Source organism: Arthrobotrys flagrans, assembly GCF_004000055.1.
Source record: "Arthrobotrys flagrans strain CBS H-5679 chromosome Unknown unitig_15, whole genome shotgun sequence".
Lineage (NCBI taxonomy): Eukaryota > Fungi > Ascomycota > Orbiliomycetes > Orbiliales > Orbiliaceae > Arthrobotrys > Arthrobotrys flagrans.
In genome coordinates this window covers 2,898,468-3,025,183 of record NW_027137545.1, presented here as the reverse complement: position 1 = coordinate 3,025,183, position 126,716 = coordinate 2,898,468, and the positions used below count along the sequence as shown (strand labels likewise).

The 126,716-nt window shown below is 42.8% G+C and overlaps 27 protein-coding genes across 27 annotated transcripts; 13 read left to right on the top strand and 14 right to left on the bottom strand.

Annotated features, from left to right (window-relative positions):
- Window positions 1-6,029: 6,029 nt before the first annotated feature.
- On the bottom strand, window positions 6,030-7,151 carry DFL_000761 (uncharacterized protein; the record flags this gene model as incomplete). The annotated part of the gene is made up of 1 exon (XM_067637219.1): window positions 6,030-7,151. One exon carries the CDS (start codon window positions 7,149-7,151, stop codon window positions 6,030-6,032), a length of 1,122 nt encoding a protein of 373 aa, XP_067495312.1.
- Window positions 7,152-17,117: 9,966 nt separating this feature from the next.
- Window positions 17,118-17,760, top strand: DFL_000760 (uncharacterized protein; the record flags this gene model as incomplete). Its single annotated transcript, XM_067637208.1, has 3 exons — window positions 17,118-17,303; window positions 17,370-17,533; window positions 17,601-17,760. The coding sequence occupies 3 exons, from the start codon at window positions 17,118-17,120 to the stop codon at window positions 17,758-17,760; spliced, it is 510 nt and encodes a 169-aa protein (XP_067495311.1).
- A 2,651-nt stretch (window positions 17,761-20,411) lies between these two features.
- On the top strand, window positions 20,412-22,603 carry DFL_000759 (uncharacterized protein; the record flags this gene model as incomplete). The annotated part of the gene is made up of 2 exons (XM_067637194.1): window positions 20,412-20,641; window positions 20,722-22,603. 2 exons carry the CDS (start codon window positions 20,412-20,414, stop codon window positions 22,601-22,603), a joined length of 2,112 nt encoding a protein of 703 aa, XP_067495310.1.
- A 575-nt stretch (window positions 22,604-23,178) lies between these two features.
- On the bottom strand, window positions 23,179-25,037 carry DFL_000758 (uncharacterized protein; the record flags this gene model as incomplete). Its single annotated transcript, XM_067637182.1, has 8 exons — window positions 23,179-23,346; window positions 23,416-23,515; window positions 23,574-23,941; window positions 24,019-24,242; window positions 24,315-24,430; window positions 24,535-24,589; window positions 24,646-24,736; window positions 24,891-25,037. The coding sequence occupies 8 exons, from the start codon at window positions 25,035-25,037 to the stop codon at window positions 23,179-23,181; spliced, it is 1,269 nt and encodes a 422-aa protein (XP_067495309.1).
- A 3,510-nt stretch (window positions 25,038-28,547) lies between these two features.
- DFL_000757 (uncharacterized protein) lies at window positions 28,548-30,674 on the top strand (the record flags this gene model as incomplete). The annotated part of the gene is made up of 4 exons (XM_067637171.1): window positions 28,548-28,683; window positions 28,753-28,843; window positions 28,911-29,127; window positions 29,187-30,674. 4 exons carry the CDS (start codon window positions 28,548-28,550, stop codon window positions 30,672-30,674), a joined length of 1,932 nt encoding a protein of 643 aa, XP_067495308.1.
- A 2,873-nt stretch (window positions 30,675-33,547) lies between these two features.
- Window positions 33,548-36,318, top strand: DFL_000756 (uncharacterized protein; the record flags this gene model as incomplete). Its single annotated transcript, XM_067637160.1, has 8 exons — window positions 33,548-33,924; window positions 34,002-34,074; window positions 34,125-35,036; window positions 35,101-35,245; window positions 35,306-35,403; window positions 35,456-35,875; window positions 35,932-35,993; window positions 36,051-36,318. 8 exons carry the CDS (start codon window positions 33,548-33,550, stop codon window positions 36,316-36,318), a joined length of 2,355 nt encoding a protein of 784 aa, XP_067495307.1.
- A 733-nt stretch (window positions 36,319-37,051) lies between these two features.
- DFL_000755 (uncharacterized protein) lies at window positions 37,052-38,081 on the bottom strand (the record flags this gene model as incomplete). The annotated part of the gene is made up of 2 exons (XM_067637149.1): window positions 37,052-37,511; window positions 37,576-38,081. 2 exons carry the CDS (start codon window positions 38,079-38,081, stop codon window positions 37,052-37,054), a joined length of 966 nt encoding a protein of 321 aa, XP_067495306.1.
- A 1,367-nt stretch (window positions 38,082-39,448) lies between these two features.
- On the bottom strand, window positions 39,449-40,242 carry DFL_000754 (uncharacterized protein; the record flags this gene model as incomplete). The annotated part of the gene is made up of 5 exons (XM_067637138.1): window positions 39,449-39,486; window positions 39,572-39,594; window positions 39,663-39,962; window positions 40,047-40,052; window positions 40,178-40,242. 5 exons carry the CDS (start codon window positions 40,240-40,242, stop codon window positions 39,449-39,451), a joined length of 432 nt encoding a protein of 143 aa, XP_067495305.1.
- A 1,820-nt stretch (window positions 40,243-42,062) lies between these two features.
- On the bottom strand, window positions 42,063-42,398 carry DFL_000753 (uncharacterized protein; the record flags this gene model as incomplete). Its single annotated transcript, XM_067637125.1, has 1 exon — window positions 42,063-42,398. One exon carries the CDS (start codon window positions 42,396-42,398, stop codon window positions 42,063-42,065), a length of 336 nt encoding a protein of 111 aa, XP_067495304.1.
- Window positions 42,399-42,409: 11 nt separating this feature from the next.
- On the bottom strand, window positions 42,410-42,685 carry DFL_000752 (uncharacterized protein; the record flags this gene model as incomplete). Its single annotated transcript, XM_067637114.1, has 2 exons — window positions 42,410-42,499; window positions 42,563-42,685. The coding sequence occupies 2 exons, from the start codon at window positions 42,683-42,685 to the stop codon at window positions 42,410-42,412; spliced, it is 213 nt and encodes a 70-aa protein (XP_067495303.1).
- Window positions 42,686-46,621: 3,936 nt separating this feature from the next.
- Window positions 46,622-52,507, bottom strand: DFL_000751 (uncharacterized protein; the record flags this gene model as incomplete). Its single annotated transcript, XM_067637103.1, has 7 exons — window positions 46,622-46,653; window positions 46,724-47,309; window positions 47,402-47,996; window positions 48,059-48,194; window positions 48,254-48,423; window positions 48,475-52,173; window positions 52,251-52,507. 7 exons carry the CDS (start codon window positions 52,505-52,507, stop codon window positions 46,622-46,624), a joined length of 5,475 nt encoding a protein of 1,824 aa, XP_067495302.1.
- Window positions 52,508-56,022: 3,515 nt separating this feature from the next.
- On the top strand, window positions 56,023-61,396 carry DFL_000750 (uncharacterized protein; the record flags this gene model as incomplete). Its single annotated transcript, XM_067637092.1, has 4 exons — window positions 56,023-56,336; window positions 56,407-59,958; window positions 60,011-60,372; window positions 60,429-61,396. The coding sequence occupies 4 exons, from the start codon at window positions 56,023-56,025 to the stop codon at window positions 61,394-61,396; spliced, it is 5,196 nt and encodes a 1,731-aa protein (XP_067495301.1).
- Window positions 61,397-62,085: 689 nt separating this feature from the next.
- On the bottom strand, window positions 62,086-63,087 carry DFL_000749 (uncharacterized protein; the record flags this gene model as incomplete). Its single annotated transcript, XM_067637079.1, has 3 exons — window positions 62,086-62,158; window positions 62,216-62,447; window positions 62,823-63,087. 3 exons carry the CDS (start codon window positions 63,085-63,087, stop codon window positions 62,086-62,088), a joined length of 570 nt encoding a protein of 189 aa, XP_067495300.1.
- Window positions 63,088-64,059: 972 nt separating this feature from the next.
- On the top strand, window positions 64,060-67,640 carry DFL_000748 (uncharacterized protein; the record flags this gene model as incomplete). Its single annotated transcript, XM_067637068.1, has 3 exons — window positions 64,060-64,357; window positions 64,443-67,140; window positions 67,205-67,640. The coding sequence occupies 3 exons, from the start codon at window positions 64,060-64,062 to the stop codon at window positions 67,638-67,640; spliced, it is 3,432 nt and encodes a 1,143-aa protein (XP_067495299.1).
- Window positions 67,641-67,887: 247 nt separating this feature from the next.
- On the bottom strand, window positions 67,888-71,186 carry DFL_000747 (uncharacterized protein; the record flags this gene model as incomplete). The annotated part of the gene is made up of 3 exons (XM_067637057.1): window positions 67,888-68,392; window positions 68,452-69,670; window positions 69,743-71,186. 3 exons carry the CDS (start codon window positions 71,184-71,186, stop codon window positions 67,888-67,890), a joined length of 3,168 nt encoding a protein of 1,055 aa, XP_067495298.1.
- A 907-nt stretch (window positions 71,187-72,093) lies between these two features.
- On the top strand, window positions 72,094-73,650 carry DFL_000746 (uncharacterized protein; the record flags this gene model as incomplete). The annotated part of the gene is made up of 3 exons (XM_067637046.1): window positions 72,094-72,132; window positions 72,200-72,402; window positions 72,468-73,650. 3 exons carry the CDS (start codon window positions 72,094-72,096, stop codon window positions 73,648-73,650), a joined length of 1,425 nt encoding a protein of 474 aa, XP_067495297.1.
- Window positions 73,651-74,807: 1,157 nt separating this feature from the next.
- DFL_000745 (uncharacterized protein) lies at window positions 74,808-75,990 on the top strand (the record flags this gene model as incomplete). Its single annotated transcript, XM_067637035.1, has 4 exons — window positions 74,808-74,910; window positions 74,969-75,435; window positions 75,567-75,725; window positions 75,796-75,990. The coding sequence occupies 4 exons, from the start codon at window positions 74,808-74,810 to the stop codon at window positions 75,988-75,990; spliced, it is 924 nt and encodes a 307-aa protein (XP_067495296.1).
- A 500-nt stretch (window positions 75,991-76,490) lies between these two features.
- On the bottom strand, window positions 76,491-77,607 carry DFL_000744 (uncharacterized protein; the record flags this gene model as incomplete). Its single annotated transcript, XM_067637023.1, has 5 exons — window positions 76,491-76,508; window positions 76,589-76,810; window positions 77,017-77,334; window positions 77,409-77,501; window positions 77,602-77,607. The coding sequence occupies 5 exons, from the start codon at window positions 77,605-77,607 to the stop codon at window positions 76,491-76,493; spliced, it is 657 nt and encodes a 218-aa protein (XP_067495295.1).
- A 3,661-nt stretch (window positions 77,608-81,268) lies between these two features.
- On the top strand, window positions 81,269-82,677 carry DFL_000743 (uncharacterized protein; the record flags this gene model as incomplete). Its single annotated transcript, XM_067637011.1, has 3 exons — window positions 81,269-81,456; window positions 81,539-81,620; window positions 81,682-82,677. The coding sequence occupies 3 exons, from the start codon at window positions 81,269-81,271 to the stop codon at window positions 82,675-82,677; spliced, it is 1,266 nt and encodes a 421-aa protein (XP_067495294.1).
- A 400-nt stretch (window positions 82,678-83,077) lies between these two features.
- On the bottom strand, window positions 83,078-83,476 carry DFL_000742 (uncharacterized protein; the record flags this gene model as incomplete). The annotated part of the gene is made up of 3 exons (XM_067637000.1): window positions 83,078-83,134; window positions 83,206-83,409; window positions 83,474-83,476. The coding sequence occupies 3 exons, from the start codon at window positions 83,474-83,476 to the stop codon at window positions 83,078-83,080; spliced, it is 264 nt and encodes an 87-aa protein (XP_067495293.1).
- A 109-nt stretch (window positions 83,477-83,585) lies between these two features.
- DFL_000741 (mitochondrial 54S ribosomal protein mL44) lies at window positions 83,586-85,300 on the top strand (the record flags this gene model as incomplete). The annotated part of the gene is made up of 4 exons (XM_067636989.1): window positions 83,586-83,595; window positions 83,863-83,892; window positions 83,969-84,109; window positions 84,204-85,300. The coding sequence occupies 4 exons, from the start codon at window positions 83,586-83,588 to the stop codon at window positions 85,298-85,300; spliced, it is 1,278 nt and encodes a 425-aa protein (XP_067495292.1).
- Window positions 85,301-85,763: 463 nt separating this feature from the next.
- On the top strand, window positions 85,764-86,506 carry DFL_000740 (uncharacterized protein; the record flags this gene model as incomplete). Its single annotated transcript, XM_067636977.1, has 4 exons — window positions 85,764-85,988; window positions 86,050-86,095; window positions 86,156-86,422; window positions 86,487-86,506. The coding sequence occupies 4 exons, from the start codon at window positions 85,764-85,766 to the stop codon at window positions 86,504-86,506; spliced, it is 558 nt and encodes a 185-aa protein (XP_067495291.1).
- Window positions 86,507-86,641: 135 nt separating this feature from the next.
- Window positions 86,642-87,715, bottom strand: DFL_000739 (uncharacterized protein; the record flags this gene model as incomplete). The annotated part of the gene is made up of 1 exon (XM_067636965.1): window positions 86,642-87,715. One exon carries the CDS (start codon window positions 87,713-87,715, stop codon window positions 86,642-86,644), a length of 1,074 nt encoding a protein of 357 aa, XP_067495290.1.
- A 143-nt stretch (window positions 87,716-87,858) lies between these two features.
- On the bottom strand, window positions 87,859-88,341 carry DFL_000738 (uncharacterized protein; the record flags this gene model as incomplete). Its single annotated transcript, XM_067636953.1, has 4 exons — window positions 87,859-87,889; window positions 87,959-88,011; window positions 88,095-88,135; window positions 88,230-88,341. The coding sequence occupies 4 exons, from the start codon at window positions 88,339-88,341 to the stop codon at window positions 87,859-87,861; spliced, it is 237 nt and encodes a 78-aa protein (XP_067495289.1).
- A 593-nt stretch (window positions 88,342-88,934) lies between these two features.
- On the top strand, window positions 88,935-90,977 carry DFL_000737 (uncharacterized protein; the record flags this gene model as incomplete). The annotated part of the gene is made up of 4 exons (XM_067636941.1): window positions 88,935-88,937; window positions 89,013-89,097; window positions 89,162-89,910; window positions 89,985-90,977. The coding sequence occupies 4 exons, from the start codon at window positions 88,935-88,937 to the stop codon at window positions 90,975-90,977; spliced, it is 1,830 nt and encodes a 609-aa protein (XP_067495288.1).
- Window positions 90,978-91,797: 820 nt separating this feature from the next.
- On the bottom strand, window positions 91,798-96,206 carry DFL_000736 (uncharacterized protein; the record flags this gene model as incomplete). The annotated part of the gene is made up of 5 exons (XM_067636930.1): window positions 91,798-92,642; window positions 92,702-94,503; window positions 94,557-95,444; window positions 95,537-96,065; window positions 96,143-96,206. The coding sequence occupies 5 exons, from the start codon at window positions 96,204-96,206 to the stop codon at window positions 91,798-91,800; spliced, it is 4,128 nt and encodes a 1,375-aa protein (XP_067495287.1).
- Window positions 96,207-96,907: 701 nt separating this feature from the next.
- Window positions 96,908-98,071, top strand: DFL_000735 (uncharacterized protein; the record flags this gene model as incomplete). Its single annotated transcript, XM_067636918.1, has 3 exons — window positions 96,908-97,196; window positions 97,267-97,799; window positions 97,862-98,071. The coding sequence occupies 3 exons, from the start codon at window positions 96,908-96,910 to the stop codon at window positions 98,069-98,071; spliced, it is 1,032 nt and encodes a 343-aa protein (XP_067495286.1).
- Window positions 98,072-126,716: the final 28,645 nt, after the last annotated feature.

The window sequence follows — 126,716 nt, the reverse complement described above, 5'->3', positions numbered from 1 at the left end:
GAAAAAACGAAAGTAATGCTCACGGATAAAGTTTGGAGGATCTAGATCTATGCTATAGGATCTGATGTTTGAAGCGGTAATATGCTGATTAAGAGAAATGCTATTTCGGTTACGCAGTTGTATCGGGTATTTTTGAATCAATAGAAGAGGGTAAGATCAATCATACTTCGGTATTAGTCTAGTAACCTATCTATGAGGCAGGGGCGACACGAGTTACAGGTCAATATGGCCGCTGCTGTAATACATACGGGATCAAGCAGCATATCAGGGGAAGGGGGTATAATGATGGCAATTAAGATGGTAGATCGGTGTTTTCACCGGCTATTCTCGGCCGCAGTTATTGTTTGTTGCCCGGTGTTACATAAGACTTAAGCTCCTTGTGCGATAGGGGTTATGTATGGTAGCTTGTGGTTACGGTCGTATTGGTGTTTCTCCGGTAGAGAGAGATTTCTAGGTAGGGATCCGGATCTGAAGGCTCGTGGAACCACAAACGATCGGTCCTCGTTGTCTGACACCAACGTACGAGACCGACCGGTCCCAAGTATAACGAAAGGATGACCGGAGAAGGAACACACTTCCATGGGCCATGGGCCTAGCCTTCTCAGGCACGTATTTTACCGGAAAATATGAGATGATGAGATAAGCTAGACAATCCATTGGTTCGGGTTCATGACATAATTCATGAATTCATTGCTTTTAACAGCGTTAACTTCGAGGTTTAGGGTGGGGGCTTCCTTTTACGAAGCTTAAGGGCGGCTAAAGGTTACTTTGAATCGAGTGTTCGTACGTGCACAGCGTGTCTGAGGCTGGAAGCTGGTGGCCGTATCTCCCCTTTCAGGTTTATATGGATATGATGTCTAAGTTTACGCAAGCTATACAAGACGGTTCTTTTAGCTGAAATGGAATTGAGAATGTATATTTTATATTAATGCAATCCGCGATGTATCATATCCTACCAGATAACCTTGAACCAAGCTTAGGTATATACCTGTCTAATAGTTGAGCTAATGTCGCGGCGAGATCATATTCCATCTAGCATCTTTTGGTCCCACAAAGAATAATCACACCCGAAAACCAGCCGGAATTGAACCAAAGAACCGGTCCTAATTCGGCACTAAACTTTCAGTGGTGCAAGGCTCTAAGAACCGCTTATTTGGAACGCCAGCGGGTCCATCCGTTGAATAGGAATAGTTTAACGTTTAGTAATCAATACCGTAAGCTAGGCGGCTGGGGTGGGCGGTGGTCGTGGGGGTTCACTACGTCGTCAATTTCATTGGACCTTACATTGGGAAATCTCGAAAAGGATTTTGCGGGGTACAGAGACATGTAAGCAGTAATCAATAGCCGTATAAATTGATTAATTGGTCAATTCCGTAGCTATATTGCGGCTCCGACGGAAATAATACTATTAATTTCAATAACAATGAACCTTGAAAGTTAATGCTTGATCAATTGATGCCGCCAAGGTTGTTAAAATTGTGAAAGGATTCTTGGGTCATATGCATCTAGAACTAGGTATAGAAGAGGTCACGAGAGATGTGGAGGACCGTGAGTACACCTGGAGAGGTGATATTACACCAAATTTGTACAACTACAACATAGCTATAACTTCCGTATTATGAATACACCTATTCAAGAGTTTTATCCTAGAAATATTCTGTCTTGGCATAAAATCAATGGATTTTATAAGGGTAAAATGTTGAAGTCGATAGACGAGAAATGTCGCAAATGCTAGCCATTGAATATAAAGGTTTCCTAGTTGCTGGCTTGGTGAAAAAGAACATGTACGTGGTGACCATGAGGTTACGTTTGGGCCCGATTTACGAGACAAATAGAGGCTATAGTTCATGGGGATTCGTAATCTGACGGGCCTCGCAAAGGTACGGTGTCCTCAAAACTCCTAGAATGGGCTGGATTGGATGGATTTAGGCCTCTCTGTGGAGCTTGGTTTACAAGATCGGTTGGATTTGGAAATACTATGGCGGAGGCAAAAGATTTTTAATATATCCTTAGCTATAGATTCAATGAGCCAATCGGGGAAAAAAACATCCAGATACAGGGTATGATGCTCAACCCCTAATCGATGTGTAGTATGTTCCAGCGGCACAAACACACTACCATTGTATATGTTTTAGATTTTGCCGCGCTTGCCACAGTCCCGAAAATTTGGTATCGATCACGGAAGAAATATCCACTCCGAGTTGTCGGGTACCTCGAGGTGCCAGTTTGTAAAAGTTGTTGCCGGGATTATTTATAATACCTACCACATCGGGGAAGGCCCACGGCCATCAAAGAAATTATGGCGAGAAAGTTCCCGATTTTACACGAAGCATGATCGTATGATAGCAACCCGTTTTGCGTCAACAGTTACTCAGCGGCTAAGATACGTGGGACCTAGATACTGAAGGCAAAATTGCTGTTTCGGAATTTCGTTGGTGGCTTGCAGACTTACCAAGAATGCTACCTCAATCATTTAACTGTTCCAAAGTTTTCTTCAATTACATCCTAATTAACCAGTAGAGAGATGGCCGCAGCATTTTATGCTTGGTTGTATGCATGTACGCGATCACCAAACTATAGTATTTTAAAACATTACTGTCAGTATTAGAACCTCCGGCCGTGATTGCATGATATCATGTAGTATCTCGCCCTTGAGGAATGTGCCTCGGAAATTGTAATCGCGGCTTCGGACAAATTAGGTATATTTGCGTAAAGAATGAGCGTTGCTTGATTCCTTTAGGCTTGGCTATTTGCCTTCGAAAAATGTCAACTCGAGACGGAAATCCAAAGTCCCTAGGTTATATAACCTCTATCAAATGAATATGCGGCCAGACATGAAGTTTAGTAATACTGGTCCGAGCCCTTCATCCGGATTGGTAGGGCCGGCGAGGTACACACTGGAATTATGAGAATGTATTGAAACGCAACAACCGTAGGGCATGAATTTACTCGCGTGAGGCGAAATTTATGATCCTACTCGCCTATTTTCGATATCTCAAATCATTTCGGCCCAGCCCTAGGATCCTACGGACTTAAAAAAGGTGCGGTGGCTACCTTCGTAACTGCCGCAATTAATATAATGCTCTATGGCCGGGTGTATCCGGATGCCTCTGCTTGCTTGGCCTTCTTTAGTAATACCAGCAACGGTAGCATAGAAAGCCTTAGTAAGTGCCACATTGTAAGCTGCTTACATGTTGCAAAGACATTTGCCTCCTTGTGGGGCTATAGCTATAGTCGATTGATCTTATAAGATCGCCCGGTTCCGAAATTATGGCTTTCAGCCTCATCTCCAACACACAAGGTGTTGCAAGAGGGGAAAGGGTTGATTAATTACCTAATATTGCCTAGTTCTGGGAGCTCCCGGGATACGGGTTTGCGGGAGTCACAGGGTGTAACCGGGCAGAGCCCACGTTTGCATTTTTAGACTAGCCGACTTGGGCGGTGCGAACTCTTGACCTCACGTCAGATTCTGCTGGGAGATATCGAATTGTATTAAATCTGGATCATGCCCTCATGCGCTTTGCAAGTTTTTTCCTTCCAGGCCTGAAAGGCGTAACTTGAAGGTATCTCACGTTCAATGATCGTCACGAGAGTTTCATAAGCTGTGGATGTTGTATCAATGCCGTAATGCGCCTTCCGGCGATTTTCGCATATCAGGATCTAGGTAGCAGTTGTGCTCGATGACAATTCGAACCGGTTATTAATATTTATGTATGTTGATGAGTATGATGATGAAATATATGCATCCGTAGTTCGATGTCTGGCGAAATGGTTGGGCCGATTTCCAGGCCTGTTCGCAAAATCCGAGAACAAACTAGGGTTCCGCTTCGTTCCCGGGTCACGTTGCCTCCTCAAGTAGCTTGATAAATCCAATAGCTTGTAAAGTTCTTACGTATTCTCTGCGGCTCTGCCGGGATCAGGGAACATTTGTGGAAATTGCTCTTCAGTCGACTTAGGAGCGAAGCGTATCGGTATCCAGTAGTTCTATATGACTCCGACAGTTAATTTTGTCCCCACGACAGTTTCAGCTCCCAAAAGATGTTAGTTAGCTAGTTAAAATGTTAGAGAACGTTCGCTGCGAATTTGCGAAGCCTAACGATTTTTCTACAAGTTTCGATCTAACGCGCCGCCTGTATCGTATCTGTTAACGCATGTTTCATGGCAGGTTGAAGGGAAATTTCACAAGAAAATTCGCAGGGTTCAAATGTTCCGAGGTTACCGAAAATTCGGAGACGACGTCTGGCAGGGCGATGTGCAGGTTCTTTCAGCTACTAGAAGCCTCATGCCCGATAGGTGCCCAACTTGAGTATAAAAATAATGTGTGACTACACAATGTAAAGGCTGGACATGCAGGGTGATAAGGTGTGGAAAGAACCCGCACCGGGAGAAGCTTGGGGAAGGATCATGCTTGGCCTTGAGTACGCCTTGCACCGGCCCCTCCATTAATACTGACCAGTAGGAAAGCGTGTTGTTTTCGCCGGGCTATACCGGGGTCAAGGGTCATGAAGCAGCCGTGTAACGATTTGAAATTTGAGTCGAAACATCTGAACATCGAAGATTCAATGAGGCCCACAAACATCACTCGAGTATCGCATATTCGCTTACAGTTATGCGTCTTGTAGGCACCTGCAATGATCTTGAATTAGTGATACCGCAGCTTGAAATATTTATTTTTTTTTAGTTATTTTAGCCAATTGTTCAGCTGCAAGATGATGGGTTTTCGCTCTTGAGGGCTAATATCTGTGGATCTTTGCAGTTTTCTAGACCAAATGGCCACTAGTTTTCGGTACAGAGCGAACTTGAGGACGCATGATCCAGTGGCGGCCCTGCAATTCATGATCAAGGGACATGACGTGGAACTAAGGGTTTGCGTTTGGTGCCTGCAGGCCGACATCATAGGCAATATTGGGCGAGATGAGACCTGGACCCTATCATAGTGCCCGAGCATGCTTAATTGCACTAGCCAAAATATGAAGCAGATGACTGACGACGTTTTGATGATTTTTAGGCAGGATATCCTGAAGAATGCAGATTCAATTGGCCACAATGCTATCAATTCATGACCCAGATATTGAAAAGGCCTTCGCCAACCAACCAAATGCCGACAGACCCCTGGCCACAACCCCGGCAGATACGTAAATGTGGTGTATCGTCCTTAATTGGCATTTTGGTTTGGCCGAACAACACGAGATGCTCAACATTTTACCACAATCCTAGAAGAGAGCGAAAGGATCCAGTCTGGTAAATTATCTGCACAAAGTTAAGACGGCATTTCGCGGGAAACTTCGCCAAAATGTGGGGAGTGAGCCGCAAGGCGGTATAAAACTGTATATGATTGGGTGCATAAGTCACTATCGAAGTACATGCTAATACAAAGTCAAAACTGAAAATCAAAACGGTGCAGCAAACCCGGCGCACCCTGAGCTGGAAGTGAAAGAAACAAATCCCACATGCATAACCCTTTAATGTAATGAACTCGTGACACGCTATCCTTCTTCTATGCATCAAAAATCCGAGCCCTGTTAGTATACGCAATGCCGCTAAAATTGCTAGAGAAAACCAGACGATTTCGAAAGGTTAGCAAAGTGCCCCCCAAAACCAGTCCGTCGTATGCATGCAAATAGGAAAACAAGGATAGGCTCCGGAAGAATAGCCTAGTCTATATGCTCGTGTGTGCCACCAAAATAAAATGTAGAACAAACATGCAGAAAGTTCCGAATGACGAAAATCAAATGACAGTCAATGCTGCCGAGAAAGATAAATGACACAAACAGACAAAAGAAGGACCTAGAACATGCTTATAGGGTATGAATCATACAGGAAATCATAGAAAGAAAAAAAAGGAAAGGTATTTCAGAGAATAAAAGATAATAACATCAAAATGAAGAAAAAGAAGATCGAAAACTAAGAAAATGTTGCATCAATTGAGAACAAAGAAATTCGGACTCGAATACTAAGCGGAGATATGGGACTCGTCGAAAGCGTTAAATTTTGAAAATAATTCGCCCAATGCCAGTGTTTCAGGTCACTTAGCGGAAAGTTTCACCATATGCGTATGGCTCTTCCGCTTCACCCCAACCTCGTTTCACTCTTGCAAGTTCGACTTCGTCGTATTTAGGATCAGGAACCCATGGATCCTTTGCCATACAATATCTTCGCGAACATTCTTCTGCAGAAGGCACAGGGATTTCCCAGCCGGCCCAATCTGGTAGAGGATCTCGTTTTGCTAAGAAGTGTAGGAACCAGAGAGCAAGGCAAATAGTGAGACGATTTGTGCTATGCTGGTTCCATTGAATTGGGTTGGCAATATCCAAACATCCAAATATCGGTCGATTATTGGCATCGGTAGCAAGGCGAACACAGACAAGTTCTTGTTCAGTGAGTACATAGCCGTATCTCGTATTATGCTCACGCATATACCGCTGCAGCTGGGATAGAACCTGAAGGAACTCTCGTCGTTTTTCATCACCACCCGCTTGCATCATTGTATTCCACTCTCTGCAAGATTTGACGAATCCTGCTACTCGGATTTGGCCGTTTGGACGAGATGGTGACTGATATACACCGGCAATATCCGCGCTTGATCCGAGCTCTGACCCTAGGACCATAGAAAGAGACTGATGACTGCGTGTGCCAATCGACTGAGAAAGAGCCGCAGTAACTTTGGTACAGAAGTAATCCCTCACGATCGTCAAGAACGCAATCCTATCACCATGTTGTAAAATTTCGTCGTCAATGAAAGGCTCTGGAAGTTCAGCTTGAGGGATAGGCATTCGTAACAGGCAGTCAAGATCTGGAGTAGCGAGAATAGTTTGAAGATTGAAGTCATTCCACTGTCGAGTGTTTCTGACATCCCACCAAATGAATGCATAGTCTGGTGATTTTGCATTTCGTCGTCGCAGATTGGCGCTTTCCATTGGCCCCAGGATTGGAGGGTTTCGAGAAGTTAGGTAGTCAATCAAAGTCGTATAAGGCTCGATTTCAGCAAGTGCATCTAAGTCGCTGCGCTGGTTATATTCACGATTTCGCCTACGATTGTATCCGTCATCGTAACCTCCATCGTACCCTCCTTCATACCCCCCTTCATAACCATACGACTCCTGCGTCGTATTTTGGAAGACATGCTGGCTGCTGTAAGAAGTTCGTCTCATGTTGGAATACTTTATTTTTGAATCGACTGGCCCCCAACCTAGTTTTCCTATCGGTGGAATAGCAGGTGTCTGCGCCCGACTAACGTCCGGAACGTTATAATGCACGAACTGTATTGAAGACCGTCGGGATTTTTCTCTTCCTTCTCGAAAGCTATCGTCGTAAGACATTGTTAGAAATAATTTGTAACCCTTTCTGTATATAAAGTTATATGTATGTATGTATGTATGTATGTATGTATGTATGTATGTATGTATGTATGTATGTATGTATGTATGTATGTATGTATGTATGTATGTATGTATGTATGTATGTATGTATGTATGTATGGGGAATAATTTTGTAATCTATGAAGGATGGGTATAGGTGATATGGATCTAGAGGGGTATATGTGAAGCGTAAGGAAGAGAGTGTCGTAAGGTCAATGAATCGTGAAGGGGTATCATAAATGAATATCGATGCTTGTTAGACAGGAATAGCTAACCTGGGTGGACACTGTAGATGTTTTATATATCTGAAAGATCTCGATCTTAATTATGTATGGCGACTGGGTGGGCCTAGAGCCGAAGGTGTGTGGCGAATGATATTTGATTGAGGCTTGTATGCTATGCTGTAGGCTGATTGATGTATAGTAATGATGCATGTGTCGGCCGTGGTGTCATGACCATCTTTATAATCAGGAGAGTCCGAAGCTATTTCCCTCGAAGCATGATGTCTACAATTTATGTTACTTGCTGGGGCGAAGTAGAGTCCCAGCGGATACCTTTGTCATGCAAAGCGCTATCAGCAAGTCGCTAGAAAGGCTAGCATCACGGCCGATGTACAGGTAGATTAGCATCCTGGGGTAGAACAAGGTCCCAGCAGAATTACAGAAGTACCTTCGGGTACCTCTGCAGAACCAAGATGACGGGCTTGAGTCGGCGTGAGTCACGGAGAGAGTCCTGTGAGATCGTGAAGATGTTTGAAATCAGAGTGCATACTGGGGAACTTTCTTCTTGGAAGTCTGGTGATCAGACTAACGCATTTCGCAATATCTGTATTACTTTCCCATGGAAAGCCCCAGAGACCTGGATACGTCCCCCAGGGAGTAGAGGGGAAAGGGGGGGGGGGGGGGTACAACCGCGGGTACTGCGTAAGGGGGGCGAAATCAAGATTGCAGCTAGGCTGTAAGGCATCTTCAAAGTGGTTGGTGTGTTTGAAAATTCGGGGAAACAGTCATTGGCTAGATTTTGATTGGCTTCGTCAGATGAATTATGGGGCTCTGGAAAAGAACTGCATTCAAACTTGTGGACCTCACTGTCGGGTCGACCGGATATATGCACTGGGGTGGAACGTTCCCTGGTGGTTCCTGCAGCCCAGCTAGCTCGAGCACATGGCTTATTCCTTTTTTTTTGATTTGAAAGATCAAGGCCTTTCTCAAAACAGAGAGGGTATTTACTTTTTTCTCCCAATGGAGAAAGCTGATGAGAACCGTCCAGAAGCCATCAAAGACTGTTACAGTAAACCTCGGACATCCGTCGCTTACTATGTGACGATTGATGTGGCCCACCAAGCGTTCCTCGACAAGTCAATTGTCAAACACAAATAGCATAAGTTTTAGGCAAAACCAATATTTCCTTCTTTATGGAAACGTAGCAGTTTTACGAATAGAGAAGAACAGCTGCTGAAAATAGTATGTACCCGGCAGGAATGGTGATGTTGCCCGTTGCGTAGTTTCGCATGTCAGCACTACTGACGAATATGGCATCAACTAGGGTTTGTCATTGCATCCACTACTCCACTTAATTATAGGCTGGAGCTAAATCTTGTAGTCAGTTACTATGGTCTTACAGAGCCCGTCATACATCAACCCGAGCTACACCCAGCAGTTCGCCTAGCATCAAACGGTTTTTGCGCAATCCGCCGCAAAGCGAGGGCAAGGGGAAGCTACTGGCAACAACTTGCAACTCCAGAGCATAAAGCGCGAAGGTAATCTCCGACAATGGCATTCTAGCTCGTGCCCACCAAGACTGATCGCGTGTGAAAAGCAAACCTCAAAACGATCTACCGGTTTATTGTCAGGATTCGCCGAGAACTTCAAAGCGTTTCCCTTGAAAATGCAAGGTAATCATGAGAGCTTCATTATGGCCTGGCTGTTTCGAAACAGGTCTGTAAAACTCAATGCAATGCGAATCATCTAAAGTGGGGGAAACACAAACCGTAAGTCTAGCTTTAAGGGTTTGACGTCGAGAATTATAGCCAGTCAGCACCTTCGAGAGATAAAGCGGATAGAGCAGCAACTCTCATGTCATCGTCTGCCGAGAAGCTATAGTAAATTATGCGGTGTTGTATGGTTCTATGAATGGTGTCAGTTTGTCAAAGCAAGAAACAGATCCGTCGTGGCGGTGCGCGCACAGACATTTGGTGCAGTGGGCTAAACTATATCAAGCAAAGCTACCCACGTTGGGGCTGTCAGATTACAAGCTGTTGGGTTAACTTGCGCTTCTATTGGGCAATTTGCCGAAGGGTCTGGGTGGAGCCTGCGCCAAGGAACATCAAATGTTTGGGTGATATACATAGTAGATGTATTGAGCCGCATTACATTGATGCTGGGTATTGGACAGACGTTAGTTTAGATGGTCTAGACCCCCAAAGTTAGGATCGAAAAACTGACGTCTGCGCTAACTGCGATAATGTCGCTTCTTGATTGCGCCTGCATTTTCCGGCCGCTCCACGATTCCCAATCAGCCAGGTCGGAATAGCCGTTCATGTGCGAATCGCAAGTTATCCTTGCTGAGCTGAACGTCACGAAATGAGTCCCGAAGATGTTTGAACAAGCTAGAATATTCTCCAATGAGTCTACTAGTTTTGCCGATCGGTCAATTGATTCATCACCCGCATAAATATAGGTTTAAATCTTTTCCCCTTGCTTAGTCTAGTTGATTGTGAGCGTTGGATCCTCGAATGACCGATTAGATCCTGTAAGGCCAACAATGTATTTTGCTTAAACCAGCTACCAACATACAGCTACCCCAGCAAACTAGTAACGAGACACATTTGCTTAACTTCCGAGCGGACTAGAACATTTTAAGAATCATTATGCATCTACCTATGATGCAGACGACCACTCGTGTGGGTAGGTACGAGGATAATTTTCGCAGAGTCGGAATCAAAATTGTCATTCGAGATCAAAGCGGAATTCCGACAGGGGGGTGGCAATTACGACGGTTAGCTAGCGCGGCCCTAGGTATGTCGTAATCGCATGATGAAGTCTGTAAATGTCTAAATATTCTCAAAGATTGGCGTCCAATCGATCCGATCAGTAATCTTACATTTATGTATGTAAATACCTACGTATAGCTATAGTTTGCCATTCAACGGACCTGGATGAAGCTTAGCTAACCTTGCTTTATGGTTGGGACCGCATACCTAGGTATCTATTGGACAGTGCAGTTTACACAAACGGGATATTTATCCAATATTCGTCAACATCATATGATAATTTTTTGTATTTTAAATATGATAGAGGAGTCGATAATCGTCTGATATCGTTATCAACCGGGTGTATCGTGCAAGTTGCCCCATAGCCATCACAAAGCTCGGCTACGATATTTACTACTATCTTTCCTTGTCTAAATATTACTGGCAATTTCGGCCCCGGATTTTGAAGCCCGCAATGATATATTTTTCACCGTATTTGTTACTAAGCCTCCGATATCTTTCTCATTGTAAGATTCGTAACCGAAAGTTGCATATCAAGTCAACGGGACTAATACTGGTATTCCTAGCTGACTGCAGATTCACTAGTTCGGCGAAACTTGCATTTCTGAGCTCGCATTACATTGCATAGGGCTATACTACCTGGCCTCTTTCTTCAGGATATTTACTAAATTGTCACACATAATTTCTAAGAAAAAATTCTCTGGATATCCGCGAATTATAAATGTGGCCGGTCATCCAGGGTTGTGAGCTTTCATGTTCCCGGTGCCCAGAAGTTGAAACAGGGTGCCAATTCCAGCATCAAGTTATATCCCAAACAAATATGTACTAAAGTATATACATTTGGACGAGTCCCTGTGCATATGCACTGTTTTTCCCTTGCGTTCTGTTTTTCTGTGAGTGCATTGACGCTTCCACCGACACCGTCGCGATAAATTACAACCACTAAATCCTAAGCGAACCCAATTTATTCCAGCATTCGCATGATATGCGGGTTGGCTAACGTAGAAATCTACGTGTTATCAAGGCTGGATCTAGCTTCGCCCCGTCGACTTTATGCGACTGGCGAATATAGCGATATATGCAATCAGTATTGAATTTAGACTGCGAGAAGTCTTTAGCATTGCTTGCGATCACGCTCTCCGGCTCACGAACAACTATGAATGCGTTGGTGAACAGTCGCATATATGCTGTGTAGCTGTTCCAGAAGGCAGATTCAACATTATATCTAAGCTTGAAAATGAGATCGGAAAAGATTTTTCAAAATAAAAAAACACCTTTTCCATTACCGTTTAGACGATTCCGCGGCTGAAATAGTTGATGCATAAGCTGTCCGAGTGCTGAACCTTAGGGCTTCCTATGGATGTATGACCGGCCATGAGCAAGTTTGAAGCTGTCAGCTCGCTCAGCTGTTTGAACGATTGGTTTCTGTCGTCATATCAAGACACAACTAACTTTGCAGGATCCAAGCATTTCGTTAGTAGCTTGTTCCAAGCTCTCAATTATGAGCCAATATTTGAGCTTTGCTCTTTAGCCGTTAGCTTCCTTGTCATTTTCATGTTCTTAATGCATCGTGATCTTCCAAATTCAGCATCGTGCTTTCGGGGACGCTCTATAATCTTGAGGACCAAGGTGACTAACGAATCTTTTTACTTCAGATATGTCGCTCGCATGAAAACCGTCAGATTGATATAATGATTCTACAAAAGATATTAATAATAAATGATTCATGAGTTCAAGTATGTCTATGGAAGTACTTCGAGGTACTCTGAACTCGGGGATCTTAATCTTGACGTCAACTTGGATGATCACTTATCGAAACTAACTCTAATGAATAATGTAAAGGAGTTTATAAGGCATATTCTTATCAAATTAAACGCCCGAAGCCGTGAAGGGGGTCCTGGTTTCACATTAGTAAAATATTCGTCAGGATTAAGATTTTTTGATGCAGGTTTTCGATGTCATTCAACCTATCTTAAATCGCTTCATCCAACTTTCTGATCCATATTTCGTACTGCTTATCAAATTAATCTTTAATCTCACTACTTTGCTTCGGCACGGATAATAAGAATTGTCTGTGTAACAAAGACTATCTCAGTATATGCAATAGCGTAGTGTTGTATATATGCGTAAATTTCGAACTTCAAGCTCTTGACCAACATTTGATTGAATTAAACGGGCATATCGTAATTTATTTTTCATCTATGGCTACCGTATCGCTGAGCCGCCTTCGCAAATTCTATGGAAGTGAACAAGTGGGATTGATGCAGCCCGTGAAAACGATATTTGCACAGACCTGACAGTTAGGGCTGTTATTTACGATTTCTTAATCTAATATCGGCTTATTCTGACTAAATCTAGTATGAAAGCGCAAATCAGTTAGCTCGGAAGACTTGGTTACATGCTTTTTGGCCACGGATTCTGTAGCTAAGAATTGTTACACATATTTTGTGCAATCACTCACCCCCACTCTGCATTTGGAAAATATATTCAGGCTCAGATTTCTATAACTTGAAACAATTCAAATTCCACGTTCCAAATAATACGTATGCGTGCAGTGAAATCATTTTTGTTCTGGATTACAGAAAGCCTTGAAGGCCGGTATTATTAAGAGACAACCCGTTGAAAGACTTCAGCCGTCTTGGGACAAACTGAAGTTATGAATTCATGAAATATCACCCGTTTCTGTCTATTCATCCGCGGCCATGGTGAAATTTAGACAACACCAGCAGTAAATCCCATTCTTAACCAACTAGCTTCCCAGATTCGAGGCTCATCCTTGTGAACATGGGCCTTACTGAGTTCAAACTTAGGAATCAAGGGGGAACGAAAAGGGTAGGTAGCCATAGCCATGGCGAGTTGGATCCATAAATGAGAATGCTGGTTTGTATTGATATTCGCAACAGATTTCGGGTGAGGAGACTCCGTGTATCTACGTAGCTACATGGGTAGTGGGCACCATTCCCGTGGCTTTACAGACTAATGTTGAACTTTGAATGTATTCAGTCTCGGCACGAGTGTATTTTAGGTCGAATAAATCAACTAACTCAGCCGCTAAATCAAATCATATGCTAAAGAGGCAAAATATTGATTGTAACCCCCTTCTTCAGCCCTCTCGCATGCGAACGATTGTACGATCAGGAGTTCAAGACATATACCGCTAACTGCTTCCTGGAGCCTAGGATGTTATTCGACATTCATAGCTGTTCTCTGCCTCTCGACTTAGGCCTATGCTAAGAGTTCCTCCATTTTAACCTACCTATTCTTATTTGGAAGATCTCGAAGCTTAGCCTAACTCCTGAGAGTAGAACCGATGCAAATGTTAGTAACTTTGAAATGCTACCTAATTTCCCTATTTCAGCCCTGGTTGATTACTCCATCGTGTGGTAACTGTATTTATTCAGACTCTCCGTTCCCATGCCTCCTAGCATTTGTGGTATATCTTTTGAAGCCAGTGGCGTGGTCAAGCGACACAAATCTCTTGAAAATCTCGGGTTTACCAGCAAAGGAGAGCCACCAAAAGCATTTCTATTCACAAATTACTCAAAATTTCAAAATTGCAACTCTGAATTATACTGACGAGTTATATACTAAACAGTTTCTCTGAAGCTGCTAGTTATTCTAAATGTTTCGTAGGCTCTGGGGTTCAAGCAGCAAAATTATTGCCCCATCAGCAGAGGATATCTGGAACAGAACGTGCAGGCGGAGGAAACTGAGAGACCGAAAATAATGTATATATAAATAACAAGATAATGATGCGTACTTAGAAATATAAGAAGTGTATGATAGTTGGACAAAGGAAATTGGTTGAACAAAGGAAATTCGTTATACAAGGGAATTGGTTGACGATCCAAAAGAATGTCAGTAGGAAAACGATTTATGGAAAAAGAATGCCAGGATGTGTTAAGAACTCAAAATGCAACAGAACACGTGAACTCCATCAACCACCAAACTCTCTGACCACATACCTTCACCACACTATTAGACTATACATTGAGATATCGTTGATTCGGGTTTATTTCCTTTTAATTATGAAACCCTCTCGCTGCGGTATTGGCTTTCTTGTCTTCTCTCACATTACTTCTAATGGTTTTATTGGGAGGTGGCATCGCAAACCCTATCATCAAACCTATTCCAAACCCTCAAGGATTAGGCAATATTTTGGGACTGATCCTTGATCCTATACCCGGTGGAGGCTCTGGAGGGTGCAGGGTGGGTCAGCTAATCCACCCCTATACGATTTTCTTCTAGGATTAGGTTATATTATCCCCAACATCTATATTGAAATCCTCAATGCTTGCTCTCAAATCTGATGACGTTGAATCAGTCTAATTAAAACATTAAATTAGCATGAAATATTCTTGATCCAGCTCTAGGTACAGATTTGGCGGGTCAAATCATGCCCGGTACAACATTAAATGGGGGAAGGGGTATCATTGGACCTGAAGTCTGCGCATTGTTTAATTGTACGGTTAACCCAAGCGATGGACCTGTTCAGGGGGGCCTGATACCTTGAATTAAGTCGGTGAGTGTCAAAAATCAAACTTTGCTCATAACTCGAATATCAAACTAGTTACTAATATAACAATCGATTATCGCAACCCAACTGGACTGCCTGATCGACTCCTCAGGACTAATCTAGTCCATATTTTACAAGGCGGCGCTACAAGTGGAGATGCGAACGGATTAGTTGGGCCTTTAGTCTGCCTTCTTTTAGTTGTAGTATTGACCCTAAAATAACTACTATAGCGACTGCTACTTCCTCTGCGACCTCTGTATCAATTTCTATATCCACATTTACTATTAGCACGACCAGAGTTTCAGCAACAACCTTGACTGCAACATGCTCACCAACGACCATTCCGACGTTTACCTTTACTGCTACTACATCGTTTGTGGCGCTCATATCCCCCACGACTGCTACCGTGTTTGCTGTAAGCTAATATCGAAATATTCTCGGATTCTACTTTCACTATACCAATAGACTGACTAAATGTTTGGCAAACACGAACTTTGGCGGTTACTGGACCGCCCACAACCATCACATCCACTCCGTATTCTATTTATAGGACTACATATACCCAAGCTGCACCTGTGGCAGTAGCAACTTATACAGTAACTCGGACAATACCAGCTGTCACTTACACCTCTACTGCCACTTTGCAAGATTATTAGGCCACTAGAACTATTACTAGTACCTTGGCAAGTACCGAGACAAGTACCATTACAAATCACAGTTCTTCGTCACGGCCTTACCGCCAAAGAATCTTTTAATGCCGCCTTCATTGTGCATGCAGCTACAATCATCGGCGGCTTCGAGCTTTACAAAGTCCTATATGACACCCCATAGGAGCAAATATAATTTTTGTTTTACTGAGTTTTTGAAGTTTTTCTTCGTAACTATGCTTGTTTTTAATATTAATTCTGTCAGGATGCCATGTACCTTGTCGACAGTTGTCCCAGAGAATATATTAGCAGAAGCCACATTCGCTTTAATTTATTCATCGCGGGTTTAGTATTCGTATGGAATTGACAGCTTCAGGTTTATTTAACGTAATGTCTGCGTGCCCCTGCAAGGTCGACACTCTTGTTATCTAGAGGTGATTACACAGCACCTAGCTTAGTTTCGAGGAAGCTATAGCTAGTTAGCGTTGGATCCTGATCATGACGGTAAATTTTGTTGCATTTTGCAGCGATCAGCGTTGTTGGGTTCTCAATCCAGCCTAATAGCGCTTTTGGTTATATTGGGCATCTCCTTCCGAAGGGCAAGTGGTTTCAAAGTCGAATTTCAAGAACAATGGCATTTCTATTGGGCGGAAACTAAATAAGACATCCGTTCCAGATTGATGCTATCCTAGATTGGATATTATGCATGCTATGGTAGGTCAAGGCGAGTTTGAGAAGCTCTCCAGAATATTCTGCAGCTAGCTGGTGCATGTAGGAGCCCAGCTGAAGCGGCCATCATACTACGTGGTATACTCGAAATAGGTCATCCCCATGTGCACATGCCGAGTCTCCTGATTGACGTATAGCCTGGGTATGTATGCCGATATTTCAGGAGTATGCCCCAGTCCCCAGCTCCCAATACCCGGCAAGATAAGGCTATTCTGGATTTGATCTACCGTTGGAAATTTCGAACGCCCAGAACCGCCCCGTACCGAAAACGTAATGCAATACATGCATAACATTATTCCACACATCAGTTGCAACGTTACACACACGGCGTAGGCCAAGGGTCTCGAGATTTCTTTGCTAAGTTCACATTCCAGACTTTTCTCGCTTGGCTGGGGTCCAGTCCTTCTATATCGATATTTCCCATGCAGGGTCGACCATCGGGTTCCTGAAAAAGTGTTATATTCGGGCTAGAGTGCAAAATTTCAGTCTGGGGCCCCTGAGCTATCAAGGCTATGGTACAGCGATGCTCGGAAATTTGTACCATTGAGGATTCTGAAAGCGCAGAGGAAACTGCTTGTAGAAATTACAGAGTCACCTTTTTTTTTTCTCAGCATGGCTTTTTTTTGCCCTGGAAGGCATTTTCTCCCCTTCGGAGCTGCTCGATATGTCCTGTTCGAAGGATGTCGTGATATCAATTGTTAAGTTACTAGTAGTCCCCATAGTACCATATTCAGTATAAAATAACTAGTATCTTCCACTACGTTGGCCTTCTCATCAGCTCACGGTAAATCGTAAATTAAAAGCTATCTCTCTCATCTCAACTTCCTACATCAAGTCTTATATATTTTCTATATAAAATCACCTATTCAAACAAAATGCCTGCTGTTCCAAATACCAGCACCTCCACCCCAGCCCCAGTCCTCCAGAGCGGAAACTACTGGGTCAGCACTGTTAAGGACGGCACTGGCGCCCAATTCAACCTCTCCAGAAGCCCAGCTGAGGACCGATCCCTTCTCCCAAAGCCAATCCTCGTTTTGCCAAAATCCGTCACTCGCGTCCCAGTAAGTCCTAACTAAACAAATTGTTCTTGGAATACAGTCTTTCCTAACAGTGGGTATTTAATTTAGTGGAAAATTACCAGAAACTCTGATGGTACCTACACCCTTGAGAACAACGGAGCCCAGGTTGTGAATATCAAGGGCCAACTTTTCGCCCAACTCCAGGCTCAGCCAAGCGTTGAAACCCGCTGGAGAATCACTTCCGCCCACTGGCAAGGCCAGGACCAATTCATGTAAGTGCATCATAAACAGCATGCAGAAGGAAACAACATACTAATGAATGAATGTTTCTTTATTTAGCATCGAAAGCGTTGACCGAACTGCTGGATGGTCCCTCCGAACCACTGAGGCTGGTACCGTCTTTTCGTTCGTCCAGCCCGAAATTAAGCCATTAGTTTCGACCCGCTCCATCCCACCACAGTATCAACCAAGCACCCGATTCATCATCAAGAAGATCTAAGAAGGGCAATTTAATTGGGTTTCGATGAGGTGTTCGCACGTGTCGGGATACGCCCGGGATTCCGTATGCGAGAATGTGCATATACCTGGGTTCTATAACTGGAAGGAGGGGTTCAAGAGTTTAATTGTATAATAGCTACTATACTAGTACAGAATATTAATCAAAAATGCCAACCTAGCTAGCTACCACTAGCTAGGTCCTATACTTAATAGGAATTGAAATCATGAATTTGTGTGCTGGTCGAACTGTTACGGTTGGCCAAACCGATCTATAGAACGTTCCGAACATGAAATATATGACATAACGGACTAACTTTCCTTTTAGTTTCTCCGATTCGATTATGATTAAAGTACATGCATATAGCTGATAGCCCGCTCCCTTACCCACTTCGGACCTCCCGTGATACTAGCTTGTGATGAAATCCAATGATGCAGCACTAGAAATGAAGCGCGATAACTTTGAAGTGACAGCCTTCGCCGCGGGCATCTATTCATAGCCGGGACACATACTGCATCGAGCCCTAAATCACGAGGCTCTGCCCAAATAAATTTGCTTCATTGGCTCGGAAATATCTCGAGATCTCGATTGGCGAATTGTGACCTATTTTAGATAACCATTGCATAGGGTTGATCTAGAAGCGTTCCTTATAAGGAAACAAGTCAAAAATTTCAAAAATAAAGTGTAGTGGTGGGCCATTAGCGGCCTTGTATGGCGAGAGAATATAAGGGCATCATCGAAAGTAATGGCGTTTACAAGTGACCGTTATTGCATTCCTTGAGCTCCTTCGAACACGAATCTGCAACAAATTTGTGAACAAGACGTGCTAATTTGCAACACACCTTATCAATGTCAACATTATAGATTGCACATAGGAGCCTTGGCGTGAGAAGTTCCAACATGCAAGAATTCGAATTCCTGTAGTCGAGAACTGACAGCATTTTTTGGTTGCCTGGCAGCAATGCTTACCCCCACGCGATCCCAAAGGTCTTATCGGCTGACGATGCAGCGACGGTTTGCTCGCCACATTGCCGGTAAGATTAGTGTGGAACAATCATATGTGCATAGAGTTCGCAGCCCAATGTATTGATCTGAGGTATTTAGGTTGACTTTGTGATCTTACATTTGTTGATAAATTGCGCCAAAAGCTTCCAGATCTTGTCAGCCCCCAGCCTGGCACGAAGCGCGATGTGCTGCAAGGCTGCGGAGCCTCAACATACATGGGTTACATGAATCGCCCCCTAATGCACGAGTTTGCTGGCAGTGCATGGAATCTTCCGATGTGGATGGCAAAACTGAAATCCGAGTGCGATACACTAAGGATAAGTGGGTAAAATTGCAATCAATGTGATTTCTGAGGGCTTTAGAGCTGGATGTTGTGAAAGGATCATGTATGCGCAAGAACGCCACCTGGCTAGCCATGGCAACAGTGAGTACTGCAGTAGATTCTCTAGCTGCTTCGGCTAGAGCTTGACACCCAGGTACGGCTGGAATTGGCATCGAAAAAAAGTTTAAGAAAAAAAAAATATATATATGTCGGTGAAGCTAGATAGGCTCTGATATTTTTTCAGGTCAGCAATACTACCAGTAGGTTTGTTAACATCAGGTGACAACTGTATGGATGTCTGTATTATCATGGAGCGAGAAAATATTGAGTGAAGCCATTCGGCATTTTAATTAGAAAATCGGCCCGTGCGGGGCCTAACGATTGGATAAAGTTTTTGGCCAATACTGATGTTATCCTAGGCATGTGCTGAGCCTATGTTAGGAGAGAAGCAGGCGGTGATATGACCTCAGGCTGTTGGTGGAACCCAAATGCTAACCAGTTTTGCACAACGAACTGGGATCAGAATGTTGCAACCCAACAAAATGTCATTCAAGATATCTCGATTCATCGTGCCGCCAATGCGGTGGCACACAAACTAGGATGGTAATTGGTAGCTCTTGGTTGAGCGCAGCTGTTGCACGTTGATGGTGATGCGGAAAACAAAGCCTTCGCTCTAGGAACCCTTGTAACGAATCTCTCCCGATAACCTTGCGTGTTTTCGTTTCCTCCTTGCAGGCCAATTATGCAAGCCAAGATTTTACCTTGCCCACCACGGTCGCTAGGGATGCTACATTGGCGGTGCCACCAATGCGGGCACGAAGATCCAAACGCCTAAGGGTATATAAGGTAACTTCGATCAATCAAGTGTACTTGTGTTCTATCTTGCTTTGAAACCGGCAAGACCTCTTTTTCTTGTGCTAGCTTCCCGTTCGATATCCGGGTATCTCGGCCTTCTCCTGCGCCTCAGCTCTAACCCTGGTAATAAGCTGGAGTGTTCTTAGCGATTTGGTCTTTATTAGCCCCCAGCTAATGGTTCTTGTTGAAAAGGTTATTAAGAGCCAGCTGGTTTTCTTTTCGGACTTGCTATAAAACATAGCCCTTATCCTCTATCCGGGTGTCGCAGGTTCTTCTTCTCCTTCCCCCACAGAATATCAATATTCCCAGGCACCGGAATTTCACAGTTGCATTACGATTCCCCACCTTAACAATTGTCAAGAATATTTTGCCGCTGGACATATTGCACTAAACGCAACGCGCAGAGCTGGATGACAGCTGTGACGACTCACGCCAATAAAAGCTCAGCCCTAATAGGCGTCAGCCACTGACAATGGCAACCGGCGCCCAACGTTCGCTGTCCTTTGTTAGATTACCTCGTTCTTACACGAGACTTGATGACGACACATTCGCAAAACAGCTGCTTGAACTCTTCGGAAACTCAACAGAAGCTGGGCGTTTGGCGGAACCATTACTGCCTGACCAGGAAGTAACTGTTGCCCAATATGTTAGACAACATCTATCATACACGGTTTACTTATTGTCTTTGGTGTATGAGGAAAGGTAGAGTAGTGCCCTAAATCTCAATTGTTAGTTTGCTGGCCTATGCAACCAGAAGCTCATTATAATTCTGCCATTACTAGTCCTAATCTCGGCTATATTGTAATTCCCGTTGCGCGGCACCTTATGACCGACCAATATCTGCGATGCAATTACAAACGCCTGGAATATGTTCCAAATTTCCCTAAAAGTTTGGTCTTAAGATTAGAGCAGTTGGATCGTGAAACGTGGTTTTCGCAGCCCTCGTTGGGAACGCATGTTGTATTCGATCATCAACAGTCAAACGGCCAGGAGATGCCACCGCCAGTTAGCGTCGTGTCAAATTCATTTCATCATAGCGTTGACCGGGTCGATCTTGCCAAAATTTCCACCAATGAAGCCCCACTTTCGGGCCAAACCCACGCTAGGGTACAAATCGATGCTTCGAGTCATCTTATTCCAGGGGGCAAAAATTTCCGGAGAATGGAAGTTTTGCGGTTGTTTGCTCGGAGTATGCTTAGCCTCGAAGTAGGGGCGCAAGATGGGCCGTTGAAGCCACATTTTTCGCTCCCAGCATACACTTATTCTCATAAAGAAAAGAGTTACATGCTACTTTCCCCGGAAGTCATGGCAGATGCGAATCCAGAGGATCCCGCCCACCACATTTCCACCTTATCTCAGTTTATAGCTTGCCGCCCAGATTGGTGGGTTGTTTTACCCAAGGAAGAAAAGAGGACGCGGGTATTGGAATGGATGACGTGCTTGGCCGCGACTGTTCACTTATTCCATTCCCTCAAGGTCTCACACGGGGATATCGCGACAAAGAGAATATATCTAATCAAGAACGGGAAGGGCATTCAAATTTTCCTTGAGGGATGGTATCAATCACATGTTAACCCGCAGGTCATCGAGTTGGCGAGAAAACGGCCTGGCCTGAAAAACAACAAAAGCTTCGGTTATGGGGTGCCAGAGCCAACACCAAATTCAGAAAGTCGACCCCCTTCAAGGTCTAAAACAGTGACACTAGATTTATCTAGCGCTGAGGCATCTAGACTCCATGACATCAAATGCTTGGGAGAAGTATTTGCTGAGTTGCTATTAGTACTTCTTGGGTTTACAAAAGACGCCTTGAGTCGCCAAAGAAAGGAAAGACTTGAATGGACGAAAGAGATGAAGGCTCGGGAAGGGAATGGTAGCTGGAATCCGACCTTCTATCCTGTCCCTAACACCTCTGTCTCAGAAACATCAGCGTCCTCCGTGGCCTCTGAAATGGTCGAAATCAACATCCCACGCCCGGGTACTGCCCACTCAGCCTCTAATGGCCAGCAAGGGCCAAAGCGAGGAGCCAGACGGGAAGAATCAACTGATAAGACCTCGAAGAGTGGGAGCCCTAAGGACCCCCCCTCAAGCAGGCCTGCCAGTATTTTTGGTGGGATGTTTTCAAAATCTAGCAAAGAGCCACCTAACATTATTGAACCGGAACAACCAAAGCCTATAAAATCAAAAATGTCTTACGGGATCAGTAAAATGGCATCCTTGGCTTCGGCCTCAGGGCCCCCACCCCCTACTTGGTGGCTCGACGAGTTGAAGCTAATGTATCCAACCTTCCAAGGGTCAAATGATAATGCCACCTGGAACAAACATAGCGACTTAATTGGGAACCACCTTCTCCTCTTAATTTCGGCCATGTATGTATCCGAAGCTGCTCTTAGGCCGAGAGCCCAGGCTGTCTGGAAAGACCTGACCAGAATAGTCAACGTTTTCTTTAAGGGAACTAAATTGTGTTGTTCGGCCCATGATGAACATATCAAAGAGGCTCGGGAAACCTTGAAGGATAACATCCTCGACGATATCTATCGAAGGGGCATTGCAGACGAGGAGGAAGAGACTTGGGACGGCATTGGATGGGACGGGCCGGAACGTTTTGGACCAAAACAAGTTGGTAGAAGAGGTGAAGGTGCTCTAGGGGAATGCCTGTTTGATTAGGACCGCCACCACAATACCATGCATATTTTATTCCGGCCCACACAAAATCCCGGACACGGGAGGCCTGAATTCCAAGGCAAAAGTATCTGAGATAGATGGGGGAAAAACGGAGGAACATACATTTCTACACATACACATAGGCGATATATGTCGCCAAGTCACTCGGTTCCATTGCAGCCATTCTACGGTTATCTTTGTAATACGCAAATTTTACAACCTACATTCACTTTCAAGCCAGATTGTTCTCTTATCCTCCCAACTCAGAAAATCCTCCCCACAGCAATGGCCTTTCCGTTTGTTTCTTTAAATTTGGGGATTTTCTTTACACTGTATTTTTATTTGCTATTTGGGGTTCATCGGATTGAATTTGGAGGGAATCGGCTATTTATATTTGGATTTAATTCTTAGGAACTCATACTATTCTCATCTCAGCTTTGTATTATCTCATAAGCAGAATTATTTATACATGGTTTTTGGCCTACGATAAAGTGGAGGAGGTACTATCTGCTTTAAGATACCATTTCCCTGTCAGTACGATATACAACTGTGCAATTTCACAGGGAATCCTGGGCGTACTAGAACGCCATTGCAGAGCTCGAGCGCGAGCTCGACTCGGGAGCGCCATTCGAATCTACATCCGAGTCCCTGGCTTTTCCGTCCCTCTGTTTCGCTAGTTCATAAGAATCGGACACGATCTTCTCAAATAAGCCTTCCGTGACATGGTCGTTGCCATCCCTGTGGGCCTATGCACCAAGCGTTAGTTATTTATTGTCGATATATTGTAGGCGACTGGGAACTCTAGCGATACGCACATTAGAAAATATTTCCCCAATAATCATAGCCGCCGTCGCCCTTCTCTCCAGAATACTATAGGGAACTCTCTCGTCGTAAAGAACTATATTGCAAGCTTCCCTGTTGCAAAGTTAGTCCAGCTTGCCGGGTTAACACGGTAAAATTATAAAGAGCCTACTTGATAATCCCTATTAAGTCCTTCCTTACCAAACCCCAGCACGCCATGAGCATCTTTCCAGCAGCTATTGTTTCTATGAATTGTTGTTCTTCTGGGCCTCTTTCTTCCTTAATCCTCTCTGCCTCTGCCAAATCCAGGTCATCTAATCTTGCCTCTTTGATGGCCTTTTGGGCATCTAATAAATTCCACACCGTTTTCGCAGTATCCTTCGCAGATGCATACTTCTCCTGTGGATAATAGTATGCAGTGCTCAAAACTCCAAAGGCGCGATACCACCCGTGCTCAGTTGCTTTCGATTTATAAACATCACCGATCGTATTGAGGATATGGACCCCGAAAGACTCGAGTTTCAGGTGCTCTGCTTCTCGCTAGATGTTACAATATGTCAATAATAGCGGGTTAATTTCTGCGATGTTTCGATCCGATCGATTTGCCGGTCCCGTACCTCCATTGCTATTCGAAACTTCCTCTCACTTTTTTTGCTCTCCCTGGCGAACACATCAAGTTTCTCAGCCAGCTTTTCCGCTACAAAGCTAATCCGCTGTTCCCGCTTCTTAGCCATCTGTTCTTGTAGTTCGAAAATTCTGAAGTCTCTGATTTCTTCATTTCTCCGTTTTATGTCTCGTCGGTATTGGCCACCGTCGAATGGCTCATATGACACCTCCGAATCTAGATACCCACAAAATCGTAAACCACTTCAAGCACTTGATGTAGATTTAGTTTTGTATTAGCATAACTTACCACCATCATCTATCAGGCGTGAGGGATCCACCATTGTAAATCCACCTTCGGCGCTACCACCAAGGTGAAGTTCAGCGAGGCTGATGATGTCTGTAAGAATCGTGTTATCTCCAACCCTAGATATCCCGAAAGCAAAAGTTACTTCTTTAGAACTCCCTTATAGTCCTAAAAAACGAATATCAAATGTATCGAGGTAGACTAGTATAGTAGCGATACATACCAATCTTGAAATGACTCTCCGGAAAACATTCGACCAAACATCTCAGAGGCATCCACTAAAATATTTGTTAGTTCGTCTGAATATCTCTTTAGTAAAAGGCATTTCTCATACCTGAGCCATCTTCATCTACCCCATCTCGCCCAGCTTGATCATAATGTGCACGTAGCTTAGGATCACTCAGTATTCTATACGCTTCAGAAATCTATTCTGGCAAGCTCGAGGTGTTGTAATTTTTTGTTAGCAACACAAATAAAGGTACCCAAAAGTTTCCCAAGCATGGAACTGTCGTTCACAGGCCAAGTAACTTTGTAGAGGCTAGCAGGTTTAAAAATGGTTTAAATTTAATGGGCTTGTACCTCTAGAAATTTTTTGTGTGCCTCCGCATTTCCGGGATTTTTGTCCGGGTGGCTGATAAAAGCCTGCCTTCGGTATGCCTTCTTCACCTCGATATCAGATGCGGTTGGAGGTATCCCGAGCAAGTCATAGTAATATGTATCAGCCATGACTAGTTGGGCGCTGTGGGCAGTGTTGGCTCTCGCGTTCAGAACATATCAACTTCCGCGATGGAAAAACCGGATGATATCAGGGACCACAAATCAGTGGTGATAGACTAAACTGGTCCTACGAGGACGAAAGACGTGGTTGATGGCGTAGGCGCCTATGTGTAAATCGATTTGAAACTAGTATGTACTTACCGACGTGGAATGTTTGCGGTCAAGGTGTCAAGTCAAGGACCCTCCAATAATAGCCTTGTGATGTGGCCAACCCTAGTTTGGTAAATGTGTGCTAATTCCGACCCCGCAATTTGGCGACCAGCTGATAAGGAAAGCTTCAACTGGTATTAAAATGTTCGTCAGGCAATCTCTCCGACAGATTTTCACGCAACCCAACATTTAATAAGAGTACTCTGGCCCATATATAAGGAGCGGACTTCTTAACTTAGCTACTTATTAAGTACTTGTTATCTGCTTCGACGCTAACCTTCGACCGTCCAGACAACACGGGCCGTTCAGATACACGGCCTCGATCGCGAATCCATATATACCACCTTCTGCACAATACCTGTTCAAGATCAGTTGCACACATTATAGTGGGCAGCACGTGCTAGCACGACACAATCTGGATACTTAAGATTAAGTACTTCTTTGCCTTATCAGCGTACTTAGTCCGCGTTCTTAGTCTGCGTTCTTTGGTGGAACAAGCTAAAGAAATGCAATGCAACAAAGATGGGCTGGCATCGAACAACTGGAGTTGGGGGTGCCTTCATGAGGGCATTTAATTGGATGTCTGGAGAATTATAAAGACATCGTTAAGTCTAGAAATAGCATATTCTTGCAGATACCGGCACAAGGAATCTTTAATCTCGAGCTGTTAAACCTAAAGAAATTCCGTGCCGCCCCACCTGTAATCAAGCATTACCAAGCTATAGTATGCAGAACGGACTGGTTCAGCTTGTTTATATGACAAGTTGACCCCCATAAATACTGCAATCTTCCACTTCCAAGTACCATTCAATTGGTAAAGGAGAAAATACGATTTTAACCTCGCCTCCTTCAAGGGAAGTCTGTAAACTCCTTTTTTTATGTTCTTTGCGGCTCTGCTCGACCAGTTTCTAGGTATCTGTCCTGTAATATCAGTAACTATAAACATGGATCTCTATTGTAAATATGGTAATATGGCTGAGAGTCGTGGCAAGTAAAAGAATACCCTGTTTAAAACCCAGAAGTATATTCGTAACCGTATGAAAGAAACTCTTTGAACAAGTTGACTTCTTTGATGACAGCTTCCGGCTCTAGCTCTAATACTGTACCACCCCCCAAAGATGCACCGCTGTCGAGATTATGACGCCGGATCTGCTTATAATGACCCTAGAAGACCTGGAACGGGAGCTTGCGGGGAAACCATTAAGCGAGCCGATTAAGGCCGCCATGAGTGGCAGTATAAATAACATTCTAGCCAATATCGAAACTCTTACTACTCAATCTCAGATCTTGAAGACCGTTGCACCATTCTTTCCCACTACTACAGAGAAAGGAATCGCAGCACTCACCGCTTTCGTTCATGGAATAATCGACAACTAGCTCAAGATCAAGCAGGTGCTAACAGATAAGGGCGCCGACTATTTTATGAAGGCTATTGATACTACTTGGCAATCGATTTCCAGCATGAACGCTAGTTTTTGGAACCGGTCGTCAAGTCACTGAGAAAAGGTTCTCGAAACAGCTTTAACAGCGGTTAGGGCTGCCTTGGGGGGCATTGGAGGGATACTCGCAGGTCTGCATCTCGTTGCACGTGCCAGGGCCGCCGTTATTGGGGAATCGGTAGGAACTGGTGTAGCTCTGACCGGAACTGCGTTAGGGACAGAACTCGGTGGGTAAATAAGCAGTGCAGTTGGAAAGGCCATTATAAACACTATCAAAACTTAATGGAAGTGCTATATATATATGTATGGCACTTCATGCATGTAGGCGGGTGCACACGTGGAGGCTGGGTATACCCGGTACGGGTCGATTAATGCTATTCCTAATTAACCACGGTTCAGACGAAACAACTATTCCATTGAGCTATCCAAGGAGGCTGCTGTATTACGATCACGAAACACTAGAGTGCGCTTGTTGCATTATTGTTATTAATCTATTGGTATTGATATGCCGAACCTTTTCGCTTGTTGGTACAACCTACTATGACATCTGATATACCGATATCAAACTATTAAATTTCATATAAACCACCCGAAGTACAAGGCCCTGGTATCCACAAACGATCGATGTCATCCGGCTTTTATAATTAACTTTCCCCCGACCCACAACTGACGTAGCTTACCCGTGTCCAGCTGCAGACGGATCTGCCAGATTCTTTTCAAATACCACTTTCGAAGCCGGTTTAATCGAGGCTAGGCCTGTTTGAACTTGGAAAAAATTCAACCTCGCGTGACATCTCGGAGATCCTGCCGTCGTCCAGGACTTCGCCTTCATAGCACATGGTTATCGATAGGACAGTTGGTGACTCAAAATCGATCCCTGTAATTCGAGCGAGCTGACTGTCGCTGAGAATCCGAACGAACATGGGCTAGCGGCTCATTAATTCGCGCCAGACGAGCACAGCCAACACCCACAATATTTTTGACCACCCGCACAGACTCAGCTACCTCAGGACCAGTATTCATGAGTCATCCTAAGCCCATCAACAAATGCCTGGAATCCTAACAATAGATAAGCAAGCGGTTTATGATCAAGGATGAAAACCCCGTATATACGAATCCGACCAGGATCTGAAAACCCTATGAACTCTTCGCTACAGGGTTCGGTAGCCCCGCAGTTCGGATTACTCGAGCTGCGCAAACCATGTCGATGGTAAGATCCTGCTGACAAGCCAAAAATAAAAGGTTTGATGCAATATGCTGGTAAGTGCATGGAGTCCAGCTATGCATGGAATGGTGCATGACCTCCAACGAATTGCCAGTTTGAAGACAATACTCAAACAGAATTACTACTTATCCCTCAGAAGTCAAACAGGTATTAAGCACGCCTCAAGATCTTGAGGACACCAGGCATTGCTACCAGATCCTTGGTTAGGCTAGTAACCACGGGTATTCGCAAACCATGAGCTCCTTGAGTCAATGTAAGAACTAAACTCTTTAACGACGGCAGACAGCGAATAGAAGAGACTCAAGGTTCTATAAATGGTGGCGATGGAACGTCAAATTCAATCATTCAATGTTTGCAGGCGCATTTAGCTAACCGAGCTACCGTGTCTTGCTCTTGTTCTTATTCGTCTTTGAATTTATCATCTTAAGATACCCCTATATATCTATTTAATATTTTTTAGTTTTGTAGATCTTCAACCTCGCTCGCCACCAAGGGGTATCGAGTCCTAGATATCGACAGACCGTGACAATTGTGAGGGAGACGGCAGGGACAACACAGCAACACATCGTTGGCGGGGAAATCCCTATCGATATCCTCTAGCATTGATCAATTGATATAGCTGAGGCTACAATCAACTTTCGAACGATGGAGGCCATTTCTGCGGTTCTCCCGGGGTTGGCGGCTTCCGCCACAGGTGATCCTGATAGCTATAGCGCTTTCCCTGGAGGGGTGTTTATTGGCAGCATGATGGCGTCAGCCGGAATTGATCCATCCGTGCTAGGTATGCGCCCAGAATTAAGTAGAGATTCTAGAAATAAAGAGTTTAGATATTAATTGCTACTATACATAGTTAAAATCGGTGTAACACTTACTATAGTTGCTTCAGTTTTTGGATTTCTAAGCAATGCATGGGAAGGCATTACACAAATTTCCAAATTCTTGTAGGTCAAGCCTTAATTGTTGAACTTGGTGATTTGAGCTATGGCTGACATGATATACCGGGCGCAGTTCGGATAATTTGGTGTCTTCTGCTACAATCCGATCCACGGATGAAGCATACGTCTATGTCATGAGATGGCTTTATAATCATAAAATTTCTACAGACTCGCGGCTTTTCGGCGTAACATCCCGAAAGAATCAGATGAATCCTAATTATCGTCAACATACCAGATGGTATGGCCAGGATCCAGTAGATGATACTGAAACCGACGGTATCAACGTCATGGTATGTTGAAATGATTTTAAACTGATTCTTCTTTAAACTTAGCTGACAAACCATTTTAGGAGGACGATTTTGGTCCAAAACTGAAATATACTGCCGCTCCAGGTTTCTATCATTTCTTTTACAAAAAAAGACTTGTGCTTATGCAAAGGAAGCTCAAAGATGACTATTACGGGTTTGAAGAGCCTGATGTCGACCTTACTTTATTCACATTTGGTCGTTCACCAATTATGCTTCGCAGTATTCTCGAGGAGGCCAGACTCGAGTACCTCATGGAGCAAAGAGCCAGCACACTAATTCACACAACTGTCGCAACTTACCCGCCTACCTGGTCTTTGGGTCATCCAAAACCCTCTCGAACACTCGACTCGGTCATTATGAAAGAATCTGATAAAGACAATCTGTTAAAAGACATGAAGGAGTATCTTAAGCCCAATGCGAAGAAATGGTACCACAAGCACAGTCTCCCATATAGGAGGGGTTATCTCTTTTACGGTTTACCTGGTGCCGGAAAGACATCACTTACGTTGGCTTTGGCTAGCGAACTTAACCTTCCGATTTATTGTTTGTCTCTTGCATCTAGTACTATGGCAGACGACGTTCTTTTAGGATTATTCGCCACTCTACCGAAAAAGTGCATTATTTTACTCGAGGATATAGATAGCGCCGGTATCGATCGACAGTCAATGAGTGGAGTTGGCCTTTATACAGCTATTGCAAGTAAGAATGATGAGGATGATGAGGACGAAGAAGAAGACGAAATCAGGAAGCGGGAAGAGAAGAAGAAACTTGCGGCTTTAAAACAAGGAAGCACCGTCAGTTTATCCGGTTTGCTTAACGCTATCGATGGTATTTCCAGCCACGAAGGCAGGATTCTGATCATGACAACAAATTATCGAGAACTTCTGGATAAAGCTTTAATCCGACCTGGACGTGTTGATATGGAAATCAAATTCGGAAATGCGGACATTGAAATCCTAGAAGGACTTTTCAAGGCTGTTTATTCGGACGATGGGGATTTGCCGGACTTTATTCGCGGTGCGGAGAAGATGACAGCTGAGGAACGCAAAAAGAAGCATAACGAAAAACTAGAGAGACTGGCTCAGGAATTCGGAGCGAGAGTTCCTTCCGACAAGTTTACTCCAGCTGAAGTTCAAGGATATCTTTTAAGCCATAAGTCCGATCCTGAGGACGCGTTGGACTGTTTGGATGATTGGCTCAAATCGAAACTTAGTGAAATTGATCTTCTACAGGAGTCCGAGAAGAAAGCTAAAGAGAGGCTTGAGAGAGCTACGGAGAAGAAGATTAGGGAACTTCAGAAGAAGAAGCGTGATAGGATCAAGGAAGAAAGAAAAGAGAAGGAAGAAGAGGAGAAAGAACAGAAGGAGAAGGAGGAGAAGGAAAAAGAGAAAAAGGGAAAGGAGGCCAACTCAGAGGAGAAGAGGAAGATGACAAATGGTATCAGCGAGAAGCTCACAAATGGGATTATTGAGAAAGAAAAGGACAGTGGATCAGGAGCGCAAAGTGAGGCCCCTGACTCCACGTCTTGAGCCTCCCATAAGTCCAAAATCCCGACTGTTTTCAAGGCGACTGATCCACCTGATCGATAACCATTTCCTAGGTTGCCCCCATCTGATTTTATATTCGTGCATTCCCATCTTGTGCTTAATTAGCGTCATATAAAACTTAGAGCATAATGTTCTTGGGTTAAGCGTCACCACTCATGTGCGTTAGCAATATTGTTGATAAAGAAAAACTAAGTTACGGAATTTACCGTAATTACGATTATAGATCTAGTGCGGGGCAAGTTTGTGTAACAAGCCGCTGAGATTGATCAGCCGCCATCAAAGCAGGATCTTGCCACGAGCTAAATATTAGGTAAGAAGTATTGGTATAGCATCTGTCGCGTCGTCAATCGCAGCTACGACCACCACAAAACGCTACACGTACAAGCCGCCTTAAAGCTCTTGAACCGATACTTGTGCCTAACATAAAGGGCACGAAAAGGGAAGCTCCGTAAAACCTTAGTATCAGGTGTACCAGTGTTTAAATTTTATGTCAGGTCCGTCGACAGCCCAACGGACACCAAACCCGTTCTTAACTCACACCCATAATGTATAAACGGTGCTTTTAATATCAGGTGCGTCTTTGGTCCAGCTGGATCTCGGGTAGCGCTTTATTCTCCGGGCGAGAAACCGGAAGCGATCGCCGTGTCGCAAGATTATCACTGCTTCGCTTATTTCCCACAACCTTAAATGTAAAAATGACCATGTACGCTGACATCAGATATAAGATAATCCGAAATACCTAAGTAGTTATGGAAAACCACAATACTGTCATATTGCCTCTGAGCGCCATACGATGAGATAAACGAAAATATTGACTGGGCTTAAAATTACATTTATTTCATGGGAATAAACCTCTAATAGCGGTGTACTAGTCCTTGTTGTCGTGTATAGCACCAATTGCATTAACGGCTTTGGCCCAGAAGCGCAAACTCCTCAATGTCCTAAAATACTTTGAGAGGGTTTAACTATTCTCCGGTGACTACTAGGATTCACAGCAGGCCAATGTTTTTTTTTTTAGATTCTTGTCTTGCAGGGCCTCCAGACTGAGTCGTGGGATCGTACCAACTCTGACCTGAATGTGCGCAGTATAATATAATATAAGGTACCTACCTGATTGTCTCACCAGGCTCCTCAACTTGAGTAGTATTGCTAAATTGTCGAGAATACTTGCTTCGCAGTCAGGGACCCCGAATACTATCATAATAAATTTTGATTGCTCAACCGGTCCAATCCTGGGCGGGTGTGTCAGGATGTTCGGCGGAGGGCTGACGTTATTCTTCACAAGGCCTGAGATTTAAATCTCGACGGGCTTGAACCTCAGACGTCATTCATCAAAATCATCCGGCCCCGTTCCTGATTTTGTCATACGCCGAAGAGTCTCTGTCCATGGTTGCTGGGCTCATAACTGTTGTGTTACCCCAGCACCCTAATTCATCCATTAAATTTTCATTGCATTGCACCGCGTCTAAATCGAAAGAAGGTTCTCCCACCTGCCATTGCTTGCACATACTCGCTGGGCACCTCGGCGGGATATTTAAACCAGTCAACATTCCTTCTAGTCGGATAAAGATAATCCTCCGAACAATACACAATCAAGCACTCTCCTTCTCTCCTACAATATTTTTCATTTTTCAAATCTTCGACCTAATATTAATTACCCTACTGCCAACATTTTCCAGCTCCGGAACTTGGGATCCGAAGCCAAAAATAAGTGTCGCGCGGTTGGCAACCCAATCCAGTAAGTGTCTTGCGTAACCCTCACCCAAAATGGAATGACCACACAAGCAACGCAAAAGACCCAACCACGCGGGGACAAGCAGGCTCAATCCATCTCCACTTATCTGGGGGGCGGGAAGAGAAAAAACAGCTTCATTCCCTATGAATTCCCAACTATATGAGGCTACAGGGGCATTAAATCTTTATCAGCCTCCTATTCCCGAAGAATTCCATGTTGTTCGTTGCCCTACCGAGCCTCGCAAGGAATGCTGATCGTAAGCCATCTCATACCGAATATGCACATATCGGGAGATGGCGCACGAACACTTTGGAATTACATCGCGAACTTGCTTCGTTCTGGAAAACCGTCTAGGCGGTTGTTTAAAACCGATGGCTTGTGGTTTTCAGGTGCCAACCTCAAGCTTAGGCCCCACTCCAAGAATGAAGTCCAGCACCACCTGATAGCCACATTGGCCTGGATTTTGCGGCACAGATATCCAACCCTCCTCAGCCCCTTCAATAAGCTTAGTCAAAATATATCGATAGCACGCGCTATCTGCTTATCCAAGACTTTTATGACGCTTGAAGTGAGCTAGAAAATATCGAGGAGGGTGGCTGCGCCCGTGATTCCTGTACCAAACGGCTTCATAGCTTGAACTTATAAGTCGAGCGACGTACTGGCGTACTGCTCGATCGACATACTCATTTCCCAAAAAATGATACAGTCTTTTGAAGCAAGCATGCTTTCCCTATATTCCACTAGACCGCCTAGGCCGCTGAGAAATCAACCTGATATCCAATCCCTAACTCTCTTATCCAATATGATCTCATCCGATACTTTACTACAATATCCTTTACATCCGTTATCCTACTTTTTGCATTGCTGCCCCTCGCGACGCTTTTCAATAGCTACAATCATATTTCTACAATTCTTTTTAATATCTTCTATTGCGGCAATGCCATATCATAACGCACATATACTAATTCATGCAAGGAAAACTCATCAAAATTTAACAGTACCGGCAGCGTTATACAACGGGCTTCCATCGGCCATACGATCTCGAGATACCCCTTTTGCGTCACCTCATAGAACAAAACACGTCTCCAAGAAACCACGTCTTAGAACAAACTCTCACAAAATGACTAAAAAGGATATGGAACCTACTCTTCAAATTGAAAATCCAGCCCCAGTCATTCTATCTTCCCCAGCAGATGGTAAACAGTTTCCTCTCGGGGACGAATTCCCCAACTTCGGCTCCATCGGGTATAATAACAGGAATGATTCCGGAATTTCTTACGCAGCAGTCCATGCCGCACACGATGTCAGACCTGCAGCTGATGATATCATGGATCAGCCCATCTCAACCAATGCCCCTCCAGCTATGTTTGAGAGGAAGAATGACCACCCAGTGGATCGCCTAGGTGTGATTAATATGGATGGGGTACCCGTTGGAACAAATAAATTCTGGGCAAATTTGATTTTGGGTAATGGGAACCTCGGCGTTTTCACTCAACCGTACGTCTAGAAGACAAGACTACGTTTAGAACCCTTCCCGTTGCTATCTATTATTACTAATAAACAATATTTTACAGTTATCAAGTATGGATAAACAAAGATCCAGCTATGTGGGGCCTCTCCATCAGTCATATTGATGCACCCCAAATAGTAAGTTTGAATGTCATCTATAATGAATCCCATATATTAACCGTGTAAAGGTCACCGGTCCAGATCCGAACGCCAACCCTGTCCAGTATTATTTTAACCCGGTTGGCGTAAACTCGTTCACATTCTCAGCTCAAGAATTGAACCCAGCCACCAGCACCGTGACCGTAGAAGCCCTGAAACCTCATTCTGCTTTGGTCCAAATATGGGTTGATCGGTCTCGATGGCCTGGAACCCGACGCTTGACAGTGCCACTAGTTCAAGGCATGGGCTTCGTCACAGGCCGCTATCGGGAGATCACTCCCAAGATCAACTCAGGCGTCCTCATCCGTAGTCTCTCTTATGTAGGGACAATTACTGGAGGTGGGATGCCCCGCCAAAAATGGCGTGTAACATTGATGGATGGGAAGGAATGGAGGATATACGCAACTGCCAATTCAGGTTCCCGAGAGCTTCAGCTTCGTTTGGTCAACTCAAGCACCATCGCTGCGTCTGGAACTTACTCTGGCGCAGTCCAAATTTCCAAGCTTCCCAATACCGCGCTCGAAAAAGTCCTTGATAACTGTGCAGGAACTGTAGTCACCGATGCTGTTGTATCCGCCAGTGTCTCTGGTGCTGTTGGAACCTACACTTTCACTTTCGTCAAACAAGGCGGAAGCGTCTCCAATTCGGCCTTTATGTATGCTTTCCCGCATCAAGTAAATTCGTTTGATGGCACTACAAGATCAAAACTTCAAGCAGGCCTTCAGCTCAAATCTACCACAAAGGGTCTTATGACTGCCATTGCCAGCAACTCATGGACACTCTTAGAGCCGAATATGCCAGTTAGTGTTAGCTGGCTCCCAGGGTCATTTAGAAAGTGGACTATGAAGCAATTGACTACAATTAAGGCCGCAATTGTTTCAGAGATCGGATTCGATGTCATTAATGCTTCGGATATGCCAAGTCAATACTTTGCTGGAAAGGTAAGAATCTACGAAGTATTCACTACCGCAATTCGAGGGATTTTCTAACGTGACTTTACTATAGGTTCTTACCAAATATGCGCAAATCTTGCTTGTGGCCAGTGAGGTGTTGAAGGATAAAGCGCTTGTGCAGCGGGGTCTTGCTAATCTCAGGACCGCCCTGAACCGCTTTGCTACAAATAAGCAGAAGTTTCCTCTAGTTTATGACAGTGAGTCCATAGTCTTTAAATGTGTGAGCCACGAGAAGTCACTAATTATTTCTATTGCAGCTAAATGGGGAGGTCTTCCATCATCATCTTGGTGGGTCTCAAAAAACCCTGGTGAAGATTTTGGAAACGCCTGGTATAATGACCACCATTTTCACTACGTATGTTCCTCCAATTAGGCCCTAAATTTTGGTAAATTCTAACTCCAAGTAGGGATATTTTATATATGCTGCCGCCGTTTTAGTTCACGTTGAAAAAACTCAGACGGGATCCAGTCCATGGCTCGCCCAAAACAGTGCCTATGTCAACAGCTTGGTTCGAGATGTTGCCAACCCGACACCAAAAGACAAATACTTCCCAGTTTCGAGATCTTTTGACTTCTTCAACGGACATAGCTGGGCAACAGGACTATACCCTCGCGCCGACGGCAAAGACGAGGAATCGACCTCTGAAGATTATAATTTCTCTTATGCCATGAAGTTGTGGGGAAATGTTATCGGGAATAAGAACATGGAAGCAAGGGCCAATCTTCAACTCGCTATCATGAAGAGAAGTTTCAATAGCTACTTCTTGTTGTCTAGCGACAATAGATATCAGCCTTCAAATTTCATTCAGAACAAAGTTACTGGTATTGTAAGTATTAACTCTGAGATGGTCACTTAAGAAACTTCAACTAAACATCATAATAGCTCTTCGAAAACAAGGTCGACCACACCACATACTTCGGAAACCAGATTGAGTACATTCAAGGGTACGTCACCTGAGGATATATTTCGGATTTAGGTGGAAGCTAACTGGATTCCCATAGCATTCATATGTTACCCTTAACCCCTATATCGCCATACGTCAGATCCAAGACATTCTGTTATGAAGAATGGCAAAGATTTTTTGATGGCCGAACCGAGGCAATGAATAGTGGCTGGAAGGGTGTATTGTGGGCCAACGCTGCGATATTTGCACCGAATGCGGCATTTGATTTCTTCGCTAGTCAAAATTTCCAGGCTAATTGGCTCGATGATGGAGCATCTAGAACATGGTACTTGGTCTTCGCTGCTGGACTTGGTGGTGGCCAGTGAATGGCTTATGGTGTTGAAGGTCGATTATTTGATAAATGGATATTTTGGGCGGATTCTTTCCTTTTTTTTTTCCTTGGAAAACTTACGAGCCGAGCGTTCGGCTCTGATTCTTGCGATTGTTTTCGATTTGTGTCTGGAGGTTGGGTTCTGGGGTTTTGAAATGGTCGTTCTTTTTGGTCCGGTTGGGCGGTAGTAATTCAACGATTTGAGTCTAACGACATGACACTCTTTTCTTTTTGTTTTATCTTGAGATGGCGTTTTTGGTCAATTGAACTCATGGTTATGAAGACTTTAGTCCTTCGTTCGATAGAAGCATATATTTGGGTGAAACAATGGAGTCTTGGGTTTTTAATTGTCTCTTGTAACCCCCCGGGACTTGGTTGCAGCCGTCGGCTACATCAGAGGTAATCTGATGTCAGCAAGACAAAGATGTTCAGTAATCTTGATACCTTTTCTATCAATTTGGTTCCTTAAGCCTTGGTTTTAAAGGGGCCACTGCTAAGGAGCTTGTGTAGTTTCCGCTGCATTATAGTTATAAACACAGCCTTTATCCTTTCTCAAGGTCCACTTTAGCTTTTCTATGTACTTCAAGAGCAGGACCTCTCGACTCAAATTCCCATCTACAGAATGCAAAAAGCATATAACATGTCATTTTAAACCCCAATCGAACGCCAAAATATCACAGGCTAACGATATAAAAGAAAATCATGACGATATTAAACCTAATCAATCCTCAAAGAACCCAAGAAACCAGCACTGCCACGAAAGCAGTTACACCAAAGGACTTCATCACGCTCGCGCCCAATGCAGGAGCATCGCTGCTTCCTTTTCCAGTTATCGACGCAGCCTTGCTCTCATCCTTATTCAAATACCAAGCCCCAATATATGTCAATCCACCATCTTGATTCAACAACGCCGCATTTGGTCCGACATTGCTAACGTCACTTCGGAATGATCCGAACCACGAATATCGTCCAACATTATCTAGCCTGTCGAAGTATTCCATTGTTAAATTGAAGAATTCCTGCGAGGGTGTGACGTCTTCGTGGGCGAGTGCGAATTCGGTGAACCAGAATGTCATGTTGGGAAAGGCTGCGGAGTATGTTCCCAAGTGGCTGGCTACGCCATCAAAGTTTCCATACCAGTGGAGCGGAATGAAGTCGACTGTGCAGCTATCACAAGCAGCGAAGAATCTATATTGATTTATTAATTAGCTTCGCCCCCTTGATGATTTGACATTTATCGAGAATAACATACGCCTTCAACCAATCCAATCCACTTGGAGCTCCCGTTACCGACGGCGCACCGAGTCTAATCCCCATTTCTGCCAACGGCTCTATCGACTCCTTCCACCTCGCGGCCGCAGCTTCCGGAGAGACACCACTACCCCCAGTTCCCGAATTCGCCGGATTATCCGGCTCATTGAAACCCAACACATACTCAATATCATACCCCTGGTCCACAAGGTCCTTCACATCTTGCACGAAAGTGTTGTCATAATCGCCCCATAACATGGGAACAAACTGAAGCTTTGTGGATCCACCTTCAAGACGCGGGGAGGGTTTGCTTTCATAGTTGTAGTACCATGTTAACGGAGAGCCGGATTGGATCCAGATCTTATCGTCTTCAGGATGGTCTTTACTGGGGACATAGACAAGACCGCGTTTGGCATTTGGATTCGGGCCGATGGGGTTTGCGGCGGCAGAGACGAGGGCCAGGAGGTGAGGGAGAGAGACGAGGATCGAGAATGGAGATATGTGCATTGTTGGTGATCGATTCTGTTGGCCCAATCAATATATCTAATTTCAGGGATATCGGATATGTCGGGATTAGAATTCGACGAATTTGCGAGAAAACGGTTCTAAAATTCCACAGATATCCACAAAATAGCACACGCCTATTGAAAAAAATCTGCGAGAATCATTCAAAGGAAATGTAAAGAGTGACTACGGTGAGAAAAGAGGGTTGTGGATTGCAGGATCAAGGAGAAACCCTAGGAAAGGTGGAAAGAAGCGGAGGTCTGGAGGCTGAAGCGGAAAAATAGAAGCCCGGCCTTGCCTTATGCCGGCCCACAATGACATCGACGCATCAGCGTTAGCCAAGCCCTGGTGGTTTCTGCTGCTGCAGGTGCAAACATGCAGACCGGCGCAGGAACGTGGAAATTAGCTGGTCCTATTCGGGCTGGTCGCTAATGTCCTGTGTGCGCCTCCTTGCGAGATGAGTTCCTGCACAAAGCGGGCGAATTCCCTTGGAAGTGTATCAATCATATTCGATTCAGAAAATTCTGTGCACTTGATGGTAAATGCAGTTACCACATCTTTCGATTTAGCGAAGCTGGTCGATATGTTGCCAGATATAATTAGCTTAAGCTTCCATTTATCCCAGATCTTTCAGTGGCTTTTCAGCTGCAAAGCCTCCCCATAGTCGGGCCTACTTTGGTAGGTTAAAAGTATATTCTTGTGCAACAAACCCAACATACAACAAACCCCACACCGAAAAAAGGTTCTTCAGTTCTGAGTTACAGCCGTTCGCGGAAACCGACGGGTTCGAACTGGTGGGATTTCCGTTTACGGGCGTGTAATGAATATTGAGGCTCTTCATATTGACTTCGACGTGGTATGCTTGCATCTAACCCTTGAAGTTGTGTAACTTGGGCCTTCTAGTCGATGCGGCTCTGCATTCTGCACCTTTGATTCATAAACCCATGAACGTTTGAACTCACAATTGTGCACTCTCAATCTCGGTATAATGTGGTAAAACTGTTCCGATAGGAAATAATAATACAGAAATTGAGCTAAACTTCGAGTTCTGGGTCCGTGCAAGTAAGACAGGAAATAATAAATAATCTCTATCTCCCATCTCATTCAAGCTGCAGAAATCTAAACTTTAAGGCTATGTGTTACCGTCATGCGGCAATCGTAATTGTAACTTCTAGCTGTATGTGTAAAGGATAATATAGCGGAATAAAATAAGTACAAGACCCTCGGGAACTTTCAAATCTCTTTTTATATATCTTTTGTCTGTTTTTCCGCACTACTCCCTCGTCTCTCCGAACTTTCAATAAAACGACCAATTTTCTATCTAGATCTAATATGTGCAGTTGAAGAAATTGCGACGGATGCGCGCGCAATCACAGCAGTGCTGCCGTATTTATCTCTGACCGTCCAACTAAATGATAGACATATAAGCCGTCGTTAGTCTCAAAAATGGGGTCAAGACGAAGAGCGCTAGGTAGCGGACTAGTGTTCCATACCAATTCTTGAGCTCAAACGGCCACTATTTATCGGGCACCATCAGACCAGTGAATAGGTTCCGCCAGTTTAGCATCGAGCCTCCTGTTATACTCCACGAGGTTGGCCTGTGTCTGTTCAAGTGTTGTTGGGAGATTCGTATATCGTGGGAGCGCTGCAGTGGCGTTGTCGATATGTCTCCTCAATTGAGCGATGTCTCTATGCCACTGGCACTCGCCATCCGCTGTCTCGAAGTCCAGTTCAAATGGCAAATTGAAATTAGGGCACCATGAGTTACCAGGTTCTTTCGGAGTCCCGCATCTATTCCCTGGTGTTCTTGAGTCCTTGCGGATCCTGCAGCCGCAGTCTCTATACTGACGAGTGCGCCAATGACACATTTTGGGTAGTATTATTCTACATGAAATTATGTATTAGTTCCGTTTCATCTTCATTATGTTATTTCATGACAACTTGATTTATATTTAAAAGTGAGTATACCTTAGCCTTAGATCGAGTTTCTATGGAGCTTTTGTAGCAGGCCCCTGTACAAGAAACGAGGACAGATATGGAAAGAAATAGAATGCCTCTAAGCTGCGTAGGAGACTTAAAAAAAGGTCAGGTTTCCTAACTTTGAGTTTTGAGGAGATATCAAACTGCTTCGAAGTGCTCGATGCTTGGTTGAGTAATTAGGCATCTCGTGGAAATCCTCTTTGCTTTATAGACATACCCAAAACTAAGATGTATCCTCAAAGATAGCAACGGACAACCAGTATCATACACTAAATCCTACTCTACATAAGCAGCTAGGGCATCTACGCAACTAGTAAAGGACCCGGGTAGCCTATGATCACACACAATGCAGTCTTCCAACTCTTGTGAAGTCCGAACATTCTACCCAATTTGGCTAATTTCCCAATATGGCAATACCAAACCTCCGCGTGCGCATATTTTACATGTAACCGATTGCACAAGAGCCCCGCCAGGCCCCACTCTAATACCGTCATTTTCAAAATTGATACCTATAAACCCGGGATGGCGCTGCAGCTCCCTTGGGGCTCACAGCGCATGCAAGGCAAGGCGCCTAGTCGCATGTACTCTAATGCCTCTACTCGTCTAGGCAAAAAATGTTTAATTGATCCAAATAACATATGATACGGCGTTCATACACTTCTCCCTTCATGCAAACACGGGATAAGGCAGACGAAATACGAGGTGTGTCGAAGTCGCAGACTGGAAAGAAGGTCATGTTGTTCTCGCTTATTACTTATTCTAGTAATCCGCCAGGACAACGTGCTGCCAGCCTTGCGTCTACCACCCTTATCATTGGGCCGTAGAATCCGAGCTGTTGAGCACGAGATCCTTTTCCAGTACCAGATTAGGAAATTCAATCAAGTCAACCGACTTTTGTCGTCGCACCATGCAGTTCAAAATAACCCGGCACGATACTGATTTATAATATTTATTATCTCTGCATGCATGTCGATGTATCAAAATTGCGGAAGAAAAGTGTTGAAGCGAATAATATTCAAGAGGGCTCATATTCGTCTGACGGATGGGTGCATAGAGGGTTACAATGGTACGGCCCCTCTCATGGCTTTACCGTCCTAAGCCTTATGTCGGTGTGCTATCTTCGGAACAGCATTTCCGGGATCTCAATTTTATGATCTATGTATCACCCGTGATTGTGATATCAACGAAGAATAGGAACTTGTACAATGAACTCCTCCTGGCCATTGTTGTATTCTACTCGCTCTTTGCGTTGATCTTTCGGCCGAAGCCTTCAGCTTCTTTCGACTCTCAGCCTCAGAGGACAGTACATAGAGGAAAGAAATTTTGCCAAAAAAAAAAAAAAGAAAAAGAAGAAAAGCACTTGGATTATTAGCAAGAAACCTGCACCTATCGACTAGTCCATCCCTTCACGTAAGCTGAAGTCAAATATTTGGTGATGATATAACGAAAACTACAACTAAAACAACACATTATATGGCATTGTGGGAGGATTAGTCCTCGTGCGGCAGCATGTTGACAGCAAAATCACCAGAGGGAAATCAATCCGTATGTTTCTTCTTTTTGCGCTTCTAATGATACAAAATTTTTGTGTACAAAAAAGTCATAAAATAATGTATACCATATAGCTCTACTCCTTCCCTCAAACGTCCCGATTGCGGCCTTTGAATTTTGATTGTGGGAGCCCTAGAGTATTCCTTTTGTTCCAGCTCTATAGGTTTTCAAGGAAATCCAACTTCCAAATAATATATCCATCTTTGTCTAAAGATTTTCCTGTTCATTTCTTCGATCGACCCTAAAGAATATCGGGTTCGAGCCCGGCCTCCACCGTCTATATTTCGCCGTAGCGAATTTCAAGAAGGACATTTCCCGCGCTATACGGAAAGGCCGTTTAAACGGCTCGTCTCCACTGTTTGTTTAAATATCAACTTAATTAGCCTTCTGCCTGAAACCCTTCCAGCCGTTTGGGGCATCATACAATGATAAACCAGCGTCAAGCCAGTACTTTCAATTATAAGTTCCACTGGCAATTGCCTTTGAGAGCTTCTCATGGGCTTCCGCTAGATCCACCATGGCTTTAATGTAGTTACCACGTTGACCAGATGCTTCAGCCGCTGGGAGGATTTCGTTGGTGAGTTTTTCGATTTTTCCTTTTTGAATCCGAATCTTGTCGCATCGGCCGCAAAGTCTTTCTATGTTGGTGACTTCTAGAGGGTGGTAGTTTTGCACTGGACAATGACCCTTTTGGTCTCGTGGGCCCTGGCAGCGGTGGGCTGGTGACCGCAAGTTGAGGAGGACGTAGCAGCGGCAACTAGTGTAGAAATTTGATCGGTAGAGACACATGACGGAGGAAATTAAAGAAAGTTTTGGATTTTGTAAAAGCAATTTAAAGTAGAGTATGGATTGATTGATTGATTGGAGAGCACAGAGCAAGGCAAGAAGAACTAGGAGTGTTAAAGTTAGCTAATTGAATCATTGACAGGAGAGGGGAGAAGGGTTAGGCGTACGCTATAAGCTACAAAGTTGTAATCGAATGAAGTCTCGTAATAACTTTCAAGGGCGTCTGTGCTGATGCCGGTTTGGAGAATGGACTTCCAAGCGTAGGAGAGTCCAGGCTCTTTTATAGACATATCATTGACAGAAATTTCTATCACCCTTAAAGACACTAAAAAATTCCATAATTCATAAAAGTCATCCAAGTTTGATCCAATAATTACCGCCTATAGTTTCTACTTCTAAAATGATTTCTTCCACGAAACCTTATGCTAAAGAACGATGATGACTTCAAGCGGCACCGAAAGGCGCCTTGACAAATAGTTTTTACGCCTGACGGAAGGCGGCATATACGCCTGGGAATACTGCTACTACCCGATATTTACAGGGAGACTCGAATTGACCTATGAAGGGATCTCTCGCAAGATATTTAGCGGCGCAACTGTACAGTCCCGGGCCTTCGCGGGAGCCTACATGTTAGCATTCTAAGGTAGCTCGGTACAACGTCATGTATTGCGCCTAGTTCTATATCGCAAGCAGAGTACCATGGTGGGTCCACGACCGGGAAGCCACATCAATGCGGTGTCAAGTCTATGCTAGTAAATGGCTTAAGGCCATAGGCGCACACCAATGGAAAATGAAGTATGTACCCAAATCCATGGCGCATGTGCGTAGACCCAGATATAGCTAGGTCCAAGGTACTGAACCATAAGGTTTCGTCCGATGTCAAGCTAAGAAGCTTTCTAATACCACAGTTACGAGACGAGAACGAGCAATCATATTGTAATCGAGCCCAATCGGCAGAATTTTAATGTATACAAAGAAGAGTATTGTGATCTACCAATCTAGTCTCAATTACCTTGTGCATGGTTGGCGGGTTTTAGAAAGGTGCCTTTTAGCGAGCGTACATCTCACTTGTAGTAAAAAATACTCGTCCGAAAATTGAAATTTGGGCCTCATAAACACACACCGCCGTCACCCACTCGATATACCCAGTTTGGCATAGCCTAAGTCTTACAACAATTCTCGGGTAGCTACTATCCCCTGTAGAATAAGAAATGTTCGAAACCATATGATGCCGGTTCGTCCGATCTTTCAATCCTTATGAATCCAAAATATACTACCTGCTTCAAATTAATCTACGAGCGAATATTTGCATAATATACGGCGAAGGCAGTATCGACGGAGAACCCGTTAGTCAGCCACCACATTAACAAATAGCTAGTTTTGACTTAGTATCGAACCGTTAACCGTCAAAAGCTACTAGAATCAATCGAAGGATTGAGAGTTCAAGAGAAAGTAAAAAGAAGAAAAGATTCGTGGGAAACTATTTGAGCCTCACGGCCAGCCTCGTACGGAATTTCAGGCACTCTTAAGCCTCAAGGCCCCCCACTGCTTTACCTCTACTTGAAATTCACCATAACTCCGATGAACTCAATGCTAACCCATTGCTCATTGGCCAGAATCTTCGAGACTAATCGACTCCATTTAGCTCTTCCGTCCGAGTTCCCATAAACATTCCGCTTAGAATATATTAATACCTATCTCAAGACCCATAGACATCCAAGCTCCCATCGGGCCTCGAAGCCGGACCAACCGCACCGGTGCAACTCTATACTTCCCAAAACCCCGAGAATGGGCCCGATAGACTGATATCTGCGCCATCTCCAGCGTCATAGGCCTATAAAGTCCTTTGTTCAAACTTTCCAAGGCTCCTGAAATAACCTCTATAGGTCCATTCCGTACGTACGCTCCGGATGCTTGCATGAAATCCTATCGTCTATAGTTGCATCAGAATCCCGACTCTCTAGACGTTGGCATTAATAAAACATTCCCGTCCCAGGATTTAGGATCCTTTTTCAATCTTTCTACTACAGCACACAATTAGAAAAGCAAAACGACCTTACGCGTGCGATGCCCTAGGTGCTGATCACGCGCCTTGCATACGGCGCCTTGCACATATGTATGGAACCGAGTCGGTAACCCTTAATCAAACAAACCCTATATGCATTAAACCCTGTAAGAGCAGCAAGATCTAGAGCAGCAACCATCTGTTTGATAATAACTAGTTTTGGTTTCATTTCGGTCATTTGCATTGTCGTTTATCAAGGTATGCTGACTCAACATGTAGCAAAGTTTCCATTGATATCAAACATGAGCTACCCGACTTCGGCTCCATATTTTATGTTGAAACATTAATTTTAGATTAAAGTTGCTTGAACCGACGTTTGAATAAGGCATTAAAAACGGTTGGTTTAAAGCCTGAATTGATAGGTTCCTGGTGTACCCGGTGTTACCCCAAAAATACAGCATTCAATTCCAAGGTAACTACTGCGGAGGGGGTGGCACAACAAGGCTGGCAAGGAACACACGAACCAACAGATCTGTCGACATACATTTTAAAAACCAAAATTCGAAATCTAAAACCTCGCTAGGAGAAACAAACAAGAATACAATGCTATCGTGAGCGAATGTTTTTATCGTCCCTAGCTCCCCCGGTTTCTCGAAATTCAGGCATTCTTCAGGATTTTGACCAAAGGTCCCGCAGTTTGGCTTGCAGCTTCGAGACCCTTGTAGTTTCCTTGCAGCTGTAATGACATCCAATCGATAGAAGCTGGGGAGCTGAAAAAGTGGGCCCTCGAGCCTCATTGCATTGCTTGACCCACATCCCTGTGTGACCTAACAACTACACGAAACATTCGATCATTGCTCCCAGATGGAATAATTCCTGTCGGTCTTAAAAAAAAATCCCTCCTACCAAACGTTCGAAAGTGCCTATTCTAAGGCCCGCATGAATCATTAAGGCCCATCAGGATCTCCTAGCCCCTACACACAAGACTTCAAACAGGCGGTACCATGCATGCATCACGGCGGCACAGTCAAACATCTACATCAATCTAGCCCCGAATGCAGGCAACATTGAATTCGAATGCAGGCAACATTGAATTCGAACCCAGGTCTTCCCGAACAGAAAAACAAAAAAAAAAAAAAGACAATGCAACAAGGTTCCCGGAGACAAGCACGAGGCATTTTTCATTTTTTTTTTGAATTTGAATATACAAAGTACAGTCGCTGGTTATAATTAATATTATTGACGCCGATCAACAAAACTAAGTTAACATCGAAACAAGAAAATGAATGCTTCAAACAAAAGAAAAGAACAAATACAACAAACAACTTTCATAGCAATGTAACAGTGATAAGGGCTGGAAATTGGCAATAGAAGGGCCTACAAGACTATAGCACCAATAATTATGGTCACCGACTGACTTGAGCTCGAGCTCGCCTCGAAAAGCCATACAATCCAACCAACCTTCGAAGGACATCTGCATTGCATCTACATCACATTGCATTAACAAAAAGAACCTCGATTAATATATCCCACCAAGCTCGAGTCAACTTACCATTAACCGAGACATCCAGACACTCTTCTCTCCATCGATATCATGCATGAATGATTCGAGTAGGAAGAAGGGCAGAATCGAAGGAAGGGGGCATATGCATACCACCGACTCCAGTGAACCGTTTTACTCGCATGGCATGCATGTCCTCTCACGCGAGCCCGAGAAATCGGAAGATAGCTGGGTTTTCCTGTAATTAGGGCTTGAGATAGCGTATCAAGCAAGTCCAACCTTGAGCCTCGTCATCCCCCACAGCCAAAGCTGGACCATAAAATATATTTATAGAAAAATTTGTTATCCAAAGGCAGCAAAAAAGGAACATTAATTACATTTTCACTTCCCTTCAAAAATCGAAGAAAAAAAACAGAGTGCAATGCAAGTTAAAAACAAGAAAAACCAATTCCAAGAACTAATGACACCGCTCTCACGAGAGAAATGCAAAGGATGCCTGAAAACTTCCCCCCCTTCTCCCCACCCCCGCTCTCAAAAAAACAAGGATGATTCTTTTATGTATGTCTGGTAAAGATTAAAAAATGATATCTAAAAAACCCCCTAATTATGAATCCAAATTTGCGCTCTGCTTTTTTCTTTTCTCATCGCGTTCCTCTGCATTGCCGTATGCATAATGGCTGCTTGAGTCATTAATCCTTCTGTTAAAAAACAACAAGACATTTACAGATTTCCAGAAAGGATAGCTTCCGTAGCTGTTGTAAAGAAAAAACTCGTTAGTAAAAATCCAGACCCATCTAAGAATATCATCAATGTAAAACCTACCAGAATTAATATACGCCTTCTTCGCATCTAAGCTCAACCCAAACCTCCTCTCCAACTCAATCTTAATACTCTTCTTCGTCACCGTCATCAAATCCGCGGTCTTAAGAATATCCCTAATCTCCGCTAGTATGGCATCATCACTCGGCAACTCCATACTAATCAACTCAACCCCCTCTCTCGTCTCCCTCATACCCTGTCCACTAAGCATATCACTAGGCGCAAGACTAAACCTGTTTCCGTTGTTCGTATACCTCGGCAAAGGAACTTCATAATGGCTGGGTGCTACGCCACCATATTCACTTCCTGCGGGTTTGGTACCGTATGAAATACCGGAGTATTCGGATCGTGTGTCGCCTTGGGAGGTGTGGGATTCCCAGAGCTCGGCTTGGTATTCGTCCCACTTCTTGCGAGGGATCATGGCTGGGTCGAATTTACCTTCGTCGGAGATGATGACCTGTTTACCACGTTCTCCGGTGACCACACGAGTGTTACCCCATGAGAAGTCGTCCATATGCCAGAAGGAGTAGAGTGGGAGTGCGAAACTGAAGATTGGGATGGCTAAGATGTAGACAACCATCCAACCGATCTGTAGAAAACAAAACGAAACTCATTAGCCTTCCGAAAATAGTGAATGTAGTGCATGTGTAATGCAAATCCAAGTGAGGGGATAGAACTTACCATTTCCCACTTCCTCCTCACAATGAAGATAATAGCTTGAAGACCATAAACCGCAGCCAACAAGATGAAAGCCAGGACGTATTTATCAATCTCTGTTGCTGTCGCAGCAGTGTAAATCAAGTAAACCAAGTAACCAACAGTAGCAGGGCCAATGATGGTTGAGAGCAAATCCATGAACACCACGAATCTCATACTGAAGCAGCAGAAACCGCAAAGCTGGGACAAGGGGATAAGTTCCACGAGATTGTGAATGGTGGAGTTAATCCAACGACGACGCTGGGACAAGAAAACTTTCCAGCTGTCTGGTGCAATAGTCCATGCGTGAGCGCTCATGATGAATTTGGTCTTGAATCTTGGGTGGAACTTGAGAAGTAGGGTTGTGAGGTAACGATCTTCACCGAGATGCAACAAGTTCTTGAGATGCAAGGTATCGACACGGATGTTGGCGTATGTTTCCACAATTTCCTTGCTGACGAATAGCGGCTTGCCGGTTTCTGCTGTTCGGATGCGGTACATGGAGAAACAACCTGGAAGACAGGTGACGCTACCGAACAAACTTTCGAACGCCTTGGCCAAGTTGTGTGAAATAAAGTATCTGGATTGTATGATGATTAGGATATATCCCTCATCGCAAATGTGCAGCACAGATAAACTTACTCGTAGACCTGCATCATAGTGATAAATGTAGCCTTCGCGTTCGTAAGACCGGTTTCACCGCAGACGGCGATAACCTTGGTATCGTTGATGAATGTAGAAACCATACGTGTGCACGAGTCCGGAGCGACCTCAGTATCTGCCATATTGTTAGTTGTCTGAATTCCAAACCACACGAAATGAAAAGAGCAAACTCACCAGCGTCAATACCCAGCAGGTATTCGTAGAAAGTGGGATTAACACCAATGATATTTCTGATCTGATGGTACATCTCGAGTTCGAGGGGGCTCATTGGCAAGTTGTAGTGCACACGGTTCAAGAAACGCATAATGATCATCTGCGAGTCTCGCTTTCCACGATTACCAGGCCTAGTATCGATTAGTAAATGTTTCTTGGCCGAGATATTGGGAGATACTCACCTAGAAACTTCAGATGGCTTTCCGACCTTCACAACAACCATGAATGGAACAATGTGGCCAAGTGTATCATAAAGACCCGCATAAATCTTACCCATATTGTGCTGCTTGAGACCTTCACCCAAACTCTCGAAGCTAAGAGCCTCGGGTTCCTGTCCAGTCCACCCCAAAATGTCGAGCACGATTCTCGGGGTAGGCCTATCGTTACCTTGACCAATAATCATACCGTCGCAGACGACGACAAGCAATTTCCTCTTATCATCGTACTTCATACGAGCCAGTGAATCAATAGCACGACGAAGCGAGTCCTCGTCTTCCGTGTATGCGGGAACCTGGCAGATAACGAATTTATCCAAGGCCTCAGGAATGTTCGTCCTGGTGAATTGAAGGGCTGCCAAGAACTTGAAACCAATGACGGAGACCAAGGCGATCGTAATCGCAAGAATGATGTAGTTTGCGAACTGACAGACAGTGGAGTTACGGGTATCCAATCTGCCGATGAAGTAAAGATATCTCAAGCAGGATCTTTGTGAAACTCGAGCTGTAGGGTCAAGCTTGAGGGCATCCCAGTACTTGGTGACATCTTGGCCAGCACCGTTTTGGAATAGAGCCACAACGTTGGAATCGAGGATGTCAAGGTCCACATCTTCGGATGCTGGTGGGTCTACACCCTCGGGGACAGCAAGGTAAGGGCGACCACCGGATAGGTATCCGGTAAGATCAAAGACATCCTTGCCGATGATGGCAACCTGCTTCTGTGCATTACCCATTTTCTTAACGGTTTCGGGTGAGTAGCCAATGTAGCCCCTCTTGTAGTTTGCCCTCATCCTGATCAGAAGTTCGTAGTACCAATCGGGACGTTGATCATCAGCGCTGTAAGAGCTACGGAAGTCATGGTAGACGGAGTTGCGTTCGAAGTTAGTGGAGTTAGGATTGATGTAGTTGATGGCAATATAGGGATTAACACCCTTGCCGTCACGTCCTCTGCAGAGGGCCGAAACCTGGACGGGGAATAGAGCAGAAGCGTCTCGACCACCGTAAGCGAGAACGTCTTCCGGCGGGACGACTGATGGGTAGTGGGTATTGGCGAAGGCTGACAAATCGAAAACCTCGCCACGGATCGCAGTGAAAACATTACCATTCTTTTTCGTCTTGTCATACGTATAAGCTGTCAATTCGTCGGGCGTAAAAACGTTTTGTTTGGGACAGATCAAGTTGGGGAACCAGACGATGAAGAAGATAACGAAAGCGCAGCTGAGCCAGATGAGGATGTTAATAGCCAACTTTTCACGCCATGCGACACGGATGTCCTTGCGCTTCATGCGGCCGAGCCAGCTAAGCAAGAAGTCTGGTAGCCAGAACGTAAGTGCGTAAACCACGAAGAGCCATCTCTTTCGAGAACCGGAAACAACAACTTCATCGATTTCCTCCTCACGAGCTGCTGCGCCTTTTTCAGCCATCTGTTCACGGGTGTCGAAATGCCTGAACATATCGCCTTGATTAAAAGCGGAAGCACCGGCATCTGACCGCCCGTCAGCATCTCTATTAACTCCGAGGTAGCCTCCTTTGCCGTAAATATGGGATCCGATACCTCCCTCGATGAGATGCGATTTAGAGTCGCCGAACGGGCTTCCTTCTTCGCCTTGGGTGCTCAGTTTACGGTCAGCGGCGACGCCAGCATGCATAAAGGTACCGGATCCAACATCGGCAACTTCAGCCCAGCAGGCTTCGCTGAGGAAGACACCGGTAGAACCGCATCGAGCTTCGTTCGCAGGCCACCTCTTCTCATCGAGCACAGCCTCCGCCTTCTCCCTTTCGCTTCCAACAATAGAGTTATCCGTCGATGTCAAACCAAGGAACTCTCCAAACGGCATGAACACCGAGAAATCTGCATTCTTGATTCTCTGCGTGATTTCCGCGATGCCCAAAACTCGGACCTGTGTTCTGACGCATTTCGAGTCGAACTGGTTTGCTATCCTCCTATCGTTTGGTTTCAAGCAGAACACGAAGTACGGGTTCGTGTTGAGATTGTTAAGAGCCTTGGTGATCGTGTCCAGACCGGTCAAGAACTGACCAGCAGCGCCCTGCTGGCCATGTTTGGATGTGGCCTCGGTTTCAGGCTCCTCCGCTGGTGGCGGCGACTCCTTACCTTTGAGAATAGGCCGTGTGCCCTTCTTACGGACCACGCTGGGCTGTCTCAAAGGCTTCGAGGAGAGCTGAGCTTGCACAATTGCAGATTTCTCTTGTGGGTGGTGTTGGGTGTTAAGAGCCTTGGAAGAAAAGAGTTCTGCGACGAAGTTGCTGGTGGTGGTTCGGATCAATTGCATGATGTCACCGCTAATGACTTCACCGTTGTCCTCGAGCAAGCCATAGACTGGATACTCAACTTCACCGGCAAAGTGTCGGATTGTGAAAGCGCCGCGGAAGGAGGTGGAAGTAGCAGCGACTGGGAGAGTGGCATTGCTGATAGGGATGGGTTCAACTGCGGGATTCTTGCCTTCGAATCTCTTCTTCACGCTCTCGAAAAACTGGGCGTCACTGCGTCCGCGTCTGGTTTGATCGTCGAGGATGGCGAGAAGACCGTTGCCTTGTTTGAGCAACGCCTTGACAGCATCCCCGTTATCAAAGTAGCTAGTTGCGGGAACACTAACTTCTTCGGACTCGAGCAATTCCGCGCTCCTCTCGAAGAAGTGCTGAAGGGTGAATCCGTAGAGAGCTTCCGTAGCTGCATTATTAAGCAGCTGGTCCAGGTGCGACGCTCCGTTAGGGGCGGTAGCCTGAGCAAAACCGGGAAAGTCAACAATGGAAATAGTATTCGCGACTGTGTCTTCGACGGCGCACAGTCTCTCGTTGGCGGATTCGACGACCCAAGCGACCAAAAGAGAATAAAGGGTACGAGCGAGGTCATCAGCGTTAGCTCTGGCGCCCTTGGCGTCGAGCATAACAGTGACTCGTTCCTTTTGGATAGTCTTTGTTTTATATCCAAAGCTGGTTTCAAGTGCGTCACTGGAGACACCTAAGAACGCAGCAACGATATTGAGGGAATCTTTGTTCTTGACAACAATGGTATCTTCACCTCCATCTTGTGGACCACTGTCGTCACCGGCACCTCTCGAAGTGTGAGAGGTCAAGAATTCAAGTTGGCCGATGTGCAAAATCGTAGCCAAGATTTGACAAATTTCGGCAATCTCGCCCCTGGGAAATTCCAATTTACGGAGAGCAGTCTTGAAGTGATCAAAACCATCAGAGTCATTGATTCCGACCTTAAGCTGGCTTGGGTGGCCGAGATATCTCCATCTCTTTCCGACGTTGACGGAACCTCGGTTTCCGGGACCGTGAGTGGCACCTCCGACAACATTGAGTCCCAAGTGCTCCTTTTCAGCTTGGGAAGTTCCGGCAAGAAGGTAGTACAGAACGTGAAAGTTTCGTTCACCAGTCGGGACATGCGAGATTCTGGATCTTTCGAGTCTATGATCCAATAACTTTCCACCGATGAGTGTTGAAGAGGTATTATCATACTGAAGCTCAAGGAAGAGACCGGCTTTAGAGGCAGTTGGGGTGGTCGAGGACTTGGTTGTTGTCAAGGTATCGAACAGGAACGCGGCAAAAGAAATCTTGTTCGACAAGGGAGTCGAAGAGAAGCTGAGCAATGAGGCCAAGAGATGGGATCGAAGTGTAGTCTTTCCAGAACCAGACTCTCCACTATACAATTGTTCGTTAGTTATCATACTATGGACGACAACAATATACGGGATGTAACTAAAATTAGAAACACATACAGAAACAAGACGGCCTGGTTCTCTGCCCGATGTGCTAGCCTATTGTAAAGACGTTCTGCGAGTTTTTCACATTCGACACCGGCTACGGTAGCACTGGTATACGTATTCAAACTGATGATGGCATGGGAGGAGATGGAAGCTGTTGGTAGGGACAGATGGAAACGAGAAGCAAGGTGGGCCGTAAGATGGGTGTCGGATTGAACATGAGCAGGCAACGACGGCAATGAAGCCTGAGGCTGATTGCCCTGAGCGGCCATATTGAATGGCTCGCGTTATGCGGAGAGAAGAGGCTCGAAAGGTCGTCTACTATTGATTATGGTGTTTTGAAAGTCTGGAATTTTGGGGGGAGTTGTGTTCGTGGTCTACACCCAACAACGACTTCAGGGGTTGAGCACAAAGGTAAAAGAAACCCTACCCCTTCCGAACGAATATTTTTGCGATTACTGCCTGCTACCGCTCGAAAACAAGAAACCCTTGGCTTCTATGGAAATTGTCGGAATATGCTGGCCTAAAAGAAGGAATGGCCGTGGCGAGACGAAGAAGGAGAGGAAGTGAAGTGGAAGATGTGGTTCTTGGTAAGAGAGGGTGGTGAGATCTTCAGCTAATCATTAACATTAAACGCGTCTAATACTGAGGGGGGAAAGCGAGAGAGAGATATCGAAAGATGAACGAATGGCAAAGAAAGAACGAAAGAAAGATGTCAAAGTTGAAGTTCAACAGATGTCGGCAGAAACGAATAGAAAAATTGCAAGAGAGAAATTTCTCGTGCTTCAGCCTGGCGAGTGACGGAATTAATTGTGGAACGAACGAGTGAACAAAATTATAGACGAGAAGTACTAGTAATAATGCGGGACCAGGTTTAAGCTGTGTGCGGAATGGGGATGAGCTATGATGGAAGGGTAGAAGAAAAAAAAAAAAAGGGAGCGTAGTGTGGTGGTGTTTGGAATCGGCCAGCCCAACAGCATAACCGAGAGAGCGGGATGTCCAGGGGATTCATTACATTACACTGGCACAGAAGCACACCAGGAGCATATGCCAGACTTCTTCATCTACAGTATACACAGTACGGACGGCTGAGACTATTCTCTTCTCCCCGGGATACATTCTATCACCGGTGCCCTAAGTGTATAGGCAGCATGTATGTTCAATTTGATATCGAGGTAGAGTACTTAAGAGGCGTTCGACCTTTGCATCACATAGTCTCCCATGGCCAAAGCTCCAAAATCATATGATGTGAGGTGCTTTTCAACGGCTCTCTGCTAATGTTAATGGGAGATTTGTGATTGATCCGTAAACATTCGGCAGCTCGATCGATCCAGCCCGTCCCGACACGCCCCTGGTCCCAATACAGAACAAAAAAATTTTCTGGTCGCCCCTAACTTTTGCATCCATAGCTTGTCAAATCTATTTTCACCCCTGCTTCGGAACATTTGACGAGTCTGGTAGTTGGTTTAATTGTTCATGTATTGTTAATACGATGCAAGACAAGCCTTTTCCTTTGCCTCTCCTACCAGCCGCACAGGCTATTTTTTACTTTCTTGGCTTCCTTCCTTGCACTCTTAACTTGTTTACATCTTGCGAGCGAGCTTGTCGAGGCAAGGCATGTGGTTGATGATGGTGAGAGGCAACCCAAGTGTTATAAATTAAGAAACATCCAATTAGTCCAAAAAGTTATCGATAGGTGCCATGTCGATGTAACCCATACTTCGTTCAATACTACCAGTATCAGTCAATCTTTTAGTTAGCTTTACCATTAACACATGCAATAGCATAGTACAGGTACATGTATACGTACCATACTCCTCAGGAGAGTAGATGTCTATGCACGTCTGGTGTGATGCTAATGGCATCTTCCAAATTAAAACTTGGCTGAAAGAAAAAAAAACAAGACTTTTCATTCAAATTGTCCGCTGGGTAGCGTCCTTCCCGGCCAGGGTCAGGGGTGTTGAGGGTGGGATCGTCCAAAAATAGCGGCCAGAATGTGTTAACAAATCGGCAGCGCCCCACCTGCAAAGGGCAATTGGCAGCTTTCAGGGGTTCGCTTCTTTGAGGTTAGTGTCCCTTTGCAGGAACAGGTCGGCCTAGTTCCGGGTACAAATTGGTGGCGTCCCATTGGCCTGCGCCTCAGGTACGGGTACATTACAAACACGAAAATTAGAGTCTCGAATTGAGTCGAGTTGAGTGAAGGTGAGTGTTGACAAAAGAGCGTCTATTGTGACGATCAACGCGTTGTTTTGTCCTTGCCCGAGACTATGCTAGTACAACCCCGGTCGATTATTATATCGACATGTCATGGCCCTCCTGGTATGATCGTGGTGGTGAATGACGGAATGTCCAGTATTACGCCTGTCTTCATACATATCATCCATCGTACCATATGCACACCCGTGGAAGGGTCTGGTCAACCGGGGGGAAAATGAAATGTCCAGACAAATTATTATGATTGCAGGCTGTAAGCTGAGCAAGGGGGTTTTGGATTGAATTGCAAGCGAGAAGAAATTTGTCTAGCATTTCTCGAATTGTCCGTTCCTCGCAGGGCTTGGTCTCTTCCCTCCGATGCCTGTATTGTCGGACATCCTGTACTCGAGGCTCCGTGTGCTCTGTGGTGTAGTATGGAGCGAACCGCATGCATGCATCTTGTACTGCATGTAAGGAGGTATCAAGTTGAGCCGTTCTCGATTCCTAGCGCCCCAAAGCGAAGCCCATCTTCGACTACCAGGCATATTGTATGGATGAGGTTATGGCCGGAGCATGTACCGTTCGGTTAGCCCGTTTTAGCGTGTCTCCTTTTTTTTTTTTTTTTTTTTTTTTTTTTTTTTACTTGTTCCTTTTCCCTTGCCCACCTTCCTCTGATTCCTTGCTTTGACAGACCAACCCATTCTAGCCCCGATCCATCCATCCACTTCACCTCTCTCCCTTTTCTGTGACTTGACTTCTTCGCTCCACCCTCACCTCACTTCATCTTTCTTCCCATCTCCCAAGCCTTTTTGTTCTTCACAATCGTTCTTTTTTGGTCCTTTGTAGACGGTCTTTACGTCCCAAGCCTCCCATTCGTTAATCTAGTTCGAGGTTGTTTTTACTTCTAGTTAATTCTTTGAGTTCTTTCCACTCGTTCTTCAGCGTCGATATCCGCCCTCAGCTCTTACTCCTCTGCTCCTGTCGGCTATTTTTGGTGGTGTCTTCAGCTAATTGAAATCGACGCATGGCAACCGCCTTGCTTTGATGCACACACTGCTACCACCGCTATTACTCTTCATACAAACAACCACCACCTCTCAATAATAACCCTTTGTGTTCTTTTCCTCCTATACGCTCCTAATATTATTCTGATTCCAGCTCACGAAAACGACAAAAATATATACAAACTTCTAATTAATATCACGATCTGAGAAGAAAGAAAAGTGTTTTGCGTCGCGGGTTTTTTCTCATAGCTTCGGTTAATTTGCATTGTCTGGGAAACACCAACAGTCCTCCTTTTCCTCAACGACCTCCTCTGAGCTGCGGCTCCTTGACGACCTTCAGCCCATCCACTTGGGTTTGTATGTTTCTTTAATATTAAATATAGACTCTCGTAACTTCTAGCCGCCCGTGCTAGACAGACAGGTATGTTCATGATCACGTTGTTCATCACTCCCATCGTGCCCAAACCCCCCTGATGGCTTCACGACCCGAACATATTTTTTTCCTCCTTAGCTTTGTGTAGCACAATCAATTGGAACAACAAGAATCTCCTCAAACTAACATCGCAACGTCGGATATATTAGTTGACGAGATGGCTCACGGCCACCGCCATTCTGTCTATTCTACTGCCTCCGGGACAATGTCGACTACTCCACAGGCATCAGGCAACATCAATACTTCTTCGTTGATTGCCTCTCTTCACAATGCATTCCAGGCTGGTTCGTCCTTCCAGCTGGACGCCAGCACTAGTCTTGTCATGACTAGTGCTCTTGCCTCCAGTGGTTCAAATGGTACCATGGGCACTAACGTCGGTGCTTCTGGTGCCGATACCATCGATACCTCACTCACTTCGCGAGTATGGGAACATGCTCGTCGACGTGCTGAGGACCAGTGTGTCGTTCTTGCGTAAGTACACCTACACTCCCAGCCTCTGACCTCCAAGGAAACACCTTAACCTGACCCTAAACCTCATTAGTTCTCTTACACCAGCATCGACGGCTCCGGCTCTTACTCCGCTCCTAGATAGCTTCCCTCGTCCTCCAACAATTCTAGCCTCTACTTTGAACACCATTCGTCCATTCGTTACTGCTCTTTCCCCATTGGCTCCCCAAACTCCACTTCATAATGGTCTCGTCGTTACTCATCACATCTCCCTCGATGGAGAACCCGTATCGTGCACCATTGCCCTTACGCCCGAAGGCATTGATACGGAGAGAGGTCTTACGCACATTCCGGCTCAAGTTGGCTACCGTGGTTTCGACGTTTTCTACTATCTACTTTCATCTGCCTCTTCTCCCCAAGAACGTGAATACCTTTCCCTCCAATCGCCCGACAAATACGCTCTGCTTCGACGATCTGGCACATATTTTCCACCAGCATGGCATCCAACTGCAGACGACGCTGCCGGTGCCGAGGATTTCCGACAGGGGCTTAGAGAAATTGGTATCAAGGGCAGTTTGCTCAGAGGTGTTCTCTCCGTTCTCGCTGGTATCCTCAAGCTCGGAAATACCATCAGCGTTTTGACACCCGATGACGAAGTAGAGGAAGTCTGTGAGGATGTTGCCGGTCTCTTAGGCATTGATCCTCAGGTCCTTGTTGATATGGGAGCCGAAGACCGTGAAAGATTCATTGGTACTACCTATGAGAATCTCGTCAACTGGATCATCACCAAAGCCAACGCTTCCATGGAGGCTCAATTCAACGCTAAGAAGGAATCCGGCAACAGCAGCAATGGAGACACTGTCGCTATCTCCCTCGTCGAGATCCCTAACGAAGCTCAAGCCAAAGCTCTATCGATGAGAATTGTTTTTGATGACGAAATGGGAATCAATGCCGAAATGAAAGATGACGGCCTCGATGTTACCCCTGCCAACAGTGCGGTTCTCCGTGAGATGAAGCAGGCTATTCTTGACTTTGAGGGAGGAGACGCTTCCAAGCAACGCGAAAAGGAATACGAAAAAGACAGGAAGGAGGGCTTGATGGAGAAGATTGGGCGGGAAGTTGAGTCCGAGGGCTTCTTGAAGCAAGTCTTGCTCCCTGAAGACAACGGCATCAAATTCGAAAAGTTGGACGTCATGTCCGTTCTCTCCACCAGCCGAACCTGGTTCCACCTTTCGCTCAGCCCAAGCGATGGCGTATCCGCTCCAGAACCTCGTGCCATGTCCCTTTCTACCCAGGCGGGTTGGTCCGCAGCCACCGTCTCTCGACAGATCAGAGCCTGGAGGTTGGTGGAATGGTCAAATCGTAGGAGCAAGCGCCTTGACTTCACCGCCGACTTTGATTTCGATGAAATCTACCAGAGATACAACATGCTTGGTTGTCTCTCTGGCCGTGACGGTGTTGAGACCTGGGTCATCGAAAAGGGGTGGAGCAACGGAGAGGCCGTTGTTGGTAAGGAGAGGGTTTGGATGAGCGAATCCGCCTGGTGGCAAGTAGAATCGATGCTTGACATCAGACCCGGAATGGGAATGGGAGCTCTGGGTCCTGGATTTGCTGAGACTCCTGGATCTTACAACGCTCTGTCCCGCAACAATAGCGGCTTCTTCCCACCCATGGGATCTAACGGCCTCATAGGACAAGCCGAGAGCCGTGACAACTTGCTTAACAGCGTTGCCTCGCAAAGTGGTGACAGCCCTGCAACCGGCCTCATCAACAGACCGATGTCCATGGCTCCTCCTCGTGCTCTCGGTGCCGATAAGGGTGAAAAGGAGATCGACTCCGGATACAATCCAGAGATCCTTAAAGATGAAGAAATAGCCAAAAAGACGAAGATCCAGAAGGCACCACGGACTTTTGGTCGTCGTGTCTGGGTTGCTTTCGTCTGGGCTATGACTTTCTGGATTCCCTCTTTTCTACTCCGCTATGTCGGCCGCATGCGAAGACCCGATGTCCGATTTGCTTGGAGAGAGAAGCTCGTTCTTTTCTTTTGGATCTTGGTTGCAAACGGTGCTCTCGTCTTCTACATTGTCGGTCTCGCCGATATTGTCTGTCCTGAATCGAAAAACACCTTCAGTGCGCAGGAAGTTGGATACCACACGGATGAAAATGACTTTTGGGTTTCGGTCAACGGGACGGCCTATGATATCTCGAAATTCTGGCGTATTGACCACAGCGACACTGACACTCCAGTTCTCGGCGCCACGATGAAGGCAATCGCTGGGCAGGACCTTACTGCGTACTTCCAGATGCCTCTTACCGTTGCCTGCCCAGGGGTGGTAGATGATGAGACGGTCTATCTTCGATTCAACAACACCAATGCCATCGAACAACCTACAGTCGAGCATCTTATCGGAAACAGACAGCCTGACCGACGATCCGTCCTTTACAACAAGAATTGGTACCAGGACCGCTTTAAGCCCAAGATCAAGGAGTACTACAAGGGTCGTGTTGTCTACAAAAAGGAGGATGTTGCCAGCCAGGGCTTGAGGTACTCTCGCATGTGGTTCATTCTCGACGGACATATCTACGATCTTACAAACTACTTCTACTCCCAAAAGTTGATTGGTGACCGGTACTTCAACTTCTTCAACGAATCCTTCACTGATATTGTTCAATCCAATCCCGGTGGCGATATCTCTACCCTCTTCAGAGATGGCCTCGGGCCAAACCGTCAGCGCAACTACCGCAACTGTTTGGACAATGCATTCCATATCGGAACTCTCGACGTCAGAGACTCTGCCAGGTGTAAGGTCCAGGGTTACATTTTGCTCTCCTTGGCTGTCGTTCTCTGTTCCGTCATCGGTATCAAGTTCCTCGCCGCTCTCCAACTTGGAGGAAAGAAGTCCCCCGCTATGCAAGACAAGTTCGTTATTTGCCAGGTCCCTGCGTATACCGAAGGTGAAGACTCTCTGCGTAAAGCTATCGACTCTTTAACAGCTCTGAACTACGAAAACAAGCGTAAGCTCTTGTTTATCATTTGCGACGGAATGGTTATTGGTGGCGGAAACGACCAAGCTACACCCCAAATCATCCTCGATATCCTCGGAGTCGATCCCAGTGTCAACCCTCCAGCCCTCCCATTCAAGAGTGTCGGTGAAGGTTCCAAGCAACTCAACTACGGCAAAGTTTACTCCGGTTTGTACGAATACGAAGGTCGAGTCGTTCCTTACATCGTCGTCGTTAAAGTTGGCAAGGAATCCGAGACTTCCAAACCCGGTAACCGTGGTAAGCGTGACTCGCAGGTTCTTCTCATGGACTTCTTGAACAAGGTCCACCACCGCACCCCCATGTCTCCACTTCAGCTTGAACTCTTCCACCAAATCAACAACGTCATCGGTGTGGATCCTGAACTTTACGAGTACTTGCTCATGGTTGACGCCGATACCTGCGTCCGTGAGGATTCGTTGAACCGTTTGATTGCTGCCTGTGCCAATAACGCGAAGATTGCCGGTATCTGCGGTGAGACTTCCTTGGAAAACGAAGAGCAGAGTTGGTGGACCATGATTCAAGTTTACGAATACTATATCTCCCATCATCTTGCCAAGTCGTTCGAATCTCTCTTCGGATCCGTTACCTGTCTTCCCGGATGGTAAGTTTGGAACTAATTCTGTTATACGGCATCCTGCTAACAAAAAGAATAGTTTCTGCATGTACCGTCTCAGAACCGCCGACAAGGGCCGGCCATTGATCATCTCTAGCAAGGTTATTGACGAATACTCCGATGGCAACGTCGACACCCTCCACAAGAAGAACCTGTTGTCCCTCGGTGAGGATCGTTTCTTGACCACTTTGATGACCAAGCATTTCCCGCACATGAGCTTCAAATTTATTCCTGATGCCTACGCTCTTACCGCTGCCCCCGAAACCTGGAGCGTCTTGCTTTCCCAGAGACGTCGTTGGATCAACTCTACTATCCACAACTTGGTTGAGTTGATGTGGCTTAAGGATATGTGTGGTTTCTGTTTGTTCTCCATGAGATTCATCGTGTTTATCGATCTCGCTGGTAAGTTGCCCCGTTTCCTCCGTGTCAGAGATGGCACGTGTTAACGTAAATCATAGGTACCATTATGCTTCCATCTACCTGTGCCTATATTGTCTACCTCATCTACCTGGCTGCCAATCCCAGCGGTCAATTCCCTCAGATTTCGCTTATCATGATTGCTGTCGTCTACGGTCTTCAGGCTCTCATTTTCTTGATCAAGCGTCAATGGCAGCACATCGGATGGATGATTATCTATATCCTAGCCTACCCGGTTTACTCCTTCATCCTTCCGGTGTACTCTTTCTGGAAGCAAGACGACTTCTCGTGGGGCTCCACACGTATCGTCGTCGGCGAAGCCGGTGACAAGAAGATCGTCGCCGTCGAAGAAGAAGAGTTTGACCCTGCCTCCATCCCACTTCAAACCTGGGACGACTATGCCGCTCAGAACAGTCTCCCCGGCCGAAGAGTCGCTACCCATGTTGAAAAGTACTACGACGACGCTGGCGGCCACGGCCACGGATATGAGATGGATGACATGCAGAGCGTTTACTCCTCGGTTAAGCCCGCTAGCACCCTTCACTTCGGAGGCGGAAACCCATACTTGGCACCGCACCCCCATAGCCCATCACCTCTCGGTAGAAACTCTGTCCGCCAGAGCACCTACTCGAATTTTAACAGAAGCGCGAGCCCGAGCCGAGCCATGAGCCAGGCCGGTGATTATTGGGCTGAGACACACGGTGGTAACGGACGCAGCGAGGGTAACCTGCTGTCGCCGCAGCCAAGTCCTGGATTCCAGAGGGCGCTTAGTGGATATGCCGGGTCGAGGCCGGCGAGTAGCGTGCTTGATTTCCAGAGGGGCCTTCAGGGACCCGATGACGCTACGATTATGGCTGTTGTAAGGGATTGTTTGAATGCGGTTGACTTGGACACCGTGACGAAGAAGCAGGTCAGGGCGCTCGTCGAGCAGAGGTTGCAGACCGAGTTGACGGGAGAGAGGAGGAAGTTCTTGGATTCACAGATTGATATACAACTATCGCAGATGTGAGCGGGGGTTTGTGATATATATATACACGGTCCTGTTTTGTAGTTTCTGTTTCGTGTCTTTTTTTCTCGTCTTACCTTTGCGCTCGGAAAAAAAAAAGAGCTTGTGAATTTGCATATTTCTGGGAGTTTTCTTTTTTTTATAACTTATTATCATATATTATTATTAGTACTCTCGCTCCCTTCTCACTTTATTCTTTGTTCCCTTTTTTTCCATTGCGTGTATCTCAACATGGACGGTGGAATGGTTGGCGGATAATGGGTTTTTTCTCGAGCTTTCTCTTTCTTAATATTGGCGACGATGAATAGTTTCTAGCCTTGTTTATTAGTAAGAAAGTGTCATTTTTTTTTTCTCCATAATGTCAGTTGGAGCCACAGAATTGATTGTTTAGTACACATGTTTTCTCGATCATATCGTGTTTTCTGTTGTGCTCTCGCAGACTGGCGTTCGCCACCGCGATTGAAGGGGAAGCTTTCTTTTCAATTCTACGTCACCGAATATATCTAAAACGAGATGATTTGGACATCGAGATTGAGACGTATGGTTGGAGTCCTCCATTCGGGGGCATCTTTGAAATATTGATAGCAAATGGTTCGTACGATTGACTTGCACATTTTTTGCCAGTTTTTATCGTATGATATCCCAGGCCGCGGAGCCATGCCTTCCCCCTTGGATATCCACACGGGTGAAGATTATAGATCCTTTGCTAATCTCGTAACCTCATCCTTAGTAACTTGACTGACCCTTCCGGCATTCTTAATAACCCTACCCCAAAACGCAGTCATTAGCACCGAAAACACACATACAGAAGCTTGAACATACTTCTCCAACAAATGCTCCACCGTCTGTCCGGGATCCGTAATCGCTATCCCCCTGGAAGCCTTGATCCTAGCCACCTGGAAGGCTAAAAAGAATTTTGGAGCTTTGATCGATAGGTTACCGCCTACGCTGCGGACGGCGGCTTCCTGGGCGAGGTAGGTGTTCAGACGGTTCGTGAAGAGGGTTAACGAGGCGGAGGAAGGGGGTGAGGGGGTGGCGAAGGTCGTCAGGGCGACTATGGGGGAGATGATCGGTTAGTCCGGCCGGCTTTATTACAAGGGGATTGGGGATCACGTAGGATATATGAAAATGTGCAATAACGGTCGTGGAGGGTCAGGATGGTCTTGTGATTGGGGAAACGGTGCTACCACGGTGCTCTAAAACGGATTTGGGGTATATATATATGTGTGTGTGCGATGAAAGCCAGCGTATCCCGTATAAGCTCTTGACTTTTTCTCAAGACTCCCGATCTGGAATCCGTAGCCAGCGTGAAAGAGACGGGATAGAATGATGTTTGGGGATACGGAGTCAAACGATATCGGATCGGGGGGTATATTCAAGGGAATTCCGGGCTTCGTAAACAAAGAAAGAAAAGAAAACGTTAACGAACAATCCAAAGGCAATAAATCGCTATCTTCGAAATTTATAGACGAGAATTTAACCCCTCCGGATACCGTATCCGGAAGGTTTTGTAACGGACGGACCGAAGCATCGCAGGTGACGGTTGAGGCGAGATCGTTGGCGATTTTGAGAGTTTCGGCGGGCAGTGGAGTGGAACCTATTACGAAGCAGGGGGATTGGCGGCGGGAGATGAGAGGGATGGAGAGAGCGAAGGGGAGGAGGGTTAAGGTTATTAGGAGGGTCGGGATGTGCATTTTGGAGGGTGAATCAAAGGAGGGGTTAGGAGGAGAGAATGGAGTGTATCGTATTACGGATTACGGACTAGGAAGTAGAGTATTCGGAAACGATGTAGAGGAATATCGAGCAAGAAGATAGAGGGGGGTAGGAGGAAGTTAGAATAGAAGTGAATGTGTATATGAATAGGAAGAAAGGGCAGGCTGCTCAACAGCGAAGAAGTGAATGTAAAATATCAAAAATCAAATGTCAGAAGGCGACTTGCGCTGAAGAAGAAAGAAAAGAATATCGTAATCGAACAGCGGGTATTCACCATATTTATACTGCTAGATTATTTCTACAAAGCACGGACCATCAGGCATCAGTTCTAGTTATATGTAGAACATGATATCGAAACATTCGTATTTTTTTTTTCTGCGATTGACGAAACACGTAACAGCTTGACAAAAGTTGGTATTTTACTGGTACCGGACCCACGGTACGCATGCATCATCTGGTCCTCTGAAACGGATTTCCAGAATATAGGTAGGAAAGTTTAAACGTTGAAGCAAGAATGGCGATATGGTCGGATACGAAAGTGGGCCGGTTCCAAGGAGGTCGAACTTGAACGGTTTGTGTTGGAAGTGTAGACCCCTCGTTGCAGATTTGGCAGGGGATTTTGGCAGCCCGCGGTTAAATTGTCAGCTGTCGTCGAAGGTACTTTGTGGAAATAGTTGAAAGGTTTTTAATAGAGCTATTGATCTAGCAAGTCATTCGTATTATTTATTTTTCGTTCCATCAGCGGGGAAGGTGTGTATTGATGTTATCACGAACGACATGTACGATGCCATGTCGTCCAAAGTTACCCCGAAGCGCGCCGTTTCGTGTTGGCATCTTCGCCAATGCGCGTAAACTAACCCCCTCCAAACTTTCCCCCAAATGCCACTATCAGCGAGCTACCAGCTCCCAACGATGCCATAATCCACCTTCACACCCGGTCCACAAATGGAGCGATGAACATCCCATCAGACGTCTCCTTCTCCTCCTTCGTCATCGATTCCGAACCCCAAATCCCAGACGAACTTGATGAACTTGACGATATACCCGAAGGAGACGAGCTGCATGCTCTGGAAGCACAACTGACAGCCGAAGATATTCGGCTAGAATTCCAACATAGTGAGGATACACGTGAGGCTATCGAGGATACGGTCCGAGAGAGGCGGGAAAGGCTGAACAAGGAAGGGGTGGTTATTCAGCATACCGTGCCGAAGGGGGTTAGTTTGGGGTTTAGAAGTGATTTCGAGTATCCTGGTATGCTCTTCCTCTCTGACAGTTGGTTTGCTATACGATATATCGAATGAAGTTGATGACGATTAATTTATACCGAATTGTGCAGAGTCGCCATCCAAGAGATACGCTCAAGAATTACCACCGGACCGCTCTCAATTTACGGATATATCATTCTACCCAAGTTCGCAAGGCGCACACATCCCGCCTTCCTCACCACCGTTGGTAGCAGCTTCCTCACCGGCTAAGCACCCAGAAACCGAAAACATGGACGGCAATCCGTTCTCTATAGAAGAGGCGCCGATGGACGCCGAAGAAAGCAATCCGTTCACCATGCAAGACGAATCTACAACTTCGAAACCCCACATCGAAAGTCAATTGGGTAATCCATTTGGCATGGAAGAAGATGGGGAAGCTGGTGATCCATTCGCAATGCAAGAGGATACGAATAAAAATCCGGTGGAGGAGAGTATCTACGACAAAGCGTACAGCAACCCCTTCGACATCGAAGAAAACCTCGGAGACATCCCCACCCCCCGTCTCCCTCCCAAGACCACCAATTCCCCAAACCCAATCGACAAAGAAAGCCAAGACCCACGGGGTGCCGATTCACTCGCAGAAGGCACACCCTCAATCTCTGCCCTCCCACCCACCACGCAACCAAAACCAAACCCCTACACCCGCATAAAAGTAATCTCCTCGACCGGCGAAACGATCCACCTCCTCCAACACCCCCCGAACCGTCTAAAGGTCTACCGCAACTCCCTCGTAACCTCCCACGACTCCGAAAGAGAACATAACGCTTCCCTCCCTCGCTCCCAACGAAAATACTACGGCGTGGACATCTACCATTTAAAAGAATGTATAAAAGCCGAAGCCGAAACCGCAAGATTGCAAGCCGAGGCAGACGCCGCGGCTAGAGAGTTGGCTAATAAAGTACAGTCGTTGGCCATCACAAATAACAATACTACCGAAACAGCCATCGGTAGTTCTGATAAAAAGGGTAGAAAGCTACTGTGGACCGAAAAATACCGCGCCAAAAGATTCACAGACCTCCTGGGGGACGAAAGAACCCACCGTCACATCCTAAGATGGCTGAAAGGATGGGATTCGATAGTTTTCGGAGCCGCGGCAGCGGGGAAAAAGAACGATAAATCGCTGTTGAGCGAAGAACAAAGGAGTAGGAGGATATTACTCGTCACCGGACCGCCCGGACTCGGAAAGACAACGATGGCGCACGTGCTCGCCAAACAAGCGGGATACGAACCCCTGGAAATAAACGCATCGGACGATCGAACGGCCAGTGTGGTAAAAAACCGGATCAAAGACGTCGTCGGAACGAATACGGTACACATGGGGGACGCCAAACGCGGGAAACCGGTCTGTGTGGTCATCGATGAAATCGATGGTGTAACCGGTGATGGTGCCGGCGAAGGAGGGTTTATTAAAGCATTGGTAGATCTGATCGAGCAAGATAAACGGAATTCGGGGGATCCGGATGCTCAAGTCATGAAAAAGAAGGGAGGGAAGAAAGGGGAGAGGTTTAGATTCTTGAGACCGATCATTGCGGTCTGTAATGATCTGTACGCGCCGAGCTTGAGGACTTTGAGACCGTTGTGCGAGGTTGTCTATACCAAACGGCCGCCGTTGGGGTTGGTTCTCGGGAGGCTAAAAGAAATATTCGAGAGGGAAGGGGTGGAAGGGGATTCCGATGCCATCCGAAGGCTTGTGGAGTTAGAAAGTGGGAATGGAAACCTCAGTTCGGCGGATTTTATGGCAGAGTGGTCCGGTGACGTTAGAGGTGTCATGGTTGCCGGGGAGTGGATCTGCGGAAGACTATTAAGCGCAGCAGCGAAAGAAAAACTCAAGGAGACCTCAAAAGCCACCGCAATCAAAAGCAAAGAGAAATCATCCCCCAAAATCCGAATGACCAAAAAATGGGTCGAAGAAGAATTCTCAAACGGCGGAGGGCTGGGCGCCAACGACGGGGCTTCGAGCGGGGGCCGCGGCAACGGCGTCAGAGAAGTCGTAGAACGAGTCTTCCTCGAGGAGGAAGCTTCCTCGGGCTACGCCTCAAAAAATCCCACCAAACCAAACCTCCCCCCCACGTCCTCAAAATCCCGAACGATCCAAAAACTCAGAAACCTGATCGAATCCTCCGGCGAATTCGACAAAATCATGACCGACTGTTTCGCAAAATACCCGACCCACCCGTTCCACGACGACCCCACGCTCACAAAACCCAACAAGGCCTACGAATGGATATTCATGCACGACCTGTTAAACAGCCGGGTCTTCGGAGCGAACCAGGATTACGAATTAACCCCTTATTTGAGTACCCCGTTGTTGGGGTTACATACGTTATTCGCTACCCCCGCGGCGACCACGTTGAAGGGTAGGAGGGCGTTCGGGAAGAAAGGTACGGGGGATGACGAAGACGCCATATCACCGTTTTCGGGTACGAAAGCAGATTTTGAAATGAGAGAAGCGCAGAAGGCCACGATGAGTACCCTGAGCCAGTTAATCGGTGTGCTCCCCTACAGCCTCATCAGGGGGTTCAAACCCGTAGAGACGGTGGCATATGAATTAGCACCATGGTTGATCCAGATCGTTCAGCCGAAGGTCAATCCCGTGTTGGTGGGTGGGAAAGACGGACCGGGCGTGGCGAGCGTCAGGAGGGAGGTGGAGAAGAAGATGGTGGAAAGGGCGGTGGAGGTTTTGGCGGAGTGCAATGTCGGGTTTGAGAAGTTGAGGGTCGAGGGGGATGCGATGGGGAGGGGTGGGGGGTGGGTGTTTAGGATGGAGCCGTGGGTGTTCAATCATATTCTTTTCATCACGAGGAAAGTTGCTAATTCGGGGGTTCCATGGTAGGCCGTTTGATGCTCTATCGAATTATAAAACATTCGCACAGGATACACCGACCCTGACTACCCGTTTCGCGGTCCGACAGGTTCTCGATCAAGAATTACGCAAGTTCACGGTCCTCCAACAGGAACGGATCCGCCAAGAACGATTTGCTGCTGCAAATCCCGGCGTAGATATCGGATTATCGGCGTCTACACGACAGAAGGAGAAAGAGAAAGAGAAAGAGATGAAGGGGGGTGCGGCCGCAGGCGTCAAACGTGATTTCTTCGGTAGGATTGTAGCCGAAGAAGATGGCGCGGAAGCAGGGGACGGGGGGAGGAGCAAGAAGAGAAAAGTCGTGGGTGCCGGGGAGGGGGCGAAGGTTTGGTGTAGTTTCAGAGAAGGGTTTAGCAATGCGGTTAAGAAGCCGATCACTTGGGATGAACTTATGGCGGGGCTTTGAAAGTTTTAGGTTGATGCGGTGGGTTTCGGCATGATATGATTACATGATAAATATGCATGGATGGGCGTTTGAGGTTTAGATTTATATTCTCAATGGGAATGGTATATCTCTTCGGGACCTTTATCTCTGCGGTCCGTACGTAAAACTGCATACAAATTTCCCGTGCGATAAAAATACCGCGTCCGACTCAACAATACACAGAGCGAAACCGCTCGCCCCAAAGCATTCATATCTCCCGAGAAAAGGGCTAAGGCAACACTCCACCGACGAGAAACCACGCAACCACCGGTAACGCCAACGACGTCCCCGCGTTCTTCTGCGAATCGATGATGATCTTCCCATCCATCAGCAGCGCATACCTCGCCCCTCTAACCGTCAACCCGTATACGTTCACGAGCTTATCGACCGGACTCCTAGCTTGCTTCTCAACGCTGATCATAACCAACTGACAATTGAAATGTCCGCCGGGACAGCTGGCTGCATAATTATCCTGCCCGGCTATTAAAGCCGTTGAATATATCGCTATATTATCGGAGTTGATAATTCTCAACCCAAACGCCTTCGCGCATTTTGCGTACGCGGCTCCGGTGTGGGATTTGCATATTACCGAGAAGTCCGGGTCGGATAATGTAGTATTGACGACATTAAACGGCGCTGGGGCTATGGGATTCGACTGAAACGATGGATTCGTGGATCGTAATCCCGAGATGAATATGTTTGCCGAATTCTGGATTTGGTATTGATACAGTACGCTGTTTTCCGATGCAATAGAGTATAACCATATACCGCCTGGACTACTGTCTATCAATACCCCCGGCCAACGTAGATGTCCAGAGGTTGGGATGGGGAAGGTTGGAGGGATTGGTAAGCTGCCGAGGCGTAGTAGTTGTTTTCGAGGTAGATGTCTGAGGCGTGGCGGGTTATGTGGAGATGCATGAAGCCGCCGGTGCATTTGCTCAGAGGTCTGGCGCCGTGGGTGCATTGTGAAGCTTCGAGACCGCTGAAGGGCTGTGCACCTATTACCGAGTGGGAGTTCCACATCCCTCCTACGTCGGAGTAAAGGCTCGGACCTTTGAGGTTCCATTGGAAGGATATTGCACCCGCTGAGCCTGCTTTGGTGGTTACGAGGATATCTTGGATTTCTACGCGGCCGGTTTGTCCCGGGGCGCCGATTTGGAAGACCGGATGAGGGTTTTTGGGGTTGGTGAAGTATGCCCCCGCTGCCAGGAATTTTGGCCAGACTTCACCGATTATAATCGTTCCCGGGTGGATTTTTAGGGTCCTGGTGATGATGTAGATTCCGTAGTCGACGAAGATGGGACGGTTTGCGGTGGCTGCTAGGTTTAGGAGTTGTTGGATTTTGAAGGTGTCGTCGGTTAGGCCGTCGCCTTTTATGCCGTGGGATCTTAGGGAGATGAAGTCCTGGGGTTCGAAGGATTGGTATGATGCGGAGGGTTGGGATTTTTCGTAGTAGATTCCTTCCGTGTCTTCGGTGCGGAGGACGGGTTGGGAGAACTTTGGAGGGGTTATGGGGTTTTGCATTGTTGCGACTTGATAGGTTGGGGGTGTATATCTTCGTCCTTGAGCCCACAGGGTAATAAAGCGATAGGTGTTTTGGGGAGAAGGGTGGTAGATGTTTACGCCATTATCCCTTTGAACGACGGGGACTCCTGCGGCGACAGTAAACCGTTCCAGAACTATCGAACCTGCGCCGGTGGGGTATGTCGAACTCCCTCCTCTCGCGGTTTTTATAAATACTTTTGCGACGGTGATTTCGCCTTCTATTATGGTAAGGGAGTTTATGGGTTGGGATGTTGGGGGTCCCGGGTTTGTTTTTGAGGCGTCGATGCCGGTGGGAGTGTTATATAGGTGGAGGTTTTTGAGGGTTAGGGAGTAGGAGGAGAGGATTCTGATCCCCGTGGTTTTGGAGTTACGGATGGCGATGTTACGGAGGGTTCCGGATTGGGAGGAGAGGTCGATGCCGATGTTGCCTTGGTCGGCGGAGATGTCTGACATCCATATATGGGGGGCTGAGAGGGAGGTATGGTTAGAATAATGTTCATTTTCGTGACAGAACTTAAGTGTGGAACTTTGAGACTTACTATTTGAAACCACGATACCGCGGTGGTTATTGACCGTATCGTAACTCATCGAAGTCTGTACTTGATAGATACCGCTGGCATGTCCGGCACTCCATCTTATCGCAGCAAAGTCCCGTTCACACGGAACCTTCCCACCGATAAGAGCAAAATTCTTGAGCGTTATAAAATCACCAATCCCAACCCCGATACTCTCCTTCACCTTCGTCTCGAATATTGCCGAACCAACGAAGGCATTTCCGTTAGCTCTTATAACCGGTTGATGTCTAGCATTCCCAATGACCTGTGTATTTCGATATATAGGAAGTGTTTTTCCAACGATATAATCGCCCTTGGGGAAGTAGACCAGAGAAGGAGGAATATAGAAGTTTTGACAGTTAGACCCGGGTTTACATGTCTTTCCTTCCGTTAAAGCTCGAACAATGGCGTTTGTATCATCTGTTTTACCATCGCCTTTTGCACCCCAGCATTTTACGTTTCTGTAGACTGGGTGGGAGGAGTTTAGGTGCCATAATCCTTGGTGTTTTAGTTGGTCTAGGTAGTAGGGTGTTTCGTCTCGTGCCGGGGCCGAACAGTTGGGTTCTGAAGTAGTAGAGGTTCTACTTGATGTTTTAGCAGTGGTTCGTGGGGAAGTAGTACATGGCGGTGGAGTCGGTGTAGGGAACGGCTGCCCAGGACAATGAGGGACGCAGGTTCCCCATAGACCACCACAGCTGTTTGTCATAAAGTCTAGACATAGGGTGGGACAACTTGAGGTTGAGGATGTAGTTGATCTTGGAGTTGAAGTACACGGTGGAGGGGTCGGAGTGGGAAATGGCTGACCGGGACAGTGAGGGACACATGTTCCCCATAGGCCACCGCAACTGTTCGTCATGAAGTCCAAACATAAGGTAGGACAACTTGACGTCGACGTCGAAGTTGGAGTTGATGTACACGGTGGAGGAGTCGGAGTAGGAAACGGCTGCCCAGGACAATGAGGAACGCAAGCGCCCCAAAGTCCACCGCAGCTATTCGTCATAAAATCCAGACATAAAGTTGGACAGCTCGAAGTTGCAGCCGGAGTAGTAGTAGGGGTCGAAGTACACGGCGGCGGGGTAGGCAAAGGTTGACCGGGACAATGTGGAACACAAGTACCCCATAGTCCACCACAGCTATTCGTTACAAAGTCGATACATAGAGTTGGACAACTTGTAGTTGAAGACGTGCATGGCGGTGGAGTGAATGTTGGAATTGAATCGCCAGTGCAACTTGGGATGCAGGTTTGCCATGTGCCGCCGCAGGATGTATTTGGAAGTTCGATACAGCGGATTGGACAGCTTTTTGTGGTGGATGTTGGAATTACTCCTCGCTTTTGGAGGTGGTTATAGTCGAGCCTTGCGAGGACGGGGTCGATCGTATTGACCAAGACCGTAACGAGGGTCAGTATCTTGAATTTTGAGATCTTCATTTTGAGCATGCGATTGGGAGTCGCTTGCTTTCACATTGACTGCTGGAAATGCAATGATCGATTGAAATATAACCCAAACGAATGAATAGAAGGTAGAGAGGCAAGGCCTATGAGACCATAACTCTTCCGTACTATCATGACCCGCGGCATCAAGGGATTATAAAGGCGTTGTAAAAGGCGGTTCCACAACCTTTCGCACATTTCTGATCATGTCGAAGTTTGATATACCGAATCTAATGCGTCCAACTACAGAACACGGCATAGTGCCAATATTCTCAGCCGCGGGAAAGCATATAAAATTGGTCTGCTGCTGCTTCTGCATCTGCATCCCGTTTAGCGAAGGGTACCATCGTTGTTTCGTTTCGTTCGTGCTTCCTCCAAAGCCAAGCCAAATTCTCGTCTATTTTGCCCGGGAGCGGACTTCGTGTTACGTGATATCTCTTTTCAATCATCAGGGCTCCGGGTTCCTGTAAGTTTGTGCATCTGATAATGATGGATGGAATGCATATTCTCCTTGTGAAGATGGGTATGGTTCTCTTGGCTAGAATTCTGAGGTAACCCTACTGCGTCGGTATTGTTAGTAACATATCAACTGAAAGGATCGATCACAGGGATTACTTTGGTCGATTCACGCATACATCGGCGTCGGTGGAGCCAGAGTATTAAGAGTCTGAGTTAAGAGCCGACGTGGTTATGCAAGGTGATATAATAATAGCATCGAGTTGGTATTGACATTGGTAGCTGTGGTGAAGTCTGGGGGATGACTAAGGATAGTGGGTCTTCGAGGCTCTGTGGCACCCGCGCCAAGCCCTGTCGCAAAAACGAACTTCCAAAATTTTTTTCATCCAAATGGAACAGCATTCGACCACATCTCAACCTCAACAGCCTACGCAACTGACCACCGAAAATGACAACGTCGGCATCCCCTGCATATGACGAGGCTCAGGTATATTCGTCTATACCTTTTGAGTGTTATCATTGACATCAATCGCTAATTCTCTTCGTTGTTTTAGGCCACCAAAGCCGTCGCCGCCCTCAAAGCCCATCTGACGACGAAGAAGACAGCAGCCCCGAAGGCCGCTCTATTCGATGACGCCGACGAGTCTGACCTAGAAGATGGAACCGTTGGTGTCACCGACCCGGATCTCGCTCTATGGTTGATTGTTACTGCAAAGAAATTCTTCACTCAAGATAAGAAGCCTAAGCAGGAACGGGTGTATGCTACCTACCATCTCCACTCCCCTCCATTGATCACCACCACTAACCGATATCATTCAATAGCGTCCTGCCAAACCCTTACCTCACCTCTCCATCCCCCACCTTCACAGTCTGCCTGATCACCAAAGATCCATCAACCTACTACCGCACCCTCACCTCCCACCTCCCCTATCACCCTTCCTCGATCACCGTAATCGCCCCATCAAAACTAAAAACTAACTACAAAACCTTCGAATCCCGGCGCCAACTCGAACGTTCCCACGACATTTTCCTCGCCGATGATCGTGTAATCCCACTCCTCCCTTCTCTCCTCGGCAGTTCCATCTACCGACGTTCCTCGAAAGTCCCCATTCCTATCAGACTTTCCAAGATCGAACCACCGGCCAAAGACTCTGAAGCTCCAAAGTCGAAATTACAGGTAGATGCGGAGAAGTTGCAGAAGGAAATCGAGAGGGCTATAACGGCTACTTATTTCGTTCTTGCTGCATCAGCTTCTCAGACCATCAAAGTTGGGATTAGGGCTCAGAGTCCCGAAGAAGTGGCAGAGAATGTTACGGCTGTGATGAAGCATTTGACTACTAATGTCGTGAAGGCGGGGTGGAATGGGATTAGATCTGTTCATTTGAAGGCTGCGGAAACGGTGGCGCTTCCGGTGTTTTTGGCTGAGCGTATATATGATGATGAGGATGTGTTGACTGAGGAGGAGATTAAGAGGATTGAACATCTGAAGACAAAGGAGGGTAGGAAGGAAAGAGAGAAGGAGTTGAAGGAGAAGAAGGCGGAGAATAAGAAGGGGAGAGAGGAGAGACAGAAAGCTAAGAGGAATTGGGACAGCGATGCAGAAGACGGAGAGGACCAGTATTTCGTCAAGAAAATAAAACCTGCCGAAGAAGGGAAGAATAAGAAAAGAAAGGTCGATGGCGAAGTCGAGGCACCCGGGAGTGCGAAGAAGTCAAAAGTTAGCGAAAAGGCAGTCGAAAAGGACGATAACTCGGACGACGAAGAAGAAGACGGAGGCGTCAAACTCCCCCAACCCGTCGACCTATCCGAACAAGCCAAAAAGCTGAAAATCGGAGACAAAAGAATCGCCCCTCCCGCACCAGCACTAAAAGAAAAGAAGGGCAAAAAAGAAACCAAACCGAAGACTGATAACGGGAAAGTCGGAATTAGAGAGAAGTTGAAGAGGAAGGCGAAAACGGATGCTGCGAATGCTGCGTCAAAGGGGAAGACGAAGGCGTATCAGTAATCGGTACGATATATTTGGTTTATATTATTGCGATTGATCTGACGGGTTCCTTTGTGCTTGGAGTTTAGAGAAAAGTGTCCATCTAGTTAAACATGTACAATAGCCGTTGTCGCTGTCTTGCTGTTCTGGATATATACCGAATGAATGTTACCACCGACATCCTTACTTCTTGCTATTAATATCAATTACTGCCCGTCCGAATTTAAAATAAAATAAAATTCGGAATAAAAAGTAAACAATGAGAAACAATCCCAGGCCTCTCAGGCAATGGAAACGCTTATGCGCTAGCTGGGAATCGAACCCAGGGCCCATCGATGGCAACGATGGATTTTACCACTAAACCACTAGCGCCTTTGAAGGTGTGAGATTTTTCCTCGTGTGATGGAGGGGCGGGAGGGGAATGGAGTATATAAACCGCGGATATCGTGGATATTATACACATATACGGGACTAGGTCGTAGATATGCGGATTCGATGCTGTGTTGAATGACTTGCTCCCAGGTCCTCGTTCTACAATTTCCATCATCGCTCTCTCTAGGAAGCATCCAGATTATATCAGAATAACTTCAGCTTTACAATTTAATATCCTTTTTGTAAATTTTTTTTTATATTTGTTCTTCACGAGCGAAGTCACGTGCTTTATGCATCTAAATTTGGAAGCTCCGTAGACGAACATCCCTGCAAGTGCGATCTAGGCCCGTCGTCTCACCATTCTTGGGGCCCCTTGAAAGACCTCAAACCTCATGTGCGGGAATCTGCCGATTGATATCGCATATTCGCCAATTGGAACAGTGCGTTTTGGAGCTATACGAGGAACGATAACGTTTTGTATGGAGGGTTTCTTGCATTGCATTGTGTACGCTCGGTCTCTCTCGCCAATCGCATCCTCCAAGAACACCACACCGTCTTCCGGCGCTGTCGCAAGCGCATTCGTAAGCCCTCCGGAACCACTTTAGACCACACGGTACATGTGGACTCGAGTAGATCTATAAAGCCGTTCGGAGATCACAGTCGCCTTACCTTGCGGGTTTTCTCTAGCTATCAAGGACTTGGTTATGCGCCGATAGTTTCTCCGTCTTTACGCGCCTGCCAGCCCTCGCCAATTGTAATCTATAATCTATAATCTTTGTAACGTACGGGACGGGATAACTCCCACGATGGTTCGCCGGACAACTTCTTTGTATGTACTGCTAGGCGGTACGTTGGCGTCACTTGCTGGAGCTGCATCGCCTCTCCCGCTGGTCATCTGGCATGGATTGGGTATGTCATAAACCGTGTATCACACCATTTAATTGACCGTGAATTAAACATCGTCCAGGCGACACCTTCGACAACCCCGGTCTCCAATCCGTCGCCGACCTCTACACCTCAATCTACCCCGGCGCTTCCACACACATAATCCACCTCGCCGACGATGGTGGCGGCGACCGTAAAGCCAGCTACTTCGGTTCCCTCCATGGCCAAATGGAACTGGTCTGCGACCAACTCTCCTCGAATCCAAACCTTACCTCCCCCCTCGCACCGCACGGGTTCCACGCTCTAGGCTTCTCCCAAGGAGGGCTATTCATGCGTGGATACGTCGAAGCTTGCAACCTCCCAAGAGTCCATACTTTGGTTACATTTGGCAGCCCTCATAACGGAATCAGCGAGTTTGTGAAATGCAAAACTACAGATTGGCTTTGTAGAACCGCATTCGGGTGGTTAAACGCAAACAAATGGAGCGATTGGGTACAATCCAATATCGTCCCCGCACAGTATTATAGACACCCCAGTTCCGAAGAGATGGTGCGGTATCTAGAGTCTTCGGGATTTCTGGCGGATATTAATAATGAAAGGGAGGCCAAAAATGAGAAGTATAAAGCTAATTTGGGGGGACTGGAGGGGGGTTGGTGTTGTATAAGTTTGATGAGGATCAGGTGATCATTCCAAAGGAGAGTGTGTGGTTTGCGGAGGTGGTGGAGGATGGGGAGGTTACGTGGTTGACGGAGAGGGAGTTGTATCAGGAGGATTGGATCGGGTTGAAGAGGTTGGATGAAGCTGGGAAGTTGAAGTTTTTGAAGACGGGGGGCCCCCATGTGAGTTTTTATGCTTATGATTTGGATTTTTTTTGGTCGGTTGATATCATTACTAACGAAGTCGGTGCAGATGCATATCACGGATGAACTGTTGGCGGAAGTTTACACAAAGTATTTATGGCAGCCGGAGGGGGTTGTAGCGCGGGAAGTCGATGGGAGAGCGTTCAATGAGAGATTGATGACTTTGGCCGAGCCGCCGATTGGTGATGAGAGCGGAAGATATGGTGGGGATATGCAAGAGCCTTTGCTACAGGTGCAGAATTAGGTTCGGCTATTATTATAAGTGTGACTCGGAAAAAAATATTTTTTAAATAAAACGATTAAATAAATCTAAGAGGAATAGTATTGTTGGGCGGTCACTAGAATATATAGATAAAGATGAAGTAGAGATCATGCAAGAAAGATTTCAAGATATGTATACGTTTTAGAGCTCGTAAAATCTAGATGTGCGAAGCTTTCTGAATATCGAATCTTGATATCTTATTAAAAGATAAACCTTCTAGTTGTTATCGGAAAAAATAATGGTGCGTGGAATTTGTAATATGCTTATTAAGTAAAAGGCGTTGCAGTGAGGCAGGCTGGTGGGGGGTGAATACAAGCTTATAATCCAAATTCTACGGTGTGCGCGTCGCCGGCCATTCGTTCTTCTCAACGCCATTCCATACGATAGGCGGCCCCCCTGGACTCGTGGCCATGCCTTGGTGTATAAATGGTTTAATACCTTTGAAAACTCGATTCCTTCCGAGAGAAATGCCGCCAGCATACCTACAACTGTAGCAGCGGCTATCAATGTTTTAGCGGTAAACCGTTAGTTATAAGATGGGTGGAAAAAATTGGAATACTGGATGAGATGGACGACTTACCGAATGCCACGCCTGTAGCCGGGAGGACCACCGCCCTGCCGTCTTGGTCCATCCTACGACGTGGACACCCTCACCGGGAGCCCACACTTTGATAGGAACTTTTTTCGAGCCTGGAATGTCGTTGAACATCCTTCGGTCCTGCCTGTTTGATCCTCCTACCGGTACTATTATGTTGGGGTACTGCTCGCTTTCGCTTGTTGGGGAGAGGTATTCATCAGGCCGCTGAATCGAGTTAGAAAAGTAACAAGTATTAGTACCAAGTTATATGTTCTGGGGGTTCGAAGATACATTATAATGCTTCGTATTGCAATTGAGGGTCCCTGGGAGCGACTTACTTCTGTCAGTCCTGTATGTCCGGTAGTACTAACGACGATTATACCACCGTGGGTGTTAAACGTCTTCGTGAGCTCCATGGAAAGCTACCGTACCAGAGAGTTCGTTCTCATTGATTGGACGGGCGGTTCGTATACATCCTCGAACAATGGATTCTTCGGCTGTACTTGATCGTAAAACCAAGCACATGATATTATGGCCTCCTTGATCTTGTTCTTCATCATGTGGTCCCAAGCCAAGAACATTGCGTTAAACAAATGTGCTGTGGTATAGTATTGGTATCGGTTATAATATTGAATGAATATAATATTGGCCCGTGACGCATGGCCGAGTCGGTCGCTTGCTATCAGGCTGTACATAGCTGTTCCATGGTTGCCGGTTGAGGCCACATCTCCACCGTTAATAGCCTCATCCTGTAGGCGAGAGCGGGGGCGTGTTAATCAGAAACATATTTTATGAAGGCCCGCAGAGAAGAGAGTTGGCGTACCGGTCCAGCGGTCAAGTATAGCCTCGGATTTGAATATTTGGATGTTTCCTCATCTAGCAATCGATACATTCCCTTCCGATTCTCTAGCTCAACCTAATGCCAAAGATCGGGTCAGCTACGCGTATATGACGATACACAAAATCCCCAAATACTGAGGTGTTCGGTTTGGAAAAATTGGAAAAGCGAAACTCACGATCATGTTCGTGTCTAATCCCGTTTCGATAAGATAGATAGTGGCGCCATGACCCCGTGAGCAATATTTCGTTGGTTTGAAATAATAAAGATTACCGAGTTCTTTAAAATCGACTCCCGGTGCATGACATAGCTTTCGCCTTTCTTCGAGGTGGTCTATGCGTATTTTAATTTCTGGGTTACCGGGGGCATGGAAGGTTTCGTGGGGTGAGTTTCGAGCTTGTGGTGTTAAAAGTTCCGTTTCCAGATCTAGCTAGATAATAATCGCTGAGATCAATCTGCCCTCAGTTTTCCCCGGAAGGTCCAGCTTGGGTAGTGTTTTGGTGAATAATATTGTCTTCTGCGGTTGTTTCCTTGGGATCTTGAGACTCATCGTTTGGCTTTGCTTCCGGTTTCAAACCGGGTTTCACCATTATGACGTCTTCATGCTCTATTATCCGTGGTGCTTGCCTACTATATGGAACTTCTCCCCATCTAGCTAGCTATATTAAATGAAGTAAAACGGGGCTTAGTGTTTTTTTTGTTTTTTTTCGGAGTGAATATTGGAATGTCCAAGATGCCCATCGGTATGTATACGCCCCGAAACTAATGTATTCGTATAGAACTTACACTTTTTTCAAACTTCTTATAGATTTCGGCCATTTTTTCCACACTACAAGGTAGCTCTTTATCCGTTTTAAGAGTGATGAAAGGCGTATCAAGCCACGGACTTGCATGATACTGGACAGAATCCGGGTCTGCGTCTTTCCCGCACGATATTAGGGTTTGCTTGAGAGACTGGACTAAAACTTCATTTTTCCATTCGTGCCTTCTAAGGACGAACCACCAAAGTCGGACGTTGTTTCCGATCCGATCTATCCCTTTTTGATGGCCGGGGATTTTTTTGAATCGCATCGGTCAGGGAGGTAGAGAAGTAGGAGGGTTATTAGGAGATTCATGAAGGTGAAGGAGTTAAGATAGCGATTGATCAACATCTTGAAGAAAAGATATAGATGAAGAGGTAGAATTTGAGGTTTCTGCGCCGTTTGTACGTAACTAAGCAATTGCAAGCGACTGATAATATATACTACCGAGGGAGCCGTGGTATTGGGAACATGGCAATTTTGAGTTGTATATCATAGAATTAGCATATACGCAATCTAATCGGGAGAGATGGAGATGAGATCTCGAGAGTCTAGAACCTCCAGGTTGGTTAGATCTATCTATATCTCGATATAGACTTGAGACATTACATTACAACAGAAATTTGAAATTTAAAGGTCCTGAATCGCAGAGGACAGCATAATTGTCAATATATCGATCATCTATCCATAGAGGTATGTTTCGAGCCAACGATTCCAACTTGTATGAAAATATTTGCCAGCTACCGCCCGCTGGATATCCGAACATGTTACAATGTTACAAAGTTGGAAATGTTAACATGTTTTGTCCAGCCGCTTAAAATAAATACGCAGATGACATTTCAGTGTAACATAAATCGGTCAAATTAACTAACTAGGCTTCACAAAAATAAAGCCATTTTACAGGGGTTTCAAGGCCTCTTCGAGACATAAGGGATTCCTCAAACCCCTATTGAGTTCCCCACAGTGCCCGTATGGACTATCTCTATGTATATTGGCTGTTGCCGTACGGAGGTTTTAATTGCCTTAAAACCTGTTTTCAGGCGAATTCTATATTTTGTGACCTTTTTAGTTCAGGTCTCTCGGGCGGGAACTAATACACATTTTACATCAACCGAAACTTAGATATATCCATGTATAGAACAGGTATGGTGTCCTGTTGCTCTTTTTTTTTCGACTCGCGTGGTCGCGTGACGTTCGAATATCGACATTTACAATATTCTAATAACCGCCACACGTGTCAACTTCAATTGCAACAAGTTCCAACAAAGCCAGGCCAGACCTAGATCCTGTTCGAGACTGAAATATTAAACACAAAAACCCTTCGCAAAAAGCGAATGCCGAACCTGCGGCGCTTAGGTGTTTGTTTCAATCATCAATTCGGGGTTGGAAATTAATTTTGGGTTCATGTTGTAGTTAGAGACTGCTTTCTACGACTATTTGAAACTTCATCATCTTGCCCTACGGCCGATATTTATGCCCCTGATTTCAGAGTCGAATTGTGTAGTTATATAGGCTTGGAATTGTAGTCAGTATTTAAAAAAATTGAGATATTGATATTGCTATTTCGATTTTATCTCCTCGTATCTCGTGTATCTCGAGGGACTATCATGTGAAATATCATGAAGTGGAGTTTGAAACATACGCTCAAAGCTATAATAATCTGGGGAGTGTGGCAGTTGGCCACAACCAGGTCTGGGCACGAGATATGAGCGAGATGAAACCATATACACAACACAGTTGGGATATTATAATCGCGGGGGTACCACCAAGTTGGTGGGATGCTAAGGATCCTGGTAGGATTACACGTGTCGGTACGGAGATCTTACGGCACAAAAGCGAAGGAAACGGTGCAATTGTTTATATGATAGACTCTGGGATAGATATTAGCCATTCCGTGAGTGTTAAATTAATGGTTATTAATTGAAGGGATGAGTGCGTTTGCTAACAAGTTCGCAGGAGTTTGACTATGTCCGAGGGAAGATGTGTAATGGCCCGTATATGTGGTAAGTCGGTATTATATTACTCTGCATGTATTTATAAATTCAGATATATATATCGTAATATATTATCGGCTGACGCGGGCCTTCTTGTATATCTCTCGACGCGGGGCTGGCCCCTACGAGGAAACATGGAGAACAAAAGACCTGCTATATCATGGAACCAGAGTTGCTTCTGAAATCGTAGGACGAAACGGTGCCTCCGCCCGGAAAGCCAAACTCAAAGTTGTAAAACTGAACTCGAATTATCCCGGCTACAACTATTTCCGATCTCAGATGCACGGACGAAGATCTCGAGAAAAATATTACGTATTTTCCGGAAAATCAAAGAATGTATCTAGACGCGGCGAGGAACCCCCATCGCGGGAATTCATAGATATCGATAGATGGGGAAGGCAAGTGCCGGCCACTTGACCGGGCGCATCGGTATATATAGCCAAGTTCCAAGTATATCGTAAATACATGCTAATTATAGATAAAGCAAGATGGATGGAACGCCTGCTGTATTTTAAAACTTATCTGTGCTTTCGAGAAATGCGTTGCTGTTGTATTTTTAGCTCCAATTTAGGCTTAGCGCATTTTTCGCCTCGAACAAGGATTAGGAGCCTCAATTCTCGCGCGACATGAATCCAGAACTATCATCCTTTTTCCTCGACTTACCAACCAGAGCTTCACCAGTCAACTTCCACTGCGTATATTGCTATATAAGTACTTATATGAATCGCCATATCGTAATAGTGAGATCTCCAAATATATCCGAGTTCGAATAAGTGCTAACGATAACTATGCAGTCTCGGGCAAAGACCATCTTCACACTTTCCTATCCTGCCGCGACAATCCATAGCATCTACAAGTCCTCTACACCCCCATCACGACCATTTCTTATCGCACGATACTCACAGTCCAAGTTAACGTTATGATCTCCGATTGACGCCGAGGTATCTAACTTCTTTCAACTCTCATCACTTTCCACCTCCTCACCACCCATCCATCTCAAGATCCACACACCCCACGGATTCCTCTAATCGCCCGACATCAAAAACCCACAATGGCACCAGCCAGCGACGACGAAAGCATAGAACCCCGACCTCGGGTCCTCCAACGCTCTCGACCGTATCTGAACGAACAGATGATTACGGATTTAAAACCCAACCGGGTGTTGACGCAGTCGAGAGATCAGCAGGGTGCTATTCATGTGTTTAATATGGTTTGGGCGGTGTCTGATGTTTTGGGGTTGTATGTTTTTTCCCCCTGCCCTGCTGGGGTTATTTGGCGGTTGGGGATGAGGATGGTGGGCTAATGGGTTGATGATAACTAGTCCGAATCGAACGCGGTGTACGGCGATGGCATTGTATCATCGAGTGAGGCTGTACTATCCCGACATCGATTATAATATTGCCGTAAGCAGCCTACAGAACCCCATCGCCTCTAAATGCGGACAAGTACTAAGTTAGAAGCTAGGATGTCGGCCTGGCCTCCCTCTTCACCGCCTCCAAATTCGAAGACACCCTCAAAAAATCCCTCGAAATCCAAGCCGTAGCCTACAACATCCGCTACACCACCGACGAACCTCTAAACTCCGACTCCCCGCTTCTCGAAGACCAACACCGCCGAATAATCGGTATAGAACGCCAAATCCTCGAAGCCTGTAGTTTCGACTTCCGAACGCGACATCACCAACCATTTTTGATAAAATTCTCGAAATATTATAATATTTCCAAGGCTATAACGGCGTTGGCTTGGTTGATTGCTCTTGATGCTCATAAAACATTGGCGTGTTTGAAGGCTACCCCGCAGGAATTGGCGTTGGCGGCGTTGATTATTGCAGCGAGACTAAAGGGGATTAGGTTGGGGGTTACGCAGTTAAATACTACCACCCCCTCATCGGCTACGAATTCACCGATCGATCCGTCAACCACTACCTCGCCGGGGAATTTCACACCATCAACAGGACCAACTGTACAAATCGTTTATGATAAATGGAAAACAACCTTCGCGGCGGTATTGGAGACTTGTCATGATATATTGGATTTATATACGGATCATTTACACCATACCTTCGTCGGACCCAGAAATGGAGCGGATGCGTTTATAAGGGTTAGGATTGAATTGAACCGTGAAGCGAAGAACGAGGGGATTTTGCCGAATAATAATAATGTTGCGGCGGGATTGTTGCCGGCTAGTCCGGTGACGCCGGGAGGGTACGGGTATGGAAGTTCGTACGGTGATAATTCTAACGGGAATGTTAACGGGAGGGGTGAGAGGGAGAGGGGGAGGGAGAGGGATGGGGAAGAGGAGGTTGTGGTTACGGCCGGGGATAAGATCAGGGGTGGGGCTAAGGGGCAGCAGTTGACGGATAGGAGTTTGCATGGAAGCGTGAGGTTTACGTTGAGTAAGAGGAGGGAGGATGAGGAGTGGAAGGCTATCAATAAGGCGGTTGAGAGGGGGGAGCTATAATCACAGGTTGAGGGCCCGGCGGTGAGACACAGTTAAAGTCCAAGTTGTTTATCGGACGGGTGTAAACCGATTATCACTGACGCTTCGACGATTTTGAATTGGCATTTCTGGAAAGTTGGATAGGTTACGAGATAAATGATCACTGGAGTTTAAGGCGTTACGATCGAACCATGTACTATAGATATACATTGCGATAATCCTCGATATAGTCCGGAGACATGGTAGAATCCTCAATCTTCGTTTGATACCAGTACCACCACCGCTGCTTAACAAAGTTTTAATTGATGTACGAATATATACACATATCGCATGACTGGATAGTCTTCTCCCAGGCATGATCTTAACAATACCATCCGACCCTCTTGTTCGGCCAATTGGATAACCAATTGCCCGCCTCCATTCACGACGCCTCCCTCGCCCTCTGATTCGCCTCATGTTCTCTAATCTCCCTCGACCACTATCGATTCCCAGACTCAATTAGTACCGCAACCCCACAGCATCCTCCCGGAAAACATGAAAAAAACCTACCCAACGACTGGGAAAAAACCTCCCCTTCTCGGGCATAAGCTCCCGATGCTCGATTCTGGAACTGGTGTGAAATACCATGGTGCATATGCCGAGGACTAGGGCACCCATCGTGAGGGTGTTTGCTCGCCAGTTTTTCGGTTGGCCGTACCACCCGCCGGCGGGGGACCAGACGTGTTTTGGGTAGGGGATTTTGCCGCCGCCGCCCTATAATTTCATACGTTAATGAAGGGGACCATGTTTATCGGGGGTTCCGGGGGGTACGGAATACCATTGCGAGAGAGGTATGGGTGGGTTATTGGTGTTTTGGGGGATGGATTGGAGAGGTGGTGGTGAAGCTGGTGATATCAATTGACCGGAGGTCTTGTCAGCCAATCGCGCGGATGTCGTCCGGTCTGATCGTGCGCAGGGATCAGAAACTGGGACGGAAAGGGAAAGGCGCCGTGTTGGGTTTTTTGGCAGCGAAAAAAAATGCACTTGACACAAAATTGAACTTCTCAACCTCAAACTTCGACCACCCCCTCCATCGGATATACGGAAACCCGTCGACTGGTGCCGGCATATTCTCACGACTCTCCACTTTCCCTGTCGCTGAAAATTGTCGTACAAGACTGGCCGTCTGATGAACTGACGAGGTGCCTTTTTTCTGTGCAATTGCAGTGACGGATGAAACTGGCTTCACATATATAGGTACTATATCATCGATATCACAGCTTCGATTCGACCCTATATAAGCTTATACTGACTCAATTGATATACAATACAGGGAGGTCAAGCGTAATCGTCAGCGAAAGGGACATCGTTGTCAGTCATTCATTAATTGTATCCGTTGGAGCTTCCTCACAAATAACCGATGAGAAGAGTCTCGCGGTCGACATGGGACTCCCTCGCCGTCCCTCGACGATGCGTCTGCGGCAACCCAATCCGTCTTAACGACCTTCTGTCTTCATCTTTCTCTACCTCCTCCTCTTCCTCCTCATCATCATCATTATCATCTTCAGTCTCTCCTAGTCGTCCGTCATCGATACCCACCATCCGCCCATCATCATCAAAACATCGGTCCTCCCGACCCTTCTCTACAAGCTCCCCCCTCTCCGTCATTCCAAACCTCCTACCTACACAATCCGCAAAACTCGCCGCCCTCCACGGCCGTCTCGACCTCCCGAACAAATACCCCCTCACAACCCTCGGCCGGGCCCTGATAGACCCCACCGCCGAACCCGAACACCATCTCAACAACGACGGTCTCTCGAATCTCGGAAATGTTCTGTTAGGCTACTACACTTCCGAATATCTCATGGTTCATTACCCCCGACTCCCCTACGAGATCCTCAAGACAGCTATGAACGGGTATATAGGTCCCAGAGCCCTCGCAGCGGTTGGTACGGGGTGGGGTGTCGAAGCTGCATTCGCGCCGGGGGAGACCGTTGACCCCGGGTTACTGCAGTTTAATAGAGTTGCGCCGGGGACGCCGTTGTATAAAATCAAGGGTGGTGTTGGGTTTAATATCCCACGGAAACGGAATAATATGGTACCGAACTTTGAGAATAACCCGTCTGTGGATAAGCTACTCGAGGCTGAAACGCCGGAGATGAAAGCTGCTAGGGAGGCTCAGAGACCCGGACAGGATGCTACGACGCTTGAACTCGCCATGGCTAGTTTTGTGAGGGCCACGGTTGCCGGAGTATATCTCCACAGCGGTGGATTACCGCCTACGAAGGAATTCGTGCATGCTCACGTGCTAAGCAGAAAACTGGATATAGACAAACTGTTCCAATTCGAGCAGCCGACGAGAGAGCTATCGAGGTTATGTGTTAGAGAAGGGTTTCAACAGCCAATCGCCAGATTGGAGAAGGAAACGGGGAGGTATTCTAGACATGCGGTGTTTATCGTGGGGGTTTATTCGGGTGAAGAAAAGTTGGGGGAGGGGCAGGGGAGCAGTTTGCCCGAGGCAAAGATCAAGGCTGCCATCAGTGCTCTGAAGGGGTGGTATCTGTACAGTCCGGTTTCTGCGGCGGATTTGCCGAGCAAGACGGATGGGAAACCTGACTTGCCGTTTACGCCGGCGGTCATCGATGTCGGTGATATCGTTTCGTAAACAACTATTAGGAAAAGGATATCATCGGGTAGAAGAGAGTAGTTTACGGTGCAGTGTCGTCGCAGGCTGTGCCGGGAACTTGTACATTTTTTCGTCTGCATAAAACGGTAGCGTTATACACGCACTCCTACTGAAGTGCATATCTACCAGCTGCTTTTGCTGCGCGGAAATGGTCCATCTCGGACTATTTTTTGTATCTTGCAATGTACATATTTGCGCTTTTTTTTCCAAAGATCCATCTGTGTGTGTAATTTCTTTTCTATAGCTAAACCACGGCCTAACCTGTGTTGCATGACTTCATAATTCCAACGAACTCAAGGTCGAATGTTTCTCAGCTGCGCATTATCTGCGCCTTTGAAATATAAAAAACAGTTTACATTCTCCGTATCCCTTAGATTTACTCCCTCCATCGATTCGTCTTGCGATCATAACCCCCCGGGGGTTTGATACAAAGAATACTACAATGCTCCCACTCCGCCCACTCTCTCGATCCATCATCACCGGACCGTCGCGAACGATTGCTGTAAGGTTATGTACCTATACTACGGCTACGGCTCGGCGGGGGTTATCGGGTTATAGACCACCGGTTCGTGCGACGAATGTTGCCGTTGTGCGAAGGGTGGGGGTGAGGAGGTATATTAAACAGGCGGATGGGGCTGGGACTGTTGAGGTTGTTACTTTCGAGGAGGTGAGTGGTGGTATCGGATCCAGGCTTGGGATTGAGTTGATGGCGTTTTGGGATCGTGCAGGTTAAAAAGTTATCTGATAACCCGGAGGATGGACGGTTAATCGTCGGTATGACATCCCCGATCTTTATTTCTTAAAATTACTAAACCCCGTGCTTTTTTTTTATAGACGTCCGCGAACCCCACGAGCTCCAGAAATCCGGAATAATCCCGAATAGTATCAACATCCCCTTCAGCACCGCCCCGGACGCATGGTTCCTACCGCCGGATTCCTTCGAAGATAGATTCGGTATCGAAAAACCCTCGGAAGATACGGAGTTGGTGTTTAGTTGCAAAGCGGGGATCAGGGGGAATTCGGCGGCTAGGATTGCGAGGGAGGCGGGGTACGGGAAGGTCAAGAGCTACGAGGGGAGTTGGATCGATTGGGCTAAGAACAGTAGGTTTTATTGTTTGATTCGATTTTATTGAGCGGAGGGGGCTGACCGATTGTGGATGGGTAGCTGGTGCGCCGACGTATTAGGTGAGGGGCGGTATCGATATGGATGGGAGGGGTTAGGATGGGAATCATGAAGCAGAGTAGATTGGAACCGCCGCGTGACTTGGTATTATAATACGAACTATGTACGATATATATTCTATAACGATCTTCCGAACCTCACCTATGAGGCCTCCACATCGCAACCACAGGCACCCATCCGTACACCCACTCCACAACCGGCACATCCCCCTTCTGTCCCACCGCCCTCCCCATCACCCTCTCCTCCCCCAACAACTCCAAACACCCGGGTTCCTTCCTCTCCACCCCTTCCCAAAAAGTCCTATACCCCGCCAGCATGCGATCGTACGTAACCAGCACACCGAGGTGATAAAACCCAATGCTGACGAGTAAATGCCACCACGCGTGTCCCTGAGGGTTGAATGTTGCGTATGCCCATTCGAGGCCGTGGGGGGTGAAGGAGGGGTAGGGGAAGGGGATCTGACTGATGTAGGAGCAGAAGTTTAGGTCGGTACTCCAGATTGCTATCGCGGTGATGTAGAACCAAAGCCCTCGTTTGTGAAGCTTTTTGACGGAGGTTTGGTGGCGTTGTAATAAAGATTTATAGACCGCTTCTGAGTGACAGTCTTTTATGTAGCCGATGCCGCGGGGGTGGGAAGGGTCCGAAGCCTCCTGTGAGATTGTGTAGGTTAAAAAGAACCCAGCCAACTCCACCGATCCGAAAAGGATATGAAAAACAAGGAATTGACTCGGCCCCCGGAATAAAGTGACCAACAAACTGCATGTAACCGCGTGTACCAAAAACGTGGTTGAAATAATCGGTGTATACGCTTCTCCACGACCAGTACGCCGTAGCGAGGGTACCAAATAGTTTGCGACCCATCCCATTGATTTCGATATCGATTCGGTATTTTTTGACGAACCGGCGAGAGGGAAAGGATCGTATCTCCCCACGAGACCGGTGGACAAATGTAATATGGCGGTCCAAACCATAGGCACCTCATCGAACGCCTGGCTCCACCATTGTAAACTCCCATGAAACGCCACGGACCCCCATCCGACGATTTGCAAAGCGAACCAGGTAAGCCATATCCTGTTTATCCCTATCAACCCCGGGTTTTCCTGTAAAGGATCATAGATCTCCGGGTCTTCGCGACGGGGTTTGGGCGTGCGGTTTACGTTTTGGGAAAGATGGGAGAGGGAGTATTGGCCTAGGAGGCCGAAGAGGACCATGAATAGGGAGCTGAGGGAGTTGAAGAATTCGGCGACAAAGAAGGTTATGAGGTAGTCCGGTTCACACCAGTTTACGGAGGAGGTCGGGGGACCCCAGAGGCCGTGGGAGGCGGGGGGCCGGGGGTGGAAGATGGAGGATATGGTCATTGTTCATGAGGCTGGATGAACTGTCGACTTGACGGGGGTAGGAAGCACGTTTTGTTAGCGACACTTTAGGATATACCCAAGTACATGAAAACTTACGAGTTATCTATATATGATATCTGTCCGGCTATCTTTGGTGAAGCTGGCATGCGCTTGATATAATATCACCGATGCACGTCCACGTCCGTGTTACATGGATATCGAACGAAGAATGCAGAGAAATAAAACCGCATACCTCCATTGCATTGTCTGCATCCCGGTTGACCTTTTCAGATCCTTCGGTGGTCAGCCTCGGTCCACCAGCTTGGTCGACATGGTCTTGGTTGAACCGTTTATCGTCTAGCACGTATGCACGATTGCGGAAACTTACGATCGAGCGAGCGAAGGATAAACCCTTGTAATTGACTTGGAACGGAATACAACGCGTGTACATGCCGCAAGCTGACAGATGCGGAACTGCAAAGTCCCGTCGACGCCAACATTGTTCATCATGGCTATCGTCGGCTCGTGTTTCTACGGATTGCTGTTGTCAACCTTACCACCGACGATGTCTCTGGTCGTATTGTGGCGGTGGTGGCGGTGCACACGGTCGCGGTGACGTCAAGCACGTTCGCTTCCTCGGACAAACAAATTGTGGCGGTGGCTTTCTTTCATCCCATTCTGTCTCTCTTTCAAGCTGAACAAAACCCACACTTTCAATTCTATAGAATTCGTGTTTCAGATTGAACGACTTCCCTTCCTTTCTTTCGACATCCCTCATCCATTGCTTTTGAATATCACCTGAGGTCGTCATCTTGTGTTTTTGCGGCGAAGTGCATGCTTATATTATAAGCTGCTGAGGATTATCTGCGTAAGCTATCTTTCGGTCGCCGCTTCCTCCCAGCTTCGGAGCGCTAGTTCAACTTGCAACATTCGTCGGCAGCACTACAACCTTACTCACGGTCGCTTTGGATCTTTAGTTGAGTTGAGGACCTTGTATATAAGACGGGGGTAACTAACCCACTCCTTTTTTATTCCCATGCTCAAGACTGTCTATTCCATCGCTGCCCGGGTTTTCAATTATATTCTCGACATCATGGTAAGTGCCTACCTAACATACTACTATTGCCTTCTCTGTGGATTTATATATACTGACGTCCTTGTAAAAAAAAAGGCCCAAATACTCCGTCAAATCGTCGCCGGTCCTAGAATAAAGCACCCGGAGACCGGTCTCGACCTCGTCTATGTCACCGATAACAGTACGTCTCTATCCCTCCCAAGATCCCACAACGTGTATTGATCGCCGTCGGGTTCATATTACAGTAATAGCAATGTCCATGCCCGCCGCCTCCGGCGCAAAACTCTACTACCGCAACCCCCTCTCCAAAGTCGTCGAATTCCTCGAAAAAGAACACGCCGCAAACTGGGCGGTCTGGGAATTCCGCGCCGAAGGCACGGGATACGACGACTCCGCATTTCACAACCGAGTCTTCCATTCCCCCTGGCCTGACCACCACCCCCCGCCGTTCGCTTTGATCCCAAATATTATGGCATCGATGAGGAATCATTTGAAACAGGGGCCGGAGAAGGTTGCCGTGGTACATTGTAAAGCGGGGAAAGGGAGGACGGGGACGGTCACCTGTTCTTATTTGATTTCGGAGGAAGGGTGGAGGAAGGAAGATGCGCTCGAGAGGTTTACGAAGAAGAGGATGAGGCCGCAGTTTGGTGCTGGGGTTTCTATTCCTTCGCAATTAAGATACGTGGATTATGTGGCAAGATGGGTATCCGAATTCTCGAAAATATATGTCGAAAGATCGGTGGAGATTATGGAGGTGCACATATGGGGACTTCGGGAGAACGTAAAGATCGCGATATTGGGGTACGTGGATGAAGGGAAGACGATAAAGAACTTTCACAGCTTTACGAAGGGTGAAAAGGTATTGGTTGATGCGGACGAGGAGAATAATAGTCAGATGGTCATATATAAACCAAAAAATAGGGTTGTACTGCCGACGAATGATGTTTGTATCGATCTTGAGAAGAGGACCAGAGCTGCTGCTGGGTGGACTTTTGTATTACCCCCCTTCCCTCCCCACTACCATTCGTTGTTATGCATACTAATAGTGAAAAAAAAAATTCGGAATAGGTCTCCGCCCTAGCTCACTGCTGGTTCAACTGCTACTTCGAAGGCTCCGGCCCCACCACAACCTCCGGCGTCTTCACCCAAGACTGGGAAAAAATGGACGGCCTAAAAGGCACCCTAAAAAAGGGAATCCGCATCTTTGACAAAATCCAAATAGTCTGGAAAGTAGTCGAAGATCTTGAATCCCACACAATCGGAGAACCCGGACCCGGAGAACCGGTGACTGGAACTCATAAAGCCATGGAAAACAGAGGGGAAACGGAACAGATGGATCCGTTGAGTAATAGGGATTTGGGACTCGTACCTATTGATAAAGATGATGATACTTCTTCTTCGGGGGGGTTGTTGTCGGCTTCGAGACCGGGGAGTTTGACGAACAGTATGGAGAATTTGGTGATGAAGGATAAAGAAGATGCGGAGAGGGAGTATAGAGGCGATGAATCGGAAACAGATACCGAATCGCTAAGGCCGAGCGATTCCGTCTCCATCACAGCTGCAAAACCCGGGTCGGCTAGTACGGCGGGGACGAATAGGTCTTTAACAAGATCGGGAGAAGATTCGATATATTCGCCTTCAACCGCGAATTGGACAACAAGCGATTCTTCGACTAGTACAACCACGAATCATGAACCTGCGAACACTGATCTTCAACAAACACCTACGGAAAATGGACAGGGTATTCAGCGATCCACCCACAAAAACCATCCTTCAACCTCCACCGTACCGACAATAACCACCACCCCACCTCCACAACCATCCCAAGAAAGAAATCCACCAAAACAGACGGTAATCGTAGCACACTCGGATCCGGGCCCATCAGCAGAAAGTACCATAGAAGAGGCTATTACGCAAAAACCCGAAGGCCCTTCGAGGGTAATTACGGCATCAACCGGTAACGGCGAAGTACTCGTATCCACAGAACCGGAGGGGGATGCGAAGTTGGGTCTTAAGGTTGGGAGACTCGTACAGGCCGAGCCGAAGGAAATGGCGAGTTGAGTTTGTGGGTTAGTACTGTAGCGGATGCATAGCGTGTAGGTCACCATTATGCTTTTTCTTAGTTTTGAGATGTCGATGGGCATTAGAATGGGGGTGTGAGCGGGCGTGCTTTAGGGGCGTTCGGTGGGTTGGTCGTTGAAATACCTAGATGGTTTGCTGTTAAAGCTCTGTTTTTTCTAATGTATTGTCTTTTGCTCCGTACCGGCATCGGTGGTTTTATACCATATCCTTCCGCTGCTATTTGGGGTACATAACATATACAGTATATATCACCTTGTTATCTATATATACTCCGGCACATTATGTAACGTTCCCATTTAATTAAAAAGTAATATTATTCCAAAATAACAAGAAAGAAAAGAAACAAAGGATTGGACTTCAGCAAAGCCAAATCGTACTCTGTCTAAAGCCTCTACAAATCCATCCATCCAAAAAAAGTTAAAGGGAAAACAAAAAAGGCTGTCCACTACCCCGAGACACCACTCCTCCATGCATGCCATGTTGCAAAGGGGCTGTTATGCAAGCATCATGTTAAAGCCAATTAAAAAACAGATAATTCAGAACGAAAAGGAAAACGGTCCAAGAATGCCCAATGGAAAAAGTAGAAGAAAAAACAAAAAAAAAAAAACAAGCTGGATCCAATAAATAAATGCGGGTGGGAAAGGGAACCAAGCTTTTATTAACATCGTTATTTCTGTGGCCAGGATCACTTAGAGAACCTGCCCAATACCTCTCTCTCACATTTGCATCGTATCTTCGTATTCACCCCTCCCCATTGGTAACCAAGGCCGTACAGTTTCGTCAATCTCAAAGTTGCCCCTCAATTATTCCGCGCAAAGTAGTAAGTTAAAAGGTTCTTCTGACCCTCCGTCAACCCTTCCAAACACTCCTTCCATAGCCTCGCCTCTCCTTCCTCAACATCTCTATTCTTAACAAACCCCTTCCTGACCCCAACGCAAACTTCAACGACAGCCCTCCTTACCTCTGGATCTTCATCTTCCATATATTTCTTCGCGATAGCTCCAATAGCAGCCCACTGACTCTCGAGATCCTCTTCATCGCTGTCTTTGACAAATGCCGCCAACGTTTTCAGAGCGAGGACGTTGGACCCCACTTTCTTCTTCCCACCCCCTTCAGCAGCGTCCGGTGTCGTCATCATCAAGAAACTAGTAATAGTTGGTAAAGCGATCCCGGAATCCGCAACACCCTTCACATAATCCTCAACCGTGTCATCGATGTTGGTGCTGACGGGGCTTTGGGTCGGGTATTCCCCTCGAAGCTTGAATGCGACTGGGAAAACACTGTGTTCTCGTCCTGTGAAGTACGGCGTAGCCTTATTCATCAAAAGTCGGAGTAGTTGAACTCCTTGTGTACGAACGTCGGCGAGTTCTTCGGCGGTTTTGGTCGAGCCCCCGGTAAACGGCTCACCTAAGAATTCGAGGAGAGAGTCGAGCATTTCCTCAAAAGTTTGCCCGCCAGCCCAGAAGTCAATCGCATCTTTGTTCTCTTGTTGCTCCCTCTTAGCCGGGTTGTCTCTGACGATAGCACACAACCTTCGAAGGCCATGGGAATCGATGTCCCCGTCCTTCAATTTGCGAAGATAATTCTGGAGGCTCTGAAGTTGCTGTTCAGGTGTCTTGCCAGCCGTCGTGGAGGCTCCGAAATCTAAGAGAATATTGTTAATTATATTCTAGTTTTCTGCAAATGGAGGTGGGAAGTCGTACTCTTTTGTCTCGGACGCACACTATTCGTGATATTGGCGAGTGGCTCCGGAGACCTTGTCACGTTGACGCCTGGTTTTGATGGGGTGGGATCTTGGTAGACCTGAATCAAATCTTTGTCCTTGCTGTTTGTAGAACTAAGCCCATTTGTAGTACTCTTTTTGGTCGTTGATAAGAAATCTGGGATATCAAGACTTCCGCTGGACGATGTTCTGGTTTCTGTGGCGGCAGGCGCGGCCGACGATGCAGTAGAAGGGACGATGTTTAGGTTGGCGAGGGCACTCATTGGGTTGATCATGGTTAATTCTTCATCCTCGGTTATGAAGTCGGTTTTCTGCGAAACGTCTGGGATATCAATGCTACGATTGGGTCGCGGTGGAGGCGGCATTTCGTTGACAGAGGGTATTATCCCGAGGACTTTTTCAACGTGCGCGACTTCCTCTTCAATCTTTGAGGCACCCTCGCTTTCATCCTTCATTCCCCAAGCCTTCTTTAGATCTCGTTGTATAGCAGGGTCAAAAGTTGCGAGAATCCGGTCGAAGACTACAGGGTTTCTCTTTTTAATATTCTTGAGTATATTCGTGAGGGGGGTGAAGTTTGGTTGTTTCGTGGACGGAACCATTGGAACTAGCCTATTGATAAGAAGCTTGTAGGTGTCTGGTTGGTCCAAATAATCATTAGGCTTGATTTTGTCGCCACCAACAAGGGTATTCATCCATTCAAGAGCCCCGTGTAGGATACGTTTCCTCTGGACAGAGGTAAAAGACATGGCGCCCGGGAGCATCTTCCGTGACATAGCGCCACCAGAGCCCATACTCGTGATAACCTTGAACAAAAGTTCTGCGGATTCGGCGGGTGTAAGAAGTTCTTTGAGAGATGCGAGGCTTTTCGTTGGATATGGCCTTGGGTGTTCCGTTTCGTCGACTTCGTTAAGAAGCAGTACGCGCGGGACTATTTGGTCGTAACCGACGAACCTGACGAGCTCAGGAAGGACCTCGGGCGCAAGAACACTCTCGACGACTTCAGTATGGGGATCATTTAAAAGTTTCTGAAGAGCCGGGGCAAGCTGATCGCTGGTGGGTACGGGTGGTTTCTTCTCATAGTTAGGCGGCGTACGACCGGCTAGGGCACAGCCTAAGACAACTATTCCCTCCAAACGAACTTTGTGGTCTGCATGGGATAGCTGCTCTAGAATTGTCAATTTTCGGGAGCTGAGAGGGCTTGCTCGAACGGTTGTTCGGATAACTCTTGTTGAGCCTGGTGGGGAGGTAGCAGATGATTTTTTATAGCTCGAGGCAGAAGGCGAGAAACCAGACCGGGCTGACGAGGAAGGGCTCATTGCTCGATTGCCGTTCATTCTTTCCAACGTTCTTTCAATAGCATTAGCAGAATCTCCATTACTACTTGATGATGCTGGCCTCTTTGCTTCGTCAACGCGAATTGAGAGCTGGGATTTAGGTCGCATGGGGCGACTAGGGCGGACAGGGGCGGAAGATATACCGGACTTTTCTGTTGCAGTTTGGGCAGACGAGGATGAGCCGGCGCTCTGGGGTCCGGAAAAAGAATGAGCGGGTTCAAGCTTTGGTGCTTGTTTTGCTTGGGCGGCAGCAGCGGCCTCTTTGCGGCGTGCAGCGATTTGCTCCTTGATCGAAGGTCGAGCTGTAGCCGATGTGCCGCCACGGGTAGTTCCTGGTCGGGACGAAGGACCAGCACTGGAACTTGCGGCAGCACTGGCGCCGGAGCTGCCGTTTGGGTTGTCCTTGTCAAGCAATTTGCGTGTGTTTGCATCTTGAGCTTCTAAAATACTATTTTCATCTTAGTAACTTTCCAAGACAAAACCAACGCGATGTGAACTTACACAGTGGCGCGATCGGGGAAGAGGTCGAAGTAGATCCAGAAGGCCGCACGCCCACTCTCTCGGACAGTTGGGTTCGAATCTACTAATACCTTCTTCAACCCGTCTTCGAGCTTTTTAATACCGTCTCCATGGTCAAGGATATACTTTTCATGCGCATGGGCTTCGACTAGGACCTTAAACCACAATGTCGCATATAGTCTAGGCTGGATATTCTTGTCCGTGCAGGCACCGTAGAGATAATTCGGAATCTTATGGTGATAAGAAGTCTTTGCGAATATGACTGCGCATGCGACATTTGCGGCTTCCGCAGTGATTTTCTTCGTACCACCGCACAATTTGATCATGTTCGGCAGGATTATGTCGACAGTTGGGTCCATTCCAGGTCCCAAGACTAGAAATAGGTCCTTCACGCACTGACAGCCTTTTGTTGCAACGGTTGTTCGAAGCGATTTAGCCACGTTGACAAGCCCATCGCACAGTGTCTTTATCCCAGCGGAAAATATGGCAGGATGGTCAGCGGGGGCGTTCCCCCTTAGGAGTTCCCGAATTCTGGTAACATGTTTCTCTCGTGCTGCCCAATTTTGTTCCGTTTCTTTGCCTGAGAGGTCCGCTAACATGCCATTTAGTTCATTCTCAAGTTCTCGGCCAGTATTGGCGTATGCTGGCTTCATCTCATCCATGGCAACACCCGCAATGGAGTTGAGAAAGGCACTTTTGGCGGCCGGCCGTGCCGGCTTCTCATCTTTGGACTTGTCTTTTTCAGTCTTAACAGAACTTCTCATGTCGGGGCCGCTGATGTTTTCGATGATGTACGTTGCAATGGTTTTGCGAACTTGATGCTCAGTAATCGACTTTTGTAAATCGGCTTTTGCTGGACCTGAAGCGGATCTAAGGTTCACAGAAATCAGTTCCCATTCAAACGACGTCATAAACTTAGAGTTGCGAAACATGTATCGCACGCCTTTCGTGAACAAACTCACTTGAACAAATCCACGACAACGTGTTTCGCTTTTTCTCTTACTCCGTCACTCGCATCCTCGAGTAACCTAACGAGTAGACTGGTATATGGCTTGATTGAGAGCTGCCCGCCATACAAGGCATGCACTCTAACCAACCATTCCAAGCTGGACTCCTTAAGTCTGGCATTCTTGCTTGTCAGGCCCGTTTCACGGATGATCCTCTCGGTCTCAACGGACGCGACAGTCCATATATCAACAACCGGGGAAAGTGCCATTTCCCGAATACGCTCTTTCGCATCGCCCATCTTGTCCAAGAGAAGCGGGAGGAGGTCGATGGACAGACGTTTCAGAAGGGTGGCATCGTTAGCCCGACACCGTTTAACCAGATATCCGAGGCAGCTGAGAGAGTGTTGGAATAAAATCATATTGGATGCCTGGGACATGCCGATGCGAACGGCGGAAAAGGTGGGTTCGGTGGCATTTGCATCGATGCCATAGTGCTTGATCTTTTGTTTTGCCTGAACAAGATGGTCGACTTTGAGGGCGTCGTCTATAAGGGGTCACCGAAAATGGAATCAGTAAAAGGTTTCAATCGAAGGCTGGTCCGAGGTCCGGTTGGTCGCGTACCTCTGTTGGAGCGGATGAGAGTCAGAAGCGTATTCGCTTCATCCTCGCCGAGGTTTTCACCCATGATGACTGATATCAGCTGCTACCACTACGTGATAAGCAGTGGGAAGTCGGGGCGACTGTCGTCGTCGAGTTTTGGCGGCCTAAGGATAGATTTTTGGTGTCCGAAGGGAGAAATAGGGAATGGTGGGATCAGGAGATGATGTCGATGAGAAGTGGAGGAGGAGGTAAAATTAAGGTGCGAATCGATTGGATGGAGTGGCTGCAAAGATATGCGGGCTAAAGCGAGTGGCCAGGGTCAATGCAATGCGCGAAATCATATAAACACCATGCCTGCCTAGGTGAAACATATACTCACATTCGAGTTCAGCAAGATGAAGTTGGAGATAGAGCCGTGATAGTTTAATTTGGGTGATTCAGAGTGAAGTCGCAAGATGAGGGGCGTCGATGGTGATGAAGAGGGAATTGGAGGTTGGAACAAAGCCGTTGGGGGCTTTCTGGGCTGCGCCTCTGTCGTTATGCCGCATCTTTGTGTACATATAAACACTGCCGCTCTGTTGCTATCGCCAGATCGGATGGTTACCAACACATCGACGCCTCTCGCAACACAAAAAAACACTCACCCAAAACTGTGCAGCTGCATCAAGAAGATATCGTTTAGTCTCGTGACCCATTCTTGATATCGTTTTTAAGTTCGGAACCCATTCCGATTGCATTGTGCTACACGTGCTTTCGATAGTTACTATCGATCCCAGGAATTTCACCATGGCGGATACGTCGGAGCCTTCAATACACTTCGTAACGTTGGGAATGTTCATTATTGACCAGATACATTTCCCTGCTTCTGGACGAGTCGTAGACGATATCATTGGTGGCGCCGGCACGTTTGGTATAATCGGCGCTCGTCTTTTCTCACCACCACCCGAACTCTCTAGAACTCTTAGCTGGATTGTAGACGTAGGTAACGACTTTCCAGATGAGATTAAACATGAGCTTGAGCGGTGGGATACCAGTCTAATTTTACGAAATACGCCAGAACGAAAAACTACGAGAGGTAAAAAATCAGTATCCACGTCCTAAATGTATTCATCTATTTTATGGCATATAACTGACCAGCGATTTAGGCTGGAACTCGTATGGCCCCGCCGATTTCCGATCATTCAAGTATCTTACGCCGAGATTGCGTCTGACGCCCGATGATTTTGCTAATACCCCTTTGATCAATTCCTTATCATTTCATTTGATATGCTCGCCAGGCCGGTGCCGGGACATTATCAACTCGCTTTCTTCATTGAGGAGTTCTTCCAAAGAGCCAATTCTGCTTTGGGAACCGGTCCCGGATTTCTGTACACCAGCAGAACTTTCTACTTGCCTTGAAGTTCTCAAGTTGACATCCGTCGTTTCCCCCAATGCTGCGGAACTAGGAGGATTTTACGGACTACCAGAATCCGAAGCGAAGAGGGAATCTATTGAGATCAATGCCGAAAAGTGGTATCTCTCCGGGATCGGGCCGGACAGCAATGGACCTATCATCGTCAGAGCGGGGAAAGACGGCTGTTATATTAGATACAAGGAGGGAAGGAAATGGTTACCTGCATATTTTGATGGCGAACATAGTGCACAAGTTGTAGATCCGACGGGAGGAGGAAATTGCTTCGTAAGGGTTCATGGTCCCTTACTTACCGTAATGACCGCAAAGCTAACCAGTGAATATTATAGATTGGCGGCCTAGCAATAGGATTAGTGAGAACCAAGGATGTCGTCTTTGCCGCAGCATATGCTACTGTCGCAGCTTCATTTGCCATAGAGCAAATTGGTATGCCGGTGTTATCGCACCGTGAGGGAATAGAACTATGGAATGGAGTAGAGGCAAAGGAAAGACTGAGGGAATATATGGGACGAGTCAATATAAAAGAGTATACCAGTTAAACTAACACGCTTAGAGCCTAAAAGCCTACGAGCCTACAATATATTGGCAGACAGAAAGTGTCATCTACAGGGCCGTGTGCTGCTGCGGGTTTCATAGCATATTCTAGACTCTCCCGCAAGCTCAAATTCTAGTATAAAGCCTTGCCTCTAGACTAGTATAAAGCCTAGGTTCCCTTATCCTTTTTCTTTCTTCTTCCTCAGAACACACTTCTAACTTATCTCATCTGATATCCTCTTAACTTCTAAATTCATCACATATAATAGCAGCTGCACGCCAAAATCCTAGAGCTTACTGACCCGCGGCAAGTTGAATATTACCTCCTATATTTTATACTTACGCAGGGGTATATTCAGCCCAATAAGCACCTAACTATATACATGGAGAATTTCTATGCCTTGTTCGATCTAGGAACGCGAGGGCCAGTATATTGGAAAGCTTCGTCCAGCCGTGACTCAAGAAAGCCAAGACATGCAATTCTCGACTTACCATATAGCTCACCGGACGAGACTTCACTCTCTATATCCACTTGGGTTCGCACTTAAGTACTTCCTACAGTTCATGGGGACACTAGAGCCAGCTCCGTTCCACGCGTCCATGGTCTCGAAATACCATACACATATAATACATCAAATTCTAGCGAGTGATACCACCTCGACACTATTTAAAATTGATGCTTAGGGAGGGCGACGAACTGAATGGATCCCTCTATCACAAATACCACGAACATAAATATAACAGCGATTTTGGCTTAAACAACGGCGACGCGGAGAACCATATGTCTCAGATACCAAGGAAGCTAAAAAAAAAAGTACGTGAGGGGAAGGGAACGGTGTGGATTTGAATGGGGTGACAGGTGATGATGATGGTCTGGGAGGAGATGAAGAGAATAAATAATCCTACAGTGGTAGGTACCGCGCATATATATTTGGCAACTAATATGACCCAGCGCCAGTGTCATGATCGTACGACACAAAAGCAAAAGTTGCGATGCAGATGCTTTGGGGTACAGGGTTTTTGGTGAGCAGGGGATATATCACCGGGATACAAAGCTTATAAAGCCCGGGAACACATCGGACCCACGGGACAGCTTATCCCATGGTTATATATTATAGAATGCCAACGAAGCTAAAGTGAAATTAGTTGAGAGGTCACATGATATCTCCGTTCTGTCAATCTAAGCTAACAGTTAATCTCGCCTGGGCTATCCAGTCCATGCCAAGGCAGTTGTGCCGTGCACGGCTTGCGCTGAATGAGATAGGAAATGCTGAGGAATATACCGCAAGACGGGGTTTGCCGGTGATAAACAATTTTGATGTTTGCAAGGAACTCTTTAATGAGAATATTAAATGGTGAGTATACTAGTAACTAGTACTTTGCACCATGTATGTCGTATTACTAATGAACTTTGAGAGTTTTTTTTTGATATTATTTCGGTACTTGTATTGGTGTAGGCAGCAAGACCTAGCCGCATTGCATTGGCGTGGGTATCCTGTAGCTGTGAACATGGCCCAAAATTCGCAATTTGTAGTCGTAAAGTACGCGTCGTATTAGTAATCACAATCGGTTCAAAACGTAGTGAATGGATTATTAGTCTGTGATTAGCCATATTGGTAGGGCCAGCTTGTCCTACAAGGTTAGGCATGTGGCACAGCTACATAACATACGATTGATACTACTAGCTACTTAACCCAATTCCCCTACCAATAGTCGCCCAAATCTGCACCTGCCTCTGAATCAATCAAATCTAGAATCGAATCTTATCTGTTTCAACTAAACGTGAACGTTGAAATGTTGGAGCTTCAAGCCCTACAGCTCGAATTTCTTCGGTAGGCCAATTAATAGGTGCTCTTTAGCTTCTCCCAGTGCAGTTGCGGAGGTCGCTAGGGTATTAGAATTCTTTAATAACAAGTTTAAAATAACATATTTTTACAGGTCGTTTTTTCAGTCCCTAGGAAACACGATTAGGGAAAACGCGAAGCTACTTACGGTTGCAATCCTAGCAATAGCGGAGAGTGGATTGCCTGCAATTCTTTCGGCCCTTGGTTTTGGACCACTGGGGCCTACCGCTGGTACTCCCCCCTGGACCAGGTATTTGGATAATCCGACGGTCTGACAAACCCTTAAAATAGGCAGCATAGCTGCGGCGTGGCAATCGTCGATTGGAAATGTGGCTTCTGGTAGTCTTTTCGCCCTACTCCAAACAATCAGCATGACTTCCCCAGGTATCGAAATCCCGATTGGAATAGGTCTCGCTGGCGTAGTGTTCATTGTGGTAAACTATATTATCAATAATGAGCTCGAAAAGAACGAAGAATTGCGAAAGTTTGTTGAGGAGGAGAAGAACAAGATTCTCCGGGCTATGGAAGGAATGATGGCATATACCAGCCAAAAAGTCGGTCAATTAATCAATTCACCAGCGGTCCAGGATAGTTATCAATGGGCAATGGGTTTTGCTGCCAGGAATAGGGCGCGGATGGTTAAATTATGAATTCATTCGAGCAGTGGCTCAGAGGTTAACGAGTCCCTGTCTGCGTCACATAACTTCAAATATTGCCGTATTCCAATGAAATGTATAACACCAAAAGTTTACGTTTAGTGCCGGCGGAATGGGAAAATTATGTCATGTTTCCAGATGGACTCCTCGTATATATACGTTCTTTGCAATTTTTCGTCCCTAAACACTTGCATCTATTTTACGCACCCACCTGTCGACAGAATAGGGCGACTCTACTCGCTGCCTTAATTACCATCTACTCTTTCAACTACCTAAATAATTAACTCCGAGTACCAGTCTACACCTAAGTAATTCGGTTCTGGGGAAACGACTGGCTAATCGATCGGGTACTTCGATCATTAGAACTTAATCTACTTTCGAGTTTCGCAAGCTATCTTTGATTCCGATTATTAGATGCAAGGGCGAGTAGCTGAGAACGAAGGGGGAATACCCATCGTACCAGAACTGCAGCTCTTTAGACTTCCAGGCCTGAACGCTTATTTTGCGAATCTTAGGATGCCTTACGACACGTATGGAAACAAATATCGAGAACTACCGGTATACCTCCAAGATCGATACAGCAAACATAGGAGACTCACAATATCACAACATGCCACCAGCAGTTTGAAGATGTCGCACTATATCCCAAACGCGTTAAAAAAACACCATGTTAAATTGCTTCGGTGCGCCCCCGAAGCTAATGTTTAATTCGAGGTCGATAGAAATTCAAAGCTTGCTAACGAGGGTCCCTCTCGTCTCACTTTAGTTTACTATTCAGACCAATTTTATGCTCTGGGCCATCATAATCCCACCGCCGTAAGAACCGAAAAGTGGATACCAAACAAGCACATTCCTCCCAAAGGGTGAGCGAAGAAACAAAAGAAAACAGCCAACAATCGAATCTTCTGGTGCTAGCTATGGTAAATCAATCGGGATTTACCGGTGGAGGGCCTACGCAAGGTAATATTGTTTCGGACTAAACATTTTACAGCTAGGTATAGTGCACTTACACAAGTCTTATTTGATCAATAGACGGTTTTGCCAACGCCTGGGAAGGGATCATCGCGGTTTCAGTTTAATTACTGCGAGACTATGGCTACGATTGAAGGGATATATGCTACATCTGGGTGCATCTTTGTTGCATATATATACTTGTATAACGAGAAATCCGGTGGTAACAATGAGACCCGCTAGTGAAATCACTGACGAACTCATGGAAGAAGTTTTGGATAAGGCAACCTTCATGACATTTCCATCCGAGTTATCTCTAAAGGGAAATATCTAAAATGGTAGAATAAACTGCCGAAACTATTACTAACGTTATACAAAGGTTGGCCAGTCTATCAAGGGAATGGTAACGAGAGAAAGAGATTTAGAAGTGCAGACAAAGATAACGCTGAACAATGATTTCCTTATTCTCTCTAGGTAACTGAGTATATACTCCTGTATCTAGACGTTAAATCTAGGCCGTTTCCAAGCTCTGCTGTTTGTTTTTACACAATATTGTAATAATATTAAACAATACACTTAAGTACTGTGCTAGGAAAGTAGTGTTTTTCAATACCGTTCCAATCCGAATTAATGGTAAACCCTCACTTCTAATACAGTTGTAATCCGGATTGGATGCTGCAATACCGTATTAGGACGAAAAATCCGTATTAATACCGTAGCAATGAACACCCTCTTTCTGGCACGGTAGCTATATAGGGTCTGAGATTAGCGACATCCCGTTCTAATCATGACATCAGCAGTATCCTAGCTACCTACGTACTTACCTAGCCTCGTAATTTATAGCTGAATTAAGTCCTCGAGCCTAATTTTGTCCTACCTAGAGCCCAATTTTTGGGCAGTCTCGACTCCAGGCCAACACAATTACTTAATTCACTATAGGGCCACAGAGAACAATCAGAATGGCCTAGTAGCCTAATGGTTTATGGTCCTAGCTTTACGACCATGACCATGTTTTGTGGAACCACTCTCCTATCCTTTCCCAACCTTTGCTCTTTTAGAGTAGGAGCAATTAGATTATGATGCAATTGCCCAATCAGACTGGGCCCAAGTCGAGCATGGCAAAGAAACCTACGATCACTGTAGTGATAACGTAATAGGCGTACAGCCGGGTTAGTCCGTACCGCTCTATAAATAGGGGGTACGATGTGTTGGTATCTAGAACAACCGATCATCAATTATACAGACACAGACCTACATACATTCCGGACTCTACAGGGTAGACGTAAACCTTTATACGTTATTAGCACGACTTCTAAATTATTAAAAAAATCTCTACTATCTATACATCTCTAACTATACGTTATATATCCTATTATATAATTCAGGCGTCTCTAACCCTTAAACGGTATCGATACCTGTTTTTAATCGGAAGTTTACTTATATAAACGCATTAAAATATCGATTTTCCCCGCAGAGTATAGGCTGGCTCTAAACGGCATTAACTATTATACTTAGTATAAGCAGATTATATTATTTCTGCAGTTTTAATCGAAGTGCAGCTATATTTTAACCGATTTTATTGCGAATACGCCGATAAAACCCCCGACTGATACTTCTAAGACTATAGTCACTACAGTACCCACTATATTTACTACAATTATAACTGATAAAGCTGCAGAAAACCTTACTCTTATACTTATAAAGAAGTATAAAATGGCAAAAGCTATCGCCGAATAGCATATATAATAGTCCGTATACGAAGTAATCCGTTCAACGCTCTCTAACCACACGTCAGAAGATATAATAGACATAATTAAGAAGCGCTTTCGTCCGGATAGCTATACAGTCATAAGCGTATTTAAAACTCGCCTTAAAACTCTCTTTTTTAAGATCGATAAACGCGATATCTATATAAATGCACAGAAGTACTTTAAAGACGTTATCAACATACAAAAGAAACGTCGTTCTATTATAAGCGGAGAATTTAATAATTCTATCTTAATAAACGTAATACTCGGTGCTATCTATAAGTCCTTAAACGTAACTATTGAGACTTTCACTCGTATATTTATTACGATTATATCTTTTGATAAAAAGGATTGGACGTTTAGTAATTTTTAGAGTTTTATACTTCGCAATCTACTTATAGAGAAAAACGCGAAGGAGATACGGAAAAGCACGTTTAAGCTTAAAAATAAAAGTATATAAAAGCTGTAAATTATAATCGCAGACGTAGTAATTATTTATTCTGAGAAGAATAAAAGGAAGTTTAAATACACTATAGACTTTAATACGTCTTAAGAATTAGGATAAGACAACAATAAAAAAAGTCGTTTAAATAAAAATACACGAACTTCTAAATCGGGAGATTCTATACAGCTTAATCTTAACACCAAAGTAGGTAAGTATAATCTATATTTTATCTACGGTAAGACGAATTATCCAAAAGATAAGTATTATGTAAAATATCCTTATCTTAAATCTAAGAACTAGAAAATTAAGACTAGAATTAGAGCCTATACCGCTATATAAGAACTACGTAAAGCATTTATTTTTGTTAATGGTTCTACAGCTCGTAAGTACGCTGGAAAGTATGTAGGTCTGTATATATATGATTGATGATCGATCGTCTAGATCCTAATATATCGTAGATCCGCCTGTATTTATAGAGCGTGTAAAGCTACGATGTCTATCGAAGCCTGTCGAGGGTGCTCGAAGCGTGATACGATGTATCTTAGGTGGTAAGGTCAACTTGGTGCTTAGAATATTACTTAAATTATCCAGTGCCGATTCGAGTCGTCACTGAAAGGTGGCTATATATATATATTCTATATATATAAAGAAGGACGTTCGGAGGACGTCCTTCTAAAATTATACTATAGTAGTCTTATCTATTTAGCTCGAGGCTTGCCGAAAGCAGCCGTAGTTTATCATACGTTATTATATAATATTTCAGATATTATGCTCTTATAATACTACTTTAAACAAATATTACGATTTTCTAATATTATACTCTGTAAGTCTAAGATAATTATCTCCTAATACTACCTCTGTAGACTTAAGGCAAACGTTTAGGAAAACGTCTTCTAACATTCCCCTCCTATAAGACGAAGATTTCTTTAAGTCTTTTTTTCATCTATTGATATACGTTAGTACTACACGATTTATTCGTCAGTTTCTAGAAATTATTTATATAATGTAGCTAACCCTGTAGCGTAGTAGCTTGGTTGAGCCACTACGATACGTAGCGTTAAGCTTCTTTAGACTAATTATCTCGTTTAGTATTATTATAATCTAGAGTATCAACACATACTCTTATTAAATAAAGAAAATAAATATAGTTATTTTATAGTTTATTTATGATCGCGTAAATTCTACTTCTCTCGTACTTGGTCGAGGGACTTTTCTTTGTAGGCGTCTAAAAGTTTATAACTTTATAGATTCGTAATTAAAGTAATTCCTCCTCTCGACGAATATCGAAAAGTAATTATTCTAAAACTTAAGTATTTATATTATAATAATATATATCTTCTCGTAGATGTAAAGTTTACTTTACGAATAATAGTATTACGACGAATAAAAAATTTATTTTATCGCCGAAAATTCTCGTATTCTTTCGATAAAATAAATTACTTTTTTTTTTTTTTAAAATATAAAAACTCTTCTTTTTCTCTTTTCTTTATTACTATATTTAGTTTCTATATTATAAAAACTTTCGTATATACATTACTTTCGTCTATTATTGATATTTCTTGCGTAAATTTAACTTCTCTTATACCCTTACTCTTCTTCTTAAAGAATAAAATCTCTTCTATAAATTCTTTCCGTAAGTCTTTAACCTTTATCATATCCATTTTCTGCAAATTCCTTTCGCTAACTTCCTTAAGTCGGTCAAAAAAAAAAAAAAAAAAAAAAAAAAAATCCTTAGTTTTTAACTCCTTCGCTTCCCCTTCCTATGATATACCTCGAGATAGTTGAACGAACTACATCAGCCTGAAATTAGTCGGTTATAATTATTAAAATTATTATTATTAATAACGATTTTTTACTAGTAACGCCTTATATTAGCTATCATCTAAGTAGTACGGCATATTACGCGGACAGTAATAGAAAATATAGTCACTACTTAACTAAAAAAGTTATTTATTAAAATAATTCTTCGAATATAGCTTCTACTTATATAATTAAGATTTTAGCTATAGTATTTCGATATTTTACGAGTGCCTTCTTTTCTTTTCTTAGTAGAGTTATAGTTCCCCGATTAACTATATTCGTTTCGTATAACGTTACGATTCGTATCTCTACGAATCAACATATCTTTTTTAAGCACGATTCTAATTTTTTTAGTAAAATTATTACTACTTCAACGGGTATCTTTCCTTTAGTTATCGTGTTGAATTTACATATTATTACTTTTACTATAAATATTACTCCTCCTTTTCTTTCTCTTCTAGTCGCTTCTTCTGCCCTTTACTCTTACGCCGCTTAAATAATCGCGTTTGAGAACCTGTTTTAAGATATTAATAGCTCTTTAAACGTTTCTATACCTAGAAACATTCTAAATCGACTTACTATGATAAAGGAAAACTTGGCTTTTATTTTTATAGCTCCTTTTTTTCTTATAGTTCTTTCTATAGTTCCTTCTGTAATTCCTTTTAGAATTAATAAGAGTATTAACAGACTTTTATATAAGAACGTATAAAAAAGTAGAACTTTAATTTATCTCTATGCTCTAAGTTATATTAAAAAACACTATTATTATTAATAACTTCTCGTAGAGATTCGGTATACGTTATAGTTTCTAAATATTTTGCGAGGGATAATTTTTAGACTTTTTATATTTAAAACTTACATATTTTAAGTTTATTATATATATTTATTAGTTTATAATACGTCTTGTTATAGTTTCTCGTGTATTTAATTGAATTCATAAGTTTTTAAAGATTTTATTACTTAAAGAGATTCGTAGTTCTTCGAAATTTCTCGATAACTTTTTTTATATTTCATAGATTCTTCTCGAATTTTTACGAATTATCAGCTTCTAACTATTTCTTCTATTTAATAAGAAAGAACTTAGTTTTTTACTTTAACCTAAGTCTTTTTTTTTACGCTCTTTTAGCTAGAATTTTTTTAACTATTTATTTCTTATATCCTTCTATCTCGATACTAAGCGGTTCGGGAGAACTCAGGTAAAACTCATTAATTATATATAATCTTAATAATAATATATAAAAGACATTATAATTCTTTATTAAGGCTAATAACTTAAATCTATAAATTTAAAATCCTATAATTTTTGTAATCTCGTATACGCTAAAATATCTCGCTTTTAATTTCTTTAACAAACAACTAGTTTCTATAAATCGACTTAATAAAAAAACTTTTTTTTTTATCTTATATTTTAACATAGTTTTTTAAAATTTATTAGTATATTTTACCTAATCATTCTAAGTTTATAATATTTTTATTTAATAAGTTTTATAAACTTTTGCTAGGTATTTTAGCCTTTCCGCTGCCGTAAGTACTTTAATTAGTATAATATAAATCGAGTCGCTTCGAACGTCGTATCCATACTTCGCTTTAAAAGATAATATTCTAATAATAGCTTAATAGATATTATTATATACAAAAGCTATAAGCGATAATAAAAGTATTTAATCGTTTTAAGAATAATTATAGAAATTCCGTAAATACTATTTTAGTATACTGTTTACCCTTTCCATCTACTTATTTGTCTTTGAATAGTGAGCCGTGCTTTATCGACTTTTAACATTCAAAGCTCTACATAACGCCTTTATAAATTTAGCTACGAATTGTTTTTCACGATCCGAAACGAAATTCTTTAAAATTCTTTTTTTTATTAAATATCGTGCGTAAAGTTCTGCTAGCTTTTTTACTGACGATTCTCTTGCACATAAAATAAAGTAAGCGTATTTAAGAAGTCGGTTTATTATAACTAGAATCATATCGTATTCTAATAAATCCTTTCCTATAAATAAGTCTTTAAATTTTAGTAGTTTTATAATAAAGTCGAGAGATATCGACTCCCATAAAGCTTAAAAAGACTTTAATAGTAAAAGCTTTTCTACTTTCTGTATTCGGACTATTTTATTTCGTTAATACACGTCACAGCTCGACACGTATCGATGCACAAAAACGATATAACTTAAAAAATAATAGTTTCTGCTAAATAGTTTCAGAGTTTTAATTTTATTAAAATAATTAACAAATAGCGAATCGTATATACTCTCTATAATCTTTTTTCTTAGCTCGAAGTTATTCAGAATAACTAAACAATTTTCAAACGTAAATATACTATCTTTTTAAAATCTATATTCTTTAGCATACTTCGTTTTATCTTCTTTCAAATCTTCTATAAGTTTTAAAATCTTAACATTTCGTAAGTATTCGTTCTTAATCGTTTCGATAATAAATATAAAAGCTATAATTATAAATCCGATAATCTTTGTCAAAACTTCTCAAATCATAACTATTAATTAACCTTTTTTTAATAACGAGAAAGATAAATCCTCTTTCTCTCCCACCGATTCGTAATCAGAACGCCTCAAGAGAATATCTACTACTATATTTTCTTCCCCTAAACAGTACCAGATCTTAAAGTCAAATTCTACTAGTTCCTCCGCCCAGCGAATCTGCCTAGCACTAAGTTTCTTCAACGTAGTAAAGTACGTTAAGCTTTTATAATTATTATAAATTATAATTTAAAACTAAGTTTTTTTAAAATATAACGACCATTCTCGTAACGCTTCAACAATCGCTAAAAATTCTTAATCAAATACGAAATAATTCTTCTCTGCCGATATCATTTTCCTACTATAAAAAAAAATCGGGTACCATCAACCGTCCTCGTATTTCTACGAGAGACAAGCTTTCACTCTTATACCTAAAGCGTCGATCTCTATATAAGTTAGTAAGTCGAATCAATAGTACTTAAATACCCCTTCCGACCTACGAATAAATATCTTCTTAAGTCGAATAAAGGCGTTTCATACCTTATCGTTTTTATTCTAATTCTATTTCTGTCTTTTCTTGGTAAGATCCTGTAAAGCTACGATGTCTATCGAAGCCTGTCGAGGGTGCTCGAAGCGTGATGCGATGTATCTTAAGTGGTAAGGTCAACTTAGTGCTTAGAATGTTACTTAAATTATCCAGTGCCGATTCGAGTCGTCACTGAAGAGTAGCTATATATATACATTCTATATACATAAGGAAGGACGTTCGAAGGACATCCTTCTGAAATCATACTACAATAATTTTATTCATTCGGCTCAAAATCTATCGAAGACAGCCATAATTTATCGTGCGTTATCATATAATATTTCGAATATTATGCTCTTATAATACTACTTTAAACGAATATTACGATTTTCTAATATTATATTTTGTAAGTTTAAAACGACTATCTCCTAATATCACCTCTATAAACCTAGAGCAAACGTCTAGGAGAGCGTCTCCTAATATTCCCCTCTTATAGGACAAAGATTTTTTTAAATTCTTTTTTTATTTATCGATATGCGTTAGTATTGTACGATCTATTCATCAGCTTCCAAAAGTTATTTATATAATATAGCTAACTTTGTAACATAGTAGCTTAACCGAGCCGCTACAATACGTAACGCTAAGTTTCTTTAAACTAGTTATCTCGTTTAATACTATTACAATCTAGGGTGTCAACACACATTCCTATTAAATAAAAAAAATAAATATAGCTGTTCTACAGCTTATTTACAATTACGTAAATTTTACTTCTCTCGTATTTGGTCGAGGGACTCTTCTTCGTAAACGTCTAAAAGTCTACGACTTCGTAGATTCGTAGTTAAGGTGATTCTTCTTCTCGACAAATATCGAGAAGTAATTGTTTTAAAGCTTAGGTATTTATATTATAATAATATACATCTTCCCATAGATATAAAATTTATTTTACAAGTAGCAGTATTACGACGAATAAAGAATTTATTTTATCGCCGAAGATTCTCGTACTCTTTCAATAAAATAAATTACTTTCTTTTTTTCTTAAAGTATAAAAACTCTTCTTTTCTTCTTTTCTTCATTACTATATTTAATTTCTATATTATAGAAACTTCCGTATATATACTACTTTCGTCTGTCATTAATATTTCTCGCGTAAACTTAACTTTTTTTATACCCTTGCTCTTTTTCTTAAAAAATAAAATTTTTTTTATAAACTCTTTTCGTAAGTTTTCGATCTTTATCGTGCTTATTTTCTATAAATTCCTTCCGCCAACTTCTTTAAGTCAGTTAAAAAAAAAAAAAAAAAAAAAAAAAAAAAATCTTCGGTCTTTAACTCCTTCGCTCCCCCCTCTTACGATATATCTCGAGATAGCTAAACGAACTACGTCAGCTTAAAATCAGTCGGTTATAATCGCTGAGACTACTACTATTAATAACAGTTTTTTATTAGTAACGTCTTACGCCGACTATCGTCTAAGTAGCACGGCATATTACGCGAACAATAATAGAAAATATAGTCGCTGCTTAACTAAAAAAATTACTTATCGAAATAATTCTTCGAATACAGCTTCTACTTATATAATTAAAACTTTAGCCGTGATATCTTAATATTTTATAAGTGCCCCCTTTCCTTTTTTAATAGAGCTATAATTTCTTAATTAATTATGTTCGTTTCGTATAGCGTCACGATTCATATTTCTACGAATTAATATATCTTTTTTAAGTACGACCCCAATTCTTCTGATAAAGTTATTATTATTTTAGCGGGTATCTTTCCTTTAGTTATCGTACTAAATCTACACGTTATTACTCCTACTATAGATATTGCTCCTCTTCCTCTTCTTTCTCCAGCCGCTTCTTCTACCTCTTACCCTTACGCCGTTTAAGTAGTCGCGCTTAAGAACCTACTTTAGGGTGTTAGTAACTCTTTAAACGCTTCTACACCTAAAAACATTCTAAATTAACTTGCTATAATAAAGGAAAACTCGATTCTTACTTCTATAGCTTCTTCTTCTCCTATAATTTCTCTTATAGTTCCTCCTGTGATTCCTTCTAAGGTTAATGGAAATATTAGCAGACTTTTATACGAGAACATATAAAAAAATAAAGCTTTAACCTATCTTTATACTTTAGATTATACTAGGAAGCACCGCTATTATTAATAACTTCTCGTAAAAATTCAGTATACGTTATAGTTTCTAGATATTTTGCAAAGGATAATTTTTGAACTTTTTATATTTAAAACTTACATATTTTGAGTTTATTATGTATACTTGTTAATTCATGATGCGTCTTATCGTAATTTTTCGTATATTTAATTAAATCTATAGATTTTTAGAAATTTTATTATTTAAAAAGATTCATAATTTTTCGAAATTTTTCGATAACTTTCTCTATATTTCGTAGATTCTTTTCAAGTTTTTACAAATTGTTAATTTCTGATTATCCTTTCTATTTAATAAAGAAGAATTTAGTCTTTCGTTTTAATTTAGGTCTTTTTTTTTATACTCCCTCGGCTAGAATCTTTTTAATTACTTATTTTTTGTGCCCTTTTATCTCGATACTAGGCAGTTCGAGAAGACTCAGATAAAATTTATTAGTCATATATAGTCTTAATAATAATATATAGAAGATATTATAATTCCTTATTAAGGCTAATAACTTAAATTTATAAACTTAAAATTCTATAATTTCCGTAATCTCGTACGCGCTAAGATATCTCGCTTCTAACTTCTTTAACAAATAACTAGTTTTTATAAATCAACTTAATAGAAGAACTTTCTTCCTTATCTTGTATTTTAGTATAATTCTTTAAGACTTGTTAGTATATTTTGCCTAGTCGTTTTAGGCTTATAATATTTTTATTTAATAAGCTTTATAAATTTTTGTTAGGTATTTTAGTCTTTTTACTGCTGCAGATACTTTAGTCGGCATAGTATAGGTCGAGTTACTTCGAACATCGTATCTATGCTTCGCTTTAAAAGGTGATATTCTAATAATAACTTAATAAATATTATTATATGTAAAAGTTGTAAGTAGTAGTAAGAGCATTTAATTGTTTTAAGAATAATTGCAAAAATTTTGTAAGTATTATTCTAGTATATTATTTATTCTTTCCGTCTGTCTATCCGTTTCTAAGTAGTAAGCCGTGCTTTATCGACTTTTAACGTTTAAAGCTCTATATAATGCTTTTATAAACTTGGCTACGAACTGCCTTCTATAGTCCGAAACGAAATCCTTCGGAATTCCTTTTCTTATTAAATATTGTATATAAAATTTTATTAGCTTTTTTACTAACGGTTCTCTCGCATATAAAATAAAGTAAACGTATTTAAAAAATCGGTTTATTACAACTAGAATCATATTATATTCTAATAAGTCCTTTCTTATAAATAGGTCTTTAGATTTCGATAGTTTTATAATAAAGTCAAGAGATATTAACTTTTATAGAGCTTAAGAAAGTTCTAATAATAAAAGCTTTTTTACTTTTTATACTTGGACTATCTTATTTTGTTAATATACGTTACAGCTCGATATATATTAATATATAAAAATAGTATAATCTAAAAAATAATAATTCCTATTAAATAGTTCTAGAATCCTAGTTTTATTAAAATAATTAATAAGTAGTGAATCGTATATATTCTCTATAATTTTCTTTTTTAATTCAAAGTTATTCAGAATAACTAGACGACCTTCGAATGTAAATATACTATCTTTTTAGAGTTTATACCCTTTAGTATACTTTGTTTTGTTTTTTTTTAAGTCTTCTATAAGTCTTAAAATCTTAGTATTTCGTAAATATTCGTTCTTAATTGTTTTAATAATAGATATAAAAGCTGTAATTATAAGTCCGATAATCTTCGTTAAAACCTCTCGAATCGTAGTTACTAATTAGTCTTTTTTTAATAATAGGGAAGATAAATCCTCCTTCTTTCTTATCGATTTATAATTAGAATATTTTAAGAGAACGTTTATTACTACGTTTTCTTCTTTTAAATAATACTAGATCTTAAAGTTAAGTTCTACCAGTTCTTCTGCTCAATGAGCTTGTTTAGTACTGAGTTTCTTTGATGTAGTAAAGTATGTTAAATTTTTATAATTACTATAAATTATAATTTAGAACTAAGTCTTCTTAAGATATAGCGACCATTCTCGTAATACTTCGATAATCGTTAAGAGTTCTTAGTCGAATACGGAGTAATTCTTCTTTATCGATATTATTTTCTTATTATAGAAGAAAATTGAATACTATCGATCGTCTTCGTGCTTCTATAAGAGATAAGCTTTTACTTTTATATCTGAGGCGTCAGTCTCTATACAGGTTAATAAGTCGAATTAATAGTACTTAAATACCTCTTTTAATCTGCGAGTAAATATCTTCTTAAGCCGAATAAAGACGTCTCGTATTTTATCGTTTTTATCCTAATCTTATTTCTATTCTTTCTTAGTAAGATTCGATAGTGGGGCGGAAATCGTGCCGTATCGAGAAATAAATCTTCGATAGAAATTCGTAAATTCTAAAAATCGTTAAAGCAATTTAACTTCTATTAAAGTCGCCTAGTTAATAACGATATTAACTTTCTCTTTTTCTATCAACAGACCTCGTATCAATATAGTAAATCTTAAAAAGTTCACTTCTTTTTTATAAAAACTATACTTTTTAGCTTTTACATATAGAGATACTTCACGAAATTTTTCTAATACTTATTTAATATACCTTCGATATTTCTCGAGATTCCTCAAATAAATTAAAATATCGTCGAGATAAATTATTACGAATAATTCCTTAAAATCTTATAATACTTCATCTATCAGCGCTTGAAAGGACGTTAATGCGTTAATAAGTCCGAATAATATTATTAAGTATTTAAATAATCTATGCGACGTTTTAAACGTCGTTTTTTATTTCTCTTTCTTTGCAATACGTATTAAATTATACGCATCGCGTAAATCTAGTTTAGTAAATATCGTAATATATTGAAGCATATCGACTAATTCGTCTATTCTCGATAGCGAATATCGATTCTTAATAATAATATTGTTAAGTTCTCTATAATCTATATATAGTTGCAATCCTCTGTCCTTCTTTTTTACGAATAGAATAGATGCGCCGATAGATAATAAAAAGATACGAATAAAGCCCTTTAATCTTATCTCTTTAATATACTTCTTAAAGGCTACGTTTTCCTCTAGTAAAAGTCTATATATAAGTCTAAACGGAGGGGTTTAACCTGTCTTGAGAAGAATCGTATAATTCTATTTTTAATATTTAAGTAGCTTATCGGCCTTCTTTAGCTCGAATAAATCTATAAATTTTTTATAATATTAAAGAACTTCATTTAAGTACACGATTTTCGTTAAAAGTTATCGTAAAGTTTTGAATATTTTTAATATTATAATATCTTCTTCGAGTTCTTTTTCGAGTTTTTCGCCAGTTATTATGCTTATCGTTGTAATAATAGTTGATTTAGTTCGACGAAATATGAGCTGCTCTATTGTTCAGTTAATTGTAGAATTATATTTATATAGCTAATTTAGTTCTAGAATAATGTCGAACGACTTAATATTAATAATATTGAAAATAATGCTTTCGAAATAATCTCTAATCAATATAATTATATTTTCGATTATATTTAAGATGCCTCGAACTAAAATAATTATATTATTTATAAATTCTAATCAAATTGATTTCACGAGTTATACTATAGAAATTCGACTTTTATCAATAAGTTTCGAGGTTATAAAATAAAAAAAAGCTTTATTATTTATAAAAGCTCTTACCCGAATCTTCTGATCACCCCATCTCAAGCATATATTTAAAACGAAATGACTTGATAAGCCTTAAAGAAAGCCCGAATTATTAATTACTACTATTATAATATCTAATAATAGATAGGTACTCTCGACTTAAGACAACTAGAATTTTATCGCCTTTATTTTTTTTCCTCCTCTTCCTCCTTCTTCTTATTATTCTTCTTACCCCTCTTCTTTTTATACTTACTAGAGCTATTTAGTATACGCAAATAATCCGCAGTTCAGTAGTCCTTACTACCGCAGTTAAAATAAAAGTTATTTTTAATACAGCGAGCCCTTTCGGCTTCCCTTATACGTTTCACATAATCTATTTATATTATATTAGAGTCATTAGCCGCGACAAGTAGCGTAGTTATGTAAGACGATATTTCTTACTAAATATTTCCGTATCCATTCATAGGTTCTCGCCTACTATAACCGTTTATAAAGTTCTTATATTCTAAAGCCTGCTATACTAGTACCGAAAAAATCTTAGGTCAATTAATCTTAATACCTCACATATTAAGTAAGGCTCTCTGAATTTTCTCCGTTAACCCTCTATAATAAAGTTAAACAAAGGTCTCTTTAGCTCAGCCTAAAAACTTATTACGAAGGGTTAAAAATTGAATCGTATAATTAAAAATCTTCTTAAATCTTTGTTTAATTTCGAAAATTACTTTAATAATTCGCTTTTTTTCGTTAATTACTTTCTAGTAACTAAATAAGGCTATTTCAAAGTTAAGCTATATCGTAAACTCTTTAGGGATGTTGAAGAGCCTTCCTTCTACCTTTACTATAGTTCGTCTCTCTACGAAAGGTTTCGTCTAATCGCTGGCTAAATCTTTAAATTATATTAAGGTATAATTTATCTTTTTTCAGTCTGTAATAAAGAGACCTTTATTAATTACAAAATATAATCTTATCTAATATAAGAAGTTTTATAGCGTTTAACTTTTTCCTTCGAACGTTCCTGATAGTTGGTATAAGTTTATATATCTACTTATGAAAAGCGGTAACTCGTGGTTTTCTATAACCTATAAGTCCTTTATTAGCTGTGGTTATAGTATAAGTATCAAGTCAATTCGACTTTTTTCTCCTAAATTCAAGCCTAGTCGACTTAGAATAAAGATAAACGTTTATTTAAACTTTGTTATTTAGATTATTATCTAGATAAGTTCTGACTGCACTGATTCTTTTATTATTAAAGGTTAAAGAGTAACCATACGAAAGAAAGATACTAGAATACTAGAACTGGTAGTAATTACGTTTTTATAGGTTATTATTCTTTATTCTCTTTCTTCCCTTCCCTATTATACGAATTATGCTTGATTATCGGTTATCAGCGCCTAAAACTCTTCTGGCGTTAAGAGGATATAAAATAAGAGATCCATTATTAATAAAATTCAATAAAAGTAAATAAAATATAACTCGCAACAAGCAACAAGTCAATGTAAATAACTAAATAAAATATAAAGCTACGATATCTATCAAAGTCTGTTAAAAATATTTGAAGCGTAATGCGATATATTTTAAATAATAAAATCAACTTAGTGCTTAAAATATTATTTAGATTATTTAATATTGATTCGAGTTGTTACTGAAGGGTAGCTATATATACACATTCTATATATATAAAGAAGGACGTTCGAAGGACGTCCTTTCGAGATTATATTATAGTAGTTTTATTTATTTAGCTCGAGGCCTGCCGAAGGCAGCCGTGGTTTGTCGTGCGTTATCGTGTAGTATTTCGGATATTATACTCTTATGATACTACTTTGAATGAACATCACGGTTTCCTGACACTACACTCCGTGGGTCTAGGACGACTGTCTCCTGACACCACCTCCGTAGGCCTAGGGCGAACGTCTAGGAGAGTGTCTCCTGACAGATCCGATAGTAAGGCGAAAATCGTGCCGTATCGAGAAATAAATTTTCGATAAAAATTCGTAAATTTCAAAAATTACTAAAGTGATTTAATTTTCGTTGAAGCTGCTTAATTAATAACGGTATTAATTTTCTCTTTTTCTATTAATAGACTTCGTGTTAATATAGTAAATCTCAAAAAGTTCACTTCTTTCTTATAAAAACTATATTTTTCAGCCTTTACGTATAAAAATGCTTTATGAAACTTTTTTAATATTTATTTAATATGCTTTCGATATTTCTCGAGATTCTTCGAATAAATTAAAATATTGTTGAGATAAACTATTACGAATAATCTTTTAAAATCTCGTAATACTTCATCTATTAGCGTTTAAAAAGATGTTAGTGCGTTAATAAATCCGAATAGCATTATTAAGTATTTAAATAATTTATGTAATATTCTAAATGTCGTTTTTTATTTCTCTTTTTTTGTAATATATATTAGATTATACGTATCGCGTAGATTTAGTTTGGTAAATATCGTAGTATATCGAAGCATATTAATTAGTTCGTCTATTCTCGATAGCGAATATCGATTCTTAATAGTAATGTTATTAAGTCCTCTATAATTTATACATAGTCACAACTTTTCGTCCTTCTTTTTTACGAATAAAATAAATACGCTGGTAAATAACGAGAAAACATAAATAAAGCTCTTTAACCTTATCTCTTTAATATATTTCTTAAGGGTTATATTTTTCTCTAATAAAAGTTTATATACAGGTTTAAATAAGGGGATTTAACCTATCTCAAAAAAAATTATATAATCTTATTTTTAATATTTAAGTAGCTTATCGATCTTTTTTAGCTCGAATAAATCCATAAATTTTTTGTAGTATTAAAGGACTTTATTTAAATATACGATTTTCGTTAAAAGTTATTATAGAGTTTCGAATATTTTTAATATTATAATATCTTCTTCGAATTCCTTCTCGAGTTCTTCACTAATTATTATGCTTATTATTGCAATAATAATCGATTCGATTCGACGAAATACGAGCTACTCTATCGTCTAGTTAATCGTAAGATTATACTTACGCAACTAATTTAATTTTAAAATAATATCGAACGATTTAATATTAATAATATTAAAAATAATATTTTCGAAGTAATCTCTAATTGATATAGTCATATTTTCAGTTATACTTAAAATACCTCGAGCTAAAATAATTATATCGTTTATAAATTCTAATCAAATTAATTTCGCAAATTACACTACAGAAATTCGACTCTTATTAATAAATCTCGAAATTATAAAATAAAAAAAAGCTCTACTATTTATAAGAGCTTTTATCCGAATTTTTTGGTCACTTCATCTCAAGCATATATTTAAGATGAAATAACTCGATAAGCCTCGAGAAAAGCTTAAATTATTAATTACTATTATTATAATATTCGATAATAAGTAGATATTTTCGATTTAAAATAATCGAAATTTTATTACTTTTACTTTTTTCCCTTTTTCTCTTCCTTCTTCTTATTGTTCTTCTTATTTCTCTTCTTTTTATACTTGCTAAAGCTATTTAGTATGCGCGAATAGTTTGTAGCTTAATAATCCTTATTATTGTAGTTAAAACAAAGATTATTTTTAATATAATGAGCCCTTTCGGCTTTTCTTATACGTTTTACGTAATTTATTTACATTATATCAGAGTTATTAGCTGCGACAAGTAACGTAGCTATATAAAACGATATTTTTTACTAAATATTTCCGTATCCGTTTATAGGTTCTCGCCTACTATAACCGTCTATAAAGCTCTTATATTCCAAAGTCTACTATACTAGTACCGAAAGAATTTTAAGTCGATTAATCTCGATACCCTATATATTAAGTAAAGTTTTCTAGACCCTTTCTGTTAATCCTCTATAATAGAGTTGAACGAAGATCTCTTTAGCCCAACCTAAAAGCTTATTACGAAGGGTCAAAAATCGAGTTATATAATTAGAAATTTTTTTAAATCTTTATTTAATCTCGAAAATTATTTTAATAATTTATTTTTTCTCGTTAACCACTCCTCAGTAACTAAACAAAGCTATTTCGAAGTTAAGCCATATTGTAAATTCTTTAAAAATATTGAGAAGCTTTTCTTCTACCTTTATTATAATTTGTCTTTTTATGAGAGGCTTCGCCCAATCGCTAGCTAAGTTTTTAAATTATATTAAAATATAATTTACCTTTCTTTGGTTTATAATAAAGGGACCTTTATTAGCCGCAAAATACAATCTTATTTAGTATAAGAAGTTTTATAACGTTTGACTTTTCCCTTCAAACGTTTCTAATAATCAGCATAAACTTATATATCTACTCGCGAAAAACGGCAACTCGTAGCTTTCCGTAACTTATAGATCCTTTACTAGCTATAACTGTAATATAAATATCGAGTTAGCTCGACCCCCTTCTTCTAAATTCAAGCCTAGTCAACCTAGAATAAAAATAAGCGTTTATTTAAACTCTACTATTTAAGTTACCATCTAGGTAAATTCTAGCTACACCGATTCTTCTATTATTAGAAATTAAGAAGTAGCCGTGCGAAAAAAAAATACTAAAATACTAGAACCAACAATAATTATATTTCTATAAGCTGCTATTTTTTATTCTCTTTCTTTCTTTCCCCACTGCATAAATTGTGCCTGGTTATCGATTATCAACGCCTGAAACTCTTCTGACGTTAAAAGAGCGTAAGATAAAGGATCTATTATTAATAAAATTCGATAAAAGTAAATAAAATACAACTCGCAATAAACGACGAGTTAATATAAATAATTAGATAAAATATAAAGCTACAATGTCTATCGAAGTCTGTCGAAGATACTCGAAACGTAATACGATATATCTTAAATAATAAAATCAACTTAATACTTAAAATATTACTTAAATTATCTAGTGCCGATTCGAGTCGTCATTAAAGGGTGGCTATATATACACATTCTATATATATAAGGAAGAACGTTCAGAGGACGTCCTTTCGAGATTATACTATAATAGTCTTATCTATTCGGCTTGAGGCCTGCCGAAGGCAGCCGTGGTTTGTCGTGCGTTGTCGTGTAGTATTTCGAATATCATGCTCTTATAATACCACTTTGAACGAACATCATGGTTTCCTGACACCACACTCCGTGGGTCTAGGACGACTGTCTCCTGACACCACCTCCGTAGGCCTAGGGCGAACGTCTAGGAGAGCGTCTCCTGACAGAGCGGTACGTATAGACCCGGTACTACGCCTTATACGGTATATCGCAATACTCTAGCTCGTATATAAGGCGTAGACGGTAAGAATTACTGTATCACGATGTGTCTTATAACTTTGTATAATTATAATTCAGCAAGATCTACGGCATAAGTCGTAGTAATCTTAATGTTCTATTGTATTCAATCTGTTGTAGTTTCATCTAATCGTAGTGCTTGCGCAGCTCGTAGTATGAAGCTACTTAGTTATAAGAAGCGCGTAATCTCTCAATTATAGAGTATAGAATCGTTGCGTTTACAGCGGTACGCTTTAACGTCTTATAATAGCATAACTACTATAGTAGTCTATAGAATTAACTGTTCCGTACGAATGTTGAATTAGGCTGTGCGCTTACTGACGCTTGTTATATTAATGCAGATTCATGCTTTGCAGCGAATAATTGTAAATTACCGTGCATACTATTGTATATAAAAATCTTTATGGCTTTAGAATCATAATCTAAAACGTACGTAGCTCTAAAACTGTAGAGGTGTTTGTTATAGTTATGCAATTTACCAGATTTCATGCCATATTTCTAGCTTAGAGTTATGCTGTACGGCTCTAAAATTAGTGTAGATATCTAGAGCTGTTTTGAAGAAAGAGAAGTACTTAATTAGCTATTATCCGCCTTATTTACTTTTTATTCTTTCATATCCCTAGTTTCGTTTATAGCCCTAGTTTTATTATTACTATTATATTATTTTATACCTTTACAGTCTTATAGTATTATTATGTCTATTACTGTTGTTAGTCACCTTGCTTGTGCGAACGCTATTCTCGCTAATTCGGCATTATATATTTGTGCCGTATTTTGTCAGCGGTGCTTCGATGACGATTATCTGTATATTATATCTCCGAATACGCGTAATAATAAATACAATTTTTGTATAAAGATAAACTCTTTGTGCACGTAGTATAAGTTCTATAATTCTATATATTTAAGAGATAGATGCTAATTTGTATTAAATACGAAACGTTAAAGCTCCTCGCGCTTCTAAACTAAAACGCAGTTTTATCGTCTATAATTCGTCAGCGCTTATAATCGTTCCCGAAGATTTTGTCATGTATCAGACTACAGCTTCATAGACGCATAGATATAGCACTAATACGCTAAATACCCTTTATAGCGTAGCTCTTGATAGCCCTCCATCGTTATTAAATGACTGTATTATCGCTGAAGCGGTATGGGGGCCAATATTGGCAGACGGTACGCCTATGCCTTAATTTACCCACTTTTCTGCTAACTTAGACGTACGGGACCTGCAGAACCAGCTAGCTGTAGCTAACGTAGTTTTGACTACAGCTAATATAGCTTTAACTGCTTCTAATATAGCACTAGCAGCTGCCAATGCGGCTCTAGCAGCGCACAGAGGAGGTATAGGTAATAAAGCTAATAAAGCTGATGGCGCTAGAGAAGCAGTAAATAGAAGTACTACTTATGCTCAGATTATCGCTGTAGTTGACGCGATACGAAATATTCCGAGCAGTATAACTCCCCTGCCTACTTTACAGAATGTAATAGCGGAATTAGCTTATTTACGCAGCTGTGCGAATACGTAAATTATAGCTCTAATTCCTAAACGATACGTTAGCTAATTTAAAATAAATTTAAAATATAAAATTATGTGTAAGCGAAAGACGCTATTACTAAAAACGTAGCTTTTCCGCCTTAGTATTTTAAGAGTCTTATTTTTCGTTTGTTTATTTTATGCGGCTATTCGTTTTATCTGAGATTTTATATAATATAAAGTAAAATAATATTCTTATTCTTTTAATCGAGTAAGCCTATGCGCGTAAAATAATAATTATGCGAGCTAGTCGATAAGGACTTAGTTAATATATTCGCTAGTAACTCTTTAAAGCCACGATACTCTAATTTAAAGATGCTATTTCTTATCTTTTCTTTAATTTAGAAGTATTATAGATTATAATGCTTTATCTTCTGTTAGTTGCTATTTATTGTATTTACGATTATGACGGTAGTATTGTTCATATATAAAACTGTAGAAAGTAAAGAGAATATTATTTATGATTAAAATGATTCGAGGATTGAGGATAATAATTTTCAAAGCTAAATTTTTTTAATTTCTATATAATTAAAAGCTATTACTTCTGCTTCAGTTAAAGATTTCGTAATAATTGATTGCAGTTTACTACTCTATGAAATAATGCTATTTTTTAGTAGATACACGTAGTTAAACGTTAATTTTCGTGTAATATTCTTTAGTCTATAGGTTTATATCTAATCTAAATTACTATATCTTTTTAGTAGTAGAGGTAAATTCTTCTTATCGACTATTTTGCTATTATAATAGAGTAACTGTCTATAAGTAGTAGATAGGTACTGATAAGTCTATATTACTACTTTCTAATATTTCTTTGTAAATGTATAAGCATACTGCCTTAATTTTGCAACTGTATATATTAAGTCAGATCGGCTATTTTATATGGTGTAATTTAACGAGCTAATTATATTTCGGTAGATTTCGTGATTTTCTTTGTTAAATACGAGTTAAGAAGTATCCTTCGATAATCGTATGCTAGAATTTATAGAAATCTATCTTGACTTGCTATTAAATATACTAAAACGATTTAGAATACTTTTATAATATTTTTCTTAATCTATTTGTAACGTTTTAGAAGTACGATTTTTTCGTATTTGTAGATTTAAAAAACTGTTTAGCTTTACTTATATTTTTAATTTCGTATATTTTTATCAGGTACGCTTTCGTCTACTATATTATAGTTATATCTTTTGAAAAGATTAGGAAGTTATTAACGTATATAACTATAATTATGCCTTTACAAAAATATAGATATTTATCTACTTCACTTCTTGTTATTTTATATAGAAACTCTTCGTCTATAAGCGTATTGTTTAAGTCTTCGTTTCACAAGTATAGAGCCTGTTTCAGGCCATACAATGACTTTAGTAGAAGCAGTGCTATAACTCTAGTTAGCGCTTTATAATTTGCCGATAGAGCGATAGATATTTTTTTCTATAAAAGTAGAGAAGTATTCAGAAACGCTATTTTACTAATATCTAGTTAGTGAACTTCTAAGTCTAGAATCGCAGCAATTACTAGTAAGGCTCGTACGATACGTAAGTTAACAACTAACGTATACGTTTCTATATAATAAATGCTATAACGCTATTCGTAACCTTTTACTATTAATTTAGCTTTATATAATATTCCCGAATCTATATACTTTCTAGTAAAGACTCAGCGCGTATTTATTAATTTAATATCATACGGTATCTCTGAAAGCGTAATCTATATCTTATTATTAATAAGCGATTCTATTTCTCTTTAAATTACAGTTAACTAGTCTTCTTTTTTTTTACTAGCTATAGCTTCATCATAAGATTGTGGTAGATCGAAGTTAATTAAAACATCTTCTACAATTACAAAAGTAGTAATCTCGATAGCTCTTACGTACTATAAATATCTGACTTTAAAAAATTAAATAATCGTAGTATATAACGTATGTATCTTTTCTATTTCTTTTAGTTTTTTACTACGTCGTAGCGCGGCCTACTTTTTTACCTATTTAGCTTTAGCAGTTTTATTATCGATTATTTCGTTTACGATTATTAGGTTATCTGGCTTTCTTTGCTATTAAGCAGGTAAAGTATTAACTATTACTATAAAATTTGGCTTTTTAATAAATTAGCCTTTCGATAATATAATACTAATATATTATTAATTATCGTCGTATATCTTTCTAACGTTAAGCTTATTCTATAGCTCTATATCCTGCGGATTAGAAAATATAGGTACTAATAAAGCTAAAATAACGTATAACTTTTTTTAGTAGTTAAAATCTAAAAAGCATGCTTTATAGTTTTCTCATATAGGAGCAAAGCTATCGACGAATACTACGTCTCTAATTATAAAGACGTACTTCTTTAAAATATTTTAGACTTTATACTATTTTAAAATACAAATATATTTTAGAAATATATCTTTTTATACTCTATACTAACTAAAAATCTTTTTACATTTTTTCTTAAGTATTATAACGTACATTAGACAGCTAAATAAGTACATACAAATATAATCAACAGAATTTCTATTAAGTTATTTTTCTAAAGATTTAAACGTCTATTCTCCTTTCCGTTTAGAGAATACTAGTCTATTACTTATAAAGCAGATTATAAATAAAGTTTTTAGCTAGAATACTTCTAGTAAGCTAGATTTTATTAAAATTACGATAATAAATTCTCGTAATATTCGTATTACTCTCTCAACTATATCGTTTTACTCGTGTGCGTATAAGGTGAAAAATTTAATTTCAATATTATATTCTACGTAGAAAATTTGTATTTCTTTTTATATAAACTTTTTTACATTATTAAGACGTATAGTTATTATTCTAGATTATTAATCATATTTATGTTCTATTATCGTTACAAATTAAATAAAACGTACTTAATATTTTAAACGACTCGTAAAAAACCTTATCTATTTATAGTAGATAGCCTCGTCTATAATTACAAGCGCATATTTTACTTATTAATGTAGCTTAGTTATAAAATCTAAATAACGTTTATGTAGTAAAACTGTTATAAATAGCTCTACTATATTTATGTGTATACGCTTTAAGAAATATGACTTCTTAAAAATAGCAGAATCTAGATTTAGATATATATTAGCTTTAAATAAGAGGTATGGTTCGCAAATTAGATTTCTCTACTTCTTAGAAGATACTTTAACTTTAGCTCAAGCTATACTTCTACAAATTGTTCTCTAACTAGCATGATTTAGTTTTCTATGCTATTTTAATAATTTTGTAACTTCGGTTGGAAAAGTATAATCTATAATTACTTGATATATTAATAGCGTTATAGCTTCTAAAATAAAGAATCTGTTTTATGCCTTTTTAAATATGTAGTATTTATTACTACTTTTTAGTATGTAGAGACCTATTTCTTTATCGAAAATTAGCTATGTTATAATAAAACCGTCTTTTTTAAGAATATTACTTTAAAGCGTAAAATGTACGTCTATCTTTCTTTTTTACAGTTTTCTGACAAAACATAGGTTTAGAGCTATTTAAGACGTATATAGTACATCGTGTATTTTTAGAATAGTAGTATTAGTTTTTATAATAAGAGTTTTGTATTCTTGAGCGAGTATAATTAAATTATTTTCTAATCTTATCTTTTTCTTTATATCAAAAGAGACGTAGATTTTAGGTATAAGTAAATCGTAATTCTTACAGATCTAGTCGCTTGCGCCTGAGTCTATATGCTATAATTCTTTAAAAGCACCTTTACAGGCATTTCTTTTGATATTAACTCTATATACTATTATTACGTTACAGAGTTTAGAAACTATAGAATAAAAGAAAATATTCTTCTTAATTTTTTAGTTTAAAGATCTAAGTTCTAGATATTTAATAAAGTAGCGTTCTTCTAAGTAGCTTGTGTCTCTACAAGTACTATATAGAAAGTAAATTATCTTATTCTTCTTCTAAGAAGTTATATTTCTAGTATTAAAGCTAGAACCTGCGTTTCTCTCGATATTAAAATGAATTTTTTTCTTTGTACTATTCTCTTTAGTTCTATTATTTTAACTAATTATACGTTTAAACTTTCGTTTATTTTTTTTATATACTGTTAAGTCGGTAACATCCGTAGCTAATAGCGACGTAGACGTAAAAGAGACTTGAGATTTAATACTCTTTTTTTTAATTTTCTATGTCTATGGGCATTATGTTTATAATAAAATAAGGTTATTTACTTAAGAATGTGATTTCTTAAATGTTCGATTATATATACCGTTTTATTGATAGTATTTGTCGTATAAAATTATATAACTGTATAGATGTTGAGATGTTAATCTTTAATTTTATCTAATACTCCTCTGGTAATATTAATGAGATTTAATTGTAGAAAGATAAAAGATGAGATATCGCTTTTTTCCTTTTATATCTGTTAATGGTTCTACAGCTCGTAAGTACGCTGGAAAGTATGTAGGTCTGTATATGTATGATTGATGATCGATCGTCTAGATCCCAATACATCGTAGATCCGCCTGTATTTATAGAGCGGTACGTATAGACCCGGTACTACGCCTTATACGGTATATCGCAATACCTTAGCTCGTATATAAAGCGTAGACGGTAAGAATCACTATATCACGATATATCTTATAACTTCGTATAATTATAATCTAATAGGATCTACGGCATAAGCTGTAGTAACTTCAATGCCTTATTATATTTAACCTGTTGTAGTTTTATCTAATCGTAGTGCTTGCGCAGCTTGTAGTATGAAGCTACTTAGTTGTAAAAGGCACGTAATCTCTCAATTATAGAGTATAGAATCGTTATGTTTATAGCGGTACGCTTCAACGTTTTATAATAGTATAACTGCTATAGTAGCCTATAGAACTAACTGTTCCGTACGAATATTGGATTAAACTATGCGCTTACTAGCGCTTATTATATTAATACAGATTTATGCTTTGCAGCGAATAATTGTAAATCACCGTGCATGCTGTTGTATATGGGAATTTTTATGGCTCTAGAATTATGATTTAGGATGTATGTAGCTCTGAAGCTGTAAGAACGTTTGTTGCAGTTATGTAATTTACCAGATTTCATGCCACATTCCTAGCTTAGAGCTATGCTGTACGGCTCTAAAATTAGTGTAGACATCTGGAGCTATTTTAGAGAAAGAGAAGTACTTAACTGGCTATTATCCGCCTTATTTACTTTTTATTTTTTTATATCCCTAGCTTCGTTTATAGCCTTAGCTTTATTATTACTATTATATTATTTTATACTTTTACAGCCTTATAGCATTATTATGTCTGCTGCTGTTGTCAGTTACTTTACTCGTGCGAACGCTATTCTCGCTAATTTGGTATTATATATTTGTGCCGTATCTTATCAGCGGTGCTTCGATGACGGTTATCTATATATTGTATTTCTAAATATGCGTAGTAATAAGTGCAGTTTCTGTATAAAGGTAAATTCTTTGTGCACGTAGTATAAATTCTGTAATTTTATACGTTTAAGAGATAAATACTAATTTGTATTAAGTATAGAGCGTTAGGGCTCTTTGTGTTTTTAAACTGAGATGTAGTTTTATTGTTTATAATCTGCTAGCGTTTATAATCGTTCCCGGAGATCTTGTCATATATCAGATTGCAGCTTTATAGGCGCATAGGCATAGCATTAATATGCCAAATGCCCTTCATGGCGTAGCTCTTGGTGGCCTTTTACTGTTATTAAATGACTGTATTATCG